This window comes from Scleropages formosus, chromosome 3, assembly GCF_900964775.1.
Source record: "Scleropages formosus chromosome 3, fSclFor1.1, whole genome shotgun sequence".
NCBI lineage: Eukaryota > Metazoa > Chordata > Actinopteri > Osteoglossiformes > Osteoglossidae > Scleropages > Scleropages formosus.
Genome location: NC_041808.1, coordinates 2356684 through 2495494, shown reverse-complemented (window position 1 = coordinate 2495494; position 138811 = coordinate 2356684). Strand labels below are relative to the sequence as shown.

General features: G+C 44.8%; 9 protein-coding genes across 12 annotated transcripts; 4 read left to right on the top strand and 5 right to left on the bottom strand.

Annotated features, from left to right (window-relative positions):
• Window positions 1-6446: 6446 nt before the first annotated feature.
• LOC114910173 (ligand-dependent corepressor) lies at window positions 6447-37471 on the bottom strand. The gene is given in 8 exon segments (XM_029250099.1): window positions 6447-7243; window positions 7246-7463; window positions 10547-10602; window positions 10605-10645; window positions 11568-11836; window positions 15928-16006; window positions 19273-19338; window positions 37374-37471. Coding segments are annotated over 8 exon segments (1575 nt in total). The 5' UTR covers window position 37471; the 3' UTR covers window positions 6447-6494.
• Window positions 37472-53102: 15631 nt separating this feature from the next.
• Window positions 53103-57271, bottom strand: hoga1 (4-hydroxy-2-oxoglutarate aldolase 1). 2 transcript variants are annotated; one of them, XM_018736477.1, is made up of 8 exons: window positions 57218-57271; window positions 56473-56714; window positions 55908-56036; window positions 55210-55337; window positions 54894-55028; window positions 54679-54775; window positions 53749-53882; window positions 53103-53351 (listed from the first exon to the last, which is right to left on the bottom strand). In XM_018736477.1, the coding sequence occupies exons 2-8, from the start codon at window positions 56681-56683 to the stop codon at window positions 53202-53204; spliced, it is 984 nt and encodes a 327-aa protein (XP_018591993.1). In that variant the 5' UTR covers window positions 56684-56714; window positions 57218-57271; the 3' UTR covers window positions 53103-53201. The 2 variants fall into 2 exon arrangements, with proteins under 2 accessions (XP_018591993.1, XP_018591992.1); XM_018736476.1 differs by having other exon boundaries at window positions 56473-57247.
• Window positions 57272-61241: 3970 nt separating this feature from the next.
• Window positions 61242-77444, top strand: cnnm1 (cyclin and CBS domain divalent metal cation transport mediator 1). The gene is made up of 7 exons (XM_029250672.1): window positions 61242-62719; window positions 71606-71749; window positions 72697-72837; window positions 73023-73192; window positions 74146-74245; window positions 76164-76309; window positions 77331-77444. The coding sequence occupies exons 1-7, from the start codon at window positions 61294-61296 to the stop codon at window positions 77352-77354; spliced, it is 2151 nt and encodes a 716-aa protein (XP_029106505.1). The 5' UTR covers window positions 61242-61293; the 3' UTR covers window positions 77355-77444.
• Window positions 77445-87024: 9580 nt separating this feature from the next.
• LOC108924781 (C->U-editing enzyme APOBEC-2-like) lies at window positions 87025-91987 on the top strand. The gene is made up of 2 exons (XM_018736333.2): window positions 87025-87359; window positions 90416-91987. The coding sequence occupies exons 1-2, from the start codon at window positions 87181-87183 to the stop codon at window positions 90948-90950; spliced, it is 714 nt and encodes a 237-aa protein (XP_018591849.2). The 5' UTR covers window positions 87025-87180; the 3' UTR covers window positions 90951-91987.
• A 3754-nt stretch (window positions 91988-95741) lies between these two features.
• LOC108924791 (guanylyl cyclase-activating protein 3-like) lies at window positions 95742-99628 on the top strand. The gene is made up of 4 exons (XM_018736349.1): window positions 95742-95936; window positions 98651-98800; window positions 99004-99091; window positions 99488-99628. The coding sequence occupies exons 1-4, from the start codon at window positions 95742-95744 to the stop codon at window positions 99616-99618; spliced, it is 564 nt and encodes a 187-aa protein (XP_018591865.1). The 3' UTR covers window positions 99619-99628.
• A 2168-nt stretch (window positions 99629-101796) lies between these two features.
• Window positions 101797-110989, bottom strand: LOC108924782 (uroplakin-1b-like). 2 transcript variants are annotated; one of them, XM_018736336.1, is made up of 10 exons: window positions 110893-110989; window positions 109550-109585; window positions 108918-109006; window positions 108002-108202; window positions 107754-107828; window positions 107143-107277; window positions 104547-104726; window positions 103507-103590; window positions 102599-102677; window positions 101797-102242 (listed from the first exon to the last, which is right to left on the bottom strand). In XM_018736336.1, exons 3-9 carry the CDS (start codon window positions 108987-108989, stop codon window positions 102627-102629), a joined length of 798 nt encoding a protein of 265 aa, XP_018591852.1. In that variant the 5' UTR covers window positions 108990-109006; window positions 109550-109585; window positions 110893-110989; the 3' UTR covers window positions 101797-102242; window positions 102599-102626. The 2 variants fall into 2 exon arrangements, with proteins under 2 accessions (XP_018591852.1, XP_018591850.1); XM_018736334.1 differs by lacking the exon at window positions 109550-109585.
• Window positions 110990-111524: 535 nt separating this feature from the next.
• On the bottom strand, window positions 111525-116972 carry eif4e1b (eukaryotic translation initiation factor 4E family member 1B). 2 transcript variants are annotated; one of them, XM_018736327.2, is made up of 7 exons: window positions 116909-116972; window positions 116027-116133; window positions 115709-115804; window positions 114724-114787; window positions 114111-114224; window positions 112683-112822; window positions 111525-111880 (listed from the first exon to the last, which is right to left on the bottom strand). In XM_018736327.2, the coding sequence occupies exons 2-7, from the start codon at window positions 116131-116133 to the stop codon at window positions 111766-111768; spliced, it is 636 nt and encodes a 211-aa protein (XP_018591843.1). In that variant the 5' UTR covers window positions 116909-116972; the 3' UTR covers window positions 111525-111765. The 2 variants fall into 2 exon arrangements, with proteins under 2 accessions (XP_018591843.1, XP_018591842.1); XM_018736326.2 differs by lacking the exon at window positions 116909-116972 and adding an exon at window positions 116506-116571.
• A 1407-nt stretch (window positions 116973-118379) lies between these two features.
• On the top strand, window positions 118380-126960 carry nars2 (asparaginyl-tRNA synthetase 2, mitochondrial). Its single transcript, XM_018736308.2, has 14 exons — window positions 118380-118464; window positions 118606-118715; window positions 119808-119928; window positions 120003-120143; window positions 121017-121097; window positions 122041-122144; window positions 122405-122537; window positions 123597-123695; window positions 124273-124310; window positions 124402-124468; window positions 124867-125004; window positions 125121-125218; window positions 126506-126532; window positions 126730-126960. The coding sequence occupies exons 1-14, from the start codon at window positions 118453-118455 to the stop codon at window positions 126872-126874; spliced, it is 1314 nt and encodes a 437-aa protein (XP_018591824.2). The 5' UTR covers window positions 118380-118452; the 3' UTR covers window positions 126875-126960.
• A 1475-nt stretch (window positions 126961-128435) lies between these two features.
• Window positions 128436-135168, bottom strand: LOC108924702 (gap junction delta-2 protein-like). The gene is made up of 2 exons (XM_018736248.2): window positions 133986-135168; window positions 128436-131630 (listed from the first exon to the last, which is right to left on the bottom strand). Exons 1-2 carry the CDS (start codon window positions 134054-134056, stop codon window positions 130790-130792), a joined length of 912 nt encoding a protein of 303 aa, XP_018591764.1. The 5' UTR covers window positions 134057-135168; the 3' UTR covers window positions 128436-130789.
• Window positions 135169-138811: the final 3643 nt, after the last annotated feature.

Below are 138811 nucleotides of genomic sequence, written 5' to 3'. Positions count from 1 at the left end.
TTAGAAAGGAATAATCTCAAAGGTCAACAGCACACATCTTGGGTCAGTCTCTGCAGAAAGCCTTTCCTCACGAGGTTCAAATGTGCTACATGGGTTAGGGGGCGGGGGGTCAACATGCAAAATAATGAAACGGGGCAATGCAACAGCAGTCTGTAGACAGAATTCACCGAAATCACAAAAAATGGGATTATAATGTCGCTTCCTCTCCTGCCCCCTCCCCCCACGTGACAGATGGTCAGACTGAGGTAGTTCCAAAAAAAAAAAAAAAATTACAGCAGTGAAAAACTGCAAGGCAATTACAACCTTACAAGATAGAGGAAATCCAAACAAAAATAATAACACGCTATAATGCAAATGCCAAGCCAACTGGATGATCATAATAAAAGTCTTTCTTCCAACGAAGTGCTAAAGTGACATTCGAAGGACGGGAGAGTGGAAGAAGAAATTATGGGGTGGGGGTGCGTGAGAGATGGATTTTAAAGTCTTGCCATAAAACGAGGTGGGACGTATCGACGGGGACCGCAGCTACAGGTATGTATGTAAGCACGGTCACCTTTCCGAAGAAAGCCTTCTATTCTGATGGACGCTCCATGCATGTTGCGGCGCATTGTCTCGGTCGATGGAAGGCGACCGCAGGAATCGCATAGGCATGCTACAAAATTACGCTTTGATAAAAACGCACCTTAAAATATTCTGTCTGTTCAAAAAAGAAATAAATGTTCTTAAAGAATAGGCACACCTTTACCTGTGAAAAACGCACCATGATTGTCATGGCAACACGCAAGCAGCCCTTTTATAGCCAATAATGCAATCCTTCTTTAACTGCTGTTATTCGAATGAAATATTTCAGATTTTTCTTTCAGTTCCTCTGTCCTTCCTCTTATTTCACATCAGAGACACAAAAAACTTGTACTGCAAACTGCAGCCTAGATGGCTTTTTTCTCCCCGACCTGTTGAGTGTGAACAAATGCAAGATCTCCCTGTCTCTTATTTCCCTCCCAACCTAAGCAACCTACAAGGTAAATACTGCGATGGCACATCTTTATCGTATATATAATGTGCCTTGGGTGACTTATGTTTCGCAATAAAATTTCTCTCATAAAATCCATTTTTCTCCCCAGAAGCCAGAATTTCTTCATGGAATAGTTAACCTTGATGCCTTATTAGTCGATCATAACGCAAAGATATTATCAAGCCACCTGGCTAGTACGGGCTGCAAAGTACGTTGAGAAGGTACAAATTCACAAACACAACAACGACAACAATACGAACAAGAACTGCAATAACTTATCACGGGAGAAGATCATGTCCATCAAGTGTCATTAGCCTGGGTCCGTTTCACAAGCGCAGCCCATCGGTACCTCACTCTGCATAGTTCCGTTACTTTAGAGAACGCACATGACCATCAACACACTGCACACACTAATATATCATAGGATGCAACACGGCAAAAGCCGGACAGATATTGATATGGAAAAACCACGACAGCAACAGCAACTGGTCTCGGTCAAATCAGGGTCCAGATCCTTGAGTTTTGCCTTAAAACAAGGGCTGGTCTTTAGAGTACAGCCATTAAAGAAATCCAGCACAACAAAAATGCAGTGAATTTCAGCTTCCGTTTAGCAGCTCTGTCCTCCCCCAACCATCCCCAACACATCACCTGTCAAGCCAAGGGACAGCTGTCCACCACACATACACACGCAAATCCCACTGACGTGTTGTTCGAAAAAACACCCCCCTCCCCCGTCACCAGGGTGTTTGGGAGATTTACTCTTTGGAAACCCAAAATGAAGAGTGTCACCTTAAAACACAATTTAATACGAAACAACAATGGTAAATATAGGCTCATTGCCATCATCTGGCTTGAAGGAGGAAAAAAAAAAAAAAGGACATATCTGGATAGTTGCCAGATCAGGAAACCAAAAAAAATTAAAAATAAAATGCCTTATTTACTCATCATGGATTAACATGAACTGGGTATTGACAGAAATGGACCTCTCTGCTTTTTTTGCACTTGCAGACACCTGATCTCCTGCTAGGTGCCAGCATTTTGCCCGTTAATTCTGAAATGAGTTGGTTCTACATGGTGATTTATAAACGTCACACGTCCTGCCTGTATTCAGGTGTGATCGTTTAATATACCTGTGCTCTGTTCATTAAGACTGTGCGCTAGAGTGAATACAGTAGGTTGCACTCTGAGACCTGGGTTCAGTTAAGTACAAAAAACAAAACAAAAAAACTGCTTCCTGTCTCATTCTGAAATCTAGGAACAAAAAGCAGAATAAAAATCCTGATTGGTTATTAGTGTGTTTACAATCAGCTGCTTCAGAGTGGTACATCCTGAGGTATTAACTGTCGACCAGATATGCGGCATACAGAGAAACACATAAGCACACTAACAAAAGGTACATCCAAAAAAAAAAAAAAAAAAATTCTAAAAGCATGGCAAATATAATGTGCCAAATTGTGAAAATGGCACACAATTATTAGAAACTGATTAATCAGCACTGACAGTTACAATCTCACAAAATATATGCAAGAAATCAAGTTATCTCAAGACAAAATAAATAAGATGTTCTTCCATAGAGAGATATATTTTTGGAAAGTAGTGTCAAAAACGTATGACCGAGAATTAACATTTCCACCTGTCCACAACTCCTTTTGTTACATCCTCGATTTGAAAAACAAAGTCCCAGAGGTATGTCAATTCCAGTGTAACGTGCCGCGTTATTCCTCGTCCCATGGGACAGACATGTCTCATGAAGTCTTTCCTTGTGCAGAGAGATGTCGGCCCGACGCTACCGGAATAACGGGCGATTACTTTACGTCGTGAGGTTTCTGAAGGTTGGTTCGCATGGAAATACCTGAAGAAGCAGGGCGCCAATATTGGTCAGCCAGAGGAGAATTATCTCATGAAGAAGGAATGTGGATGAAAAACAAGAAGTAAAACAAAAGAAGGAATCGAAATTTCCCAGAGTGTCCGTTATCCCTTCCTCGGAGGCTCCTGAGAGGGATTTCAGCGAGAGGCACGGAAGATTATTTCCGAGACTGAGGTATAGGTCTTGGATAGCGATGTCCAAGTTTACGTAAATATACATCTTTCCCTATATAATTCAGGTAGTCAAGTCTGCATTCCCAGGCTGACCAATAATGCTGCTCTCCAGCCACTAGCAATCCTGAGCTGCATTGAAAGGCTACAAGTGCATGTTCCCCGAAAACACTAAAACAAGCAACAGTCAGGTTTGAGACGACCAGCCATATTTCAGTAGATTTTTTTAGGCCCCCCCCCTCCTCCCTCTGTAAATGTTCGGAAATTTGCGTTGGTCACTACATTCGTTTGTGTAGATACGCAAATCCTCTGGAATGCTCAGAGGCGGCACTCAGTAAGGAGTTCTTTTCATGGACAGGAGGATCTGTCAACCCACAGGTCAAAGTAAAAGGAGCAGGTGAAGTTAGACGTACGAAAATGGCATGCACCACAGTGCACTTGCTATCGGGTACAATTACACCGTCCGAGTGCTGGCGGCTGTCGAATTTACTTCTTCGAGCTGATGCACACCTGCATTTTGGGCGATAAGTTGAGTTTGCAAAGCAGTGGCACACAAAATTTGAGGAAAGAGAATGGGAGAGGCAATAATCCCTAACACCTCGCACCACCCATCAGCCGGTTAGAATTACGAGACCGAAACAAACGTAATTTAGCGATGTATTTTTTTCATTCAGTGCAGCCGGTATACTTTTTTTAAATTAATTAATTACACACTCTCCCCATAAGGATGAAACTGCTGAACCTTGAATTCAGAAGGAAGGTCCATCCTTCCCCAGCCACCGTCTTTAGGAACATTAGATAAGTACAATAAGTGGGGAAATATCACTAACATAGTCTTACATGCCTATGCAGTCAGACATTTTATGCATTTCCAGCTGTATTAATGCGCAAAATTGTCTTCAGATATGCAAATGGGATGTGCAGCACAATCGCCCATCACGAAGCCTACAGGTGGGACGCGATATAGTAGTGCCGATTACCACTCAATTACAACCTCAGCTTTCTTTAAAATATACATATTATACATTAACCAGTAAGACAGTTTGATCAAGATAGCTGAACTCAAATTAGACACAAATGCTTTGCATTAATTGTGTGTTTGTATGCATTTCATGCACCTTCCTGTCTTAGAAAACAGTACTTGGGTGAACAAAGCTAAAGGCTATTCAACTCATAACTGAAACGAATTGGATTGAAATTCTTGTGAATCCCTTAACAGAAATAGCAGCTAAGCAACAGAACCAACAGCACAAAAGTGGTTCGGTGCGGCTGTGAAGCATTAACCTGTTGCGTGCCACTGGATTGGAAACATGACAAACAGCTCATGGGTATCGCACACGTACGTAGTGCTGGCCGGCGGTGGCCGTACGCACAGTGGTGCATGCCCTTTCGTCAAAACGAGTACAACACACATCGCAAAGAGAGCATTTCGGTTCCGCAAAACGGCCGAGATCCGAGTACACCTCTCGTCTTTCTTTTGTCACTTCAGACTGGGTGAGCACCAGGCAGTGTAGGAGCCAGGGAAAGTGCGAAAAGGAACCAGAAACAAAAACACATTTTAAAAAAAAAAAAAAAAAGTAGTTACTGTGTTAAACTGTTTCCTTCCAAACAAAAATAAAATGTGAGGTTTCAAGAGCTTTTTCTTTTTTCTCCTTAAGAAGCTTCAGCTAAGACTCCCTGATTATTTCTCATAGGGGATCTGCACACCTCTGATGATTCCGAAACGGCGGAGGCCACACCGTGATCGACGCCTCAGGCTGTCAAGCTCGCGTGGGCCGTAGAGGTAATTGAAAGCAAAAGTGTGTTTGGGTCTGAGCGGCAGCTTTCATGACGTGTTCAGCCGCTAAAGCTTATGAGTTCTGCTCACAGCCCCCTTCCCCCACTCCAGCCCCCCACTCGCGTCTGGCCGCCCACTCAGACACAGCTTCCATTCGCCATCTCCTTTTTTTCCTTTTTTTTTTTCCCTCTTTTTAAAAAAGTGCTATTTTCATAAATTTACAGACATGTAACCCCCATTTATTTCAATATTCGTCTTCATTTTACACTTTAATCAATCCAGGATTTGCTTCAACCCTGTGCCCCTCCCCCCTCCCGCCATACTCCCCTCCAAGAAAAGAAAATGAGCTGTAGAAAACAGATGAACTGCCCTTCAGTCCTGCAGAAAAAGTCTGTTTTAAAAGCATTGTTATATAGATAAATCTCTCTCAGTCACCCTGAGTTGAAAAGTAAAATTTTCAAAAAATGAACATTGGCTTTAAGTCAGTGTTAAGTATTTAAATATAATAAATTCAGTCATCCCCCCCTCCTGATATAAATGTACACATAAACATTAACTGCTGGGGGGGGGGGGGGAAGTTACTTCTAAAATTCATCGTTTATCGTACACCATTGCTCAGTGAAATGGTGACCGAAAATGGCAAACGTGTTCCGTTAGTGTGATTCAAGTCAGCAATTCCCCGACTCAGAAAAGGGGGAGGGGAAAAAGAAGTTCTCGCCCACCAAAGAACTACAGAAATATAGATGTATCCAGCAGACCTTAAGTGCAGAGTGCTGAGATAGCAGAGATGAGGTAATAAGGTCTACCAGGAGCGCTTGAGCTCGAGAGGTTTGGTGAGAATCACCAAGCACAAGAGCAAACATGTAGTGCAAACGAAAGCAAACGAAACAGAAGAAGACAAAAATCAATATGCATCCCTGAATGATTCTGTGTGCGCGTGTGTGTATGGGAGTGTGTGTGTCTTTAGGTACAGAAGCATAATATATTAAAAGAAAGAAAAAAAAGTGATGTTGCACAGATGAACCAAAAATATCTACCTGAAAAAACCTGGTTTTGAGAGGTCATTGTAGCGGGTCCCTGGTGAAATGAATCTGGTGTGATTCTGAATTGATTTCTTTAAAAACATTACTACCAATCTGCTTAGCGATTCTCTACCTGCTGTTTGAAATGTAGCTTTTTTTTTTTTTTGTCTTGCGGGAGAGGGGATGCGAGAGACTTAAAACTATTTGCCGTTTGTTCTACGGAGGGTAGTCCCCCATATGGTCCACAAATCGGGATGATCTTTGTCCACGCCCCCATCCCACGGGCGAGCCGCAGTCGGCTTGCCGAGTTCAGCAAACGAAGTAGTGTGGACTGGGGTGGGGGGGTTAAAACCATCTTGCTTTAGAAAATTTTGTACGATCTCACATAAAACGCATAACATGGCTTCAATGCATTTGCTTTGCAACTTAAAGCAAAAACGACTGTTCGTGGAGCGTCACAGTAACCGCTGGCGAAATGAGCGATCACTTCTTTTACCCCCTCTCCTGCGCTCCAGTTTTTCCACCTTAAATCCCTGCATTTGTGCTCACCCAGATACTGCAAAGTAAATTGGCACAATTGAAGCCCCCTTCGTGTTACATCTTTTTTCCTTTTCCTCTTTTTTCCTCCTTTTTTTTTTTTTTGCTTTTACTCGTCTTTTGACTCGCTGGGGCCCCGTGATCCTTCCTCCCTGGGGGCGGGATCTGCCTCAGCTGACGAATCCTGACCTTCCATCCGCATCAATTTCATTTTTTTCTTTGGCGGGTTCTTCAGCGTGCCCAGGCGCTCCTTCACCTTGTACTCCAGCGTGCTGTGAGGGATACCATAGATGTTCTGCGCCTTGGACACGCTCATCTTGCCGTTCATTACCACCGAGATGGCCTCCTCCAGAATCTCGCTGTTGTACTGCCGGTAGCGGCCCCTCTTCTTGCGGGGCTGTTTTGAGCCAGGATCACCTTCTGGATCGGAGGTTGGGTACTGCTGCCCGGAGGTGGACTGCTCCACGTCAGAGCCCCAGAAGTCTGAGGCCCCTTCCAGAATGCTACGCCTGTTCTGTTTGGGCAAGATAGCCCGCAGCTTCTTGCTCAGCGCGTTCTCGCTGTGGGGCGCCACCACCAGGGAGCCGTAGCCAAAGAGGTCGGATGCGTGCGAATCCCAGGACAGGTCCATGCCCCGCACCTGCGGGATCTTCAGGTCGACGGGTGGCGAGTGGCCGTGATCCTTCCTGGACTCCTGCGACTTTGCCTGGCTGCTGGTGCCCTTTGCTGGGGACGCACCGGAGCCTTCCAGGAACAATGGCAGGTCCTTCAGGTCGCTAAGCGCACCGCTTGCCTTCAGCTTCAGCAGGCCATCCAGGTGAGGCTTTCTCCAAGAGGAGCCATCCCTGGGGGGGGAGGGTGCTGCCCGTGATTTGATGCGGCCAGCGGGAACCCGGTCTGAAGCCGGCGATGCTGCTGCTGGGCCAGCAGCTCCTCCTTAATCAGCAGCGAGCGAGCTAGGGGGGGCTTGGGAGGGCTGGGGTTGCCGTAAGTCTCCCTCGTCCCGTCCTGAAAGCTTCTCGGGGGTGGCCCGTCCTCGTCTCCGTCTCGAAAGTTGTGGTCAGCTCTCACGGGACGCCTAGTTGAACGGAAGGAAATTGGTGTAAGCAGAGCTTTAGGGAAGGGGAAGGGGTGAGGGGGTCACTCCTTTATTAGAAGACCTTGCTTGGGTAACATCACTTTTTTTTTTCCGTTTAATAAATCTGCTTGTAAGGTGGGAGGGGAAAAACTTGTTCAAGTTTTGCTGTTTATTTTTGTGTTTTTTTTTTTTGGTTCACAAAATGTTTGCCGAAATGAAAAAAATAACTGGAAAAAACAAACAAACAACAAACAAAAAAAAAACCACACAACAAAACCGAGGGCCAAGGGGGGGAAAAAAAAAAATAAGTCAAAGGAAAAGAACAAAAAGGAAAGGAAGAAACATTTAATGCAGTGGTCAGTCTTGGCAGAGGGTGGGGGGTGTTTTTGCAATGCAGAAAAGCAAAGCTCTGGCGTGACACTTCCTGAAAAGAGCACGGCATTTAAATGTCTACAAATGGTCAGTCTCCAGTTACAGCTCATTCCCAGTGACGTTACCTCTAACAAGTGCAGCAATAAAAGAGTAAGCCAAGTAGTACAGGATGACAATGGATGAGAGGGGTGTCAATTTTGCTCAGAAATTCAAAACATACAATACACATTTGGAACAGTTTGTTGGTTTTCAAGGAATGATTTACCTGCTACATTGTACCAGGCTTCAAGGGAAACAATCATCCCTGTTTATGTGCACAGAGAGCCAATTGAAATATTTTCAGCTGCCCCTCACACCCGCCCCATGTCTTAAAGGAGGGTGTGCAACAATAGCTGCAATGTCACAGAGTTCAAACTCCACAAAGGCTCATTTGGGGAAGAAAAGAAGTTGTTTCATGAATGTACACTTTATGATGAGGTAAACTGAAAAGCAAAAAATATTTTTAAAGAAGGCATAAATAAAGTAATGAAAATGTGCAGCTAAACTAATTAATGATCTCAAAGAGAAAGAAGAGATGAAAAAGATGTTAGCTGTTCAGCCAACAATCTGGCAGTAGCCTTGAAAGGCTCACCAAACCCACCCAAGAGAAGAAACACTGCGGTTGTGGGGTAGCGCGTGTGTGGATGCGCGTGCACGCATTCCCACTGTCCTCACAGATTTCCCAGCGAACACATCATACATTAGAGAGGAGCTCAAGCCAGTGCTCTGAGAACAATGATAGAACCTGTTTGAAGCATGACCCTAACAACCAAAGTCGGCAAGAGGTGAATCAGGCTCCTTTCTAGCACTGCTTTTAGCAGTAGATCTTGAGCCTTCTTACATAGGAAAAGATTTTTTTTTTTTTTTAAGCATGAGCATAGTAACATATAACAGCAACAAACCAAATTGTAACCTTCCATAATTTGGAAGGGGGTCCCTGCCTCTAAATCCATAGTTGTACACTGTAAAATGCTCTGATCAAAGACAAACACCAACACACAGCTAGCGCTCCTGATTTTGCTTTAAGAGAGAGTGTAAACTGTTGGATGCAAGCAGTATCGGTTGACATGTGCCTGAAAGCCTGCAGTAAACCAATGTCGTGAGAGTTGCTATAAAGAGTGCCGAGCAGCTGCAGTAGTCTAGGGGCTTGTGAAAAGCCGAATGGTTCGCATCGAACTGCTAGTGACCTCTCGCCACTTTTTTTTTGGCCTACTTACAATCTAAACCCTCCAAAATCTCAATTCTCTACAGGGAACCGCTGGTTGGATCAACTTCATTTGCCCCTGGGCCGACACCAGTCGCGTAGTCACATGACTGCAACCGAACCAATGAAACTGTCCATGAGACAATGGCCCGAACACTCGCCATTTCTCCTTCGGTACACGTCCTGGTAGATTCAGAGACTTTATATCTGGGGCAATTTTCCCTCGCAATCTCCCAGCTGACTGCGGCCTTCTCCTTAAAGGGTTCCAAAGTACAGCAGCAACCTCACCACCCTCCAAAACTGCACTTCAAAATGGCGGTGGAAATTTAACTGCATTGTGCGTACACAGCTTGAGTAAATGAACCATGAGACAGAGCAGTTTCCAATCCAACGGCACCATTTCCTTTTAAGGTGTTCTGATGGAATATAAATTTTACTTCACCCATGGTGCAGTGCCAGTCGGCTGTCGGTGTGACGGCGAAACAAAGCAATTCAGACACAGAAAACAGTGAATTTAGACTGTCCAAAGTGCAGCAGGAATCAGTTCACCATTAACTGTACCAAAAGGAAGTGAATCTCAAGGTATTCTAATTGCAGGGTGTAAAGTTACCAAATTACGCTCCGGAATGTGATAAAAGTTCCTGGGTCGATAGTCTGTTGGATGTTGAACTGGAAGGTCTTTCACAATGCCCAAAATTACCATGTTTTTCGCTCAGAAGATCAGGAATTATAGCATGCTGTAAGGCCCTGGCATTAAACCACTGATAAAGATTTAAAGGTTATCAGGGACAGAAGGGTATAAACCTGAATTATTTTGGTACTTTACCCTCAGTGGTACTAATGCTTACAGAGGAATTCTCGGTGTAAATAAAAAAAAAAAAATTTTAAAACTGACTCCCCAATCAGTGTCACAAGTGAACAATCCAGATCATCGTACGCAAGTCATTGCATGCCCCCGTTGCTGACCTTTAGAGGAACAGGGTGTCAAAACAGTCACCGTACTTTCAGGAGAAGTGAATCATCACAGCTAGTGATCAAGAGCTACTCTGCTGGATTCTAATGACAAAGTTTCAGAGACAATGTTTTCAGAAACAATCACTTCAAGAATAAAATTACATTTTGCATTTCAAAATATCAAAATAAACCCGTTAAGGGGATTTAATAGCCACAATGGAAGAAATTAATGAATATTACATGTTTCTCGTAGGATCAACGTATCCACTTAGCGTCTGAGGACACGTGACTTAAATCCGCACTCCTGCTCAAAGTCATTCCGAGACAAACACCACAACAAACATGAGGTAGACATGCAGCGATGTAGACAGTCATCTGGTTGTAGAATCCCCTAACAAACACTCATCCCTGGTGCCTGCGGTATGTTTGCTCAGTTAAACTTAGCGACGTAATGAGACTGGGTGGAGTAAAAATTAAATCAAACCAATTAAAAAGGGGGAGTGGCCACTCTTACCCTTTCGCTACGGGTGGCGTCGAGCAGCCGTGAGAGTTTCTGAGCGAGGAACCGCCGGTGCTGTGGTGACCCTTTTGGTTGAAAGGTCAAGCACACCATCTGTGGGAATGACAACTGTTAGATCGCTATAACCGTTTCCTGCAGCTGACTAATTACAAGCTGCAAGTGGGACTGCCAACACCTCCTGGTGTGCGGTCGACCGTAATCGCGCTGGGAGACGGACGCACAAAACTCGCTTTTAGGTCTCGGTCTCTTTTCTGCTTTTTTTCTCTCTCAGTGGCAGAGGTGTCCTTTACGGCCATGTCATGTATTTTTGTACCCTTTTTACATGACCTTTACTCATCCAATGCTATACAGGTGGTCCCCGACTTACGATGGTTTGACTTACAATTTTTTTTCACTTTACGGTGGCGAGCTGGCAACAGACATTCAGCAGAAACCGTACGTTGAATTCTGAATGTTTCCTGGGCAAGCAAAATGCGGTGTGATACTCCCTCGCAATGCTGGGCAGCAGCAGTGATACGCATGTCCCAGTGTCTCATGCAGAGGTGTGCATTAGGCGTATTAAATGCATTTTCGACTTACGATAGTTTCGCGGAACATAGCCACATGATAAGTTGGGGACCACCTGTATTAAGATATTTACAGTTATTGCCATTGATGCAGCTGAATAACTACCCCTGGTGGAACTTATGGTTAGCACCTTGTTCAGGTACTCTACAGCAGGAGGTGCACATCGAAACGGAACGTCCGAGTCCAAAAGCAGCAGACCCGACCCGACCACTATGCTTCTTGCCGCACCATATTTTCCCCTCCAAATTACGCCCTTTACACTTCCAAAAACACTGCACATGCCAAACAGCCAAGGTATCACTGTGATATTTAGGGCTCTGCACGGAGTTCAACCAAACACGAATGCTAACAGAATGAGAACAATGTTACTCATCAAGGTTAAACCCAACAGCGGTTGTCACGCAGGTTTTTTCCAACGGGATGCGCAGGGTCGGCGTTGGCACAGTACCTTGGTCCAGGGATTCCACATCTGGCTTCTTGATGGTGAGGTCCAGCGGGGAGTCCTGGTCAGCCATGAGAAGCTTGCTGAGGACGGGGTTCTGTGCAGAGGCAGCGACCGGCAGCGTGGTTAGCAGCGGCACGGCAGCGGTGTCTAGCAGCGGCAGGCAGGTCGCGGCCAGGGGGGCCGCTTTTGGCGGGCTTTGGTCCTTGGGCCGTTGGGCTGGGGGGGGGTCCTGAGAAGAGCTGGTTTTTGAGGTATATTCAGCAGCGAACTGCCTTGATCATTCGCTGCATTATCTCGCGAGCCACTAGAGGATGTTGGGGATCGGAGAAGCTTGGGATGTCTGCTGGGTGGGGAAACACACCACACACACACACACACACACACACACACACACACGTTTAAAATTCACATACAAAACTCTACCTTAATCAGACTGACCGCGGGATGAGAGCAGAAACTTGACCTGCACAACACTGCTCAACACATGGGATTCTGTCGCAGCCGAATATGGTGCCCCTATTGGAGCTCTCGAGATAAATTAAATTCTGTGCCATCACGGCATACATGTTCAAGATCTATTAACTAATATTAAAAAACAGCAACAAGCAGCTGCGGTATAGCTAACTATCACGTCAAAACCTCTCAAAAAAAAAAAAATCATCTATCATCAGATGTTGGCAAGGAGGAATCACTTCTGTTAATTTCCTGAATTAATCATTACTGCAAGCACTTTCTGCACCGTTAAAGCAAACAATAAGTGATTAAAAATGAGCTTGCTTGAGCACACGGGTCACCAAAACATTTAAGATACATTGGCAAGAATGAGACAATAACAACTGTAGGCGAAAGTATGTGCGGCGGCTCAGCTAGACGTTCCTGTGAACACTCGGCTGAAGCCGCCGTTGCGAGACAGCGTGAAGCCGCTGGAAAGATTTTTTTTTTTTTCCCCCCTGATGGCGTTTTCCCAGAGGGTACCACAAGTGTATGATTGCTACACCTTTACTGAAACACATACCTCTTTCTGTAAAAGACAGCATTGAGGAACTCTTCTGCTTGCTTCTCTAGCTGTTAATTTTGGACTGTTCCTGTTTGCAGACGTCCCGGCAAGCAAGACTTGGTTGTTTAGGCAACTAGGTGTTCCTGTGGTAAGGGGGGGGGAGGGTGCAGGGAGAGAACTGGTTAAACCCCAGTAAACAAATGGAAAAACACAAGAGTATTGAAAACAAACTGAAAAATATGACGACACACTTTCACAACTACAACTTTGATATCGAAGTCCTAGGCAACGTACATTTTCCGGCACAATTTGGGAGAAAAAAAAAAAAATGCACATGCTGGAAATTAATGCCATAATAATGTTAAATTATAAAAGGTAATTTAGCAACAAACTATTCAAAGTACTTGGAGGGTAACGTGTTGACTGTTAATGTTGTGTTTCATCCTGCAATAAAAGCACCCACGGTCGCAAGTGCCGATGGTTTTTACTTTATTCCACTCTTTTTGGGTGGATCCAGCACCTACATTTTTTTCATTGCTACAGTGAGTCTGTGTTATTTCTTATATTTCATGCTAAAGGGATAGTTCTGCTGCGTGCTGCTTTTGAGCCTAAGTTCTACCATGTGATCCACTGAACACATGGCTTCCACAAGGAAACTGTAATATTAAAAAGGGGAAAAAAAAAAGGGGAGGGGGGAAAAACCTGCAAAATTTCATCTAGGAAAGTGTGCAAATACATAAGTAAATAAATAAGCAATGTAGCCATTGAAATAGGTTTTTGTTTGTATGCCACGCCACTACAGTAACCCGCTGCATGAATGGGTCTCTGTGGTCTGGTCTGCTGTGCGGACCACAGTGGATCAATGGATCAACTGTTTCAGGCCTTCCCCGGGGGCCTTCTGCCATTTCGAGAAGAAAAAGACCCAAAAGAATTGAATATAAGCTTTTTCAAACTCTATTTCTGGCACCAATGTGGCTAGCCTCGGGTCAGTTAAGTCGGGGGGGGGGGGGGGGGCGGACGACAGCTCTTGTCTGTTGATAGTTCGCAGTGGAAACGTTCGCAAACTTTTAAGGGAAAAGGATTACTGCCCAAATTGCTTTTAAGAACTGATGGATTATTGGCCTGCAAAAAAACAGGAGGAAAAAAAAAAAAAAAAACGGGAGGAGGAGAAGCCAGGCGCAACCAAGCCAAATGAATAATAAATAAATAAAAATGGAAAAGAAACAAACAGAACTCATTGTCTATTGTAGCTTTTTGGGGCGAAGGTCAATCTGCGCCCAGAGACACAGATACCTAACAAACAGGCAACATTACGGCATATAAACAACCCCAGACCCATGATCTCTGTGTGGATTCTTCCCGGGGCTCCAAAGTACACCTGTTTAATGAACATTATGGCAAAACCGTGACATTTCAGTTGTATCATAACAAAAAGGTAAATTTTAAATAATAAAAAAACAACAGAACTGCTACATAGTAGCAAGTCCTGTAAGCATCAGGCCCTCTTCTAAACGAGATTTTCAAAAAATATATATAACACACACTTTATGTATAAGCGTACATAAAGAGTGGAGATGATGCAGGACACACACGCGCGCACACACACACACACACACACACACACACGCACTTGATATTCCATGCATAACAGCACCAGCCTACATGACTTACATTACAATGTTATAACGGCTCTCCATTTACTGTAACGGTTGAGGTTTTAAAGAATCTGTTTCTTGGAGCATTCAGAGGCTCAAAGGACTATTTATTAGGTCCCCCCCCCTAAAAAAAAACAAATACCAATTTATACAACAATATCCTCTTCACAGCTTGACATGCGTATCGTTGAAGAGCGCAGTAAACCGCGCTCGAGCCTCTGGGCGATGCGCACAAATGTGAGAATGCAGAGCTTGTAACGTTCTTATAAACGAAATATAACTTACACTGGTGCCTTTATAAAATCCGGTGAATACCATGATATATTTTATTGCAACACATTAAGTCAGGGAAAAAACAAGTCACATTATTTTTGCATCGCTTCAAACAAATTATTACAGTTTACTTCGAAATAACCAGAAGGAATATGTTTAACACTTGGCTTGGATCATTTCGGAGGAAAAACGCCACACGTTTTCACGGGGGGTTTAGAGGAAAAACAACACACAGACACACACACACAGCTGCCACCTTCTTTACAAGTCGATGGTGAACTGACACCTGTGTGTGAGACAACACACACACACACACACACACACACACCTGAGGAACAACTGCTGGACAGATGGAGACTACCAGATTACTAATATTATCTCCGTATTTCACCGGCCTTACACCCACACAGTTGCATTAATTCTCTCTCTCCGTGCGTGCGCGGCGCGTATATGTTATTTCTTGGGGGGAAGGGAGGGAGGTGTATCTATACATTTGGATATGAGTTTCTGATCGCCCACTACTGTAATGATTGTGAATTTTAATAAACCTAAGAAATGAGTAATTTATCCTGCGCCAGAGGTCGAGATCAATTTTGCACGTAACACTGGGTCAGAGGCCACCGTTTCGGTGAGACCGGCGACGGTCAGGCCCACGGGAAGGTTGTGCCCGCGTGCCGCTTTACAGTGCAAGAAAGTGCAGTACATTACATGGAATTTGTTCAATCGGCACATGCTTTTCTCCAAAGCAACTTAGAGTGTTAAGTTATTTTTTTTTACAATTATTTACCCATTTATACAGCTGGCTCTTTTTTTTTTTTTTTTTTTACTGGAGCAATTTACAGTAAGTACCTTGCTCAAGGGTACTACAGCCAGAGGTGGGGATCGAACCCGCGACCTTTGGCTACAAAGGCAGCAACTCTAACCACCACGGTACGGGAGAGGAAGACCAGAACGCAGGAGCACCTGAGACACTGTGTTCGTCACACTGAGCTGAATGGCAACGTCTCCATGGTCCAGGGGGATTTTATTTATATATCCACTTAAAAGGGAAAAAAAAAAATGCTGTTGCTAAGTAATCCTGGGAAGGGGGGGGGGGGAGGAATGCCATTATGCACTTATAGCTCTTTGAAGGAGAATACTGTGTAGATGCAGCCATTGGCACAGTGAATAGGGCAGCATTGCGAAGGTGCCGATTTAGCGTAAAGGACAACCTTTCTGTAAAGTGTTCCTTCCACCGCACCGCACGGGCTGCGGTCGCGCTCCCAAACGGAGCCCGTGTACGAGGGCCTCGACACGGAATCGCTCTTTACTCGCACGGTCCTTGCACACAGCAGCAGCACAGTGTGAGAACACACATTCCAACACAGAGAAGGAGAAGATGGAAAGATGGAAGGGGGGGGGAGCGAGAGAAGGAGGGAGAGGGAGATGTTAAAATTACCTTGACTTTCTCTCGTCTAAGCAGCAGAAAAGACAATTTTCATCGAACGACCAGTCTGACACTCCTTCAGGCTCGCAATCTGCAGATTCCAGAGGAACAGGGACACGCTTGTCAAGGGCCTGAGGACTCGCAAAGCGTGGAGAGCACATGTCGAGCTGCGGAGCACCACAGGTGCAACACAACTGCAACTCACTTTTAGAAAACGCACATGGCACTGGGGAAGAGCAAACAACACTGAACACAAGGACGGCGGTGCAATGACACAAACAGACGTTATTATTGCTCACATAGTCTTACAATAACCTCGGCGAAACATGTCGGGGAAAGAGGAATCGTTTGCCGCGCTCTGCTGCGGCAACGGGGCGGAGAGCAGCCGCGTCTACATTCGCGACATTGAATTTGTTACCTCGTCCCCGCCGATCTATAAAAAGCGACTTGGAGCAGCGTGCACCGAGGAACAAAACACTGGCTACAGCGCAAAACAGGAAGGTGAATGTGATGGTTTGATTCCTATTTTAAAAAAAAAAAAAAAAAAAAAACATAACCGGCAGAGGCTGGGAGACTCATTAAACAGAGAATCTCTTGCACGTTGTCACCTTGAAAGCGCACAATTAATATGGATATATTTACAAAAACATTCCATTTACCGGCAGCTATTATCGACAATAACTTCATGTCTGGGCTGTTGCCATGGCGATGAGCTTTACAGTATTCCTGTAGGAAGCTTTACTTAAATGAGAGTATATGAGAGTTCTGCGCCGTGCTCCACAGGCCCGGCGACCTGCTGCTCTCTGCTACATTTTAAAGTTTATGACAAAGGAATGAAGGCGCTGGAACAGAAAGCTGCCCTGCGAAAGTTCCACCGATACAACTTATAATTACGGTGCAGAAAACACATGACACTATTGCATACGTAGAGAGCCAGTCAAATGTAGCCCCCCTCCAAAAAATGACCGGAAAATTAAACGAAACACGTTTGTCTACGCATACATACATTTATACACACACACACACCCTCTAATTACGTAAATTTAATTTGCGTAATCCGAATTTACATAAAAAATTCCTGGCATCCACATTATTTACGGGTAGCGCTTTTATTTTACGCAAAACATCTGAAATATGTTAAGCGCAAGTCGGCGTAACCGGACAAGGCACGAAGCTGCATCTTCCTAGTTCCCGCGTTTTGAGCCGCGAACCCATCTCCTCTCGTTAGTATAGTGCTGTTTTTCCCCATATTTTTGACCCTTTTCATCATTCGCAGTGCCTGGTGGTAAACGTGCACTTGAAGGAAAACGAGAACCGTCTCGCAAGTGTACAGAAATCAATTTGGAGATGAATTGAAAATAATAAGGAAGTATGAACGTGGACAAAGATTGTTATAGTACGGGAACCAGGTTTAGCCGTATCGACTATAAACACGATAGTGAAGGATGCTGCATGTATAAAGCAGCATGTGATGATGCTGAATGCTGGGGGAGGGGGAATCTGACATGCGTAACTTTTGACTTATGTAAGGGGTTGAAGAATGTTCCATTTGTGTAAGTTGAGGGGTGTCAATATATAATCACATTATATATACACACGTACATACACACAAATATATAGAAATCAACTTTCGCATCTGCTACTTAAGTGTAGAGATATAACAAGGGTATGTTAAAAAGTATCCACAACAATGTTTTAACAAAAAAGACACATTACTGCAGACACTTTAACCACAAAATACAGGAAGTCATCCATCAAGCCACTTAGAAATATTAGAGAAAATGCTGCTACAGATAAGCCTACTGAAGTGACAATATATAAATAAATTTTTCCCCAGAAACTCAGCTCAAAGTGCTCATTTTAATTACAAATGAATTACAAGAGAACTGGCGGAATGATAAAACACATTACAGCAAAACATCTATTACTTTTTAAATTTTTTCCAACTGTGTCATTTTACCCCCTGCTGTGGACACCGCTGTATTCTCTACTTTTTCCTTATTAATTCCCCACTTTATCCGCACGTATTCTACACGAGTGCTCTCCGTTTGCTGCAGTCTACATGTAGCCCATTGTGTTGCGACCTGGAATATTGATGGAAAAAGAACGGTTTTCTAAGGATTAGAGTGTTTACTGTCATTAAAAAATGGGCAGACAATTTTCGGCGACACGTCTGCCAACACGAAGCCCCCGAACGCATCCGAGAAGCGCTTCCAAAAAGCAAGACAAGCCTGAAATTGCGCTTCGCGTCCGGTGCGGTCACTTCCAGCAAAGGAGCACGGGGGGGTGACGGTCATGTCTAAATCCTCACACACAGAGTCGGCACCTCTGGAAAGACTCCCGGGAGTCAGTGTAAGGCAGAACCCGGAGTTCCCTTTGCTCAGGCTCCCGGCAATCTTCTCCAACATCCACCTGCGCGGCGCAACCCCGGCACGCCTAGGACGCCCATCTACCCGTCAGTGTTCTTTCTCGCGAGGAACCCAACGAAACAGCCAAACGTACTCATTTAGTGAGACTTTTCTCTGCGTGACAGGACGCATTGTCCCAAACTGTGAAAGAGCTTCAGACTTCCTGCGTCATCACGGAGCCCCAACGCACCATCTACTGTGACCGAGCACAAAAAGTCCATGTGACGAAGACGGACAATCGACCAGGGTTCGGGACCGTGCCCCCCCTACTGAGACTCCTTTCACAGGCAGAATGCATCCTTTCACACCCCTTCCAGGCAACCGCAGGGTCAAAAGTGTCACCCAAAGTGCTGTCTGGAAGAGGGGGAGGGGGGTGATGTGTTTTCCGTCATGTCGCTCTCGCCTGGCGTCACACTCTAGTGACACCTCACACACTGGCAGAAAGCTGTCGCGCACAGGTTCAAACCCTGAGGGGAGAGCGGAATCAATCTCGGGTACGACCCGCCTCTTTTCTACGTTTCCGACAGGGAAGATCGCCATCGGGAGTAATTCCCACCCACTGTCCCGTTGTGGGAGCCATGACCCCTGACCACAGACCGCACCTCACACACAGCTCCTGCCAACAGCCCAGCTGCTGAATTCCAAGCCCTTCGCTTCTACACAACTTTACCGATTCGAGCTCAAACGGCATTGACACATCGCCACACCTCACCGGCTGCTGATATTGCACTTGTTACTGCTCATCAACGTGGAAATGGGGAGAAAACGACAGTGGTCGGTCCAGAAGCTGCATTATTTTGTGGAAACGCAAGTCCTTGGCCTGTAACAAGTTCACATCCCCAACTGCTACCCTGCACTGTATAGCACCAAAACACAAACAACAGGATGGGGGGGGGGGGGGGGGGGGGCTGAACATATGACATTGCTCTAAACAAACAAGGTACCTCACCTTGAAACAGGGTAAGATCTTTTATGAGTCCCGGCCCAAACAGTCCCTCCAAGATGCTTTCAAACCCTGCAGAAAGAGAGAGAGGAAAGAGGGACTGTGAACCGAGACAGGGATGGAGGCATCAACCTTTCCGGAGCCGAAAGGGACCCCCCACCCGGCATCCAGTGGGTGGGGACATGGAATACACTCGTGGAGAGCTTGTAACCACGAGTCACGCTCCATATTTATTGTTGCAAGGACACCACATCATTGCAGTTACTCCTCTTTTACTCAAAGTCTTAGGTATATTTTAAAGAAATGTCAGATCATAAACTCCCTCCCCCCATTTTACAGGCTCTTTGGCTTTTCATTTCTTCCGCCTCCCACCCCCACCTTAAAGCAAATCACCTCCTTTGCCTAATATAATAGCATGCACTAATGTCACTCACTTTTTATTAACTGTAAATACTGGATTCGGCTGTTGCCTAGCAACGACGTCGAGCAACACGAATACATATGGTACAGGCCTGCGCAAGGGGGGGAGAAAGAAAAAACAAAAAAGAACAGCCAAGTGAGACTGGCGCAATCGAGTTGGGATGGTTTATAATTGAAGTGGTGCGGCGATGTCAAAATTTCTGGGCAACAAACAAAAAATCTGCAGTCCACAAAGGGCGCTACGATGAGAGTTTCGCCCGAGGATTAACCGGCTTTGCAGGGCGAGTTAAGCTTTAACCCCTTTCAAACCGAGCCAAGGTAGGGGGGGGTGTCGGGGGTGCAGTCGACCGCCCACATGCGCCAAAATTCTGCGCCGATAATGCCCTTGGGAGATCGTGCTTCGCTCTGTGACCCGGCACCTGATGCCACGCAGTGCCGGCAAAATCCCCAAAAGAACCTGAATACAAACATTCGCTTCCCATTCATTCTAAATAAAATAAATAAATAAAAGTCTGCGGGGGTTGGGGTGGGGTCGGCCTCACGGGCGACTCCAGAGCCGGGAGACACCACAACTTGGCAAACGCTTCCATCACCGATGTCTCACAACATGACGGCTCCCTGACAGAAATAACTTTGAACATACGGTCAGTTGACAGCGATCCGAAAGGCTGCGTTTATTTTCTCTACCAGCATATTGGTGGAGCGATCGTGTCTACAGCGCCAACTGAATTGTGTGTGTGCGCGTGTCGAAGAATCGCCGAGGTCGCCGCTCTGCATTCCGCAACGCAAACACTTGTGCTGTGCAAAGTTGCTTTCATTTGAGGTGTTGCGTTCACGGTGCAGTTGTACTCCCCCAAAATCAATTTTTCAACGATAAACCGGTGCAACGGCGCTCCCTCGGTGTGCGATCCTTAACCCCACATGATCAGAAGCCATCGAAGAAGAACAAGAAAAACTTTACAAACCACTATGAAAGAACCAATTCTCTTATGGAAATATATGATGGGGAAAGAGGACTGAGACCGAGCGAAACCCAGTGCAATACCACGGTACACAACCAAAACACACGGTTTCTGATACGTGGTTCTAAATAAGTCAAAAATAATCAAAACATAATAAATGTGAACTTTTTTGGAGAACAACTTCTTCTGTACCGACCCACCAAAGTCGGTTTACTCCACTTTACCGCAGCGACAGGACAAATGTCTTGTCAAAACAGCATGAAGCGCGCGCATGATGAGTGACAGGCGACCGCCTGCTTCGCTCGGCCAACTAATTAGATTGGGACAAAGAAGGGCCTGAAAAAGCGTCTTTTTTGGCACTCAGAGGGGACGTACAATCATTTAAATACCATGGTGATTTTCCACGTGCACACAACGAGGGACGCCACTTACGCAGCTGGACACTGAAGGGTTCAGGTGAAGCACCTCGCTCTACGGTACAGCAAAGCGCATCCTTTCCCAAGTGGAACCCCGCAACCTACCGGTTAAGAGTCCGGTGAACGGGTGCTGCTCTCGAGCCCGTGGACCTCGGGAGCGAATCCCGTACGGCACACGGCGGCAGCAGCCCAGGCACCTTATGTTCCAGTGTAATTAATAAATAAATGCCTATATTAAATGTGACATCAGCGGGCCATTTTCAAAGGGCCGCTTTCTCGCAAAACTCCTCTGCATTTCCTGGTAAAGCGCTGTTACTTCCAAGATCGAGCGTCGAAGAGACGGCTGAAACACAGAAGCCCGGACAACCTGCAAAAGCGCGAATTCAGAGGAACGGCGCAACTAGCGCACGAACGCGGTAACCCTCCAGCTGTATCGCGGCGCGTGCGCTTGTTAACGGCAGATATACAGATCGGTGCTGCTCCGTTGCTTCTTTCCCCGTCACGTTGGGAGCTGTAAAAAGGCGGGAACGCTTGGGTCGGACTGGTCCGGCCCACCGGTAACGAGGTCGAAGTCGGAGCTACGCCTCAGTGGCCCGTGGACAAACCGTGTGTCCTGGCGGGCGACAGAGTCGTCTTCGCACGTCTTCGGGGGGAGAGGACCACACTACCACTCTTTTCCCTTCCCTCCTGCCTCCATTGAGTGAAATCTCACAATCCGCTGCTCATCGCTGACCCGGGGTCGCAAACTCCATTCAAAAGCGATGAAAAAAAAATGGGAAACCGCACGGGTTTTTCCTTTACTGATTTCTCACTTAATGGCACAGAGTGCAAGTCAACTGGGAGGGAGAGAGAGAGAGGAGAAGAAAACAAAAAGGAAATGTTTCTTTTCGTTTTTCAACGTTGCTCTCTATGTGAGGGGGAGAAACTCGTTCCATCATGTACAGAGAGCAACGTTAAAACGTGAACACAAAACTAGAGAAAGAGCCCGAGAGCGAGATGTGGTTTGTAGTTTCAAAGAGAAATCATTCCCAGCGACCGGGTCACGGCACCACACCTTCCAGTAAGTCACTTTCCACACGGGGCCTTCGGTTCAGCTAATTGACCATAAAACGCACACAAACGCACACACGCTGGCATACAGCCTATGTATCGACCAGGAGAGACCACACACCTCCCCCACCCCTCCAATAACGGTAAATTAAGAACAAGTGACCACATTACATCAGTCCTTGAAGGTGCAGCTTGTCGGATCACAGAATCTCCGAAGTCAGCGCACGAATAAAGAGGTACAGCAGGAATCTCGATGCCACAAAAACTGGGAATGCTAGTGGTCTCCGATAAGCGTGAGCTCTGAAGAGAAATAATCGGACCCTCGGCTCCAGCTATTGGCGGCTCGCAGCAGCACCTTCAAAGGACACAAATGTGCAACGAGCTGACGGGAGACGGTTTGGAAATTGCCTAGTGAAAGCGGTGTAGCGCTAGGGGGACGCCGCCACCGAAAGCGTTAGCCGGCCGCCTTAGCCTCACGACACGGCTCAGCCCCGAGCGGTTCGGCGTTTAAACAAATTAAATCATGCGCACGCAAGCATTAGGAAGAAGGGAAACGTGGGAGAAGGCGGCGCAAATGCACGTCAGCGCTGGGCTGCAGTGATCCAAATCCCTTTTCTGGAAAATTTCTGGGCCTGGCAAAAAAGAAGGAGTTTGGGGGGGGGGGGGGGGGAGAAACTGGGTCACTGACTTTCAGGCCCGAGATCATACAACATGCTGGAAGCATGCATATGGCATTTTAATTTTAGGCTTTTTAAATCTGGTTTGTGTGCAAAAAGGGACCGCGCTCATCCAATCATCACGCAAAGCAGCTCTACAAATCTCTCCCACACACACGCACTACAGTGGGCTCGGAGCACCGAAGAGTGAGAATCCCCCATATTCTCTGCGAAATGAGATTTCAATAAGGGATATGAACAGCAATGACTGACCACACAAAGTGAAGCTCCGTGTGTTTGTTCTACTTTTAATTAACGTTATCGTTCAATTAATTACCTTTTCCATATTCAGCACTGAGCCGTCCACAGTACCTACATTTGTACATACCACAAGTACCGGGAAATTCAATATATAATCTGCCAATATTCAAAAGTGGGGGGAAAAGGTAGTCACATTTAAAATTATTACTAAGTACGACAATTCAGAGCAAAATAATTTCATGTATATTTGGCTACTACTTATTAAATATATATTAAATGGAGTGGATGGCCAATGGGTCTCTACACTGAAACTTTACCACTTTCCATCACTCTGCAAAGGGTCCAAATTTCTTTAAAAAGAAGAAAAAAAAAAAAAAAGACGTTGGGACACCTGGTACCCTAGCGGTTGGAGCTGCTGTGTTTGGACGCAACGTTGCTGGATTCAATCTCACTTACTGCTGTAGTACCCTTGAGCAAGCCATTTACCCTAATTTGCACCAGTAAAAAGTACTCAATTGTATAAATGGTAAATAATTGTAAGCAGCTTAACATCAAGTTCCTTTGGGAAGAAGTACCAGCTAAATGAATAAAGGTAAATGTAACAACTTGAAACTTTTATTGGAGCACGGTGTTGCAGCGAGTAGCACGGTTGTCTTGCAGCAGCTGGTGGTGCAAGAGGATGTGGGGTTTGAACCCTGCTCAGTCTGCGTGGAGTTTGCAAATTCTCCCCGTGTTCGAATGACGATACTCAGGTTTCTATTCACATTCCAAAGACGTTTCCAAGTGACAGCTAGTAGCGTTGTGGTTAGAGCTGCTGCCTTGGGACCCAAAGGTCGCAGGTTCCAATCACTACTCCAGTGGTAATACCCGTGAGCAAGATAATTAAATTGATTCAGTTTACTCAGACGTATAAATAGGTACATAATTGTATATAGACTAAAACTGTAATTAGCTTTGAAGAAAAAAAATGTCAGCTGAATGATAAAATGTAAATGTACAACTGTTTACTCCAAATTGCCCTTAGTGTGTGTTTCAGTGTGTAGATGAGGGACTCATCGTACGTAGTACATTTTGCACTGCACATAACCTTACGTGAAAGGGTGTGAGCCGATACTACTACAACACATTCGCTGGAAGTCGCTTTGGAGGAAAGCGTCTGCAAAATAATACGTGCAACTACCCCCCCAAGAGCTGTATTTTTTTGGGGATACGTAGCTTTTAGTTCCATAGTTTTTCTGGATTAGCATAGCACTTCTCGCCCAGCAAAGTTTGTCAGTGGCAAACCTCTAACAAAGCTGACTGCAGACGGCTAAAGTGAACGCGAGACGAAAATCAAAATAGGCAAATCGGTGGCGAAAAGGGACGGGCGACATGGTAATGAGGAGCGGAGAGCGGAACACTAAAGCCTGTGTCACGTTCGCACGTTCACATGTCATTCCACGGGCGAGAAAACGCAGAGGGGAAGAGGTGGAGGACGGAGCGCTAACGAGAGGCCGGCGTCGAGGAATCGATACCCATTAGGAACGCGACGAGGAGAGCGAGGCGAGGACATGCGCTCGGGTTGATTAAACTCGTGGAAATCCCCCCTAAGCAAGCCGAGGGAGGAAGCAAACCGGCACGACAACTGCCAATTATTACTCTTTTCCTGCCAATTAACAGAGCCACAGTAACACCGACACACAAGTAAAATATTCACCGCTGCCCTGCTGCATGCATGAATAAGTAAAGGCGTCCAGCACAAGTGGAGAAATAATTTGAAGCAGCTGACTCGAGATCTAGGGCAGAATTTTAGCTGAGCTCCTTGAGGTCAGCTCGCCGGCGGCGCTCAGCCCAAACACCCTCGCGTTCGCGTGAGGAAGAGCTCCGAATGCACATTTCTGCCGCGGCACGACGTCAGGTTTCCGCTGCCAAGGCCACTTCTAACTTTAAATCGGCCTCGAGAAACAGGGCCTGACATCAAGAACCAAATTTAAAGCAATTACCCGACGGCACAAAATGCGCCATTTCCCTAATGTGCATTTGATGACTTGCGCAGCTTTTTCGGTACCTTTCCTAATCTGCCCAAGAGACTTATCTCTTCTACAGTGAGATCATGGCTGAGAAAATTAACTAATGACGAGGTGAAGAAATAAAATTTTTCTGCCACACACATCCGAGAACGAGAGGGAGCTCCAGATGAGTGCTGCGTCGCCAAGGGCAGCGAGTCGCACACAATACGTGTGCTCCACATGTGTTCCACACGCATTCCAATTAACCTTTGCTAGTGCGAATGGCGGCTTGTCCTCCTTCCGTCAAACCGGGAGCTGCTAGCCACCAGGCACATTCCCGCTGTCGGGAGTGTAACGCGGAAGGGCGGCGGTGGCTATCGGGGCTGACAGCGAACACAGTTCCGTAGCAATTTCAAAGCAATCCGTTGATCACAGCCAATCACAGCAAATTACAGGCAGCCACAGCCAATCACAGTGCACTCCCCTTCTGCCACCAATGAGCCATCACTATGCTGAGCTGCGGTTGTGGAAGTTTTAGACAGTGCTATGGAGTCGGAAGCAATTGCTGGGTTACTGAAGTCGGAAAAAACATACCGACTCCAAGTAAATGCACCGTATATGCCGGGGTATAAGTCAAGCCCCAAAAATTAGAGGTGTATTATAGGTTTAGGCCTGTATTCGCTGGATAAGTCAACCCGCAAAATAACGTGCAACTTTTGGGCAGTGCTGTGGAGTCAGAAGGAATTATACGGTTACTGGAGTCGGAGGTTTTGTGTACCAACTCCACAGCCCTGGTTTTAAGTGCCACCCTTCTTCTGTTAACTCTTTTACTAAAACATTTTAAGATGAACACAAAATGTTGCACATAAAACCATGCGCTTGAAATACGAGAATGTTTCATTTGCGCTATGTTTCGTCTCCAATCCTTCGGGCTACGAAGCACTGCGTCCGCGTGTCGTGGGCTGAAGCCCAGCGCAGAGGCTCCGTTCACGTTCCATCTCATTTCACGCGATGCGTTTCTGTGGCACAGGTAGGTCGCGACTAGAAAACGCAACCAGTCAACCGGGTTGCCGCGTCAGCAACACTAACCTCTGAACTCATTCTCTGGAGCAACTGATCCCTCCCCTCCAGCCCCAGATACACAAGGATGCTCTAAATGCATCATGGATGTAAGAGCAGGGCAGGATTTTGACAGGTTCTTGAACATAAATCAAAACTATCACTTTAATGTGCACTGCAATGACCAGCTAATACACAACACTAAACACACGTACGTGGTCATTTCTTCTTCCCGATTTCCTTCCTCATTACATATGATAGTCAGTCGCTCCTCTTATGCCAGAACTGGTATCCATTTACACCAATGCTGCTCCATCTGCAAACTGGATTCTATTTAAATCACTGTTTGGACAGGTAAGCCTTTCCAGCCCCCTCCCCCAAACAATTTGCTGGCGAAGGGGTGACTATATGCCAACTTCCTTAGCTAAACAGAACAAAAACCTGCTCCACTCGGTCCTCCAACCACTTTTGAAATACAAAGAGGCGGGCGGTTATCAAAAATACCGTGAGCAACTGCTGCAGTGACCGTGCAGCGATCGCCCACCCCCACGCTCCCCAGCCATAACGCAGTCCACCCTTCGATTATTCCAGCTTCCTAGAAGTGAAAGGAAGCGATCAGAGGAAACTCCCGAAGCAGCGCAAAGCCTTCCCAGGAGCAAAGGACTTTGAACCAACTTCTCGAGGCATGATAGAAAAAAAAAGAAAAAAAAATATATAGAATATATATATAAAAATGAAAAAAGCGGAGGATCCACAAAAAATGCAATTCCACATTTAATCAGTAGCTTAAGCCTGGTTGTGAAGGTATGGAAATAACACAGGTGTGCAACTGTGATGTTGGTGCCCGCCGAGTGCAGCTGCACGACAACCATTGTACAGGATCTCCAGGGATACCTTCTCTCAGGTGTTCAGCACGACCGAACCACACCCCAGAAGAGCATCAACAAAACCAGTGGAGCAAACACAGCTGCCGTTTCCTTGCTCCCGGCCCCAAAACACACCAAAGTCTGACTGGCGAGGCAGCAGAATAGAGCCAAGATAAGATTAAACTATCTCATTTACTGCTCTCTTGACCCAAATCTCCAGAATTAAAGCAATGGAGGATGATAAAGGTATCACTTCTCCAGCTAGTTGTACTAGAAAGGGGGTGGGGGGATTGGGGGGCGGACCTGCTTATCCACCGCCGGTGTCACACTTTTGAGCATGGGGCCCAACACGACACCCAAGTTCACATACAATGATATTGAGCAAGAGACAGCCGTTAAAAGAACTTCTTAAGCATTTAATGCACCAATTAGCGCCGTCGAAGAGCTGTGATGCCATTACTGTGCGTTCACACTAAATGCAGGATTTTAGCATGACACATAACATTGAGCGAAGCTCGTCTGAAGAGAGGAGGATCTTCAATTAAATTACACGTTTGGCTGAGCTCCAATTTTTCCCCACCTTGGGGGGGTTCAAGCAGAACTTCAGTGCTGCCATGCAGGATGTACAGCGCAGGTGATTTAAATGCCAATTCGTCAAAAATTCCCCCATTTCAACGTGGACACCAAATATAGTCACTATTTACCAACAGCAACATTCAGGAAAAAAAAATAAGTAAATAAAAAACATGCAATCTTCTTAAAGAAGAAGTAGACCATTTGAGTTTAAAACCTGATCAAAAAAATAAATGGGGGGGCGCTGAGGAAACCACTTTTCCTTCAAGCAGAAGGACACCCAAAATTCCCAGTAGGGTCTAGGCATCAAACGCAGCTGATGTTCTACTTTATTCTCCAAAAATCCCAAATCAGATACTCATATCAAAGACCACATTATTAAGGTTTTGGTGGGTTTTAATTTATGCTGTGAGCTATGTGTTAAAAGAGAATTAGGAGATTTTAAATGTCAGGCATTGTAATGCAAACAAGTTTAATGGAGCTTAAATCTGCCCATGGGCCACATAGAGGAAGTGCATTTTCATACATGTATGTATACACACACACACACACACACACACACACACACACACACAGCATTTGGATCGTACAGCTGTGTGCACGCGTGGGTTTTTGAAGTGTTTTATGTACAATCCTCCTCCAACATGTGCTTCTACAGGTTCCTCTTTAGCGTCACTCTGATACCTTGACTTCATTACTTCGCCCTGCTGAAGTAGATGGTACGAAAACGGTTGTGTGCGCAGATGTGCCATCGTTTCTGCCGCACTTGCGCGGCATCTCGCACGTGGGAACCTGATTTGCGTCTCAAACTGCTTCAGTGTTCAAAGTATCGACTCTGGCCTGCTGCCAGTCCCGTCGAGAAAGCAAAAGCGACAAGAACGCTGACAAATCCGAGTAGGAATCTGTCTTAATAGCAAGCCTGGGTACCACACGGTTGAGTACGGTGTATTTTTACTGTGGCAGTGAGGCGTGCTAGTACACAAAGTAGCAGTTGCTGAGCACATGGCTTGTGAATAAGCCTGCTCCAGGACATGAGGAACCAAGTATTCCCAGCCCTTCGGCACCCAGTCTCCCCCAGAGATGTAGGACACTTGGGTGCTGCTTTTCTTTCACCTTCCTCTCCAGGTTGTCCCCTACCCACGTTGCCCAGGTGTACTCAGGCTTTTCACTCATACTGTATTTAAAGCAATGAAATATAAGAATAAATAAATGGCGCTTGATCATATTTCGGAAATTAAATCCCATTATCGTGCTACGTCTCAGTTATGCAGAGACAGACAATAATCCAGGGAAGAAAGCAGAGCTTTCACTTGTCATCAGAAATGCTGGAGACCGCAGAAGCGGCGCCGCCGGTCGGCGCTGACCGGGGCGGTACAGGGTGGTATCTCCCGGTCACCGGGGCCAGCGCTCTGGGTCGAGCAGTGCAGCCTGCCAATTCTCTGTTAACCATCCGTAAGGAGAATGATGTGACCAACATGTGTGTTTATTATAATAAACAGTGCCGTTCGCTAGTCAAACTCCTAATTAAGGCTGCTATGGAGAAAGCTCATTAGCCAAACTCCAGACAAGAACATATGAACCATTTGGATTATTAAATCTGTTAGCGCTCGAAACCGAGCGTTCTGGAAGGAGCCAGTTACGGAGAACACATCTGAAACAAACAAACATCCAACTCGGGCTCCGCAAACACAAGCTGCCATTGTTGCCCTCGTCTGACAAACAACATTTAGAAAATCGGCACATGAAATATGATAAATATCCTAGCTGTCAAGCCCACATCTTAAAGGTAACATTAACATTTTCGGTCAAGGTGCATTTGGATCAAGGACATGCAAACAGACTGAAAGCTCATATTTACTGCAGCAAAAGCCCATCAAGTACTTTGGCAGCTGCCTAGTTATGAACTGATCAGTTTATTTCATCAACAGATTTAAACATCTACGGCTGTTGCATTCCACAGTTCGCTAGCTTGCGAGCACGTTTTTTTCATTAACGGCCCGTAGCTGTCGTTTCACTAGCGATCGAAACACTGGGGGGGAGACATAACTTTATATGCTAGACAAACACTAAACCGTACCGTGGCAATTTATACAATCTGCAGGAGGTCACCGCTTTGCTGAAGCATTTTCTAGCAGGAAACAGCGGTGCAAATAAAACAAACTTCATGCATTTTGACCTCTGCTGTACGAGCAGAACAACACGCTAACTGATCGCTTTATTACGGGATGGAAGAGAAACGACTGACAGAGAGATCGGATAAAATCCAACAGTAAAATTTGGGGCGAAAGGTTTAAAAATAATGCGACTTGGTGACAGAGCTTAAACCCAGTAAACAGAGTACATTTAAAATTAAAGATGATGTGCGTGTACAGAAAGACGGACAGAGTAGCATAGGACACACTTTTGGTGGGACCAAGACTTTCATATCGTTGCGCTGACCTTGAAAAAACACCCTTAAGGTGTGAACGGTGTGCTTTACACATTCAGGAACTCAGTAAAGTCCACCTCTTCGGTTCACCGGAGAAAAACAAATGTTGACTTTTCATGCAGACATGAATAACGAGAACAGCATCAGAAATCAGAGCCTGTTACAAAAGCACAACACAATAAAGCGTGGACATGTGAAGGAATTTCCACAGCGAAGGTACCGAGCTGTAGTTTCGGTATGCCTCGCGACCCGGCTGTGAGACCCCACGCTGCGGAAGGAAGCTCCGGACAAACTTGATCATAATTTCATAACACTGACAAACTGTAAGGCACAAGTATGTGGGACAGACCCTCTCATCATATGATTTTCACATGGAACTGAGCTCATGGCAGCGTGTGCACAGTCGGGACCCTCCTCATGGCCAACTCGGGCCTTCCGCCACAGATGTAGCGCCTCTGGGGTGAGGGGGTGCAGAAATAAAAATAAATATTACACTTTCCCAGCACCCACTGGGGATGCGTTGAACAGGGGCCAGAGAGGTGACGGCAGAGACAGACGACAGCATCGCCGCTGGAGGCGCAACCTGATCGGCGCTCCTATAAAAATGTTCCTAGGCGCTACAAAACGTACATTCAAGCTTGCTGCAATCCGAACAGCTCAAATACGCAACGACCTTGCGTGCGAGCGAGAAGCCGGCAGTGGCACGCGGTGCCGAAAACGCCAGATGCTCCCGACAAAAAGCAGCGTTAAACAAGTTCGGAGAATTCATCGCGATCCTTCATGGCACTCCGGCCAGGTGACGCTGCCAGAAGCACCCTTCAACGAAAAAACATTTGTTTAAAGCTCCGTGTCAGAGAGAGTAAAAGAGCGGCGTAGACGACATGGCAAAGCAACCCCATGACCGCTACACAATTCCTCTGATGGCAAAGATCACGGAAGCAAGCAAGTCTCCGGGACAATTCTGTCCACATAAATGTCATTTAAGAAGGTCCAACTTACAGCGGACCCAAAGCAAAACAACGGCACATAATCACTGGCTATTATTTTTGGACGAAAAATACCAAGGTATTATGGATTCAAGACTCTCACCGAAAATTCAACCCAAGACCCAGCGCTGCTCAACACAGCAGACAATGCCAGTCACTCCAGACACTCTTCTGTGCTCTAAGGGAAATGGGGCAAGTGGGTCCCGGGTTCCAGTGCGAGGCGGCGCTGAAGGAGAGCCACTTGCGAGAGGGTCTCGAGCTCAAACTGAGGCCCGATTTACAGTCGGCTGCTGGCTCTTATCGGAGGAGTCCGACATTTTCGTATACTTTGGTGTATTCGCGGTGCGCATATTTTTGCGATTCACTCATAATTCTCATCTTGCAGTTATATATTAAACAGTGAACTATAAACTGGTGTAATAGTGGCGTGAGGCACCATCTGCTGGCTACCGCTAAGTGGACTGGGTCACTAATGCGCTGTTAACTCCAAAATGAACAGATGCCGCCATCGCGCTCCACACCAAACCCCTTACAGCTGCAATGGGGGGGGCACAGCTCAAGTACGAGGGAATGACACGGCACGTACCCAGGACGTCTGGTCCCCCACGTTCTTTCTCAGTAGGTTAAAAGCTCATCCTTCAGCCATAAAAGCTTTTCAAATTAAGAGGTTTATTTTATTTCACAAACAGTATTAACAATGACTATTAATTGTGTGTGCACTCTTCAAGAGCTTATCGAAGAGCATAACACCTCCTGCCGGAAGAGGTAACATCACAATGGCTGGACCACAACACTGTCAATCAGCCCGTCAACCCATCCCGCGAGCAACACCTATCTACTTGGTGAGCACTGCGGTCGTCAGGAAGCTGCGGGGTACGGTATGGGGTTCAAGGCGGCCAGGATGCCACACTCACACACTCGCAGGAAGGGAACTGCAGAGTTAACAAGTCGACCTGAAGAATTTTTCAGAAAGTACAAGGCAGTGCAGAAGAACACAGAAGAAGGTGCCAAGTCAGCACAGAAACAGGTGGGGTCAAGATTCCAACCGGTGACACTGCAGCTGAGGTGCAACTGTGAAACCTGGTCACAAAAACACTGACAGAACAACAAACGGATCTCAGCAGAAGACATCTTACTGCATCTAAAGGGCATGAAATCCAAGAGGGAAATGTATGTGAGCATCAGCATGCGTTCGCTCCTCCAGCCTTCACGTCTGACAAAGCACACGAACCAAAACCGAAAGCTACAAATGGGAAACTACACAAACTCAAAGCAAAAAATGAGGACTCTGCAAGAACCAGAACAAACCAAATGGTTCCTTGAAAGTCCCTCAATCAGACAGAAACAATGAAAGAAAAGTCAAATAATATCAGGGGCTCCAAAAAATAATAATAAAAAGCCCAGCTTGGTTTTGCTCCAAACCCGAGCGCCCAGCATTCCAGCCCCAACAAGAAGATAACTCCACGCTACTAAGGATAAACACAAAATTTAGGTTTATAATATTTTACTCTTCCCTTCTGCAGTGCCACCGTTAATACAGAACTCTGCGTCGTAGCTTTAAGCTCGAGAAAGTGGCGGCACGTGGCGCTTTGAGGCGGCGCGCTCTGCCGATACGCTGTAAGCCCTTTCAGGCTTCAAATGTCTATTTTCACAGCGTTTGATCCTGCATTTCTCACAGCCCGTACTTCTGTTCCACCTTCTGCCTCAATTTTCTTTGCTCTGCTGCAACACGACAGCACTGACCAGCTGCTCTTCAAAATAAACCCAACTGACCGGAGGACTGGAGCAGCAGGTGGCGCAACGGTTAATATCACGCATCTGTGACCTGAAGGTCGCCATCGGAAGCCCTTGAACCTGGTATTTATCCCCATTTACTGCTTGTATAAAAAGCAGGCATTTTAGGAACAAACAAAAGATGCATCAAAAACGTTAATGAAAAAAGCTACAGAAAAATTTGTTTTTAGTGAAATGTGCCTTTTTTTGCATCTTATACAGCTGGTGATTTTTAATCCTTGCTAACAAACCCCATAAGAAGAGAAATGACAATGGGGGGAGGTGCAGAATTCCAGCAAATTTAGAAATGAATAAAAATAAACTGGAACAATATTGATCGCTACACGATTTCCGACACCCCAGAGAGAGGGACGCCAAGAACACGTTCCAATAAACCTCACATTTATTCATCCCCAGACACCACTTTTAAAGGTGCGCAAGTCCGATCGACTGCCGGATGGGCGCAACAGCGCTTCTTAAAGCGCCTGCAAATTCTCACTGTTTGCCCAAGTTCAAAGAGCGGGAGCGACCGCGCACTTCAGAGTGACTGTCATCAATGGCAACTGCTCGCTTGCAGCGCAGTGAGCCTCCACTTTCAAGAAAAGGCGCAAAAAGTTAGATAATTTAAAAAAAAAAAAAAAAAAAAAACAAATGTGCAGCGAGACACTCCTCCTGGAGCTGAGAGAAATGCCACCGACGACACCGATCTGCAAGTCGAAAGCGACGTCCTAGGATGAGTCACCGGGCACCAGCACGACCCTCCCAAAGTCCAGGCGGAATCCGGGATTTGTCCAGCGGTGATTCGGGTTCATACAATCGATCGGCAAGCGATGGCGGTACGCACAGGACAGAACAGAACAGCATGCTGAGAAAGAGCGACAGCTTCCACGATCTCGTCTCCCTCCCAGATTGACACTTCTTGTGTCTCGAACCCTTTCTCAAACGAAATTTGCGTCACTGGGAGGATGGCCTGCAAAGAACCCGCCACCAGAACGTCACTCATTTGATTTACTTATTCATTTAACTCACACTTTTGCCCGTGGCAGCTTACAAGGTCGAGTTTGTATACTACGATATTCACAAATATTTACCCATTTACACAGCTGGGTGATATTTACTGGAGCGATTCAGGCTCAGTGCCCATGATTTGAACCAGAGACCTTTAAGTACAAGCAGGCAGCTCTAACCAGTATGCCACCTGCTGCTTGTCGTAAGCAATTCTGTTTCATTTTACACAGCACTCTTCTCACTGGAGCGACAGAGCGCTGAGTAAAGATCCAGGAAACGGAGCACAAAAACCAGTAAAGATCAGTATAAGATATAATTAGATATTAAGTGAGACAATAGGCAACTGAGGAAAGCAAAACAAAAACTGCCAAAGAGGAGGGAAAAATAAACATGTGGAGGTCCAAGTACCAGTGGGTGCCCAGAACTCCTGGACCTTCTGTGTGCCAACAGAGGACCAATATTTATTTGTGATACTACTACCTCTATCCAAGTTTTACCCGCAATTCAGGAACAAGGATCTCCCGCGCCACCCTGCCCCAGCCAACACCGATGACGTGCTCTTTGCAAACTGCCCTGAAAGCGCGAGCGGAGAGGGTAAAAGCCATTTATTTGTCTACAGTGTTTTTCTTAACTATTGAGAAGGGGAGGGTCACGCATGAATCAAAGCGCACAAGTGCTTTGGCTGTCAGCTTCAGCCACAGTCCAATTTTGCCCGTCGTGCACCACGCACAGCATCCATCCCTCCATTATCAGTGACCGCCCGTCGACAGAGGGCCATGGTGGTCCACAACCTATCCCGGAAGCACATGGCGAGGCAGATGTGGGGCCAGTCCACCACAGGGCAATCACACACACACTCTTGCACATCAATTTCCAGTCTCAACTCTTCAGGCCAAAAAAAAGGCTGTGCATGTCCCTTTAAGATGGCCGGGGGGGGTCCTTTAGTACGAATGGAGCACCACAATGCATATTTGCGGGTTGTGCACAGAAACAACACAGCAATAATAATAATAATAATAATAATAATAATAGAGCAGTGAGACACTGGAGGTACCGCAGCCCACTGAAGGGAACACCTGGTTACCACACAAATGTGAACAAGGTACAAGAGGCATAAAGAATATCCACACTTAAGTACTGTATAATAATAACTGCAATAAAAAGATACGTCAAATGAGATTTGGGCTAATAAGCCACTAAATACACACGAGTATAAACGTTGACAGGGGGAGGGGGGGGTTTCACCGCACGTTTCGGTGTCACTCGACAGGAAAAGCTCCCCGTGGAGGAAAACGTGCTAAAGGTTGGTTAATATTCGTAAAAACTACTTTCGTCGAGACCTTTTCGGCAGCACGTTTAAGTCATTTCTTTAAAATCAGATTAATCAATTCAAACCAAGGAAGCGCACCCTGCCCCCTCATGTATTTTTTTTTTTATATATATATATATACACACACACACACACACACACACACACACACACACACCCTTCCTAACATCAATGTTTCTGCAGTTTCTTACTTCTTATACAGTTCAACGAAGGAAAAGAAGGCACCTTCGCACACCCAACTATCCACAAAGAAAGAACATCCTTGTGTCCAGGTGTCTTCATGTCCACGTGGGAGTTAAGGATCCCCAAATTTACCCCTTTTAACACAGCTGAATTTTTAAAAGGAAGAACTGACAGATCGCATTTACGCACAATTTAATGCGGTGCAGTGGCCTCCTTGTGTATATAATATATATATATATATATATATATACATATATATACATACACACACACACACACACACACACATATATGTTTAAGGCTTTATTCCTTTATTCGATTTATACTTAAGACATTCAATACCGTTGAGGTTGAGAACCAAAAACGCAGAAACGATTCCTCAGCAAGCAGGTCGTTTTTTTTTTTTTTTTTTTTTCCTTTTTAACAGATATATCTATTACACGCAGGCGGATGATACGATCTCCATAACAGAGGAAACGTGGCGTCAGGTGAGAGGAGTGCGGCGCTCCAGCGGGGGTTACAGTAAGGCGACGCCTCCCAATGGCACACGGCCACGAACCGTCCACTTCATTTTGAAGAAGTCGAATACGGGAAGTAAGCGTGAGAAAACAAGAGTGGATGAAATTTATAATATTACTGAGAGCGCAGGGAGCCGAACACAAAGCACATGCTGTTATCATTAAATCACAGTAGCTGTCGCTATTCTCCAAGGTGACTTACAGTGTTTTTACACCAAGTAACTTACTGATTCACCCATTTATACAGCATGGTAACTTGTACTGCATCAGTTCAGGGTCAGAACCTTGATCAAGCGCAGGAGGCAGGATTCGAACCCGGGACCTTGGACTGCAAGGCAACAGCTCTAACCACTACGCCACCTGCCGCCCCACGAGCTGCACCGAGACACTTTGGACCAGAGAGTGCGGGAGCTGGACAGGTGACGCTGGACACCGTTTACCTCGGTTAAGAGAGCAGTGGAACCTTAGTCGACACCTTGGAAACAGCGCATTTGAGCAGATTCAAGTGAAAGTGCGGTAAAGATACACTCTTACAGTTGACAAGAATTGGCAAGATGCAGGACAAACATCTCAAAACATGGTAAAAACACACAGTTGACCCGCTACATGTAGCTGGACATGACTGACATCTTCAAATGTGGTAAAGACACAGTTACACTGTCCGCCCCGCATGGGGGGTTGTGTCCTCCTGGACACAACATTCCAAAACGTGGTAAAACACACAGTTACCCTGCTGAGACCATAAAGTCTTTAAGTGACTTCCTCCACCCACCGGTCGCCCTGTTGTCCTCGAGACAATTAAAACAAAAACAAAAAAACTGCACTAACTAAGACACTAAGGAAAACGGGACGTTCACGTGCTGCGGAGGGCGCGCGCCGAGTCGTGACCCCCACGTCCCACCGCGCGCCACCAGTACCAACGAGCGCAACGCACGTTCGGGTGCGCGTGCCAGTTGGTCACCGACACCGTCTCTCACCTCCGACACCACCGTCCCTAACACACGAACGCGCACGCGCGCGCGCGCGCACACACACACATAGAGAGAGCCCTGTCACACTTCTGTCACATTCCCCGATTGCAGCAATGCGCGTGCACCGCGAGCCCCCTCCCAATCAGATATAATAGAGCGAAACCTAAAAAGAAGTAGAGCGCGCTCCCGAGAAGGGGCAGCTCGCCCTCATTGGTTGAGGCGCGGTCCCTCGACCGCTCACGTGACACGTCTTCCGCACAATAAATAAACAACAAAAAAACGCTAATTATTCGCCTAACTGTTGTTTTTCTTGACTGCCCGTGCGCGCGCAAATGCCTTTGAGGTGAAACTACGAGGAGAGCGCGCAAACGCGAGGGCGGTTAGAGAGGCGAGGGCGCGAACGGAGCGACGGATCAGAAACCAACGGCGTTTTTTTTTTTAGGAAGGGAAGCGAGTCGATTCCGGAGGGAGGCTGTCGGCTGAAGGGAACAGCCGCTCGAAACAAAAAAAAAAAAAAAAAAAAAAACAGCCCCGCTCCCGACGGACGAGGGGGTCGAACGGCGTTTTCGGAAGCCGCGCAAATTAAGTGGAAATGCAGCCCAAAGAGCACCGCTCCGGGGCGGCCCGGCGGCCAGGCGCGCGGTGCGCAGCGATCTTACCCACACAGTGAATGAGCTTGTGCCGCCACGAGTCAAGTTCCTGCCGAAAGCCGCGCCTCTCGATCGTGCATTGCTGCCGCTTGCACAGACTCGCCATTTTCTAGCGGCCCCGCCCGCGGCGCGCACGTCGGCGCTGGGTGCTTCCCCGGCGCGCACGTCACGAGCGTGCACGTCACCGCGACGCTTCCTCGGCGTGTGGACGGTTAGGGGAGGGGAGGAGAGGGGAAAGGGAGAAAAGGGGGGAGGGGAGGAGGGGAGGAGGGGAGGAGGGTCGCGCGCCGCTGCGGCACGTCGCTGTTGAGCCCGCCCTCGAAATTAATATCCCATTTTCACACCAGATTTTTCATTTAAAAAAACCCACAAAAAACGTTTGCATTTCTATAATAAAGATACTGTTAAGGGAATTTTAACCAAATCAACATCCCAGTAAGAGCTTGGCACCGAGGACCGATTCAAAATGGAATGGTTGATTTTTTGGAGAGATCATGATATGCAGATTGCTGCAGTAAGCGCTTTTCTCCACACCAGACCTTCAAAAACGCCACATTTTCCACCTCAGAATAGCCAACTTCTCCTCAGATTTGGTATTTTTAAACGTCAAAGTGTTAAAGAGAAAAATGTCGGCTAAGTGTGGAAAACGTCCAGTTCCTGAAGTGTCTATAAATAAATTAGTCCGTTTTAACAATTAAAAATAACACAAAAGAACACCTTCGTTTTACATTCCATGTCCCAAAACTAATGATTCAGATTAATTTGATCAAAATAAGGAAAAGGAGAACATCGTTAAAATGTTCTTTTGTACAATATTCAATAATAGATCTCCTGTGAGGTGTTCATATGAAAAAACACAACAAACAACATGTATAAGGTTAAACATATCAGTGATCTTTTTTGTGAAAGTTTTGAATATCTGTGATTTAAATTTGGCCCTGTTTTAACTAATGAAACCAACTAATTCCCCTCATAAAGTTAAATATGTTATGAAAAATACACAGACACTATATTTTATGTTATTATATGAAGATTCCGGTGTCATATGTGGGGCGAGAGACTCGACCTGAACTGGTTCTCAAACAGAGTCTTTGTGAGATTGAATAAAATAATTTAAACAATAAAAGCATAGTTTCAAATCATGCAAAACATTTTGTATGCTTGCATAAAATGGAATATAAATAGTCGTGAAAACTTTTGGATAGATTACCTCGGTAATAAAGATCAGGCAGCACACGGTTAAATAACTTGGCCTGTGGCCCTCAGTGTTGCTGGTTCGAGACCCAGGAGGGGCTGTGCTACTGCACCTTGGAAGAAAAGTATTTAACATTCAACTAAATATTTAACTGTACAAAAGAGGTAAGAGAAACTCCAGTATCTGCCAACCTTTATCTGCTCGAGATAACTAAAAATACATCTGGTTGTATAAAATCTGGTTAGAAAGCAATTTGTTTAATCAAAGTAACATTTATTTAAAAATTAACATGCAGATGCTTATTTGAATTCCTCTAATTAATGGAGGAATTAATACCGCTGTCAACAGAAGCCCCATCACACTAGAAGGCAAACGCTAGAAGAGGTGGAGAATTTGACCTATCTTGGCAACATCGTAGATATGAAAGGTGGAGCGGACGATGACGTTAGCATACGGATCGGCAAGGCAGGGTAGCTTTCCTCCAACTGAAGAATGGCTGGAGATAAACTGACCTGAACATCAACGACAAGATCAGGATCTTCAACAGGATCGTGAAGCCTGTCCTACCTTATGGAGCAGAAACCTGGAGAACCACTGCCACAACCATGAGGAGAATCTAGACGTTCATCAACACTTGCCTCAGAAGGATTCTCTGAATTCGCTGGCCTGAAACCATTAGTAACATAGAACTTTGGCAGTGAACAATACAGCAACCAGTGGAGGACGAAATACTCCAAAGACGCTGGAGATGGATCGGCCTCACCCTTCGAAAACCTGCTTTCAGCATCACACGGCAAGCCCTGACCTGGAACCTGCAAGGGAAGCGATATGGAGGCCGACCAAAAAACAGCTTGCGCTGCGACATAGAGGCAGACATGAAGGAGATGGGATACACCTGGAGACAACTCTAGAGACTGGCACAGGATCAGGATGCCTGGAGAGCTCTCATCGGCAGCCTATGCCCCAGGCAGAGCCAAAGGAGATGATGCTGCTTCTGCTGCTGCTGCTGATGATGATGATGATGATGATGATGATGAATTAATGGAGAAGTCAAGTAAATACTGTACCTGGCATGAGCCCTTCTGCATAAGGATATTACATGTGCACATATAATAATCATCTTTATCCTTCAGTTCTGTTCGATAATCGTTGAACTATTTGTGATGACTCCTCCGTGAACCGCCACCTTACCGTGGTGGAGGGTTTGAGTGCCTGAATGAGTCCAGGAGCTATGTTGTCTGGGGCTATATGCCCCTGGTAGGGTCTCCCATGGCAGACAGGTCCTGGATGACAGACGAGACAAAGCGCGGTTCAAAAACCCCTTATGAAGAAAAAATCAAGGCTTTCGTTTACCCCGCCCGGTATGGGGTCACCGGGGCCCCACCCTGGAGCCAGGCCTGGTGGGGGGGCTCGCATGCGAGCGCCTGGTGGCCAGGTCTATGCCCACGGGGCCTGGCCGGGCTCAGCCCGAAGCCACGACATTGGAGCCACTCTTCGGTGGGCTCACCACCTGCCGGAGAAACCGTAAGGGGCTGGTGCATTGTGATTTGGGCGGTGGTCGGGGCCGAGTGCCCGGCCGACCCAAACCTCGGGCGCCAACTCTGGTTTTTGGGACTTGGAATGTCACCTCACTGGCGGGGAAGGAGCCTGAGCTGGTGCGGGAAGTTGAGAGATACCGTCTAGATATAGTCGGGCTCACTTCCACTCACAGCTTGGGTTCTGGAACCACTCTTCTCGATCGAGGGTGGACTCTCCACTATTCTGGCGTTGCCCAAGGTGAGAGGCGGCGGGCTGGTGTGGGCTTATTAATAGCCCCCCAGTTCAGCCGCCATGTGTTGGAGTCTACCCCAGTGAACAAGAGGGTCGTCTCCCTACGCCTTCGGGTCAGGGAACGGTCTCTCACTGTCGTTTGTGCTTATGCGCCTAGCGGCAGTGTAGAGTACCCGGCCTTTTTAGAGTCCCTGGGGGGCGTGCTGGAAAGCGCTCCCACTGGGGACTCTGTCGTTCTACTGGGGGACTTTAACGCCCACGTGGGCAGCGACAGTGATACCTGGAGGGGCGTGATTGGGAGGAACGGCCTCCCTGATCTGAACCCGAGCGGTGAGTTGTTATTGGATTTCTGTGCTAGTCGCGGTTTATCCATAACGAACACCATGTTCATGCATAAGGGTGTCCATCAGTGCACTTGGCACCAGGACACCCTAGGTCGGAGGTCGATGATCGACTTTGTAGTCGTTTCTTCTGACCTTCGGCCATATGTCTTGGACACTCGGGTGAAGAGAGGGGCTGAGCTGTCAACTGATCACCACCTGGTGGTGAGTTGGATTCGATGGCGGGGGAAAAAGCTGGACAGACCTGGCAGGCCCAAACGCATAGTGAGGGTCTGTTGGGAATGTTTGGCGGAGGCCCCTGTCAGAGAGGTCTTCAACTCCCACCTCCGACAGAGCTTCAACCAGGTCCCGAGGGAGGTGGGGGACATTGAGTCTGAATGGACTATGTTCCGTGCCTCCATTGTCGGGGCGGCGGTTCGGAGCTGCGGCCATAAGGTCTCCGGCGCCTGTCACGGCGGCAATCCCCGAACACGGTGGTGGACACCGGAAGTAAGGGATGCCGTCAAGCTGAAGAAGGAGTTCTATCGGGCCTGGCTGGCTCATGGGACTCCTGAAGCAGCTGACAGGTACCGACGGGCCAAACGGAGCGCGGCTCTGGCAGTCGCCGTGGCAAAAACTCGGGCTTGCGAGGAGTTTGGTGAGGCCATGGAGGAAGACTTTCGGTCGGCCTCAAAGAGATTCTGGCAAACCGTCCGGCGACTCAGAGGGGGGAAGCGGTGTTCCACGAACACTGTTTACAGTGGAAGTGGTGCGCTGCTGACCTCAGCTGAGGATGTTCTCGGGCGGTGGAAGGAGTACTTTGAGGATCTCCTCAATCCCTCCGACACGCGTTCCGTAGAGGAAGCTGAGGCTGGGGACTCGGAGGGGGACTCGTCCATTACCCTGGCTGAAGTTGCTGAGGTAGTCAAAAAACTCCTCGGTGGCAAGGCTCTGGGGGTGGATGAGATCCGCCCCGAGTTTCTCAAGTCTCTGGATGTTGTGGGGCTGTCTTGGCTGACACGCCTCTGCAGCATCGCGTGGAGTTCGGGAACGGTGCCTCTAGACTGGCAGACCGGGGTGGTGGTCCCTCTTTTTAAGAAGGGGGACCGGAGATTGTGTTCCAACTACAGGGGGATCACACTCCTTAGCCTCCCTGGGAAAGTCTATGCCAGGGTACTGGAAAGGAGAATCCGACCGATAGTCAAACCTCGGATTCAGGAGGAGCAATGCGGTTTTCGCCCTGGCCGTGGAACACTAGACCAGCTCTATACCCTCACTAGGGTGCTGGAGGGTTCGTGGGAGTTTGCCCAACCAGTCCACATGTGTTTTGTGGACCTGGAGAAGGCATTCGACCGTGTCCCTCGTGGCATCCTGTGGGGGGTACTTCGGGATTATGGAGTTCAGGGCTCGCTGCTTCGGGCTGTTCGTTCCCTGTATGACCGGAGCAGGAGCTTGGTTCGCATTGCCGGCAGTAAGTCAGACCTGTTCCCGGTGTATGTTGGACTCCGCCAGGGCTGCCCTTTGTCACCGATTCTGTTCATTATCTTTATGGACAGAATTTCTAGGCGCAGTCAGGGAACGGAGGGTGTCTGTTTTGGTGGCCGCAAGATCTCGTCTCTGCTTTTTGCGGACGATGTGGTCCTGTTGGCTTCATCAAGTCAAGACTTGCAGCGTGCACTCGGGAGGTTTGCAGCCGAGTGCGAAGCGGCGGGGATGAGAATCAGTACCTCCAAATCCGAGGCCATGGTTCTCAGTCGGAAAAAGGTGGATTGCCCCCTCCGGGTTAGGGGGGAGTTGCTCCCTCAAGTGGAGGAGTTTAAGTATCTCGGGGTCTTGTTCACGAGTGAGGGAAAAATGGAGCGGCAGGTTGACGGACGGATCGGTGCGGCGTCCGCAGTAATGCGGTCATTGTACCGGTCTGTTGTGGTGAAGAGGGAGCTGAGTCGTAAGGCGAAGCTCTCAATTTACCGGTCGATCTACGTTCCTACCCTCACCTATGGTCATGAACTCTGGATCATGACCGAAAGAATGAGATCGCGGATACAAGCGGCAGAAATGAGTTTCCTCCGCAGAGTGGCTGGGCGCACCCTTAGGGATAGGGTGAGGAGCTCAGTCACCCGGGAGGAGCTCGGAGTAGAGCCGCTGCTCCTCCGCATCGAGAGGAGCCAGTTGAGGTGGCTCGGGCATCTGTTCCGGATGCCTCCTGGACGCCTCCCTGGGGAGGCGTTCCGGGCTTGTCCCACTGGGAGGAGGCCTCGGGGCAGACCCAGGACACGTTGGAGAGACTATGTCTCCCGGCTGGCCTGGGAACGCCTTGGGGTTCCCCCAGAGGAACTGGAGGAGGTGTGCGGGGAGAGGGAAGTCTGGAGGGCTCTGCTCGGACTGCTGCCCCCGCGACCCGGCCCCGGATAAAAGCGGAGGAAGATGGATGGATGGATGGATATTTGTGATGAATGCTGATTAAATCATTGGAGTGTCTTTGGAGAAGAAATTAAAATATTTTGTTATAATAATGTCACAGAATCCAATAGCTGTTACTCACTCATGATCATGAGACAGTGCTGAGTATTACCTGGAGTTTAGTCTCCTCAGGTGTTCAGCGTACCGTTTTCTCGATTTATGCATTTTCCATCTTGCCACCTCACCATTGTTTTTCTTATGGGTTCGATCAATGGCCTTTCATAAAAAGGGGGCGAAACGCATTGTACAGATTGGCATGTTCAATTACATAACACCATTAAAGATGAACCCTGCAGTTTATGCTTCTACGGAGAAGGGCACAGGACACAAGGAGAAGGCCAAACGGGTTTAATAGGCACTCCAGTTAATTAAATCCGTAGAAGGCTTCCCCCCAGGAAACATCCGCCATACGTAAAAACCTTAAAAAAAACTCAACCGGTACATGTTTGAGCAGAAAAGGTAAGAGATTCCTTTTAAACCACTTAGCAAAGAGCGACTTAATGAAGGGACTGCTGAAAATAGCCAGAGGACAGCAGTTTTAAGATAATTATCTAAGGAGCCTCGGTGTATTTCCTCACGAGCTGGAATTATGAAGAAGGCGTCCATGCATGCTTCTGTAGAAGCAGACATGTCAAAGAGGTCCTTGTTTGTCGAGTCACAAAGACAGGGAGATGCGGATCGCGCAGAGCGCTTGCCCGTGTTAAAATGGACTGAAGTGGCGCTGGGTTATGAATAAACGGCACATGAAAGGCCCCGACTCGCCTGCGTGACTTTGCGGCGTTACTCTGGCAACATCCGAGCGGAGACGCGAGCTCCGGCCCCCATGCATGGCGCACAAAAAAAATCTACACTCGTTTTGCATGCTCTCCGCTTGCTGTCAAAAAATACGTTTCAAAAACGTGGGAGATGAGAGTTAAAACCCAAAGAGAATCTAAACAGCTGAGTATCCCCGAGAGGGAACTTTGAGAAGGATTCAGCGCGGAGATACGAACATCTCGTGGGTTAGTCAACGTTGTCAATTAGGTATTCGCAAAGAACGCGGTGAGATGAAACGCATCCCGATGTGATATGATTGTGACATTTCAAAATAGTGTAGAATTTTAAAAATGGGCACACTATCAGACCCCCCCCAAATCTTTTCCCTAATTATTATTCACTATTTAGTATTCATTTATTCCGTTTATAGTGTCTTCAAATTCAGTACCACCAATAATGATGAGTCTGAAATTTATACGTGTGAACTTGTATGTCCGTAATGTCGCTCTGCTGGCCGGGACACCTTTTTTCTGCAATATTATTGTCATAATTTGTACATTCCATAGTAAATGCTAATAGCAGAAGACAGATGTAACATCCACAGAATCATAAACCACATTCAGCAAAAACAATACTTTTTTACAAACATGTCCTGTATTTGCACTTCCAAAATGCATTCTTTCAATCAGCGCATCCAACAGTTTAGATGCTTATTAACAATATAACGCTGTTTTTTTGTCCTGCAAACTCAACACCATTCAAGCATTGAAATGCACATAAAAGGCCAAGGCCTTAATAAGAGATATTATAGTCGGTCATTTTTCTACAACTTACTTGTAAGGGAGGAGAAAAAAACACTTTCACACCGTTCCTTCAGCTTACCTTTGACACGGTCTGTGGAGGTGAGACTCTGCTGGTGCAGATGGACATAACGGACGTGGACAGATGCCGACATAACGAAGAGGTGCATGAAGAACATTATTTGCAACATACACGGAGTATATGGAGCGCAGAGATCTGACAGCACATGGGTCAATATATGTACTGCTCTAAATTATTTACACTCCATGTGAGCATATAAAGCTTGGGTTCAGCTGAATACTCAGAGGTACTTTGGATGTATGTCTCATCCTCAGTGTGACATCAAACATTAAGAAGTGCAACCTGCAGTTTCTGCGAACTGGAAGGTCTGGTGTGTCAAGCGCTCGAGGAAACACGGACTCCCGACGTTGGCGGCCAAGCGGCTGCAGGACACAAAGGCCGACGGGTGGAGAGATGTTGGGAAGAGTCACGGTCGGAAGATAACGAGCGAGTTCTTTCAAAGGCCCGATGAGGCCGACGCGGAAAGATTTTAAAGATCCAAGATTTGTTGCACACGAGACAAGCATCTGACACAACAATGACAAGAGCGCTGTTTACGTGCCGTATTTTTCCATTTTTGCACTCTGCCGCCTCTTCTGCATTACAGAACTTCAATCATCATTTTCAGTCTGGTGCCAGAGATCACGGTTAAGCTGGAATTAATTACATTTAATTTTTTTTTTTTACAATGCATTTAAATGGGGATGAGGATAATAGGCATGATAATATGGATGATAATATTTCAGTGATTTATGTCACATATAAATTAAATCAATTAAAATGCACACGAGTGCAGAAGAATATGCTTAAATTAAGAAGATGAATTTTAAAAATAAGTCTGTTTAATTGAACAAATAGATGGGCACTGACATGTGTTCTCGAAACAGTCGTGGGTTGGTTGCTTCCAAATGACTAATGTAGATATTTTCATGAAATTTTGTTCTGCAGTTAACGGTGTGATAGTGTGCTCTACTGGTTCTGGAATGGGGGAGATTTCGGAGGATAAACCTCTTAGTGCATCTCCGTCTCGTGATGTGTTTTCACGTGGTCCTTTGAAAAGTGAGTTTCTGGAGGGAACAAAACACACTGATTCCAAATTGTGTGAAAAGGCAGTGTGACATGAGTTTGGATGTGGGAAATATTTATATTTTTTGCTGCTGGTTCTCTGGGTCCAGGCATTTGAATGTGCATAAAAGTGAAAACATTACATGTAAAAGGACTCACACTTGAGCTAATGGAAGCTGCATATAATATAAAGTCATGTAATTAAATATTAATGATCAATATAATTAATCCATACAGTAAGTGTGACAGTCAGCAGTTGGATGTGAGACCATTTTTTTAGAGAAACTTCCAGCAGGAGTTGCAAAAACTGCCATATTATTAAATGAGTCAAGGGGAAACTTCTGGAACAGAGGAAAGCTGGTGCACGTCAAGGTTCTCCCACAGGAATAGACATACTTGACAGGAGAGATGCTAGAAACCACAAAATACCAGCTTAGAAAAATTACTATGGTCTTGAATCAACACGGCTTTCAGCCAGGCTCTACGACACTGCAGGACGTGAGCCTCACACCCTTGCTATTTAGGGCAGTGCTGCAGTTGGGGAACCGGTGGAACCCAAGACTGATGGGAGCAAACATGGAACCTGAAATAATGGGCCCAAAACCTAGAGCTCCAAGTGATAGGAGTGAGAAATGTCCTCAAATTGGTCTGTTTTCGCTTTTTGTTATATATCTTGACAATTTTTGGGGTGGCTGGTGGCGTTGTGGTTGGAGCGGCTGCCTTTTGCTCCGTGGGTTACAGGTTCGATCCCCTCCTCTGGCTGTAATGGCCTTGAGCAAGGTGCTTGTCTTGCAATTGCTCCGGTACCTTTACCGGGCTGTGTGCCTGGGTACCTAGTTGTGTCCCTGCAATGGGCTGGTGTCCTGTCCAGGATGTGCCCCCTACTCCTTGTGCCCAATGTCTCCGGGATGGGCTCCAGCTTGCCAAGACCCTGCCCAGGACAAGCGGTTATTGAAATTGGTTGGTTGGTTGATCATTTATGTTATCATGGCACCTGGAGGGGGCAGTATCTCAAATGACCACAAGGGGTGTCACTCCGGATCAACCCGGCTGCAGTCAGAACACCTGCGTTCCATCAAACCAGTCTTGAGATCCAACCAGAAAACGTGCGGAATGTCGTGGAAACAACACTCTCTTCCTAGCACTTCTCTTTGTTCTTTGACCATGACCTCATCTCCATGACCATGACCTCAGCCCCCGACAAACGTCTTTTTTCTTATCGGACTCACGTCCCAGTCTCCTCACAACCCACTTTGGCTCCCGGTGCACGGTTACCAACTTCCCTGAAATGCCGCACTTGAGTTCCAGTCATCAACAACTTTCGTGTGATCGTAACATGTGTCTGGAGACGGGGCGCCCACGACGTTTGTGACCGTAGCTACTGTGACCATGGTACGGAGAGTCATCTCGCTAGAGTCCTTGGGTTCTGTCATCGCTCTGCATGGTCTCATTGTAACCTAGGAACATAAATCCATTTTAAAACAGTTATCTTACAATTTTACTTTTACAGTTATGTTTATTCGGTTTGCAGATGTTACAGTGACGTATAAGTCAGAGTGAACACAAGTGCATTTCATCAACAGATGGAGAGATACACATACAGACACACAATTCTCACAATACACTCAGTGAGAACGATGTTGCTGTTTAACCAGCATGCATCACATGGGTAGCTGCATATAAAACCGGTAGGGCGTAGACTTTCTTCTTTTGGAAAACAGCAAATTTAGAGCAATTTATGGAGTGCATCAGAGATCAGGAGAGAAGTGACTCTGAAAGAGACGTGTTTTGAGACCCTTTTTGAATGTTGAAAAGGATTCAACAGTTCTGAGTGAGAAAGGGAGATCATTCCACTGCACTGGAGCTAGAGCTGAGAACCCTCAGGTTTTCAGTTTTGGACCTCGTGGACTGTTTGGACCTTTTGGAACCGCCAAGCAGCCTGAGGTACGGGAGTGCATCGCGAGACAGTCATGAACCAGTGCTGGATTCAAATTAGATACCATGAAGACCCGGTGAAGTCAAAGCTCTTCCTGTGGACTTCCTTAGCTTGTCAGTCGCCACATCTGAAGTCAGCATGGGGTTAATTTTCGACTGCAAGCTCTCGATCTTAAACAACGGTCCCCATCTGACCACGGAAGGTTCCGGACTTGTTGGATGGCATTCCGTGAAGGGCCGAAGGGCAGTCCCGGTGACAAATGTGGCTTCACCGTGACCCTGTTAGCTACTCGACAGTCAATCTGTCGTTCCATTATTCGGTCCAGGCTTGTACGACTCGGCACGTCGCAGGTTCGTGGGGATCACCAGACCTGTGGGCCCTTTGCCAGCATCTAAACCTACATTAGACGCATTAGAGCTCTTATTGATTGACACAGAAGCTGCGCAGATACACTAAAGCCTTTGTTAGCAAAGTGGTCGCCGTGACAGCAGCCGACACGATGGGTCCTTGTCGAACCTCATGCAAATTAGACACTGGTGCTTTCTGAAGGAAATAGGCAAGATAATATATTATTATGTTTTCAATTAATTGGCCCGTTTTGGTCATTTTATTCGTTCGTATCGGCACTCTGTGTGTGTGTGTGCGCGCGAGTGTTTACACTGCATGTGAGGCCAGAGTGGGCCTTTCCACATATACGGTGTTGACGCTGTTGCTGGGCGCCTTGCCTTGTTGTACAAATCTGGAAGCCATTGTTCTCATCTTGGCCCGCGGTTCGAGGCCTTTGCAGCGGCTCGCGAAAACAGGCGCTGCACATTCCCCGCATTCCTCGTGCGCTTCCCGCCCCTCCGGCTTGGCGAAACCTCCTCTGGAAACAGCTGAGATTAGGCGGGGGGTAAGCCCCGACAGATGGGGAGCCTAATTTAGCAAACCATTATCTGGCAGGAGGAAGAGCCTAAATCCCGGCGCACGGAGGGCGGCGCGCGGCTGGGGTTCCGGAGGCTTCCGGTGCTTTCTGCGCTTTGCTGCGGCTCCAATTATGACCGAGGACTCAGCGTCACGACCTCCCGTATTCAAATGAAGGGGACCTGTAATATTAACAAGTCCCTCCGTGTGCATCTGCACATAGTGGGACAAGGGTGTGTCCGGGGGCATCGGGGTCCCGCTACTCCTCATCTTGTGACTAAGGATCGGGTGGGTGAGGGGGTGGAGGTGGATGACCAACTCTTCCCATCTTAATTTTCATATTTGTGCCATTTATACAAAAGAGGCCATGGGGTAAAATCCCAAACGCTAACACACTGCGGAATTCAGAAGGGGCAGCAGGGGGCGTAGTGGTTAGAGCCGTCAGTCTCCAATCAAGCGGAGCAGGTTCGAATCCCTAGCCTCACCGTAGTACCCGTGATCAAGGCAATTCAAGGTACTCTCAGCTGACAGTAAAAATGATCCAACTGTACAAATGGATAAGTGGTGATGAGCAGCAACATATACATGTATATATGGTAATACTAGAGTAATACACATCAATTGCAAGTGAGGGTCACGAGTTCATCCAGAACTGCCTGTCCTTGAACTGTGGGTGGAGCATTGGCTGTCCTGCACTCGGAGGACCCGGGTTCGAATCCCACCTCCTGCTGCAGGACCCTCGATTGAGGTAGTTACCCTGAATGGACACGGTAAAAATGACCATGCTGTATAAATAGGTAAAACGCTGCTGGAGAAGCAACAGCTAAATGAGTAAGTGTACGAATGTAAGGCTGGGGGCCAGGGCCACTTTTGAACCCAGGGCCCCGGAGCTGGCAGGTGAGCGCTCTACCTGCCGGGAAGCCGGAGCAATTGTTACCGTGTTAAAAATTAACAAGTGCTGCGTCGCGCCGTGCCCTTTGGTAAGGGGCTCTGCCGCTCGGGGAGCCGTCGGGGTGTTAGTTCAACTCCTCCGCCCACGCAGACTCTTCTGGCTGGGGCCACGGGGGGCACGCACCGCGCCTATCGTGCCGTGCCAACACACTCGGCTGGGGGCGTCTGCTCTGCGCGCTCCAGCGGAACACTCTTAACACATGCCGAGCGGCTCTCGCCACCCTGTCGACAAACGTTCGCCGACACTTAGTGCCTTTCCAACGTTTGGCGTTCCGCACATCTGTCACCCAAAGAGGTGCCTCCCTTCTACCATGTTTCACCGCGCTTTTAGCGCATTCTCGGCACTCAGATCGCAGTAAGGACGTACCCGTGCGGAGCGCGTGCGCGGATGGACGGCGCGGTGGGTCCAGGGGTCAGCTGAGGACGCCTGAATCCGCCGCATGTTCTTTGCGTGAGGATCGCGACCCCCGGCGGGAGTCGGGACCCTCTTCCCTGCCACATTAGACAGGGTACTTTATGAAGGTGGATGGAAACACTGTTTTATTTCATCTCCTGAGCGTTTCTGCATGGGGTGATGCCGACGCTTTGCTGAGGCCTCCCGTGGGGATGCGTATCCCTCCCCCCCACCACACCCCACCCCCAGCTTCCTCATCCCGTCAGCTGTTAAATGGCTTTGCGTGCCGCAGCGCCACCGGATCCAGTCTCACTCCCGGCGCATTTATTCCCGACCCCTTTATTAATTTTTAATCGCGTGCGAATGGTAATTAATTAGCCGGCGCGTGGCGCAAGGATTAGCCGCGAGAGTCGGGAGGAAACGCGCGAAGCCGTTCCGACGCGTTTCAGTAAACACGGCACCCGAACGCGGAGGCGCGGCCCAAAATCCTCCCCAAAGTGTGTTTATTCATAGAGTCCCCTGGAAATCCTACCTGAGTCGGGGTGCTTGTGAAAGGGAGGGTGTGTGAGCTTTGGGAGCTCGTATGATACAAAAATGAGGCCCTTTGTGGAGCCATTACTGCAGGGCCCATCTTCACTCTTATTATTATCCTCACTTATTTTTTTATTTAGCTCATCTCAAGGGCAACATATAATCTGTTTGTATCATAATCTAATTACAACGATTTGCCTGTTTATAGCAGCTGCCTTTGGAGCCGAAGGTTGCAGGTTCGAATCCCACCTCGAGCTGTAGTAGCCTTGAGCAAGGTACTTACCCTAAATTGCTCCAGCAAAATTACCCTGCTGTATAAGTGGGTAAATAATTGTAGGGTAGATTAACACTGTAAATTGCTTTGGCAAAAAGCATCAGATACATGTAAATATATACAGCCAGGTAACTTTTACTATATCAGTTCTGGGTAAGTACCTTCCTCAGGGGTACAAATACGGTAGGGAGGATTATAACCCAGGACTTTTCATGTACATTTATTCATTTTGCTGACACTTCTCTCTGAAGCAACTTACAATATTAAGTTACTTACAGTTATTTACCCATTCATACAGCTGGGTACGTTTTTTTTTTTACCATAAGTACCTTGCTCAAGGGTACTACAGCTGGAAGTGGGATTCGAACCAGCAACCTTTGTGTCCAAAGGCAGCAGTGTCGCTCAGAACTGGAGACATCACAGGGCACAGGGGACGCTGTTCCAACGCAAACTGGACTCTCCGTCGTCCCTTTGCGGCTACTTTTCGCCGCGCGACGAGCAAACAAGACGGCTCTCCGAACGCGGGAACACGCCCCACAAGGCCACGCTGTGGACTCTGCTCTCGTTTTGTCGGAATCCGCCGACAACCCCCTCCACCCCCCGGCCTTCTGTCACAAAAATAGCTTTAAGGTGTGTTAAGGCTGGACTTTAACCTGTTTTTATACTGCGTTGCCATGGCGACCATTTGGAGTTCCCTTAATTTGTATCCTCTCAATCCCAAGTGCAGCAAGTTGCTTGTTGCCTAATCATGTGGTGGTTGCCATGGCGAAATATTAAAATGTTCCCTGCCACTCAGGCAGGAGTGTCAATAAGAACGTGTCCTTTTGTTCTTCGGTCCAACGCGTTCAAGGTTTACGGGGGTTTTGCCTCGAACCTTTCTACGGTCATCGCACTTGGGCTTTTTTTTTTACACGAATTTTCCCGTCAACGAGCTCCGCGTTTTGCACGAGTTTCGTTGAATCGTTGATGCGAAATGCTTCGTGACATTGATTATGCCTGACAATATCGAGAGCTGTTACTCATATAAGCTCGGGACAATAAATCACATTGCAGGACAAAAGCTAGCTAAATAAAATAAAATAAAATAAAATAAAGTAAAATAAAAAATGCACCACAACAAAGGATGCTCACAAACATTGCGTCGTCTCGGTTTTCACCCCCCACCACACAAACGACACATTTAATGTTTCAGCAAGGCAATGTTTCTGTAAACTAACTGCAATCTTAAAGCACCTATTATTCTTAAGCGTACATGTAATATCGGTCTGCTTCTGCACTTTATATTAAAACAGTCGGGGGAAACATTTCAAACATCATTTCTATATATAGGAACAATATTTATAAATGACATGAGAAAAGTAAATTATTGATATTAATAGTCAGATCATATCATCGGTGCATAGTACAGTTTGGCATTTGTCCTTATGGCTTATATATTATTAATTAATTACTATGGGTATCAAATTTAAAAAATTGGAAACTCAGAAACCTTCACTTGCAAGTCACTTTGGAGAAAGGAATCAGCTACATTAATAATAATAATAATAATAATAATAATAATAATGATGTCAACGTTCCATAAACAGAGAGTGCTTGTGTGTCGCTGAGAAAGGGCCCGACAAAAACTGGAGGGAACGTCTGGCAGCAGGACAGAACGAGGTAAAAATGAGGTACCTGAAGCCCGGGGAGGCCCGAGAGATCCTCGCCTTCAGGCGTTTGTGTTTATTCTGGGGATGGAAGCGTGGCGAACGGGGAGACACTCTGAAATGAGATCACACACACACACCCGCCGTGCTGCCATGCATCATTTCCTCGACGGGGCGCAGGCGGAAGGGGGGCGATTTTTGGACGAGGATTTATTAGAAGGAGAGGAGCGGTCAGAGGGCAGAGCGGCTCAGGGTGTCGCCCTCGTGCTCCTCGACCGAGTGCCGCTGGGCCTGGGGGGTGGCGGGGGCAGGTTAGGAAGGTTTCCTGTAGCACTGCCACCCGGGATCGGGAAGGGGGGGAATTTTGCTAATCTGCGACAGTAGCCCAGACCCCCGAGGGCTCTGGCCACCCTCCCCCAAGCCCGCAGCGATGACAAGGGCCCCGCGGTCACATGGTTAGGGTTTAAATCTCCTTTATCGATCCCAGGGGAGGGGACAGCCCTCGCCAGCCGACTGCACGCCGGTTCTGTGAGGCGCAGTGCCCCCCTGTGGCCGACGTGGGGCGTTGCACAGCGCGGGGTCTGCGGAAGGCGGAACTGAGCGGAACACGGTCACGGTGTGAGGTGAGAGGTGATGAGCAACAACAAAGTGGAAATGAGCAAACAACACAAAAGGGTCATTCTGTCGTCTGCAAATATATTTTGTTTGTTTCCATAACAGCATCTGGAGCTGCTAATTGTGAAAATTATGTTAAATGATGTAAAACTCTGAAAGCTCAGAGCCAGCCGTTCGAGGAGAAGTCCTCCCGCAGCTGCTGGGCCTCTGCCTCGGACAGGGGGCGCAGGGGGGCCCGGCACTCGCCGCCATGGTAACCGAACCACTCCATTGCTTGCTTCAGAGCGGCCACCCCGAACTTCCTGGTCACCTAGGGAACGAGAGACGGTGATGCACCCCGACGCCTCGCTGTCGGTGGGAGGCGGGACGTTAACCGAGGCCCTCGGCCGGGGCCCACATTACGTGCAATAATTTGTCATGCATTCTATGGTATCTAAATGACCAGCAGGTGGTGTAGTGGTTAGAGCCACCAACTCTCGCTCAGAGAACCTGGACTTGAATCCCTGTTCCCCTGTTAAAGGTATTTACCTTGAATCGATATGGTAAAATTACCATGCCGTATAAACGAGTGAATCAGTGTAAGCAGCCTCATATCTCAGCTGGGGTTCCACGTGTAGACGGGTCGCTCGTTGAAAGGTAATGAAACCCATCAGGACTGCAGCCCTCGAGGGCCGGACACGCCCATCGGCCATCCGTGCCGAGCTCACCGCGTTGTTGGGTTCGATGAGCCGGTACTGCAGCTCCCTTGCTTCTCTCCAGCGGCCGGACAGACAGAGCTCCTCCAGCTGACACACCTGCCGTCCCAGGACGTTAGCCAGGGCACACACCCCCCCCACTGCGCCTGCAACATGGGACACATGGGAACTCACTGGGGGGGTGGGGGGATCCTTGATGACCAGGCTGGCCGAGCATGAGACAGCTGATGGTGTGTAACCATGTGAATCCCCTCCTCCCCCACACGCAGACGGAGACACACCCTACATTTTTCGCCCTGCTGAACACTGGACATGGGAAGGGTGGACATTTCGCACCCTGTCACATATTCGCACCCGGACAAAGCCCCATATGCAGAGCCAGTTTTATAATGAGGGGAACCCAGGAAATTGCACAGTGGCTCCAAAATTTGGCACTAAAATGGCACAAAAAATAAAATTGCTTAATAAATAAATAAATCTAATAAAAAATATTAGAAGAATTTTAAGAAAATTGAAGATCTGCCACCTTATATGCCATGCAAACATGGTATTACACTTTGAGATGTTGCAGCTTTGTAGGTAACATTTACCATGAAACGATATACTACAGGGGCGCCGGAAAGATTCTCTCATAAATAATATTCAATTACACCGAACACCTGTCAGGATGGTTATAGCTAGACACACACACACTTGAACACACACCACCCCTCAATAAAATACAATAAATTTAAAAAAATTAAGACTGTAAGTCACTTACTATGATTTTTACACCTGTGGCCCTCAGTTCCCGATACTGACCGTGTCGCTTGGTCCAACAAGCTGGACCCTCCCAGCCTAGGGGCGATTCGCCCATGAGGCACCAGCGCTACCTGCTGTGCCACCTTGCCGCTGACATCAATCTCGAGGAGCGGCGGCTCCGTTCGGCCCGGCAGCTCTTACCCACGGCATAAGCAGCCACGAGGAACCCGGCCGACCCGGCGAGAACCTGGAAGTCCTGCGACCGCGTCTTGTGGACAATCAGCGCGATTCTCGTGACCTGGTGGGGTGGGGCAAACAAACATCATCCCTGCTGTGATGGGCCCCTTTCAATAATAATAATAATAATAATAATAGTAGTAGTAATGAGTATGTGAGGTTGCGCAAGAGACTCCTACGTCTCCACCGCTTTCTTTGAGGCCCACGATGTTGGGGTGTTGGGAGAGGGTGACCACGGCGTCCACAGGGATGTCCAAGCCTGTGTTGGCCGGCACATTGTAAAGAACGACGGGTACCGGACTGGAGTCAGCCACCTGGGGGGCGGGGGCAGCGACACCACAAACGGTCATCGTGTACGAACGGTTACGGACCGGCGGTTTGTGAGAACAAATCTTTGGGTGTCGATCAGAGAACTGGCGCACGGGGCCAGCAGGGGGCGTGTCCACTGAGAACCGCGCCGCTAAGAGAAAGTCTGCAGGCTCTGCTGCCCCTCACCTGGGTGTAATGGTGAACGAGCGCTCGACTGTCCATCCTCCCGCGGTAGAAGCAGGGGGTGACCACGAGGACTGCGTCGGCCCCGGCCCGAGCCATCTGTTCAGTCATCTGCACCGTAGCCCTGGTGGCTGCAGGGAAGCAGCACAGATCCTGCTATTAACGGAGAGGCCCAGCTCCACCGGGCTCCCAGGATGCACTGGGGGAATGAGTGACCGGAGACAACGCGGTCAAGGTGTGCTCAACTAACCGCAAAGCCTTCAAGCTTGCCTGCTTAAGGTCGCAATCCTTCAGTTCAGAACCATGTCAAGGAAAAGGCAGAGGAAATATGAGACAATCCGCGGGTTCCGGAAGAGCACATGCGATCAGGAGGTGTTCAGTTCAAACCCCAGGACAGGGAGACAGTAAAACTAACCCTGCTCTATAAAGGGGTAAATCGCTGTAAACAGCTTAGTGTGGAAACATCACACTGTAAGCTGATTTTAAGAGGTATCAGAAATATGAATTAATAATAAGGTATTATTATAAATAATGTTAGGCACAGTACAGAGGTGCACTGTGGGTATTTAGCCTTTGAATGAAACGTGTCTCTACACAACAATGACGGAATGAAGCTCATCTAATGCTGGATCAGGTGGAATATAGAGGTATAAATAAGTGTGTGTGTGTGTCTGTGTGGGGTGGGGGACGCTCACGCTTACACTCGCAGCCGGACCCTGCCATAACCAGCTTGTCCTTGGGCAGAACCTGTCTCACCCGGCGCACCACTTCCACCCGCTCCTCGACCGTCAGATACGGGAATTCACCGTTGGAGCCTTGAACCACGAGCCCTGTGCGGAGAAACACACACACACTCCTCTCAGTAATCTTCTCAGGATGATAATCAATCAGCCACCCCACAGCACCCCCCCTCCAGGGGGGGAAATGATGGACTGAACCATTTCACACCATAAAATTAGCTTCCAACAGAGCTCCTGCCAAAGCACATGGCACGTGCTGAGTTTTCACGTAAAAGTTCAAAAAAATATATTTTTTAAGTAAACAAAAGCATTATACACAGGGGCACGTATAGAAGGTTGAGAGGTGAAGCTGAGAGAGAACACAAGGACAGAACCTGACATGCGGAGCTGCTTGACCAGGACTTCAGAGAAATCCATCATTCATACAATTACAAACACTGTGAATTAGAAAACAAGAATCGATACGATCGATATTTCGGAAGGCGGAAGGTGAAGGAAGCCACGGGGAGCGATTCTCCAGCAGTACCTCTCAGAGGCATTTTCCCATACTTCTGCACGTTCTCAACCAGCTTCTCAAAGTCCACGTCCTCGGTGCAGGTGAATGGTGTGGCGATGGGGGGGTACACCCCCCGAATATCCCCTCGCTGGCCATAGCTGCGAGCCTGGGCCTTGGCGCTCTTCCACAGCAGGGTGGCCCCGGTCCTGAGGGTCGCGCCCAAAGCCGTGGTGCCAATCATTCTCCCAGAGTGCAATACGTGTCTCCCCAGTCTATGGGGCACAGCTGGAGTGAGCCTAGAGCACCTTCCGAACTGTTAATGTGCAACACAACTGACTGTGTAAATATTGTCAGAACGGCTGATCTGGCAAAAAGGGTGGGAAAATGTATAAGAATATACTAAAAAATTTTAAGCCCCAACCAACCGTGGACGAGAATGGAGAATCTGCACAAGCCGCTTGATTAAATATTAATACTGAAGGCAGGGAGCAAAATAATGATCGCTCTCTGTCTAAAGTTGCAGTATTATTTTTTTTAAAGGGTGCAGAGTGGAAATACCACGAATAAATTATTAACTTTGAGCTTTTATCGGCAAGCAGAAAGCGGAGCAAACGGCGGCGGTGGTCTGCCAATCGTTCCAGATTAATTAAATTGGTTAAAAATTGGGGCTTTCACGACCCTACGCATGTCCGTGTACACGCTCACAAAATAAGATGCGAAACTTTAAAAAGTGAAAGTCCGTATATATGTTTTTTATTATTAAACTTCCATAAACCTGGAGCGTTCGCGTGTTCTTTAATGGAGGATTTAGAGGTCGTCTCAAAATTACTTTCTTTTTCTGTGAAATCAAACCATGCTGCAGACGGGTTATTTCCGAAAGATTAAGGGATCATGTCAAAATTACATTTTCAGATGATTATTTTCAATACATAAGCAACGGCTAAATACAGGCATAAAACACACACACACACACACACACACACACACACACACAGACTCATGGCCATTGAGCTGAAACGTGGTTCTCCTCATCAAGCACACTTTTTGGCATTGCACATGGAAACATAATCTTACATATTTATTTATAAGACACATCCCAGCTGCAGGTCTGTCCAGCTGAGTCTGGACTTCCTGACACAGGATGTAAAGAGGAATGTCAACAAAATTTTGACTAATGAGGGAGGCACTACGGCAGGATATAAATAAATGAGATGCATTAATATTGCAGAAACTCCCACTGAACATCCAGGAGGGGGGTAGTGATTTGGATCTGCTCTGAGGCCATTCCAGTGATGGAGCCAAATAATAATAATGTCTGTATTTGGGGGGTGGGTTGATGGAGTAAACAAAAGCTGTTCTGATTATGAGAATTTTTGCTCTTTGCCAACATGACTGATGGAGGAGATAGAAGGAGGAAGAGACACGAAGATGATTCAGGAGATTAAGAGCAGATGTGAACTCTTTTGTTCGGAGACTTGAGACACTTTGGACGACTACCTGTCACAGGGGTCTTCCAGGCTCCACTGCGTATCAACAGGACTGTGGCAGGAAGCGCCCGCAGCTGCCTGTTAACCTGGAAGTCCCCGGCGCGGACCGTAACTCGGCTGAAGGCTGACACTCCTCATCCCGATGGGAACGCTTTTCATCCCAGCAACGAAACCCGTCGCCCTGATGCACAGACATCAACCCTTGGAAATATAGTGTATGAGCTGTCACTGAAAGCCCTGTTCCTTCAGCCATGTGTTTTTACAGTAAATATTTTCAGCTTTATTCTGTGACTGGTGCAGGCAAAGAAACTGAGGGGGAAAAAGACTGACGGAAATTTTTTTTTTTTTTTTTTTATAAACTTTATTTAGTAAAGCTATCAATAATACACAACCAAACAACACATTAAAATCCACAATCCAACAAACCCAATACCATTTTCCTACAGTTGGTCAACAAAAGTTGCTAAGCAACCATTACATAAAACACATTATCAAGACAAAGTCTTTCCCATGACAATCCTTTTCTGACATCAAAAAATACAACTGACCCATGTCTTCCCCACACCAACATACCCAGAAGGACTGTCCCCCAGTAGCAGCTTAGCTGAAGTCATCATCTTAATACATGCTTCCTTCAAAACACATAAAATACTTCTAAATTACAGCATAAAACTTGGTCATACCCCTAAAACCAGACAAATACAAAACAGACATACACATAAATAATCAATATAAAACTCAGTGCACAAAACCACATAGTAAAACAAAGCCATTAAAATCTATGAGTAACACTTATACAAATAACCTATATAAGTTAAAAATATTAGTTAAAAGTGCACAAACCCAAACCACTAAAATCTGTGAATAAATACTGCACAACTAATGCAACGAAAAGTTTATGTTTAAATATAATAATTACAGAATTTCCAGGCATTTCCCAAAAAAGTTTCTTTCTTTGGCTTCTCCATCAATCACATGGTTGACAGTCATAATCGTTTAAAGGGCATCATGTCAGTTGGAGTAATTCCACTGGTGTTCACCCCTCTTTTTGGAGTGAAAATGCCCAGGGCCACGGACACCGAGATCCAGTCCCATGTCTGGGATAGAACAGGATCGGGATGGGATAGACAGGGTACGATGGGTAGGGCGAGATAGGATAGGATGTTACTATATGAGGGTGTATTATATAGTGTAGGATATTACTATATTATTAGAAATAATAATATAATAATATAATAATAAGGGGGGGCGCGGTGGCGCAGTGGGTTGGACCGGGTCCTGCTCTCCGGTGGGTCTGGGGTTCGAGTCCCGCTTGGGGTGCCTTGCAATGGGCTGGCGTTCCGTCCTGGGTGTGTCCCCTCCCCCTCCAGCTTTACGCCCTGTGTTGCCGGGTTCGGCTCCGGCTCTCCGCGACCCCGTATGGGACAAGCGGTTCAGACAGTGTGTGTGTAATAATAATAATAACAATAATGATAATAATACTACTACTAATAATAATAATCTTGTAGTAATTTATACAGTATTGCCCTGCCCTATCCTGTAGTTATTAAACTGGCTCTGTGCACAGAAAAAAGAAAAGCATTATGACACTTCTTTAAAAGTCAAGAGTTGTATGGACCCAACTACTGAAGATTGCGTAACACTGTGTCATACAGTAATACAGGTATAATTGTGTAACACTGTCTGACATTGTGTGTCATATAGTAACACTGATAGAATTGTGTTACACCGTGTCATATAGTAACACTAACATAATTATGTAACAGTGTGTATTATATATAGTAACACTGATATAATCGTGTGACACTCTGTGTCATTTGTTAACTCCGATGTCAGCGTGTTATCAGTGTGTAACATTGTATATCGAATGTTTCTAGTGCTTCACGTGTCTTTCCCGCGCGCCTGTACCCCATTGTCGCCCCCTTGCGGTTATTGTTGAAATGAGGACAATTCATTTTTAATTGTAATTCACACACACACACACACACATTGAATGAAACCGCTTGTCCCGAGCGGGGTGGCGGCGAGCCGGAGCCTAACCCGACAACACAGGGCGCAATTTCCCCCGAAAAATGTTGACACGACTTTACTTAGCAGTAACGAGTCAAAGGAAATTTCTACACAACGTGCACATATTTTAAGAAAACCTTTAAGGGTACATCGGAAATAAGAGTTATTGATACTGTATGTCCAGGTTTTGCTGAGACTTCTGGGGAACAGAAGATGATGCACAGAACCGCTCCATCCGCTCGTTCGCTGGAGGGTGGCGGTGGTCCGCAACCTATCCAGGAAGCACAGGGCCCTAGCCTTAAGGCTTATCAATCAGGGCACACCACTGGAGGGTGGCGATCAACACACGCGCGCGCAGCCACCCAAACACACAACTGGCAATGCGGTGACGCAAAGTCACAATGTACTTTAATAATCGTTAATAATTTTATCTCCAAGGTAACAGACGGGATTGTTGTGTGACTGTGTGAGCGAGAAACGCCAAATTCCCTCTTCGACGTTTGGTATTTCGAAGTTAAGGCTTAAGCTGCGCGGCATAAAACGAGAAACACATTTTGCATGAATGATTTGTGCGGAATTTACACCACAATACACTGCGTACCAGAATATTATAGTTACTCGTCCTGTGCGCGAGGACACCCAGTTTACAGGCTTTCCGAGATACAATACCACAACCAGTGGCACGCGAGAGAGGAACTTTTCCCAGCAGCGAACCCGCGATCGCAGAGATGGAAATCCGCTTGTAAAAACTCAGCTTCTCCGCGCCCCGCCACGTGGAGGGACTTTACCACGGTAAAAGTGATGGAGGAGCTCTGCGGAACGTTCAAGGTGACCGCGCGAATCCGTTTAGGATTTCACTGCAGGAGCTGACAGATTGACAGGAAAATTGCAGTATAATCATTCTTATTATTTTTCCTTTAAGTAACGGATCGCCTGGATGCGGCGGACGCGTGAGCGCGAGACCGCGCACGGCGCGCACTTTGTGTCGAACGCGAATGTCACAACTATGTCGCCGCCTGCTTTGTACTCGTGTCCTTTCGCGAAAAGAGGACGCGGCGTTTAGGGGCGGAATGTGTCACCTTCCACCGCACTCCGTCTCAGTCACACGCAGCGTGGCTCGCGGAACTCGATTACGTCACCGCATGGATGGACGTGTATTTATTTATTTATTTATTTGTTTGTTTGTTTGTTTACTTATTCCCTGGAGAGATCGATCCTCCGGCGCTGCGCTTACCGGGGGGGTCTCAGTCCAGCCAGCTGTCAACCCCCAGCCCCCCCCCCCCCCCCCAGGTTGCCCGCGGACGGAGCACGTGACGCCGCTCTCCAGCGCTCCTCTCCCGACTCATTGAGCATCATGGCTGCGGATGCTGCGCCCGCGCTCCCGTCGGCGCCGCTGCTGCTGCTGCTGCTGCTGCTCCTGTGCGGCTGGCTGCCGGGGCGGGCGCGAGCTCTGCTCGGCTTCCGGCCCGAGGAGACGGGCGCGGGCGTCTCCGTGCAGGACGGCGTGCTGAGAGCCACGGAGGGCACGCGCTTCATGCTGCGCGTGTACTACTCGTGGTCGCCGCAGCAGCAGCGGCTCAACCGCACGGCGGGCGGGCGCGCGAGCGCCGCCGCCGCCGCCGCCGCCGCCTCCGCCGCCCCCTGGATCGCGTTCATCGAGGAGGCGGCGGCGGCGGCGCACCCGGCGAAGCGCAACCTGTGCGTGGACAAGAGCGCGCGCACGTCGGACATCGAGCTGCTGGGCTCCTTCAGGTCGGCGTCGAGCCAGAACTCGGTGCTCGTGGAGCTGCTGGCCAAGGAGCTGCGGCGCGGCGAGAAGATCAAGTACTACTCCATGTGCGCGTTCGACGGCGCCAAGTGGGAGCACTTCCGCACGCGCGACTTCTGGCTCGCCGTGGTGGAGCGCGCGCCCGAGGCCGACCTCTGGCTCCAGGTGCTCATCTCGGTGCTGCTGCTCGGCCTCTCGGCGCTCTTCAGCGGCCTCAACCTGAGCCTGCTGGCGCTCGACCCCGTGGAGCTGCAGGTGCTGCAGAACAGCGGCACGGACAAGGAGCAGAAGTACGCGCGCCGCATCGAGTCCGTGCGCCGGCACGGCAACTACGTGCTGTGCACGCTGCTGCTGGGCAACGCGCTCATCAACACGTCGCTGGCCGTGTGGATGTGCCAGATCCTGGGCATGACGTGGCTCTCCACGGTGCTCTGCACCTTCGCCATCTTCTTCCTGGGCGAGATCCTGCCGCACTCGGTGGCCTCGCGCCACGGCCTCGCCATCGCCTCCAAGACCATCTGGGTGACGCGCCTGCTCATGGTGCTCTCCTTCCCCGTGTCGTACCCCATCAGCAAGCTGCTGGACCTCATCCTGCACCAGGAGATCAGCAACTTCTACACGCGCGAGAAGCTGCTCGAGATGCTGCGCGTGACGGACCCGTACCACGACCTGGTCAAGGAGGAGCTCAACATCATCCAGGGCGCGCTCGAGCTGCGCACCAAGACCGTGGAGGACGTGCTCACGCCGCTCACCGACTGCTTCATGCTCGCCTCCGACGCCGTGCTCGACTTCGGCACCATGTCCGAGGTGATGCAGAGCGGCTACACGCGCATCCCCGTCTACGAGAACGAGCGCGAGAACATCGTGGACATCCTCTTCGTCAAGGACCTGGCCTTCGTGGACCCGGACGACTGCACGCCGCTCAAGACCATCACGCAGTTCTACAGGCACCCGATGCACTGCGTGTTCAACGACACCAAGCTGGACGCCATGCTCGAGGAGTTCAAGAAAGGTGCGTCTCGCTCCGTCTGACTCTGCGCGCGCTAATATATACTGTATGTACGCACGCGGTGTATGTGTTTCTGTCTCTGTGTCTCTGTATGCACGTATGTATTTCACACAGGCGCACGCATCCAGGGACCCTTCACTAGTGACTATGTGCCTCCTTACTTTACATGAACATTATTATTATTATTATTATTATTATTATTATTATTATTATATTGTCACACATCACATGTCGCTTATAATTAATAATATACCACAGTGGTTCGAGCTGCTCCCTTTTAGACCTAAAGGTCCCCGGTTCGAGTCCCACCTCCAGCTGTTGTACCCTTGACCCAGGTACATACCCTGAAAAATAGCTCCTGTGAAATTACCCGCTGTAAAAATTGGTAAATAAGTGTACATACCTTTACATTGCAAGTTGCTTTGGAGAAAAGTGTCAGCCAGATGAATACATCTCACACACACACACACACACACACACACACACACACCGTCCGTACCGCTTGTCCCATATGGGGTCCCGGAGAGCCGGAGCCAAGCCTGGCAACACAGGGCATAGGGCTGGAGGGGGAGGGGACGCACCCAGGACAGGATGCCGGTCTGTCGCAAGGCACCCCAAGTGGGACTTGAACCCCAGACCCACCGGAGAGCAAGACCCGGTCCAGCCCACTGCGCCAGCACTGCTGTACATATACGTTGTATTACAGGCGCATTGTTATGTTACGTATTCTATACATTATATACACACACTGCAGAATACACCCTGCACTGTTGTAGCTGTAGTCTGTAATCATTTACTTATTTTTTTACAACATGCATACTCTATACAATATACAATGAGCAAAACCATATTCGCTCATATTTAGTCATGCGCTGTGTATACAGTGCTATATGCACAATATACACACACACACACATTTTCAGAACCGCTTGTCCCATACGGGGTCACGGGGAACCGGAGCCTACCCGGGAACACAGGGGCGCAAGGCCAGAGGGGGAGGGAACACACCCAGGACGGGACGCCAGTCCGTCGCAAGGCACCCCAAGCGGGACTTGAACCCCAGACCCACCGGACAGCAGGACTGTGGTCCAACCCACTGCGCCACCGCACCCCCCTATGCACAATATATTATATTCAGTAATCCACACAATCCAGCCTGTGCTGTTCTTGTTATTATATGCATGCATCACTAATTTCATAAGCGGGTCTGGATACAATATACACGCAGTACACACTCTCTCTGTGTGGGTTACAGTATATACAGTGAGCACCAGCCACTCTGCTCTCACAGCCCCTTTTGTTTACTACTTGTTACATACATGTGATATTTGTTTCATGGGGGGGAAAAATATGAGCAACCCCCCACTAACAGCCTATTTTTCTTCAGCATACCGATAATTCATATTTGAGTATGAGGAGGAGGTCATGTTGTTGCTCAGTGATGTGTCTCTGGCTGAACACTCAACCCATTTATGAAAATCAATAATGAGGTCATGGGTTTCATATGAGTGGAATGCTGATCAGGAGCTTTTAACCCAATGTGGTTAGTAGTTCATTGTTAGTGACCAGTTACCAGCAGCAACATGTGCTGCTTCCTGTCTCTCAGTTCTGTCCCCCACTGAGATTCGATCCAACAACCTCCTGGTCGCATCCGCTGGTCCTAGAGCAGAATATCGCCGAGGATCTGCTCCTGTCAAGCAGTCTCACTATCTATTCTTTTATTCATTTTAATACATTTCCATCACTTCCATCATGTTTTTGCCAACGTCAACTCCGGCCGTACTGAAAAAAATGCAATAATTGCACAATTTCCATATGAAATTATGACAAATTAGTCGTTTTTAAATCTCACAAATGCCCTCCTCTTAATTAACTTCCTGTCCTTTAAGGGTAGCGTTTCAGTCGCCTCTCAGGCTTCCAGAGCGTCATCGCCCCCCACCTCCCCCCCTAACTGGCCGTCTTTAATCCAGTCCCGGGGGGAGGGAGGGGGGAGGGGGGAACTGCTGAGACTAACTGAGCTGCTCCCTGTTTCACACAAACTGAAATGAACATCACAACCTCACACACCTAAAGCGTGTTTCCTTACACGGGACACCGTTATCTCGCTTCCATGCAGGGTGGAACTGCAAAGGTTCGAGGGTCTCAAAGTAACGGTCCCACTTCAAGCTCAAGTATTAAATGTATCGAGGGCATTTTTAATTTGGAAAGATAATTAGAAACCAGGAAGATTCGGGGACGGCACAGCTGGTCGCTCTGGTGCCACACAGGAGGTGGAATCTGACGCGGGCTTGAATCCGACTCGGTCTTTCCAGGGTTTGCATGTTCTCCTTGTGTTCATGTCGGATTCCTTCAGGTGCTCTGGGTTCTTCCCATAGTGCAAAGGCATGTGTTTGGACTGGTGACTCTGAACTGTCCTCAGTGTGTGTGTGTGTGTGTGTGTGTGTGTGTGTGTGTGTGATTGCCCTGTGACAGACTGGTGTCCCCTCCAGGATGTACCCTGTCTCACTCATGCCCTAAGCTTCCAGGATAGGCTCTGGACCGCTGTGACTCTGACTTCGGCAAGCAGTTATTGGTAATGTATAAATGATTGAATGAATATTTGTAAACATATCGTATTATAAATATATAAATATACAGTGTTTGTGTGTTGCAGCTGATATGAACATAAGAACAGAGCTGCTCAGTGAGAGAGTAGATTGGAGGGTCCAAGACCAGTGGACTTGGCTGAGCGTGAGGGTGGACATGTGACAGCGGTCCATGCGGTGACACTGGGGGGGTCGGGGGGGGGGGGGGGGGGTCACGTGATATTAGTCACCTGTGTTCCCGGGTGACACACAGGAGCGACTCACCGGAACCCGTGTTTGGAAAAAATCTCCAGTGGCATTTACACTTCAAAGAGTCCCATTAGAAGGAGTGTGTGGACCTTGAGCACCCCACCCCCTGATAAAAGTGTCTCACAGTATGAAACACACCTTAACTTCTCATTTATTTGAGCTCCAAGCTTTACTTTATACACTGTCTTCTTGTAATAACCAGTTCTGACACTTTTGTTTGCTTGCTTTGCAGAAGAGCTGCACGTACAGTGATATTACTACGGTAATGTATGTGTGTGTGTGTGTGTGTGTGTGTGTGTCAAAGGGACGGGAGATCAGAGATGGCAGTTTAGTCTGGAGGTGTGAAATATCCACAGATGTGTGTTTATAAAATGAGGTTGCGGTAAGTGTTGTTGTGAGGAAGCCAACCAAGGAGTGGAACCGGGGGGGGGGGTGGACTGTTAGAGGTCGTTCCCATGGCAACGGAAGTAGAGTAGTGTCATTTGTTCATTGATCTGATGCTTTTCTCCAAGGTGACGCACAGTGTTGGGTTTGTAGGCTGAGCTGCTTCCAACTGACTGCCCATTCATACAGCAGGGTCATTTTTACTAGAGTAACTCAGGGTCAGTACATTAGTCCTGAGTCATACAACAGGAATGGGTTTCCACTAGGGGTCCCTTAACTGCAGTTCAAGGGCTCTAACCGCTACGCCCCCCGCTGGCCCTTTGTGTGGACAGTGCACAACAAAGCAGACGTCGCTGTAATTCCCCACGTTTGAGTCAAAGCCGCCATAACGCAGCCGACGATATTTTTAAAAATAAAGTATAATGTGCCGTGTGACAGCGAGAGAATCTCCTCCGGATGCGGCGGATTTCCCTCAAAAACGCAAGCGCGGCGCGGCGCCCGGATCACTTCCGAGTTGGGACCTCGCAATAAAACTGCATAATCCACTCAGACATTACGTAACGTTTTTATTCTCGCATCGCCGCAGGCCTGCAGGACAGGCGCCAGGCTCTGGGGAAGGTTAAGCCCCGCCCCCATTGTCCGCACGTGAGCGATCGGCACGTTTGGAAACATCGTTAGGGGAACCGATGCGGCACTTGGACCTGCTGCAGTCCTCGAACCTGGTTAATGAGGAGATCCGGGAGGCCCTCCAAATGCCTAGCGTGTCCTCATTAGGTGTGTGTGTGTGTGTGTCTGTCAGGGACCAGGAATAACCCCCATTAGGTGGGTCTCCAACTCCACCCAGCACCACTGCAGCATCCAGCAGTCTTCAGTCCTCGTGGGGAGGGAGGTAGGGAGGGAGGGACGCCAGTGGGGCAGGCGCCGGGGGGGGATTACGTAATGGCTGAGTGATAAAACACTGTGCTGTGTCCCTCAGCAGCTGCTCACCCCCCCCATGCCAGCCCCTCCCCCGCAGTGCGGAAGCTGGCAGCCCCCCGACTCTGCGCCCTGGCCTGGAGCCCAGCTGCTTTCCGTGACAATTAGCCCTGCGTGACTGGCAGGGCACCAGGGGCCCCCCTGTCGATCAGCCCGCCCCCCCCGTCCCACCGAGCTCATTCCTTGTGCAAAAAAGAAGAAATGTCCCATGGGGCGACAGAACCAAACTCCGGGAGTGTGTGGGGTCTCATCCCGTTAAATCACACAGTGGGCCACGGACGGAGACTCCCCTGCGCTCCTCTGCGCTCCTCTGCTACTTTGTCTGATGCTGGATGGGTTCCAGCCGCCTGGTGGGGAGTCGAGGGTCGGGGGTCAGACGGCCGCATTGAAGGACTGAGTGTGTCGAAGTGGAGGAGGAAGTAGCGAATACGGTACCGCGGTGCCCTTCCGCCCCACACCCACACACCGTGTTCTTGCAATAATATAAACACCGTTTTCTCGGGATCGGTTCTCAGCGCATGTTTGTGTAGGAATTCAGGCGGTAATAAGTAGAGGGGGCGGAGCTCGCAGTTTTTTAGTCAGTCCTGGCACTCGGAGCTCTGTGCAGGTGCATGCTGGGAGTTGGTGTCCTTGAGCGCTTGACGGTCAGTTAGATAACTGTCCTTCCTGCTCGCCTGCCTTCCTTCGGACGCACCGTTACGAGAGAAATAAAATCATGGTCGCGGACAGCTAGGTTACTGCACAGATAAAGGGTAGCAGGTGCTATGATGGTTAAGGACCTGCAATATCACTCAAAAGTTTGAGTACACTTGCTGGAAATTGATTTTGTTTTCATAAATGACTGTGTTTCACATCCAGGTCATTAGGTTCAGCTGCCCTCCTTCTCTGGGCTGTTCTTGCACAACTTTGAGCTGTTTTGGGTCAGTATCTCGTTGAAGAAAGAAGAACGGCCGAACCGGCTGTAATCCTAACATAAGGGTAGGCCTCTGAAATGTGCTATGACAGCCGCTGCTGGTTGAATTCGTCATGGGCTTGGTGAGGATCTCCAACTGTGTGACCAGCAAAGCAGCCCCACAACATTGCACTGCCACCACCAGTCTGTAGAGAAAGAACCACAGGCTTAAGTGAGATGCTCACCTTCAAACCTTAACACTCTCACCATCTAATGTATACTGAATAGATGCAATCAAAAATTTTACGTTTTAACTCTTTGGTCCACAAGAGTGACGTCCACTCCTCAAACATCCGGTTTTTCTGTTGTCTGGCCGATGCAAGTGTGGTACCAAGCTCAAGTGAACTCAAACTTTTGACTGGCACTGTTGAAAAGTTGTTTAAGTATCCCTGGGGGCACTGCTGTTGGACCTTTGTGGATCATTTTTCTGCAGAGTTGCTTACACTGATTTACTCATTCATACACTAGAGTAACTGTTTACTTATCAGATCAGGGTAAATACCTTGATCAAAAGTATTACAGTGGGGATTTAAACCTGCAACCTCTGATTCCAGAGACAAAACTACTGACTACTGCACTACCTGCTACTGCTACGGTCACTGAACTCAGAACTTTGTGACTTCCTTTAGTTGAGGCCACTTAACCTGAACTGCTTTTTAAGGAACAATAACAAGAATGTAAAATACAATGCAAACAGATGTACATATACTGAAAAACATCATCATCACATTCATTACAATATTAATACAGATGAAAGAAAGATTAAGGCAAGTACACGATGATATGGTCCGTATATTTATACATTCCAAAGTATTTTGCAAATAGGCCTTTACGCCCGTTTTAAAATGGTCCGACATTAGAATCTTCCCACATCATTTCACTTCATGCATATAATAATGTGCTAATTAAGTCAAATACAAATATATAGATATTTTCTATTATTTTCACTGGCTTAAAGTTTATCATAACATCCATTTATTTAAAACTAATGTCAATATTGGCCTCTTTATTAATATAAGTTTGCGATTCCGTGCAGACTTTTTCCACCACGGGACACAAGCAGAATAAATGTTGAAAAGTTTCAGGACTACTTTCACAAAAAGCTCAGTTATCGCCCATATTAATTTTAAATTGCTGCACAATAAGGGTCTTTGCCGGGTGAATTTGATTAATCAATTTATACGAAACCTCCTTGACCTTAGTAGTTATACAGTATTTACTGAGCATCTGTGTGTGTGTGTGTGTGTGTTAGAAAGAGTCAACGGGCAGCCACACGGGTCAAGGTCTCAGTGGGTCCCGCCCCCAACTGCCTCCGGAGCATTTGCTCTCCCCTTGTCTCTTTGGGTCACCCTGCAGTCGGTGCAGGCAGCCCGTCGTTGTGTAACAGCCGTCGTCCCGAAACGACACACACAGCACACACACAGCTCTTTATGTAAGGCTGCTTCCCCTGCACCTCCTCCGATGCGATGTGTCCTTCGCCATCCAGTCCTCTGAAGAATTCACCATAACTGTAATACATTTACATTCAAAGTGTCCGCTTGAAATACTGCAGAGCGACGCATTTCAGCTGACACCTTTATCCAAGATGACTAACAGTTCTGGGGGAAGGGGGGTGTCGATAAGAATCCCCTACATATCCGTAAAAAGTTATTGAAAATATAAATGAAAATTATTATTGCCAAAACTTTTTGACTGTCCTTGTCGATACGTGGCTCTGAACTCCCTGCAATCAATCACATCTACGTAGCAAAACAAGACGCACACGCAGTACGGATAATTCAGATTCCAGTTATAGCTATATTTTTTTAATTTCCTCAAACTTTATTAAATACAGTCGCTCAAATTATAAATTGACATCAAACACCATAAAAGAAGCAATAGCAAACTTTGAACACAATCAAATCATAAACCTATAAAAGAAACAAAAGTCTTGTGCGCTCATTAAAATGACGGGTAAAATGAATAGCTTTGTGAAAACCCCAGTGCATACAGCATAATTTGTAATGAAAAAAACAATATTCATCTCTCTGGCAGGATATGAAACCTTCAAAACAAGTGAATAAAGTCAATGAAATGTAACAGTGTTTAAACTTTCACTCTCTTTCAATATCTATCATTAATTATTCATAATTATTATTATGCTCTTAACACATTACAATTACGCTCAAACCAACCGATAAATATCAGCAAATCAAATATGAATGACAAATCACATAAAATCACTCATAAAATAACTGCCTAAAATGTCCAAAATAAATTGCTGAAAGACATAAAAGCAAGATTCTTTCCTTAAAAATAAATATTCAGAATTCAGGGGTATATAATCTTTTTTTTTTTTTTTTTTTACAAAACCTCTTTAATTCCAAAATTAAACATCACATTAAACCATCTGCATAAGTGAAAAGCCAGACGTCAGTATTAAAATTGATCAAATAACGAAAATTATCCATCAAACAATGAATACTTCAATAAATGTAAATATCTTCAATATAAAGGCAGTTCATAACTAATTCCCCCTTGAGGCCACAATAGCTCTAATAACAATAATAATAATAATAAGAATAATAATGTAGCTATAAATACACACACACACACACATTTTCAGAACCGCTTGTCCCATACGGGGTCACGGGAAACCGGAGCCTACCCGGCAACACAGGGCGTAAGGCTGGAGAGAGGGAGGGGACACACCCAGGACGGGACGCCAGTCCGTCGCAAGGCACCCCAAGCGGGACGTGAACCCCAGACCCACCGGAGAGCAGGACTGCGGTCCAACCCACTGCGCCACCGCGCCCCTCTAGCTATAAATAATTAAAGCTTTTTGTTTTGTGATTTTTTTTTTTTGGAAATGAGAGGTTTTTTCCTGAGACGAAGCTAATCGAGAAGCTCAGTGCTGAGTTCTGTGTGTGTGTGTGTGTGTGTGTGTGTGGGATCCAGGGGCCTCAGGAAGGGCGGAGCCTGGTGCATGCTGGTTGGCACCCTGCTGTCCTGGCAGGGAGTCGGGTCGGCGCCCCCTCCTGGTGCTGCCAGCTGGCCACGTGCCGTCGGAGCTCATGGAGACGCCGCGCCGCTTGGTGAAGTGAGCAGTGGCCCCTCAGTCCTGTGACTGACAGGGTCCTTCACGGTCATTCCGTAACGTCGAACACGATCAGAACCCGTGCTGGGTGACGCGTCCTACAGCAGGATGGTCGCTTGCTGAAGCCGCTCAGACGCTGATCTGCGGTTCAGCATAAAGTGTACTTCCCTCCTGGAAGCTGAACCTGCAACCTACTGGTTGGTGTTCCAGTAAAGCACTTTGGGGGAATGTAGCGGTGGCACCGTGTTTGGACTGGAGTGATGCAGTGTTTTGCCGTTGAAGTTTATGGAGCCAATAGGAGATCAGGAGAGAAGTGGGTCTGGAAGAGATGGGTTCGAGACCCTTCTTGAACGTGTGGAGGAATTCGGCACCTCTGAGGGACGGAGGGAGCTCATTGCACCACAGTGGAGTGAAAACTTGGAGCTTTTGGGCTTATGATTTTGGACCTCTTGTACGAGGAACCATCGAGCAGCCGGAGGTGGAGGAGCGTAGCAGTTTGGATGGGGTGCTCAGGTCCTGCAGGTATCGGGGAGCAGATCCGTTGACGGTCTCGTAGGTTGTAACCGGAGCGTCGATGCGCACGGCTGACAGTGTTTGTTTACGCTCCGAGGTCCGCCTTCACCCAGCAAGCGCTCCTTCAGCGTCCCCCCTGCTCTCGCCCCCTGCAGGTAAATCCCACCTGGCCATCGTGCAGAGGGTGAACAACGAGGGCGAGGGAGACCCCTTCTACGAGGTGATGGGCATCGTCACCCTGGAGGACGTCATCGAAGAAATCATCAAGTCGGAGATCCTGGACGAGACCGACCTGTATAGTACGTTTGGCAATTGATGGATTGGCTAGACCCCAAAGTTACTGCACTCCGTTGACCCGGGGGGGGTGTCACCTGTGGTCACATGACTCTTCCTGTATGCTCTAGGACTCCTGGATGGTCACACGGTCCTTCTCGATCACTGTTGCAGTTCAAATTGTGCCGATCCATGAGGGGCAAGCAGTGGGAACCGTACAGTATGTTCAGGAACGATAGCGGGATGCACATCGGCTCCTCGTGCTACGAACCGGTCACATCGCACGTTTGCAAAGATATGAACTCTGTACGACAAATTTTAATACTGAATTATTTATTTTATATTTGACCGTTTTAATATTTCAAAATGTGACATGACATTCTTAACTTCGAACCACACCAGATCTAATACTGATCTCAGACGGAATGTAATATGAAATAATAATAAGAAAAAATCAAATAAATAAACAATATTGTATTAAACTCCTGTAAAGGAAAAAAAACATGCGAAAAGTCGACAATAAATAAATTCAAACTCGTGACATGAGAGGCCAGTTTACGCTGCCACAAGTATGTGTGTATATATATATATATATATATATACACATATATACCATACTTTACAACCCCATAACATGTACGGAACTGCTAATGTCTTTAATCTCTGCAGCAGCAGGGTTTAGTTTGTGACCTCAGGTGCGAGCGATGATGTCACTCATCGAGGGCGTGCCGTCAGAGCCGCGTTTACGCTCCCGTGTGACGCCTCCCGGGTTTGGCGCTGACGGAGAGGGTTCCGCCTCCCAGGAGCGGTAATAAATCACACTAATGGGCCTTATGGTTGCTGAGCATCGCCCGATGCTCTTGTTTTGGCCCCGCCCTCTCCTCCCAGCTAGGTGTAGAGTGAGGGCGGGGTTTCGGAGCAGGCGCCGTGGCCCCGCCGTTTAAACCAGCGCAGCGCTCCCTTGTGTTCGCAGCCGACAACCGCACCAAGCGGCGAGTCTCGCACCACGAGCGCAAGCAGCAGGACTTCTCCATCTTCAAGCTGTCGGAGAACGAGATGAAGGTGAAGATCTCGCCGCAGCTGCTGCTCGCCACGCACCGCTTCCTGTCCACAGGTAGGCTCTCGCTTGCGGTCACGTGACCATTCTCGGACGGCGAGGGGTCGCCGAGTCCTTCGTGGCCAATGGCGGCGCTCCTAGCTGTCACGTGACCCTGAGCGCGACCCGCTCGGTGCCGGACGGGTCGAACGGAGCCGTAGGGCCGCGTTTCGTTGTCCTCTAACGACGCGTCTGCCCGCCAGAGGTGGAGCCCTTCAAGCTCGCGCACCTGTCCGAGAAGATCCTCCTGCGGCTGCTCAAACACCCCAGCGTGGTGCAGGAGCTCAAGTTTGACGAGAAGAACAAACGGGCCCCGCAGCACTTCCTGTTCCAGCGCAACAAGCCCGTGGACTACTTTGTGCTGGTGCTACAGGTGAGCCGCTGGCCCCGCCCCCTCGTAAAGGCCCTGCCCACCTGACCCCAGCAGGAATTATATGTGATATTTGCATAACTCATGACCAAACCCCCTTGGCTCGACCCTACTTGACCCTTGTGTGTGCGTCTTCAGTCGACGTTGCGATTTTGTTTTGGATGATTTCCCATGTTGTATATGTTAAATGTACTAATATGCAACAATAATAACATGCATGCAGTATAGAATTATTATATTGTCTATCATTATATATATATAATGATTTATTTTTTCCCATTTTAATTTATTTTTATTGTTTTTTTGCTATTTTCGTTTCTTTTAGCACCAACAGAACACTTTTTTTGTTTCGTAGCTATTTTAAATAAAAAGCAGCACGAATGGAATCACGAATAAAGTTTTTCGAACAAACATGAGTCGCTATTAGACACCAAAACAGCGACAACCGCCCGGTTTTATCGTTCAGCCGAAGGAGCGGTTGGCCTTTGATGTCATGACCAAACGTCGAAATTATAATATCATAACAGTAAATATATTTACCACACTCTATATAACACTACAACTATACAAATATTAAATAATATAATAAGGTTGATGGGATGACCGTCGTTAGTTGCGGACCACCTGTTCAAATAGAGGAACAGTTTCAATCTGCTAAGTGAACTTGATGACCACACTAACAAAAATAATATAGAACGTAAACGTGATGTTGATGGTGACGACGGTAGCGGTTACAGCTGCTGCTTTTAGACCCAAAGGCTGCAGGTTCGAATCCCTCCTCTAGCTGTAGTACCCTTGAGTAAGATACTTATCCTAAATTGCTCCAGTAAAATGACCCAGCTGTGTAAAGGGGTAAATAATCGTAAGTAGCTGAACACTGTAAATCGCTTTAGAGAAAAATGTTGTGTAAATGATGTTTTTTTTTTTTTTTTTTTTTTTTCCTCTCCTGTCTGCAGGGTCGCGTGGAGGTCGAGTTCGGCAAGGAGGCCCTGCGCTTCGAGAACGGCGCGTTTGCGTACTTCGGCGTGCCCGCCATCATGCCGTCGCTCTCAGCAGGTATCCGGGATGCATTTTGTCGGAGCCGCAGCCGCAGCCGCTCGACCGTTTGAACCGCTCTTATGTAACCTGTAAAACTGTGGTTCGTCCTTCAGCAGCAAAGCTAAAAATGATGAGTCACAATAGCAGCGCGCATCTCATCGTGGAGTCGGGGTGGTTCGCGGACGACGAGTTTTTGACGCGATCATCTATAATAATGCATATGTAACATTAGATACGCACTCAAGAGAAAGTTTTAACAAGTGAAAACAAACTAAAAACTAAAAGACTTTGTAAAGTTTGCTAAGGGAGAAAATAGATATGAACTATTTTCTGTGTGTACACCGACAGTTGTTCCATAGAAAATTTTTTCTCTGAGATATACGTTGCTTTGGAGAAAAGCGTCTGCTGAATGAATAAATGTAAATGTAAAGTGTCACCCAAAAACCTGCCACATTTCGAAGACACAAACCATCAATGCCTCGTTTTATGTTTACGTGATAAATAAGGTCTTGAATAAATGAACTAAAGTTTTTTACTACTTTTACTCTTATTATTGTTGTTATTGATGATAATAATAATAATAATAATAATAATAATACATTTATATTTATTTAGCAGCCGCTTTTCTCCACAGCGACTTACAACGGATACTACGTAGTGATATCAGCCCACACACCTTATTCACCAAGGCGACTTACACTGCTAGATACACTACTTACAATGGGTCACTCTTAATAATAATAATAATAATAATAATAATATATTTTTCCCATTATAATTTATTTTTTGCTTTGGCAAATGGCAAATGGCAACCCCCAAATTTTACAGACTTCTAGGTGATTGGCTGCGTTTGCCTCATTATAAAACCACTTTGTCTTTTGCCTGATTGTAACCCTAACCCTAACCGTTTGCTGCACAAGACCTGTCGCCACCAGTCCATTCGACTCCATCGCCCTCTTTAACGGTTAGATAGTCGAGCTCCATGATAGAAGGACGCCTCTGCCGTGTGTGACGGCGTATGGTTCGGCGTATGGTTCGGCAGCGCACAGTCCAGTCACTGTCCCTCCACGTGTCACGCGGCCTTAATATGCTGAGTCAGGTCATTGCCGCTGCTCTTCTGTTTTTTTTTTTTTTTTTACTTTCATCCACACTGATTGGCCGTTGGCCAGAGGCGTGGCTTGGCTGAGGACCAATCAGGAGAATCGAGGGAGCGTGCCAGCGCCACTAAGCAGGGGGCCTGTTTGGTGCCTCGACAATAATGGCCGTGGGTGTGATTCCACCACATTTTCTTTCAGATGACAGCAAACGGAGGGACACTTAGCGCATTTATACACAGACAGAAACACGCTTACAAACTGATCGATATACAGAACGGATTTTTAGCGTGCAATTGTGAAAAGGTGCGTGATTGTCTGGATTTCTGGACAAATGTCTCCTAAAATGGGATCTGATCTTCCTCTAAAGTCATGAAAATAATAAATACAGTCTTATTCTGAACAACAGGTCACTGATTGAAAAAGTATGTGACCCTCTAGGACTTCTTGGAAAGGGCAAAATGGTCAGTCAGGTGTTTCAGTTGGACCCGCTGTGCCCTGTAAAAATGCACACAATTTTGTTTTTATTGAAGTGCAATGAACTTTTCCTCGTAAATGTGGGCAGTGACTGGGATTTGAGCTGATGTCCTGGTGCCCAGCTTCTTGTGGTCCTTCAGGTCTTTGGAAGATCTTTTACCAGTGTCCTCATCAGCTCTTGCATTATGTCGATATTTAGCAGATGTTTAGTGATTCCCATGAAAAGGTGTAAAATTTTGTTCCCTACAGATGTGGACAGGACCCTCTCCAAACATAGAGTCTCTGGAACTAACAAAAATAATAATAAAAAAAAAAAAAAAAAAAGTGAACGTTTTATCCGTGTTGGAATCTTGTCGTGGGATCAGTCCACAGGTCCCCGTCGCGCAGCAGCGGACTCAACCACTCCGACTCCATGACCTACGGCGGCAGCTCGAGCCAACTCAACAGCAGCGGCGGCGCATACCTGCCGGACTACACCGTGCGCCAGCTCACCGACCTGCAGATCATCAAGGTGAGCTCCAGTGCTCCGGGCAGCTCAATGTCCTGTCGGAGCAGTGTGTCTGATATAACAAGGTACTTCCTGTGAAGTACCCCGGTAAAAATTACCCAGCTGTGTAAATGAGTAGATCAGTGTAAGTAGCTCACTGCTATAACTCTCTTTGGAGAAAAGTGCAGTCAAATAAATAAAGAAATAAATAAATGTAAATTCATATGTCCTTAAGATGTATTATCAGATAAAGTGTGACCTTTAATTAAGCTGTTTTGGCTAGAAAAAAAGAGATAAAAACACAAAATTCAAATTTGACAGGGAAAGGAAGGGGTTTTAGCATTGCCAAAAGGTAGAGAGACTATTGGGGGTACTGCTATTATATCCTTAAAAATAGCTCGGTAACATAAAATAACTTTATAGCGTAATACTAAAAAAAAAAAGGAACTGGCTCCTCGTGATACGAACAGTTAAGTTACAGATTTTCAAATACAAAAATATTTTCTTTCTTTTTCAAAATTTCTGCCTTCAGCACAGCTATGCAACCTGTGTTTACCCGCCCAGCCAATAGGTGGCAGTAAAGAGCACCCAAAAAAATAGAAGTGCGGGACCACCCTGTGTTCCTCGGTGTAAATGAACGATAACGAGACGAGGAATTTTTGTATATGGGATGAATCGATCGACAGTCAGCACCGAACAGGAGTTTTGGCAGATGAGACATTTTTATTTTCTCATTATAAATGAGTTTAACTTTATTCTCGACACTGTAAATGAAGCTTCCGTGCTTTACGGCGTTTGATCCGAATGCGCGTCCTTCTTCCAAGGCCTCTCTACTTGGTTACCACTGGGAATTTTGGTCTTTCTGAGGCTAGTCAAAGCTGGATGACTAAAACAGAGTTGACATAGTCGGGGAGAAGAGGCTCATCTGTGAGCGAGGGTGTAGGGGGGCACGCCTGGCCAGTGCTGGAATATGTCCCTGCTCGGCTGCCCCTCAGATCACCCGGAGCCACTACCAGAATGCCCTGACGGCCACACGTATGGACAGCTCCCCGCAGACCCCCGACACTGATGCCCAGGTGAATGAGGGTAGCACCCCGGCGCAGACCCCCGCTCCAACCCCTGAGGCCCCCTTGCCGGACAGCGGAGGCGGGCCCCTCGCGGCGCCGAAGGAGCTCGCCCGCCCGGGGTCAGGGCGCTGCCGCCAGCAGCAGTCCGGCGTCCCACACAGCACAACCGTGCTCAACGAGAAGAACCGCATCGTCCGTGAGTCCAACCACCTGCCCGTCTAGCGGACCGCTGGCTCTCCTTACAGGAGCCCCTGAATGTGCTGACTAGGAGTGTCACCGCCTAAAGGTAGCTCGAGTTTTGGGCACCCCAGGGCACGAAGCAATAAATATGTAATAAAGAATTATTTTTATCTTCGGTGTAGATACATCGACCGACAGTTTATTTAATAGAAAATGTGACCTACAAAGCTGCAGCATGATTCATCATACCATGTTTACATAATACATAAGGTGGCGGGTCTTCAGTTTTCTATCAGAACAGTTTCTTGATCATTAAGCAAGGCTTTCATCTGTTTTTTTCCAAGTTTTCAATTTTGGTAGGAAAATTTGGCACCCCCGAATTTCGGCAGCAGTCGGCGATTTTCCGGGCTTGAAGTCTGTGTGAAGCAGCTGTTTCATTCGCCGCCCCATGACACTGCTGCCCAGACAGAGGGTGGGGGGGAGGGTGGTTAGTCTACACAGATGGAGCTGAACAATCCTCTTACTCGTAAAGAGCCATCGGGTCTGGAGGACCGTGGACGAGGGAAGCGCGCTTCCGCTCCGTGGCCCTACCGTGACCCCGCAGTGCACACGCTACTCTGAATGGAGCCCCTTTCAGTCACTGAGTTGTAACTGCGGCCCACAGTGACTACGAGTTTGTTAAGTTTGCGGGTAGACGAGAACACAGTCGCCCGGTGCAAGGTGTCAGACAGAGCCGAGCAGAACGACGCTAGACCACCTGAGCACTACAACACAGTCCGGTAATGCTGTGCATCCCAGCAGTCAGACATGCATGAGCTCAGTCTGGCTCTATGGTGCCCCCTACAGGTAGCAAGTCAGATGGTCAGAAGAGCCCCAGCGACTCGGTGTTCCTGCGGATGGACGAGATCCCCTACATTCGAGAGGATCGGTCGGAAGGCGATGGGCACAACGGTGAGATGGGAAGACAGGATGTCTGACTCTCTCCTGAGCTCTCGGGTTTCTACACCGATTCAAACGTAATGAGAGAAATTTTTCAGCTCTGACCAAGTAGCTATAAGTTCAACTTCTTCGGTTTCCGTGCTGTCTATTAAAAACAGTTCCGCTGCAGCTTCTTAGGGCTGATGTGCTCATGGATGCACACCGAGCTTCAGTACCGTTACCTCATTAAACGTGGTGGGAAGCAGGCTCCCTTGGTGGTGTTCTTCTTTACCCAGAACATGAAAAAGTATAAGATTTTTTTTAACTTAAAGGGATGTGCATTTCAGCAAAGATTTATGAAATCACACTCCCACACTGCGCCACGGGTGCTTATTAATTGTCTGGCTCTGTTTCTTACTCCATCCTCCACCGGCTCAGATGTCGTTCCCATGGAGACGGACCTCTCGGCTTCACCCTACATCAGCACGCTGTCTTTGAGCAGGTCGGAGGAAACGCTGGGAAAGAAGCTTCTGCTGAAGCTGAGTAAGCCCCGCACTGGTGACTCCGCACACTGGCACCTGTGTCCCAACTGAGTCCGACCCGTGTCATTCAATTGTCGTGCACTCAGATTCCTCTCCTCATTTTCATGAAGACACATGGTTTCTTTAATGTTTCACATTTCAGAATAATATACACACACACACACACACATTTCCTGAACCGCTTGTCCCATACGGGGTCGCGGGGAACCGGAGCCTAACCCGGCAACACAGGGCGTAAGGCCAGAAGGGGAGGGGACACACCCAGGACGGGACGCCAGTCCGTCGCAAGGCACCCCAAGTGGAACTCGAACCCCAGACCCACCGGAGAGCAGGACCCGGTCCAACCCACTGCACCACCGCACCCCCTATAGAATAATATATAATCATTTTAAAATGATTTCCATCACACAATATCATTGTCGAGGCTCATCGAACCCATCCTGTGGTCCAGCACGTGCCGGTAGGTCTTTGACTGTGAGAAGTTAAATGACACATCTTTTTCAGTTGGTTTCTCTGGGACCTGAACATGTGACCTTCCCTTCGTCTAGGCAGCAAGAAGAGGAAAAAGTCTCGGGATGGGGACAAGACACCGGAGGACAAGTCAGAGAAGCCTTTGGTGAAGACCTAGCGACACGCCTGGGGGGGAGGGCAGGGGGATGGGGGTAAACTAGCTTATTCACCCTTACGTTGAAATGCTACGGACGTGTTGTTAGGGTGTTCCGAGTTGCTGGCCTGAGGAAATAGGAAGGAGAAGTGGGAAGAACAGGTGTGTGCACTTTAAAAGCCTCGCGAAGGTCAAAGCATGGGGTGCACGAGATGAACCACTCATGTTCCCATTAATGGCCAAATTCATGGGCTCCGGCCACTAGGGGGAGCTCTCCATTAGGCTCCTGAGGACAGATGCATCAAACCAGAAGCTTTTCCTTTCAAGAGAGACCTGTCCCTGAGCTCATCAAACGTGTTTGGGAAACTGTTTGTTCTTTTCAATAGCCCTTAACTAGGAAAAATTGATTACAGAGATCACACTCTTCAGCTGGATGCAAAGGGATGCTTAAGGGCTGTGGGAACTCAAATGCTCTCCGGTATCCTACGTCACTTTGTTCCACGCCAGTTCTCCAACCTGTGGACCCTAAGAAGCCCAACCCAGTGAAGTCTGTGCGGCACCTTTGCCTGATGGAACCCATGTGTTGATGCACGAAAGGTTAAAGTGGAAGTTGCACTTGAAAGGTTCAGGGTTAGAAAGGGACCTCTACTGGTGCCTTGTGTTTGGTTAATGACGACCAAGTTGCTGCGGCTAATCTTTTGAATGGAACCGTCTGGACTTGTCTTCGTGGTCACCGACTGTTGGAATCGGCTGCATCCTATGGCAGGAGCACAGTATCAACCTGCCAGTCGTTTGACTCTGACCATCTGGATCCATTGCCCCAAGTTACCTCCGATGTGAAGAACGCTGTCCGACAATGGTTACGAACAATGAAGGACCCAAACAGCTTAATGTTCCCGATGTAATACGTGCCAAAGTAGTCACTTCGAGCCCTTCTTCCCAACACTCTCTTCTCGACCGGTGAACCCCGAAATTCCCACAGTTCCCGCTTTGTTGAATCATATCATAGCAAGAATTAGTAAGATGTGGAAGAGGATCCCATAGAGAATTCCTAAAAAGTGAAACTAACCCAAGTCCCTCAATTGGGGAAGGGGACGAGACTTTGAGACACATTTGAGAACTTGTTTGTCTCTTACTGGAGGGGACATTTATGGAGGGTACTATGTGAGGGATGTTTGTATCAGTCATTCAGAAGATCATCAAAAAAGATGTTTGTTTATTAACAAATAAGTCGTAGCTATAAACAGAAAGCCATAGAATAGAATACAAGGCAGTAGAAAAGCTCACCCGTGATCCATGGAACTACATATCACTTCTCTTCTGTCGAGATGGGAAAGATCGAAAAGTCATCCAACTACATCTATATGGACTTCTCTTAACTGACCAGAGGTCTACGTGACCCTAATGTGAACCTAATGTGAACCTAATGGAACTTAGAGCCTAATATGGGCTGTTGATTCCGGCGCCCCCTAGAGGGCTGGAGGTCCACTGACGTGCATTATTACCGATAAGGTGGGTGTATCTGTTCTAGTGTGTAGAAAACAATACAGGAGAACAACATCAGGAACCAGATGGCCAGTAAACCTCAGCCAAGAAGATGTAGGAGAAGATGCTAGAGTTGGAGGATTCTGGTCAGGATGCTGTCATGTTTCGGTTTTCTCCAGAATCCATGAGCACTCCGCCACTTGGAGTCAGCAAGCTTTTCGAGACACGACCTGGATCAACAAAAGCCGGGGGGGAAAAACAGGAAAAAAACGGAGCCAAAGATTGCAGCCCTGCTGAAAACCGTCCAAACATGGAGGCTTGGCAACAAATGGAGGATTTTACTGAAAACGAAGACAAAGTTCGGTGCTCTTGCGTTCCGAGGCGTTTCTCGGGGGACCCCACTCCTGAGCTGCATCGCCCACTCTGGATTTATGGGGGCGTCTGGCCCACAAACTGTGCTTCTGTTTCTGCATGCTTGGGGTAAAAATGAGCATGACGTTAGACTTCTTTTGTGGCTGGGCCAAAAAGCCCCCAGCATGCCCGAGGTGCTGTTGGGGTCCGTGGGGGAGGGAGCAGGGAGGGGGAGTGGGCAACTTAATAAAAAAAAAAAAAAAACTCCCATCCATTAGCATGTGAAATGTGACCTGAGTCCTAATGCAGTCTGACATCACAGCACCTCAAGACTTGGGAGGAAAACTGGCCAATAACTCTTGTGTTACAAATTCAGGGTATTCACAAAGAAGAGAAACACACACACACACACACACACACACACACACACAGAGGAAACAACGCAGCCCCTTGCGACTTTTTGCTTTTGCATTATGTCGACATTCGGCGATGCTCAGCGAGGACGTATGGACGACCGTGGGGGTCAGGATGGTCTCCGTTGGGTTCCCTAAGCTCAAGGGTTCATCATTGCAACTGGGACCCTTCTACCCATGATGCCCTTGTTCTACTGGGATACGGAGAGGGGGAAAGGGAGCGTGAATTGGTTTTTCACTCTCGTTGCAGCAAGGACCTCTCAGAGATGCTGGCACACTCAGGTCACATGGAGCTGTTTTGTACCGTGCAATACGGTACATGAATACTGTAATGTGTAAAAATCCGCCAGACCTCTTTACTGGGGAGGCCCCCGATGCGGAGCGATATCCGCAGCGGCAGTAAACGCACCTGTCGTTCTCAGGTTGTACCAGGAGATCGGCGGGATTAGCTGCGGTCTGACGTTCATCCAGCAAAGAGCCCTCCTCCCATGTACCCACACACACACACACACACACACACACACACACACACACACACCCCCCGCCCCGGACAGCTCACTGCAGCATTAAGCTCCCACTGTGTGTCCCCCCCCCCCCCCCCCCAAGTCACAAAATCTGCTTCTTGTTCATCAGAGGTACCTTATTTACCACAAACATTCAGTGACGAGGTTTGGTATAGTTTAGAGAAATAGATTTTATATCCGTATCCTTAAAAATAAAACCGCTATATCCTTTGTACATAAGAAAGATGAGCGATTTAGTGAGAGATGAGAGTATATGATTTTATGAGATATTTAAGGGAAACTTTAATTTTACTATGAAATGTATTATGAACCTCAGCAGTAAAAGCTCTGAAATCGTTTCACCTTTGTCTGTCATCTGCCTCAGTCTTCTTTTCTTCTGCAGTCTTCTTTCCGATGGAAATTTTGCGAGTGACGTCATCAGGGTTCGAAGCGCCGGGTGGTAATCCATGTCTGCCTTCAGCTTCTCTCAAAATAGCACTCTTACGTTTTTAAACGTTTATCTGACACTTTTCTTCAAAGCATTTTACAGTGTTAAGCTTTTTACACTGATTTACCCGTTTATAGAGCTGGGTCGTTTTTATTGCAGCAATTTGGGGTATAATTATGAAAATATAAGCGTAAAATTCAATTAGTGTAACAGAAATCACACGTATGACTTGTACGGGTAAAATTCAGATGGCGGCACTACGGTCCTTGACGTGCGACACAATTATTTACATTTTACTATATCAGGCCAGGGGGGTGTGGTGGCGCAGTGGGTTGGACCACAGTCCTGCTCTCCAGTGGGTCTGGGGTTCAAGTCCCCCTTGGGGTGCCTTGCGACGGACTGGCGTCCCGTCCTGGGTGTGTCCCCTCCCCCTCCAGCCTTACGCCCTGTGTTGCCGGGTAGGCTCCGGTTCCCCGTGACCCCGTATGGGACAAGCGGTTCTGAAAATGTGTGTGTGTGTGTGTGTGTGTGTGTGTGTGTGTGTGTGTGTGTGTATCAGGCCAATTTAAGCTCAGTGTAAAGCTGCTTTAACACCACGTTGCTAGAACTGGAGCTGCAATTCAAACACACGAGAATAAAAAAAGCTGCGGACTTAAAAATGACATTTGCACCACAAGCTAGAGAGTGTGTTTCTATACTTACATTTATTCATGTTGCTGACCCTTCCCTCCAAAGCAAGTTACAGTGTTAAAGTTTCAATTATTTACCCATTTATACAGCTGGGTAATTTTACAGGAGTAATCCAGGGTAAATACCTTGCTCACGGGTACTAAGCCAGCCATAGGGATCAGACCTGCAACCAATGGATCCAAAGGCAGGAGCTCTAACCACTATGCTACCAGCTGTCCCACCCTTGAATAATAAAGCAGAATTAGTTTCCAATGTTCTTATTTATTGATTGGAACGGATCAGCCAGAGTATCGACAGCATGTGATTATGATTATAGAGCACAGGGTTCCATACAAACAGAGCAGCAGGTCACAAGAGAGTATCACAACTTTCCACCTGTAAAGGTATGTGTGTGTGTGCGCGTGTATATATAAATGTAGATTATGCACACACACACACACACACACACACACACACACACACACACACAAACAAAGGGAGCTCAGGCACAAAGTGGAGGTCACATTTGTACACTGAGAGTCCCCAGGAGAGCTGTCTGTAATATTTTACATAAAATGCATGTGCAGGCAGAGAAGAAAGACTATATATGACCTGGAGGCATATTTAAAAAAATATATATGGACACACACACACACACACATACACATACTGGCTGAAACCACTTGTCCCAAGCAGAGTTGTGGCGAGCTGGAGCCTAACCCAGCAATACAGGGCAGAAGGGGAGATAGCCAAGAGAGGACATCAGTCTGTCACAAGGCACCCCAAGCAGGACTCAAACCCCAGACCCACCCGACAGCAGAACCCAGCCAAACCCAGTGCACCACCACACCTCCCTATTTAAAAATATACATATATATCAAATATTTTAAAAAGCCCTCCATCCCACTGGTGATGTTTAGTGCCTGTTCAGACAGCAAAGCTCTGAATTTAATTAATAAGTATTTTAAACATTCCTGTAGTGCATAAAAGGGGGTGCAGTGATGCAGTGGGTTGGACTGGGTCCTGCTCTCCAGTGGGTCTGGGGTTCGAGTCTTGCTTGGGGTGCCTTGCGATGGACTTGTGTCCCCTCCCCCTCCGGCCTTTTGCCCTCTGTTGCTGGGTTAGGCTCCAGCTCCCTGCGACCCCGTATGGGACAAGCGGTTTCAGATATTGTGTGTGTGTGTGTGTGTGTGTATTGCAAAAAAAAAGCATTAAGGCCTAGGACATGTTAAGCAGTCTTTGCAAAGTACAAGTTAAATACAAACAAGCATCACTTAATAACAGGGACACAGCCTGAGAAATGCACCGTTAGGCCAATTTGTCACATGCTATACTTATACAAACGTAGATGGTATAGCCTTGATCACACAGTGTACTTTTACACACCTAGATGGTATAGCCTCGATCATAACTTGTACTTATACAAGCCTAGAGGGTATAGCCTCGATCATAGCATGTATTTATGTAAACCTAGATGGTATAGCCTCAATTGCAGCATGTACTTATACACACCTAGATGGTATAGCCTCGATCATAGAGTGTACTTATACACACCTAGATGGTATAGCCTCGATCATAGAGTGTACTTATACACACCTAGATGGTATAGCCCTGATACAGTCAAGAGACACAGGATACACAAGATTCATGATGCTGTTGCAGGCGTAACACAGCATACTGTTTTACAGTGAACTTTTTTATAAGTAGAAAGAGTACACTGTAAAATAATAAAGTTACAGTACAGTAAATACATAAACCAGTAACACAGGTGTTTATTATCATTAGAGTATTATGTACTGTACATAAATGTATGCGCTATACTTTTATACGACTGGCAGCACAGTAGGTTTGTTTACAGCAGCACCACCACGAAGAAGTAACACAATGCGCTACGATGTTACGACGGCGCTAGTCGGTAAGAATTTTTCAGTTCCATTACAGTCTTATGGGACCACCGTGATATACTGTATGTGGTCAGTCGTTAAGCAGCGCATGACTGTATAAAAAAACGTAATACTTGAAAATGAAAGACTACTTCAGCAGTGATTAAGTGTGTACCATTCATAAACTGCACTACTGAGTGTGTGCCAATTTTCCCATGTATCCAAGGCCACGAACAGGAACAGGGAACCGACAGACGGACGACGGCGAATGGCCGGTCTCTGGACTATTGCCTAGCAACCGAATGCCACAGCACTTTTCCTCGTGAATGAAAGTGTGGAGGTCCAGGAGAGCAGCAAAGCGCCGCAGTGAGGAACCAGTAAGAGACAGTGCAGCAGGAAGAATAATCAAGGACTTTTTCCTCCAAGTACCGAATTTAGACTTATAAAAATGATCTCTGAGATAAAAAGTCACTAAGTGACCATCACTGACTTTGAATGGTGGTAACGATGACAGCCCACCCCCGTCTCGTCCCACCCCATCACTGCACTTTGGTGACGACCTCATGGATGCCTTGGGTCACGTAGTCGATGTTCTTGCCGGTCAAGCTGCACATATTGATGTGTCCACTGGCCATCAGGTAGATGCGCTTCTCCTTGATGAGGAAGGCGACCTGCTGGGCTGCAGGGGGGGGCACAGAGATCCTATGATTAACGGGGCTGCGGGGGGCAACGACACGTGCCACAGCAGCCGACTTGACTCCTCCCTGCAGCCCATTGTACCGAACCGTGTGTACAGTTCAAATAGGACAGCGAATCACACGCCCCAGGTTGTTGGTGATTAAAGCCCATAAAACATTCAGCGGTTTAATGCACGTACAAAGTAAACAAGTATTACTAATATAAGTATAAAAATAATAGCTGCCTCCATGGAGCCTGACTTCCCAGGATCTGCTTCCTGCTGCAGGGAAACACCACGTTTGGCTGGACGATGTGACGGCATTTACGACAAGTATTTGTAAACTGCTCAGATCTATTGTATGTATGAAACATGCACACGGCTGTTACACTTTTGCATAAATTACACCCAGGGCTCTGTGAAAGGGTGTGAACCTCTTGTGTCCCTTAGTTTTACCGAAAAATGGGTTTTTAATGAGAATCAGAGTTTCTCATGTGACACAACAGGTGTGTAATGACCAGTTCCATGTGTGACCAGTTTCCTTTAGAGGAAACTGTGTGTGTGGTAGAAACACGAAAGTAGCGCAGGTGCAAAAAAATAAGTGAACCCTAAATTTCTTTGGTTAAACCAGATAAGTAAGTAGAATCAGGTGTGTATGACAGTCATTTGAGCTGTCCTTCACACCCAGTGTCCAGTACCACGGAGTCCACTGTGGCGAACGGACACTTTCGTCCGTTGCCTGCATTCCCACACTCTGCTCTGGAGGTCTCTGCGCCGCATGGTAAATCAGTGTACCTGACACTATTACCTACGGTAAACCGGTCCTCATCTCTACAGTGTAAAAGTGTAGAGTGTGACGCGCTGTGACAGCAGCTGTGTCCCAGAGGGTGGTCTTTTCCGACAGACCCCAATCCATGACCCTCCGCCCTCACATTCCTGCCCCCTCCCCCCGAAGGCCTGCGGCTCCTCGGCCTTTTTTAGTCGCGTCTGGTGAGAAGGGGGTCAGCTGCCGCTGCTGATCACTCTGCCGCTCCCCTGCTGCCCCCACGCCCCGCACTCTTGCTGGCCCCTCCATCCCGGCTCCGCTCCCAGCGGCACACGGGAACCCTCGCCCCTTCACAAGCAGACACTCTCCGGAAAGTTCCAGAGCTGCGCCATGGCCGAGGAGGAGAGCAAAAGCACTGTGGAAGATGGAGGTGTAAGGAAGGAGAAGTCGGAGGAGGGAAAGGCGCCGGCGGAGGGCAACGGGGACCCCCTGCAGGGTGCTGCGGCAGGCAAGGAGAACGGAGAGCTGCAGGTGGACGCCGAGCTGTTGCCCTTCGAGATCGTCAGAGGGTGGGTGAGCTGTTATGTCCCACATGGGGGGCCTAAACCTACTGAGGCCCACTGTGGTCCACTGTCTAACTGAAAGGTCCTCAGAAGACATCGCTGGGGGGGATCTGACCTCAGATTTTCAGTTTCAGCACTTTGTACATTGAATTATGACATCAGTGTCTTCTGTCTCTCAGCTGCCGCAGAAATTGAGTTGGTGCAGACAGTATAAACCACAGGAAGTTACTACAGTAAATATGTGGTAATATGGCTCATGTGGACATACAGTCAAAGTCGCAGACAGGTTCGCGGTCTGTGATGTGAATCCCAGAGCTGTTTAACCACACATCTGCGCTGGACCTCTTACACGTCTGACGCAGGAAGCCGCAGAACAGCATTCAGACGCTGAACACATAAAAAACTGTTTGCACAGATTATTCATTTTCTTATTTAAACAGCATTCTACACATTTGTGCCGTTATTATGGAAAATTTCTTTTATATAGATGCAACAGATATTTATTTGTTAAAGGACTACTGTTGCGGTGTATGAAATTATGTGGCATTTTATTTTTGGACTCACTGCAAAACATTTTGAGTAACAGATATATTAAAATGCATTAGGCACTACTTGCATTTATTATGTTGTTTTCTAGTACAAAAAACTTACAAAATAATAAAGGTTGTTAAATTTATTTATGTGGTATTACTCACAGGAATATTCTTTCAAATACACTTAGAATTAAAGCGGCGCAAAAAAACTAATTTTATCTTAGACGCGCTTTGTTTCCCCCTCCTGGTCAGTAGCGGTATTGCAGAAAATTTTGCCATTAAAAAAAAGGATTTATTTATTTATTTATTTATTTATTTATTTATTAGTTAGTTAGTTAGTTAGTTAGTTAGTTATCTTTCTCATTGTTCTACATTTCACTTGATGTGAAGTGCTTTTGCTTGGCCTCACTTTGATTGATAGAAGTCTATTAAATTTCACTACCCAGACCAAGCAGTGTCTCAAAAAGCCATCCCATCCACCCCGATGCTGTCACAGAACTAAAAAAATGTCCCAGTTATTCTAAACTAGACTCCGCTGATCCATATCTGCAAAGTTGGCTTCTACTGTGTCTGCCAGTTAACATCTTTTGAGAGCTTTCAAAATGAACTATTAACAGATACTCTCATTCATTCAGCAGACACTTTTCTCCGAAGCGAGGTACATCTCACTATTCTAATTCATTGAAAACATTTTATAATCAGGCAATGGGATTTTCAGTCAGTAAAAATAACATTTTGCAAGGACAAAAAACTTTACAGTGATCCCAGCTTTGCAGGTGCCAGTATTTCTTGGGCTTTTCCTAACAAAATTAACTAGTTTCTTCTATAGGAGCGTAACAAATACCCAACTCTGAGTACAGTGCATTACCTGTATGTACATATATATATATATACACATCCATCAATCTATTTTTGATAGCCACTTGTCCTGATCAGTGTTGCGGTGATCCTGGGCCTATTGCGGAAGCACTGGGTGCAAGGCTGAGGGGGCACACCCTGGAAGGGATTCCGGTCCATCATAGGTTTTTATAGGGTTTCATATGTAAATATATCTGTAGGTGTCATTTCTTGAAATAAAAATGGAGATCACTCGATGTGGCAGCTGGTGAAGATGTTCTGAGACGTGTTGTTGGTTTCAGAGCGACATGTCTACACAAGTTAGATCACGACGGCGGTCAGCAGGCTAATTAAACGCGCCGATTCCTGCCCTAAATGTGAATCATGAGAAAGACGTCGTGAGCCATCTGCTTCGGCACGTCCTCCGGTGCTCTCCGCAGCGCCTCGGTGGCCGATAGCAACGCAAGGCGACAGCAAGAGAAGAAGCGTCTGGCGACGTCACCGCGCTAATAATAGTGCGACCTGGGGGTCGTGCTGAGACGGCGGCCACATGTGGGGGGGACCCGCGGTGTCGGCCGCTCCCTGCCGCACAGACGCAGGCTCCTCCATCTGCTCCACAGCACGCCGTCCAAATTCAGAAATAAGTGTTTAGCGCTATTTACGAGGTGTAACTTTGCTCGGATCTGCACCTCATCCATTTACAGATCATCCGAGGACGGGCTGGATTTCCTGAATGGCGGACAGGGCCAAAAACTAAACTTGGAACAAAAAATAACTAAACAAATTAAAACAAGTAAAAACTTAAATAAAGAAGAAACAACACCTATAAAACACACACAACAGACAATAAAAATGTATAAATACATATGTACACTGAAATGTACATTCACGGAAACATGCCTTTCAAGAGCCACTCCTGTCACCCAATCACAGCTCGCGTTACATATCAGCCAATCAGCTAATCAGAGCACACGTAGCACATGATCCAGGCTCAGTGCCTCCCGCTCAAGTTTTCCATTTGCATATAGTTATGAGCATTCATATAATAAGTGTTGCGTATATATTTATGTTTATATCTGCACCTGTGTATAGTGTAGAAAAATACAAAACATTGGGAACGACGCATTTTTGGGAGCGACGGACAGTGTGACCCCCCATGTAGTGCGTTGTTCTGATGATGGACTGTCATGTATATGGATGTGTGTTCCAGAATAAATTCCAGAGAAGTAGCTCCAACTGTAGATGCAAATCTAGTTTTCAATCCTCTACACCGCACCCTCCCAATAAAAAAAATACAAAAGAGATTTCTGATAGCAGTTCATGGGCATAACATTCTAGTGAAACTCTCACTGTGAGAACAGATTCTATCGTAAAACTCTCACGGAAAAGTTAGTTTTTCCCCATGCTTACTGTGGAAAACAGAGTAGAGCTGTGCCAGGGAAGGAATCCCCTCCAGTAATATATTTTATTTTAAAATATTTGTTTTTTTCTGAGACAATATTTATTTTATTTATTTCGATTTAGCTTTTTTTTGGTTTTTTTATGAGACCCTCAGGAACACCCCTGCGACTCCCCCATTTGGGTTGCGACCATGGCTTTTGGGAACAATGTAAAAATGGCTCCGTGTGTGTTTCATTGGGCAAAGATGGAGAAAACATTGTGTTGCTCACATCGCTCTCCCCGCTTCCTCAGGGACAGGTTGGCATCCTTCCTCTTCAAATTCCAGTTCAAGAATGTGGAGTACTCATCGGGGCGCAACAAAACCCTCCTGTGCTTCCTGGTGGACTCCCAGAAGGGTTACCTGGAGGATGAGCTCCAGAGGGGCTACCTGGAAGACGAGCACCTGGGCGCCCACGCCGAGGAGGCCTTCTTCCAGCAGGTGCTGCCCGAATACGACCCCGGCCGGCGCTACCAGGTCACCTGGTACGTGTCGTCCAGCCCGTGCGCCGCCTGCGCCGCCAAGCTCGCCGAGATCCTGCGGGCCCGTCCCACGCTGCGCCTCACCATCTTCTCGGCCCGCCTCTTCATGTGGGAGGAGCCCGAGATCCAGGAGGGACTCAAGGCCCTGGCGGCCGCCGGCTGCAAGCTACGCGTGATGAAGCCCGTGGACTTCTCCTACACCTGGGACACCTTCGTGGAGAACGAGGACCAGACCTTCAGCCCCTGGGAGGACTGTCAGGAGAATTACGAGTACTACCAGGAGAAGCTCGCCGGCATCCTGCAGTAGAAACCTCGATTTTAAACCTCGATTTCAAACCGCTGCGGTCCGTGGCGCGGTGCATGTTTGGGATCGCAGTAAACAGCTAGTTCGTAGTAAAACACATGAGGAGAAGGTCGATAGAGGGAGGGACAAGGAAGCAGAACATAAATATATGGAAGTGACTATAAGAGTGAATATCACTACTGGCAATGTGAAGAGATATGAAGCAATAGGTTTACACAGTACAATAACAATAGCAATAATAATAAGAATACTAACAATAAAATTAAATAGTTAAGAGTGGACAGGTAGAGTAGATGTAGCGGCACAATTCTTCTTAAGATGAAAGGCAGCTATCCCTGCAGCCCTCAAACTCCCAGAGCAAACGTTGCCATGTTGCCATGGAGACGAGGCTGCAGTCCCCGGTTAGTCCAACGCAATGTCAATGTGTACAGTAAACCCCATTGACAGCTGTAACCGATGTTTACTTTAACCTCTTGCATCATGACTTAGGACTGAAATGAATATTTTCTTTTTCTACTTTTTTAAAAGGAAAACACAGCCAAGACCTGAAAAAGAAAGGCATTAAGATTTGTTAAATCTGTTAAATGCAAGATCTGACGCATAACCATAGCAAAGTGATGTAAAATAATAATGTACTAAAGGGGATTTGTCCATAATTTGATTACTGTTGACACTCAAAACACTACTGGGCTAAAAACAGCCCAGTTTGGTTTATTTTGTACATGGGTAAATACTGCATTAAACACTGTGTTCTCACCCAGTTTGGTTTAAATTGGTCATTTTGAGTTTTGCAGAATGTGGTGCATTTATTTTTATTCATTTTTCACGGCCCTCTGGTGAAAAGAGGAAATGGAGGTGGGGTTTGAGTTCAACCGCAGACACCATCCTCTAATTTTATTCATATAACTGATGCTTTTCTCCAAAGCAACTCACAGTGATTTACCCCTTTATACATCTGGGTAAGCGCCTTACTCCACGGAGGTGAGATTTGAACCTCCAGAGGTAGCAGTGCTAACCATTATGCCCCCTATTGTCTCTGCCAGGCCACGTCTGCCCTTTTGCTCATGATATTATAAAATATGGCTCAGCCAACTTTGTAATTTCTACAAAAAAGCTGTAATTTACCGGTGAAATGAGACCATGTTCATTCTTACTGGTGACTATTGATTGATGCAGGAAAATCAATAAAGTAAAAGGCATGAGGAGGCGAGTAACGCTCATCTGGACCTCAGGGATCGATTGGAGGGGTTTTGAAACAATACCTTCTCCTTCCGTTCCAGCGAGGGCTTGGATCCAATCCAGTGAGCGCGCACCGCCCTCCCACAGGCTCCTGGATGATCCCGAGGGTCCCGGCGGAGAGACCATCTGGCCACTGGGGAGGATCACTGAGGCTCAAAGGTCTCGTGCAGATACTGGAAAATGCAAACTAAGGCCACCTTCCTTTGAATGGGAGCGAAGCGTGGAACAGTCGTGATGCTAGACGTGAAGTTAGATGTCAGCGGTGATGCGGGTGATCGTGATGTTGTGTCTTTGTGCACTTCATTCATACAGGATTATTAAACCCAGGACACATCCATAAGGAGTTAAATATCCTTATATCCCATGTGTCCTTAAACGCAGCACTGAAGAATAAAGCCAAATTCAAGCGTCTAAGCCATTGTGAGCGGGAGCATAGTGATGGCACAGCCCAGAAAAAATGATTGAATTGTTGCTGAAATATCCTGAAAAACAAAAACGGCACAGATGTTAATTTTGACGTCACAAAGTGACCGAAGCGCAGCACTTCATGAGGGTTTTTATTTTTGGTGTTTGAAGAGGTGCAGCTACATGGAGCTATTAATTAGGACAAAGTGGCTAGGAGGCAAGCGAGGAGAGGAAAACAAGTCCAGACTGATATGGAACAGGAGATAAAGGTCCAGTTGGGTCGGTTCTGAAGATGTTCCATCATGTCTGCGGATCTGTCAGGGTGTCGGCGGATATTTGAAAACCATCGGACCCAGTCCGAGATACGGAGCATTCTAGGTTAGCGCAGGATCCGAGCGCCACCACCGAGGAAAAAGGCAGAACAAAAAAGTGGAGGTAGCTGCTGTCAACATGATAGCTAATGCAGCCTCTTCTTAAACGGAATTAACTAACAAAAGCTAATATAGCTTGTATAGCTACACTGGGAACTCTACAGTTTACTCCGCAGTGACCGCTAGGGAGTAAACTAACTCTACAGGAAAATAACGATGAACTTGTAAATGATTCAAAACTTGAACTCTGTAGGAATAATAAATAAAAAAAATGGTATGAAAGAAAATATATATAAAAATTAAATATTTATATATAGATGTATAAATATATTATAATTATATTACTCATTTAGCTGGCGCTTTTCTCCAAAGCAACTTACAGTGTTAAGGTTACAAATATTTACTCATTTATACAGCTGGATAATTTTTACTGGAGCAATTTAGGGTAAGTACCTTGCTCAAGGGTACTACAGCTGGAGGTGAGGCTCGAACCTGGGACCTTTGGATCCAGCTCTAACCATCACACTATTGGCTGCCTAATTACATATTATATAAATTCATAAAGAAATATATTTATATATTTTTAATAAAAATATTAAAATTTAATAAACATTCTATACATTTTTTATTACATGTATTTCTGCATACATTTTCACACAATTAGGAAACCAGTTTCAAGATAATTCTTTTTTTCTCTGTCTCACATGAGTGGCACAAAATTTCAGTGTTCTATTTGGATCCTTAAATTCTGATAAATTTATATATTTAATACTCCTTAAGCTTAGGGTAAGATTTGTAAAGGCTTGGTCTTAAGTTCTGTATACAGGGCTATTGTGTGACATTTACAGTATATATTGCCACTTACAACTGCATATATAACAAATCGTAATATATTTATTCATTTAGCAGATGCTTTTATATGTAACCAGAAGCGTAAAATTGTTTTTCCATCATTAAGATCTACTGAGAACCAAAAATAATGACTTGTGACTTGCAGCTGTGAAACGCACAGGTGTGACTGTAGAAAATTGCAAAGCCGTTTTTTTGCAAGAGCATTGAAAAGGAACTGATCTGGTAGATTCATGTAGCAGCTAAACTTTTTTATAAATACGACTTATTAAAGCTTACTGTAACTGTACAGACTTTTTTCTATTTATTATTCAGTATATAATTAAAGTTAGTGAAGGGAAGATGCTGAAGAAGCTTCAGATTCAACACATCACAGCGCTTTTGGTGCGCATGTCCCATATTTCTGCCCATGTAAATTATTAATAATCACAGTGGGATAATCTGGGGGTCAGAAGCTGTTGTCTGTTCTACAGCCAGGATGCGGAAACCTTGTAGAAACCTGGTGATCTCTGAAGAAATAAATATTAACTATATTAAAAGCTAAATATTCCTGCCTTTCAGTGAGGGCGCGGGGGCGTGGTGGGTTGGACCGGGTCCTGCTCTCCGGTGGGTCTGGGGTTCGAGTCCCGCTTGGGGTGCCTTGCGATGGACTGGCGTCCCATCCTGGGTGTGTCCCCTCCCCCTCCGGCCTTACGCCCTGAGTTGCTGGGTTAGGCTCCGGCTCCCTGGGACAAGCGGTTCAGAAAGTGTGTGTGTGTGCGTGTTCCTGCCTTTCAAATTTTCCACATGATTTTTAAGATCTGTAAGCATATAATTGCCTCAATTCAGGATAATTTAGGTACTTTAATAATTTTGGGTGTAATCTAGAAAAAACTTTATCCAATATCTTAAATCCATATTTAGACAGGGAGAAATTCTGACACTGAAACCTTTCATGTATGATTGAAATAAGGTGGGTAAGGACTTGAAGGGCGTGGGGGTGCGGCGGGTTCGGCTGGTGCCCACTGTGTGGTGGGTCTGTCGTTCGAGTCCTGCTTGGGGTACCTTGCGATGGTCTGGCGTCCCGTCCGGGGTGTGCCCTCTCCTCCTTCGGCCTTGCGCCCTGTGTTGCCGGGTAAGGCTCCGGCTCTCTGCGACCCCCGTTTGGGACAAGCGGTTGTTAACAACGGGTGAAGGACTTATGAAAAAATTAGACCTTCACGAGAAATTTGAAAAAAATTAAACTTTCTGGGATTCAGAAGGTTAAAGCTCAAGCATTTCTGTTTTTCACCACATTTAATCCTGTGCAGGGATCAGTAGATCAGGACTGTGACGTAGGAAGTACAGCATGTCGGCGACTAGCCAAGCTACATATATGAATGACTCAAAGACATGTCCAAAATAAACATGAAAACATCAAAAGTCAACTTTTGAAGTTTGTAAAAATGCACTAATTAAGTTTGGTACCCTCATTTAAAACCTTTCTGAACAGCAGCAGCACAGGTGAGAGTAAAAATCCAGGAATGACGTAATTCCACTGGAACATTTTAATTTCCACCACGGTCTGGGGACAAAAAAAGTTGTGCTGTTACTGCAGGGATGTCCAGAAATACACCCCGTTCTTACAGGGCAAAGTCTAGGGACAAAGCCTGTGGACGTTACATAAATGTCCCTCGCTACCCAGAGACACCTGTGTCCGTCTGCCGTCTTCTGCTCTGTGTTAGCTAAGACAGTCACTTTTTTGGAAGAAAGCAACCGTTATCCCATTAAGAAGCTATTTTAAGGGCCCTCTCTTTTTAGCTCACTTAGTCATAAGAGGTTTAACCACGATGCAAACCCTGTCTCGTCACTCTACTCACAGAGTCAGTGTTGGGCCGACCGCACCGGTGCCGGACCTTCGTCTTTCCACGTCCAAAGGCAGCCAACGGCACCAACCTGCCCAGCAAGAACGATGGGCAACCATGGCTCCAACCTGGACGATATTCTGGCTGAAGACATGCACCACTGGTACAACAAGTTCATGAAGGAGTCGCCCTCTGGCCAGATTACGCTCTTCGAACTCAAGGCCATGCTGGGACTGCAGGGCATGAATGAGGATGCGAGCAGCTACGTGGACCAGGTCTTCTTCACGTTCGACATGGATGGGGTAAGAGACTGAACTGGGATTCGGGCCGGAGTCCCAGAGGTCCTCCTGCTCATTGCTTCCTCCTCTTTCTCGTGGGCTGGGAACGTGGTATGATGTACTGTAGGAACAGTAGAAAACACATCAGAGTGGAAATCCCACCATGGAAATTGTGTTGTAGGTAATAGTTACATGAAGGTAAATAAAATGGAAAAAGTAATAATATAATATAATATAATATTGTGATAGGGAGTTTTTTTGCTTTCCTCTCCACTGTTGCCACTTGGTTTTTCTATTGTTATTTTGGTGACAACAGCATTGTATAAAAATTTTTAAAAATAATTTTTAATAGAGAAATATGTATATAACAAGCACAAAAAATTAATTGCATAAGTAATAATAAATAAGTAATACTGGCAGCTCAGTGGCACCCAGGCGATAAACGGTCTGCACGTAGTCGACAACGAGAGGACTAATAATAAGCCTAATGGATGAAGTGGCAGTAATGACCTCGGCTACGAGATAGGAACCGCACACCTGGACCTGGACCAGTCTGCTGCGGTTAACTAGGGTGGCATCCAGAGTGTGCAAGTCTTTGTCCGTGACGGACAGGACTCGTTTAATTTAGTGTCCTTGTCGGTACTGCTGTGTGTCACCATCATGGAACTGAGGCGTAAATCTTATAGAATCCGACGCTAATTTTACAGTAAGCCTGCAAGACTGGCGAGGGCCGGAATATTGCGCAATCCAAACCCTTGATGGTGGATTGACTGTGCGCCACGGTTACATCAGGTGTCACAAAGCGTTAAGTTCGTTATCCCCGAGCCTTAGTTGAACCCTTCAGTTAAATAGCTAATTATACTAAACACTTTGCAACAACTGCTACATTCAACTAATTGTTTTTATAGGCATAACCATTGTGTGCCGTTCTAACGTACCCTTTCCGGGCCTTTTTCAAACAAAAATTAATGTAAGAATGCAAGTATTAAATTTAACGATTTTTACAGAAATGCGCCAGAGTTTTTCGTACTATTCGCCTTTTTGGGCTATCATATTTATGCTTCAATAAAACACCTATTGTAATCATCTACAATTTATACACCCACTAAGCTTTAGGTGAAGCAAATGTGTATATAGAATATACTGTATATGGATGCATAAATGTGGCTATTTTTGGCACCTTATTGTGCATCTGTTTAACTCTTTTTGCTGATAGGTCCTTTTCCTAATAGAAAAACATCTTATATTTCATATATTTAAAGCTTGGTTGTAACAAATTTTAAAAATGTTACCAAACATTTATTGAAAACACAATTTTTCTTTTAATAATTTTTTTTTTCCCCCCAGATTTTTTGCACTGGTTAGCCCTGAATTAAAATAAAAAAGAAAAAAAATCTAAATTTACCGAGAGCTACAAAAAGCTTCAGTCACTGGTTTTATAATGTTCCAGCAGATGTCTTTGCTATTTAGAGCATCCCCTTAGGAACCTGCGATTACAAGTTTAACAACGCAATATTATTAGTGTAGATTTAATAGGCCTGAATTGAATGTATTCAAGTATCATGTTTAAATTTCAAGGAGAAATTCTCACAATCGACTGTTACTCTGAAATGTCTGGACAGCTATTTTTAATTATTTTAGCTATTTTTGAGAGATTAGTATTAGAAATATAGCAAAAGACAGCTGTGTTCATACTCAGTGTTCGTAATGTAAAATATGATAAATACATACATTCAAATTTTGTGTTTAAATAGAAGAAACATCAGGTGCTGCTATTTCAGTTTTTTTTTTAAACTAATTTCCATACATGAAGCGTGCAACAAAACACTTCACCTGGCAAATAACAACAGAATCAAATAATAAATTAATGTACCCTGGGCCATCAGCTAAGACTGGAAAGTCTGTTTGTAACTTGGCTTGTTTGTAAATTCCAAGTAAATTTGAACGTCCATTTTTACACTGTGTGAAGTGTAAACACCATGGAAACAAACTGAATTATCAGGGTCTGCATGTTTCAACTTTGAAGGAATTTTTCTCACGTTTGTGTCGGGAACCAACCCCATGGGGCATAGGGCATAAGGCGGCATACACCCTTCACACATTCAGTCACTTACATATGGGCAGCTCAGAGGGACCTGTTCACCAGAAACATATGTATTTGGAATGTGGGAGGAAACCAGAGCACCCAGGGGCAACCCACGTGAATATGAGGTGAGCTTTCACTCTCATCCCTGATAGCTTGGTTCACCAGGTTTAAAGTAGGTACAATTTGTATTTCTAACCCCCCGTTAAATTACATAAATTAACAATTTATATTAAATTTATTAAATAATTGCCAGAAAGAATACCATTCATAAGCAACTTGTTTTCGAATTAATCACTGAGCATTTATTAAGTGCCTTTCATGATGTTGGAGTTTTCTCCAAATAGATGTTTATTGATCTGATCAAGCAGCTACACGCTGAGAACATGGAGGTATTGGCTCACGTGTTTTTATAACTGATTAAAGTGATCATCTGCAAACCAGGTGCTTGCGGCCGCAGAAAAAAGCTATAGTGAGAAGTATGTTATGTACATTATGAGAACCACACTTCACAAATTGTATATAAAAAGAGTAATGCATATTAAATATATTTAAATACTGCTTTGGGAATATTCAAAATGCATTTTGACATTTTACATAGCTAAAATTGTTTGTCACGTTTTGTCATACATTCTTCACTTGTCTCCGTTGGCAGGATGGCTACATTGATTTTGTGGAGTATATCGCCGCTGTTAGTTTACTGCTAAAGGGAGAAATAAACCAGAAACTGAAATGGTACTTTAAGCTCTTTGATCAAGACGGAAATGGAAAAATCGACAAAGACGAACTGGAGACAATCTTCACGGTAAGTGTGGAAAATATGACAGAGTTTAAAGGGACATTAACTGAGCAGCTAGAAACTGAATACCTTTATGTTTACTTTTGCTTCATTTAGAGCAGGAAAGCTTCAAGGATCTCTGATTTCTGTCATATCTCCGAGTTCCCCGCTTCCAGTGCAAATGTCATTAATGAAACTAAAAATACATATGTGCCTCTGACTTTCTGCAGGCAATACAGGACATCACCAGAAAACATGATGTTCCTCCGGAGGAGATTGTTTCTCTCATATACGAACGGATCGACGTGAACGGAGAAGGTAAGGATAACATGTGCAACTCAACCCAGAGTGATGTAATCGGAAATAATTTCAGACACAATTAAAACAAACAGCTTTAAAAATATAATTAATTCTCAGTAGATGCTTTGTCAGCAGAATATATTTACAGTCCCAGTGATGATTTCCTCTCTTTTTATATAATGCACTTTGAATGTAATTCGGTTGCTGATAATTTCATTAAAGGTCATTGCTGTTACCTTAGTGAAAAACAACCAGGTCTAACTGTGCAACATAACATGTACGTGTGAAGCATTTGAATGTAAAGAATTATTTTTAGATTTATGAATATGAACAAAATGCCAGCTAAGCAACCAGCTAACTTTTGCCCCCTACCCCCTATTGACACAACTCCTACCAATTCCTTCCATTCCTCAGGGGAGTTGACTCTTGAAGAGTTCATCAGTGGAGCCAAGGAGCACGAAGACATCATGGAAATGCTTAAAAAAATGATGGACCTCACACCAGTCCTGGAGATCATCGTTAACGGGAGGCTGGCGAAAATGTGACAAAATTCAAGGAGCAAAGTTCAACCGACTGCTACATGCGGTCTTCCAAGAGCAGGAGTTGGAACTGGTTGACAAAAAAATTGTTTAGACGTAATAACAATTAAAATTGTAAAATTAAATAAGATAAAGCGATCTTAAAATTACGTCTAAAGAAGTCTTTAGTCAGTCAAAGGGAAGAAAAGGCTTCATTAACATTCGAAAATAAGCTAGGCAATTGAAAATGAGGAATCCCGTAAAGTGGCCTGCTCAGAAATCTCTTGCCTGGTGCCTTGATCACTTTCTCTCTGTCCCCATACAAGTAACATCTCAATGAATGTTCTGCATGTATATATATATGTCTATATATGAATTGCTGCTATAACCTGGTACTAACTCCTTTTTGACCTCCTTAATACCCTGGGAAGTCGGCAGGTTTATTTTAACCAGTGTTTACAGGGAATGTTCAACAACTAGGCAATAGAAAATAGAAAATAAATAGAAAAAACTCCCCGTATGTTAAAGTAACAGCCGTGTTGACGGTTTACCTTGTTGACAGATGCAAAGATAGTCCTAGTCCACCTTTTGCTGACTTTTCATCCAGATAATAGCAGGCTGTTCAGCAGTTTTCTAGTCCTCTTCACATTTTTAAAAGTTATTATTATTATTTTAAATTTGACCACACAGAGTCGCAATAACATACAGGTAGAGACAGTTCACTGAGGGATTGTAAATATGTCCACATACACAAACACAGGGGTCAAGGTCAAAGGTTACAATATATCACAGGTGTGATCGTGTAAAACCTTCGAATATCTTCCAGACAGGTTTCCGAAACCTTCTAGAATTCATTACGGTCATCGTGTAAATTAAGTTTTAATTTTGCAACGGGGAGGTAGGTGTGTAGTTCTCTTTGAAAAAACTACAAACCTAGCTCATTCCATGCCAAAGCACAAGACACTCAAAACTTGGTGGAGATGTTCCAGTTAAGGCAAGAACTGAGGGAACTGAAAAACCCAGACAAGGAATAGATCCTAAAAGATGCTCAAGTGAAGGGAATCCCTAGAGGACAAATCATTGTTTTAGCCTGTCCTCAGGCAAATAAACCAAATTTATGTGTCTGTGTGAATTCTATATAGGTATTTATTATTCTATATTATATCAGTATATATTAGGAAGTACTGTATATATAGGTGAATTATATATAGGTATATATTTAAAAAGTTACTCAAAATGTCTTTATTTGAAGAAGTTAACTATGTACTGGTCTGCCAACAATCTAATTCTGCATTCAGTTTAATTTGATTCATCTTGGAGTCACTGCAATTTTCATGTGTTATTCTCTTCTATTTAGCTCCATAGTTCATAGCAATGTCTTGTGTTTTCTGATAGTGTCACATTTCAGTTCTTTGTGCATATTATTCAAATGGTCCCATTTTCAGTTTACTGTGCATTGAAAAAATTGTGCAGAAAAATTAAACAAGATTTTTTCCAGATGGTTGAAATATTCATATTTGTATAGAAATATTTCATATATCTTGATATCTTATCTATATGTTTGAGATGGATAGGTTTCATGTGAATATATTCTCCAGTATTGTACTTAGGTGTGTCTATTCTCAGATCATGATATCTTCTACATGTATGTGTATTGTGGAATGGTCATAATACCTAATTTATAAAAAAATAATCCTAATTCAAAAACTTTTTACCAGTATTGCAGTAATTTTTAAGTTGGCAGTTAAATCTTTATGAATGGCAGAAAGTTTATTTTCTTCAGTGTGAACTTCATTAACCCTGTATGTATATATGTTGCCTTATCAATAAATCAAATAAGACCATTTGAACTGGTTCAATTAAGCATTCTTCAAATCTAAATATTTTGTTTTTGTAAAATTATTTATGAAATAAAAAATAAATGTATTGTAAATAACATTTGCAGTGGAGTGGCATCCCATCCAGGGTGTACCCAGACTAGCCCAGCGGCCCGTGCTTCCTGGACAGACTCCAGACTACCACGAACGTGACTCAAAAGTGAGTGGCAAAATTTTAAACATAATTTCTGTAAATATATTTGAAACCAGTTTGATTTGTTGGTAATATTTTTTATTGTTCACAAATATTTAAATAGTGAGGAATGAAATGAGTTTTTGAAAACACAAAATCATTTTCAATCCTTTATTTTGAATACTATGTCAGGGATTTAGCCACTACTCCACTTATGGGTAACATTGTATATAAATTTTGTCACAAAACAAAATTAAAAAGTTTATATATGCAATATTTAGAAGAGTTAATTTAAGTTCAGGCAGCCTTAAATTTCTCAGGAATAGCATAACAATGAGCAAGATAGAAATTCTGGGCCCTGTGCAGCGGTATAAAGGGCAATAGGCATGTGGTCCAATAGACCCTAGATCCAAAATCAATTTATAAATCAGAGCACTTGAAGGCTTTCATGGGGCTATTCTGGAACTTTTTCTTATGCTAGTACTGGGACTGCATTCATGTCATGTATCATATTTTCAGTGATTCCCAGGGCCATGAACTGCTTCTTAATACAATATAAAAATGCATAATCTTCCATGCAAAGCTTCATTCATTACTTGTTTGTGGATTTCTTTGCATCCATGCTCTGCCACACATCACACCTACAAGGATAGATGAATAACATAACACAAAAAAGTGAGTGAATTTTGCGGATTTTCCGTATTTCATTCCATTGCTAATACCTCCATTTGATTCCACTGCTAAAGCCTAAGGCTGGAGTTATGCATTAGTCATATACATCATCATTTTCTTATATGCTGATGAAAACTGAAGGAATAATTACTAAAGAATAATCTATAAGCTAAACTTTCCTCTGAACAATGAAATAAAAAATGTATTACAAATATTGTTTGTTATTTGACTTCTATGTAATACACAATGTCCACAATAACTGCATATATAAAAAGAAATTAGACTTTGTATCAGTTTATAATTACAGAAGGTTATTTGCAGGTACCTCATTGTTCTTTGATTTCCAGTCTTCATCAGTAATCGAGTAAAATGTAGAATGCCATCATACCAAGCAATACCAAGAACTGGTGTATATATAAAAAAAAAAAAAAAAAAAAAAAAGAGAGAAACTCCTAAGCACAACTGGATGAATTAGAACAGGTGGCTGATGTAAATATCAGGATACTGATTGCTGAACATATTCATTAGGAAAAAGGCAACTCTGCCATAAATAAGGTCCACAGGTGCTTACAGACAGCAAATTTTGCACATTTAAAAATGGGTGTCATCCAATACCGATAGGTATTTATTATTTTTTAAAAGAGCCAAAACATGAAAATCACTGTTTTGCCCCTTTTAAAAATAATAAATACCTATCGGTTCATCATTTTGAGTCAGCCTACGCCTAAGGGTCCTCTGATTACTCAACATATCCACACTGGGAAAAGTTATCACCTGTCATGTTTTAATTTGATGTACTAAGATACATGCTGGGCACAGTCCACTTAAATTTATGTAGAATAATCTCTATACCAATTAAATTTCTTCCCAGACTGTATGTTCTTTGAAGAACCATTTATTAAAATTAGAAACAAGCATTTTACTGCTGTAATACCATAATTGCTCTACCCATAGTACAGGGTTACATTAAACGTGGTGATCCAGGAGATTACAAGGATCAACATTTGAATTATTGTATCTTTTACTCCTGAAACTATGGTAATTTTATATAGGCTACACCGTTACGATATTTTAGTTAATGGAGAAGAGTTCCCAGTGGTCCTACATTCAGTGTTCAGAACTCTGAAGTATAAATTATAAAATATTTTTCTGAAACTTTCCAAGTGCAGTATATAATTTTCAAACTGAGTTTACTTCAAATTATTAAAAACACATCAGTTAAGATATACTTACAGTCCAACACAAGATGGAAAATCCAAACCAGGAGACGGCCAGACCAAATGTGCGCAAATAATCACCAATGTAAGGATAACAGCCCTTATGAAAAAAGTATTATATTAAAAAAAGTTAGATATAGTAAACTATGTTCAGTATAGTGCTGCATTTTATAACATATGAAAAGCAATGACTTTCATAAATTTAAATTATATTCTCCAATTATGTACATTCTTAAAATCACATTAATATGTTAAGGATTATATAAATATACAAATGTTATTTTATTACTTCCACCATTAGTGTATGTAACTACACGATGGAAGTATTAGTACTATTAATTACAACAAATAGTACTGGTAAAACATTGACATATACTAGAAATACGAGATATATAAAAATAAATACAAACATCACACATATATACATCGATGTTCCCCTACTTAACGATGGTTCTACTTACGATTTTTCGAAGATACAATGGTACGATAGCTATACGCATTCAGTAGAATCCGTACTTCAAATTTAGAATTTCGATCTGTTCCCATGCTTGCGATATGTGGTACGATACTCTCTCTCCCGCTGCTGGGCGATGGCAGCGAGCCACAGCATCCACTCAACCACGATTGCGGTCTCTGTAGCGATCACGCTAATGAGTGCCAACAACCGATACTGTGTCGACAACATTATTCTATTTCGTGTTTTCGCATCCCATCATGTCTACTAAACACCCATGTGCGTCTCCTGCTTAAATTTGCAAAGTTGTAGGCTATGGTAAGTGTTCTGAGCATGTTTAACGTAGGCTATGCTATGATGTTCGGTAGCTGCGGTACTGTGTTTTTCAACTTACGATTTTTCCCCACTTACAATGGGTTTGTCGGAACATAACCCCACCGTTAGTTGAGGAGCAGCTGTATATATACACAATAATTCACATTTGAACTGCTGAGCTTTACACATTACATGAGGGTAAATCTAAAAATATCAGCAACATATGCATAAAATATTTAATACATTAGCCTTCATATTGGGAGGAAATGAACAGCTGTGATATTTACCGTATTAGACAAGTAGGGATTTAGGCCGATCTTACAGCCGTCCAAGCTGCTGAAAGCGCCCATGGCGTCCTGCTGGCAGCACTGCCTGGGCCAGGGATAGTCCGCATCAATGTTTTGTTGCCTGAAGTAGGAGTCAAAAGTCACCCAGTCTTGGGGTCCATTTACTCCACAGCATTTTTTCTGTGCAACAAACAGAAAACAATTAAATTCTATCCAAGACCAATTTCTCCTGGTGCCAAGAATCAACTGACAAAGACCTCAGAGCCATGATGAGATAGTTCAGAGAACAATCCAACACTTTCTTCAGTATTAAAGTATTAATGTATCATGTTCAGAGAGGCTGCTACATACCATAACACCACAGACTTGGAGGAATACACAGAATCAGTGACCGGACACATCAGCAAGTGCATAGATGATGCGACTTCCATCAAGACCATCACCACACGTGCAAACCAGAAACCGTGGATGACTGCTGAGGTGTGCTCGCTGCTGAAAACCCGAGACACTGCCTCCAGGTCTGGCAACAAGGCCCCCTGCACAGCAAGAGCCAATCTGTCCCGGGCAATCAAAGAGGTGAAGTGCAACTACGGAGGAAGAATCCACCGTCATTTTCTAAATTCCAAGGACGCAAAGCGTATGTGGCAAGACGTTCAGGCCATCACAGACTACAATGCTACATCACTTGTCTGTGATGGTGACGCCTTGCTCCCAGCCTCGTTGAACAATTTCGACGCACGGTTCGAAGCACAGAACAACATGCCAGCAAGACCACCCCAACTCCCACCGACCGGGTACTCTGTCTGCAGTAGACATCAGGAAGACTCTGTCCAGAGTTAACCCACGGAAAGCTGAAGGTCCTGACAACATACCTGGCTGGGTACTCAGGGAATGTGCTCTTCCACTTGCAGATGTTTTCACAGACATCTTCAACATTTCCCTGAGCCAGGCAGTTGTCCCTGTGTGCTTCAAGACGACCACCATCGTCTCTGTGCCGAAGAAATCATCGGTGTCCTGCCTGAATGACTACCGACCGGTTGCACTCACACCTATCATCATGAAGTGCTTTGAATGGCCGGTCATGAAACACATAAAGAGCAGTCTTCCTACCATGCTGGAACCATTCCACTATGCCTACTGTCCCAACCGTTCAACAGAAGATGCCATATCTGCTACCATCCACCTTTCTCTGACCCATCTGGACAAAAAGGACAACTATGTAAGGAAGCTGTTTATTGACTTCAGTTAAGCATTCAACACAATCATCCCTCAGGAACTGATAACAAAGGCTGAGCCTGCTGAGTATAACTACCTCCCTCTGCAACTGGATCCTGGACGTTTTGACCGGGAGACCACAGTCCGTCAGCATTAGCAACTCCACCTCTAGCACCACCACACTGAACACCGGCGCTCCCCAGGGCTGTGTGCTCAGTCCACTGCTGTTTACCTTACTGGCTCATGACTGTACTGCAAAGTTCAGTTCAAATCATATCATCAAGTTTGCTGACGACACTACAGTTGTGGGTCTCATCAGCAACAATGGTGAGTCAGCATACGGAGAGGAGGTGAACCAGCTCGCAGAATGATGTAGAGACAACAATCTCTCTTAATGTTGACTAAAGAGATGATTGTCAACTTCAGGAAGACCCGAGTAGATTTTCACTCACGACTGCACATCAATGGAACAACTGTGGAGAGAGTCAAAAGCTCCAAGTTTCTTGGTGGGCACATAACGGAGGACTTCTCCTGGACTCTCAACACCACCTGCCTAGTCAAAAAGGCCTAGCAGCGTCTTCACTTCTTACGGAGGCTGAAGAGAGCCAAACTCCTCCCTCCCATCCTTATCACCTTCTACAGAGGGACGATAGAGATCGTCCTGAACAGCTGTCTCACCGTGTGGTACGGGAACTGCACAGCCTCCGACCACGAGACCCTGCGGCGAGTTGTGAGAACAGTCGACACCTCATACAACAACCGCTGCATCCGCAAAGCCACCGGCATTGCCGACAACCCCCTTACCCCCCTCACGGACTCTTCGCCCTGTTGACGTCTGGCAGGACGTACAGGAACATCCGTGTCACCACCAGCAGACTCGGCAACAGTTTCTTCCCTGCGGCAGTCAGATTACTCAACAACCTGCTGCCTCCCAATGCTCACCTGGCACAGTCGAACAGCGAACCCAGCATGACTCCATACGCTACAAACTGCCTTCAGTTTACAGCCCTTCCCCCCCCCCCTTTGTATTTATTGTCCTGTTCTGTGTTGCACCACGGTCCCGGAGAAACAACATTTCGTTCCACTGTGTACAAGCTATATACAGGAATGACAAAAAAAACTTGAAATTGAACTATGGCCCAAAGTCCTATAAATGTCACTTTAGGGACAAGTGGATCACGTACCATTAACGAGGTCATAATGAAGTTAAACTACAGCCAAAATGAACTTTGGGTCACTCAGAGACTTCATTTAGAATTACATGTGAATATTGCAATATGAAAACAGATAGTTCCCAAAAGTGTATTAAGCGTATTTACTTTCAGTAATTACAAACCACAAAGTAAGAGTAAATATTTTCCTTGGTGAACTATAAGGTTACCTCAATCATGATTCGATTCCAAGCAGCTGTTACTCCCTTTATTTTGTAAATCTCATCCTGGTTGCTGGGCACGACCCCTGGAAGAGGCTTATTGTAGTACTGTAGCATCTCCTTGAGGAAAAGGTTTGGTGAAAACTGCAGGAAAAAGAAAATGTATCAAATGTAACCTTTAAATCCAGGCTTAAGACCTATATGTTCAGAACTGCTGCCAAGTGACTTGCTCTTTTTGTTATAATTTGTTTTGATGTTGTGTATTATATCTTTGCTATAATACCTTTAGTGTGTTATTTTTGATATTTTATTGTAATTTTTTATGCTGACAAATGTGTGTGTACACACACACTACTTTGAAGTGCTTTGGGAAGTGACTTTGAAAAGTTCCCAGGTTACCACCATGTTCTACATCACCTGTGATAATCTATTTTGACTCCTGTATGATATTTGTTAATTTATGAAAGCCCAAAGTTTGAGACATATGACACTAGTTTCTCAGTACAATCCCACAATGCTTTTCAGATTTCCATTAGGATGCCTATATGTTTAATTTATTGTATTTAATACTCATGATTTTCTTCAGCTTTATGGATTTGCAGAGCAACAGGCCTACTTACCCAGTCTTTGTGTGTTGCAGCTGTTATAGCAGACGCCATTTCAAACGCAAAGACAATCAACATCAGTATGAAATACTACGAAAATAAAATAATAAATACAGGTTAATTACAGCAATTTGAGATATAATCACACTTTGGACATGTTTAAAATATTCAAAATATATTGTTAAATTCATGTAATATAACTTTTTCCAGTAATTTTCTCTTTGCTTAATGCAGTTTGTTGAACAGATTTTTTTCCAGCTCACCGCAAATATGAGTTTTTTGCTGGACTTCATGATGGCGTACATTCCAAACACAGGCACGCAGATGAAGGCGAACCCTGTGAAGAGGCCGATCCAAGCTGCCCTCCACACGCTCTCGCTGCCCGTTGCGTCAACCAGCACGTACACACCCTCGTGGTCATAAATGAAGTAGATGCACATGGCCATCAGAGCAATGCCGCAGCACTAAAAAAGAGCAAGGGATAAAATGCTTCACAATACAATATGGCTCTTTCAGCTGATAACGTGGATTTAATTTTATTTTGCAAGGATCAAAATTTTTAAAACCTATAAGACAGAATCACAAGTCCAAAGAAAAAAATATTTCCTTTAATAAGTTTGTTTGAGACTCAGATAAGTCACACAATATGCATAATGTGCAGCACCAAACTTAGCCATTGACAGGCTGCCCATCTGTATGTTCCATCATCCAAAATTAAAATCTGGGTTTTTCTTTTCTTACCAACTTTATGATCATCAAGCTATTGCACTTGGCAATGCCCCGGGGTGACTAATCAATCAACAGAGCAGTTACATACATTTACTCATTTATCTGACACTTTTCTCCAAAGCAACTTACAATTTTAAGGTACTTACAACTATTTACCAATTTATACCGCTGGGTAATTTTACTGGAGCAGTTCAGAGTAAGTACCTTCTTCAAAGGTACTATGCCTGGAGGTGGGATTTGTACCAGCAACCTTTGGACCAAAAGGCAGTGGCTGTAACCACTGTAGTACCAGCTACTAATTTCCATCCAAATATGCAGGACACTGTACAGCCTGCTTATAGACATTTTCTGTTCATATTTTTTTTCACGTTTCAAATTGTTTGTAACGGTCAGACTTGATGGTTTGGTACAATGGTACCTGTTTTATCCAAAGTACACATCAAAACTTACCACAAGGACAAAATTTGCCCAAGTTAGAAGGCTCTGAAGGCAACGGTGTCCTGAACTGGAATAAAAAGCCATGGTTTTGTCCCGACACCCTTAAAACAGAACGAAAAATATGAAAAAAAAAAATGCACCAGACAAGGTAAGACCACACTAAGAGCACTGCTATACTAAAATCCCCTGTCTTCACAAAGCACATATGCCTGCAAGGACACAAGTTTGAGATAATGTTTTTTGATTTTAATTAAATCAATTTGTCTCATGATTCTATACATATAAAATACAAAGGGAAGTCAAAAACTATCTGTAGATTAGCAAACATGGTGGTTAAATGCAAATTATTGTGGATACTTTTTCACTTGCCCTTGTATATTAAGTATGTAGCATATATAAATCAAGCTGTTTCAGAATGCTATATACATTACTGTACATACACATTATTTTCATCTTTGTCCAAGGTGACTTACAGAAAATCATAAGAGATATAAAAATTAGAAACAATTTTTAAAACTTTAAGACATTTCTGGTGGGGTGACACTGTGTGGGAAGATCTCACACTGAATAAAAGCCACGATTCAGATAATTAGTCAAAGTATGGGGGTGGAGAATGACATTATGCTTCAGCTGCTGAGACACACCTGTCCTCAGTCTCCAGGCAGGTATACCTGTGTTCCCTATTGAGATAAAGCAATGATTAAGTGCAGAATTTAAAACATGGTGTGTCATATAAAGGAAATTCTTCCCATTGAACCCAAGGAGGTGTCTTTTCACTTGTTCCGTCGTAACGATGAATTTAACACAAAAAAAAAAAAAAAAAAAAAAAAAAAAAAAAAAAAACACTCCCTGCATTTGCACCCCCGATCACTCCCAAGTCAGACACTCCCCAATGTGTCACGTACATGTTTCAACAGAACTGAGAGCAAAACACCAGAAACCAGAAATACTTGAGCTGAACGCTACGCCAAAACCTGAAAATAACCGATTCACAGATTCACTCATAATGATTGGGGGTCAATGTTAAGGTACTTATTTACCCATAGCAACTGGGTAATTTTACTGCAGCAATTTAGGGTACGTGCCTTGCTCAAGAGCATTACAGCAGGAGGGGGATTTGAATCTAAGAGCTTCACATAAGAGCTGGAGTGAACCTAACCAATGCACCACCTTCTGTTACATAACATTAAACATCCTATTTGTCATGTTAGTTTTACATGTGTAACTGGGAGATTATGACCTGACATTCAAAGCATAAATAACATGCGGGGGGGGGAAGTTTGCTGTAAGTTCACTTTTCAGCAAGGTTGACAATTTGCAGTGTTTTTTTTTTTTTTTTTAAAGCTGTTTTTCCCTCAAGTAAGGCTACACCATTTCAAATAGATGGAAATTTAATGCATTTGGCACGAGTTGTATACCTTTAATTACCTAAAAAAATGCTTAGCCCAGCTCATCCACCAGCACTGTAAGATCTTGGGGATTTTTTTCCCCCACACTCATCTTAATTTATGAGTCATAAGTCTGATATACACACACACACACACACACACACACACACACACAATATGAAGCTGATACTCAGAAAATGGGACACTGGTGGAATAAAGAGTGGATGCATACTATTGTCAAACATCCCAAACCATAAAGACACAAACTTGCACAATGAAATAAATGGGAATAGACCAATGTGTTAACTTCTGTGTTCATATCCACATGAAACACCTAAGCAGTCCCAACTTTGTCTAACAAGTTGGTCTTCCATCTAAATGGGATCCGCACTGGGGGGAACCCAGAAACTGTACAGATTTGTAGCAAAATATGAATTTATCCCCCCCAATATAGAAAAAGTTCAGTTGTCAGCAACACACCCAGACCAACAGTAAACTCGACAAGTATTTGATCATACCCCTTCTCATACTGTATATAATCATCCCCATGAGCAAAAGGAATACACAATGTGTGTATTAAAGAATTTATGGAAGCTTACCTGTTTCCAAGAAAAATTCCAACAGAATATATTACAATACAGATGTTTAAAAACAACCCAAAATAAAAATGCCCCTGTACAGCAAACATCCACTACAGCACTAATTCTCACAGTAATATGACACTCCGGAAACCTGTTTGGGAAGCTCTGGAGGTGGGTTCAGATGATGCATTGTTGTTAGTCAGCTGTTGTGGAAAAATAAACACCTTTAGAAAATGTACAAAGTATCTCAGAACAATTACATTTTCATGCTCTGATTCTCAATCATATGAAGATTAAAATTAAAAACTTGGCTTGAGTCAATCACCACTTTAGCTATTCAAGTTGACATGGGGAAGTTACTGTACCTCCAATTACCTTGGACGCAATTTATTTTTGCCAATATTTTAAAACCTTTGACTCATTCTGTGATCTTGCCAGCTTGAAGCACTATATGCTGAAATTAAATCATATTGCCCAAAGATAGAATGTATTAAATTACAAATTAGAATAAAAGCAAACTGCCATCATGAATGAATAACTGGACACCAGGTTATCAAATCCTGCAAGTTTTTCTGCAAAGTTCCTTTAAAAAAAACTGGCTCTTTACATTAAAAGACTGGAGGGCACACAGGAAACAATGCTAAATAAAACTTGTATTGATGCTTTATTCGACAGAAAGCAGAAAACAACCAAAGAATCAAAGCTCTACATTGAACACAAATGGAAATGTTTATGCGTTGTACACACATCTGCAGCCTATGTGACGATACGACAAGCCTCGACCAACATTGGGGTTCGGAAGAACGCAGGGGTCCGTCACCCAACCAGACCTGAAAGGATGCAATTATGGAAAGTTGCAAGTGTGGACAAACTCAATTCTGAACACCCACATTATACAATAAACTTATTCTTGATTATGGAGTTGCTCTTAGTCGCTGTGTCAGCATGAGCTTGATAGCCAATCACAAGTTTCGTTGGCAGCCCAACACCTTCCTTGTACTTGCGCCTAGGGGAGAGAAAAAAAAAAAAAAAAAATTACTAAAAGTACATTCACATCTTTAAATGTTTGGAACATCCACTTCTGAAGTCTTCAGCTTACAGGAAGAAGTGCACAGCATCACTGGTCATATGTTTAGAAAGTATACATAACCAAATCCATGTCAGTTATAGTGAAAAGGACTGGATTTTGCAAGTAATTAAAGGACTATAGATCCAAAAAAGGTTCAGCCATACATTGTGATTTAACCATTTTATAGTAACCACATTGAAATTAAACAAAAGGTGTTCTTATACCAAGATTTAGAATGTTCCCTACACAAGTATACATATAGTATAGTAGTTCAATCACAGATGGTCCAACTTTGAGATGTTTAAAAATTCTCCAACATTTAAAATGCACATTTGTGCCTATTGAGGTGTTTTCTGTACAAAAAAATGCATCAAGTTATATTTTCCTGTTCACACCAAAACCTTACCTGTTGCCTCAGTTTAGAGCATGAGGACCACATGGTACCTGGGATAGTGTACTGACATGTCTAAAATTACACATGTTCTGGTAAGATTTTTAGCTAATGTTTAATTCTGTGTATTATAACTTCATGATTTCTTAACTGGTGACAATTCATCCCTTTATTACAGCATCTCTGAAGCTCCATGCATTAACTTCTAAAATGCCGATCAACTCACATTGGATTTGAAAAATGACAAGCTTTCCAACTACTTCAGAGGTAATAAAATGTACATAAATGTTTTTGTACTCAGGTTATGATATTACATATTTGACAGCACACCATAAGCAGCAGACTCACCCGATAAAAGTGACAGCCTCCTTGTTCTCAGTGTTTGTGGTCCACATGGCAATTTTATCACCTTTTGCACGGATATTAACCACAGCTCCACACACATCCCTGCTGAAAGCGCCAAAGACCTCTCCAATAATACAGAGGAGCTGTGGCAAAAGAAACATTTCCCAAAACAGCTTTAGCCAAAAGCCTACACAAAATAGGGCTTTCACACCGTTTGAAATTTCCCCCTCACATTACCTAAACATTTAAGACCTGAAGTTTGTTAGTGTACATGTTTAAAATACCAGCTGACATTCATGCCACACTTAAATTTTAGAAGTCTGCCAGTCAGAGCAGTGCAATCAAGATTGTATTCACAATAATATTATTGTTATATCCAAGACTTTCACAGAAAGTATCTGAATATCCAGAGGTACATGATTTTCACACTGACTGCTAAGTCAGTGACAAGATGCCAACAAGTATTTTGAAGAGATCATTTTCCCCCCCTCAACCACCCAGGACACACAGGGAATATTTATCACTTTCTAATGTTGTCCCAACAGTGCTCCATTATACTCCTGTGCTGCCTGATGCTCAGGTGGAACATGACACTGACATGTGTCAAACAGACTGAACAGGAGGGTGTGGCTCTACATTTATAATTTCCAGTCATTTTAATGTGGCTTCAAACACAGGAAGCCCTTGTATGAACAGGTCTCATGCCCAGTTTTCCACAGACATCCTACATTGTAGTATCTGTAGAAGAAAGATAGTCTTACAGTAAGTTTCATTAAAGCATTTATATATTTAACCACTGAATAAATTGAGGAATTACAATGGCTTAACTTAGATTTAGCCGCTCGACTCATTTTTGAAAGCATAGCATTACTTTTCAATAAGAGAAACAAACATTCTGCCAACAATAAAGCAGAGGAAGAGGTGCAGTCCTGTTTTTTCCTCAATAACCTACTTTCAGAACTTTAGGCAGCAAAAATGCATCTTTCAAGTACAGGAATGTGAATAATGCAACAAGGCATTTTCCATGACACACAACAACTGAAGAAAATTAATCTTTGGTCACTTTAAACATATACAAGCCAGACAGCTACAGTCAGCATTGGATAGAAGTGATTACAAAATTACTTTAACAAAATATATTAGAGGATTGGGGGGTTGGTGCAGTGGCACAGCAGGCTTGGCCCAGGACTGCTCTCTGGTTGGTCTGGGGTTCACATCCCACTTGGGGTGACTTACAATGGCCTGGTGTTCCATCCTGGGAGAGGGCCTTGCACCCTGTGTTAGGCTCTGGCTTGCAGCGAGCCCGCTCCGTATGAGCGGCTTCTGACGGCAAGTGTGCGTATTATACAGGTTATCCCTTCACAGTTAAAGCCATATCAGTAGAGTAAAAGCAGCGGTAAATTTCATGGGTATTTAAGAGAATTTACCCACCGTCTCAAGCCAGAAGTGATCGAGCTCCGTGTGCCTCTGTTGCTTGGACAGAGTAATGAGCCAGCGTCCGCCACACTTGTTCCGTCTGTCTTCCCACATGGGCTCAATCCCATCCTAACACACAGTAGCGCAAATCTCATTGCATTTATAACCAAAAGAGAACCCAAAGAAATATGAGAATGAGTTCTCATCTTAGACTCATTGCTAATTTCAGCTTTAGAGCTGAAATCCCCATCACACCCAAAAAGCACATTGGGAACTATGCATGACATCATGGTAAATGAAAGCATCATCTAGTAGCTGACATTTCTGTGCATTCCTTGTTGTTCTGTCAAGTTCCACATATTCACTGGAATCAAGTACATTACAATTCTACAAGAATGTAGAAAAAAGTTTTGTTGGGGGGGGGACCAATGTATCACTGTAAAACTTCATAGGAAAATTGCAGTGCAAATGTACAACTTGAAACCAAGAACTAAAGTCTTTCAAAATTACTTGGAGCAAAACCTTAATATTTGCTTTGTCATATTGTGATACATCTTAAATATCAAAAGATACAAGTTCTGGCTGCAATTCCCTTTAATGCACAACACCCAGAAAAATTACATTTTACCTTAAAGACAGCATAATCACAGCCAGACGAAAGCTTGCTCGCCGGCCGAATGTTGTTGTACAATCTTTGGGGGGGGGGGGGGGGGGGGGGCAGGGCAGGCATATTGACAATTCCGTATTAGAACCTTACATATTCCCATCACATAATTCACACAACAGAAATAATGAGACGTGCAGTACTGCTCCTCTAGTCCGTGGATAAAAGCTTGGTTCTTTGCCTAAACCTTCCATTCAACATGTACCTTAATAGTTAAAGATTTTATGTACAGGCAATATCATGGACCTGTTATGATGGGTTGTACTGTGGCTTGGCCTCAGCCTACATTTTAACCAGACTGATCAATACATCATACACAGGATTTTTTGAAATAAACTATTTCCCCAGTTGGCACATTCTTGTATTCATGTCAATTTAACCCTCAGCAGCACTTGGTGCACAACTCCAGCATTGGAAAATTGTACACTTGATTTGTGCTCAGTCTCAGCTGCTGTATACAGCAGATCCATTTCTGGTGCACTAGCCTGTTACAAATTCATTTTTCACACAGCATTCCATTTGTTATGAATTTTCAAATCAAGACATTAACAGTAGTTTTGCTGAAGCTTCAATCCAACCATGTTGGATTCACATAGTACTGTACTTTATTTACCAATTTATATAGCAAGAATTTTCCATAGCACAATGTTAAGCATTAATTATCTTGCTAAAGGATCCTACAGAAAGAGCAGATTCCAGTCAGGAATGATGGCTGCAAGATGGATGAACTAAACACTATGCTTCTCACTGTCACCCAAACAAACAGGATGTCTCCATATCATGGAGATAATATTTATTACTCTTTCTTCCATACTTAACCCTGACTGCAGATTCATACTGTATATAAAACATCTTATCACTTCTTACATACTCAGCCAGGTACACACAGGCTATTCCATTGCAACAGTGCCGAATAAAGCGTCTTCCACCTGAAACATCAGCTACTTACGCCCAGAAGTCTTCAACCGTGTCAAACTTTGTGATGATCTTTAAGTTGTCCTGCCACACTTTGCTTTTGTCATTCTTGTAGAACCAGAGGGCCCACCTGGGGAAAAAGGACCAAAACACTTGCTGAAGTTCTGCAGACATTACACTCAAAGTCAACAGATCTGAAGGACATATATGGGGGGGGGGGGGGGGGGGGGAGAAAAGGCCTAATCAGGCACCATAGCTTGACAGTGACACAAAAATGCTACGAGGAGTAGCCAAAGCTTACTTTAGCACAGCGAAGGCCATAGTGAGCCATTCAGACAAATTAAGAGCAGACCTGTTCTGCAAGGGGTGCTTCAGGTGTCTTCCTATAAGAGTGGTCCCCGGCCGAGCCTTGCTTGCCTTGGCCGTCTTCGGATCGCCTCGGACCTCTTTCGAGCACATCTGCGAAACCCATCGGCCCCAAGTAAACGGCAAGACGACGGAATCACTGACATTGACAACTATCACAGGCGCAACAAGAAGTCATTCAAAAAGAAAAATATCAGCAAAAAGAAAGGCTGAAAAACTGAGCCATTTACCTCATGAGTTCAACTACTATGCTAAAGCTACCCTCAAAGACTTAGGTAAAGTGAGCGTTACAAAGAAACAAAAACATTCGAAAGTCACACCCACAAAGCCAAAAACATTACCAATGACAGTAGGAGTACTTTCACACAATTCACCATACTTTTCCAGATAAATCCCCCTCCCCCCAACGCCTTATGAAAAGCCTTTAAGAAAGGAAGAGTATAAGAGCTAAAGTACACGACTCACTCCATTGACTACTGGCCTCGACATGGTGCCGAAAAGCGCAAGAGAAGCGCGTGATTAAAAAAATGATCGCAAGTTTGCCGCCCATTTCAACGCCTGACGATCGGACCACGTGACCGCAACAGGTGCAAACGGTTCTGCCGTGATTGAACCTGGACCCCTGCGATCGATGCAAAATATTTGTTGTTTCCTTTAATACTACTTTACAAATACGAACGCAGGACACACAGGAAAAACAAAATGCCAGATAATGAATGCGCTTGAAATAAGTGCATCACTCAGTAGGTAAATTCAGGGCTTCACAATTTCTGAAGGTCATGATGATACCATCATGTTATGTCAAGACGTATGGGCTATCTTGACCTTCAGTAATTTAAGGGCCTAAAATCTAGAATTATGAACTTACTTCAAGCTTTTTGTTCACTATTCATTCTCCTGGAACTTAATGTGCTCTCTATGTATTGTTAAATGATGATAATGTATAACAATAAGAATGAACAAGGGAAATTTCATATATTATTACGTGCCCTTAAATACCGTGTATTACGGTATATACGTCACAACCCGGAAGTATTTCTAATTCATACTCCCCGGGTTTCGCTTCGCACATCACATGTTAGCGAGTATGTGAACAGTGACATTTATTGCAGAGTTTTCGATTAGCAATAATTAACTGGAAGGAGCAGCTAATATTTTAAATGTATGCTCTGTTACAAGTGGAATTTAGTAATAAAATATAATAATAATGCTGCTTGTCCGGTTAGCGAGCGAAGTTGTGACACGAAGCCGAAGGTGTTACTGTCAGAAAGAGAAATCACTTCGAAAACTGCGAATTTGCGAAGCACTTTGTGGACATGATCTTGGTGAAAAAGTAAAAATACAGGTAAGTTGTGCACCGTGTGCTGCAATGTACTGAACTGACAAGTGAAGTGCGTTTCTAACGAGGAATCACTTCAATGCAAGTTGTGCCACTTTCCTCTCTTAATCTTATCAATACCAGATATCCATATAGATCTGGTAAAATGTAATATTAAAAAACATTAGAAAATACTTTTTCCACAGCCCTGTATGCTCAGCGTGGACATCACATTGTCTGGGACTTAAAACTGATGCTAAAATCCATTGCTGTTTTTTATTTGGAATTTTTAACATGTTTTACTCTGTTTTTACTCTGTTTTAGGACAGGAGAACACACTAATTGGTGCCTCAAACCCAAAAGTTCTTCCCCCAGGGGTGTCAGATGGTCCATTTTCCCTCTCCACCCACAGTACCGAACTGCTGCCTTTACACCCGAAGGTTGTAGGTTCAAACCCCCACCTTTAGCTTTACCCTTGAGCGCCAGTAAAATGCCCACCTGTGTAAATTGGTGAGCGACTATAGCTAGCTTAAGATTGTAAGTCGTTTTGGAGGAAAGCATCATGTAAATGAATAAATGTACTGAGTGCTTCGCTACCATGGCAACAGCTAGTATACAATGGGCTCCATGGTGGATGTGAGTGTAGAGTGAAGAAACAACATGTGGACAATGTGATGAAAACACTGGTGTCTCCAACACTTATTAAGTGTTTGTTGCTCATTTTTGTTTTCTGTTTTCTAGAAACAGGTGTTTTGTTTCGAGGCTCTTGTCTCGTTTACTCGTGGTATCGTCCTTCATTCCGACGCATGAGATGGTCTAGTCTGTTTTGTTGGTTTTTTCCTATTTTGTTTATTCACATTTGCAATTCTGATGAAAAAACATTTGCACACAGCAATTTACAGTTAATACCCATCTCTACAACTGGGTAATTTTTCCTGGAGCACCTCAGGATTAATACCATGATCAAGGGTACTAGAGCTATTGGTGGGACTCAAACCTGCAACCTCTGGGTTCAACGGCAGCAGCTCTCACCACCACACTAAACGCAGCTCTGTCTTTATGAATAAATGTCAGTTTCATAGCTGACCAGCCTGATGCATCGTCACGTTAGTAGCGCTTATTCTGCTCTCTACTTTACTTCCTTATTTTTATGTATAAGCATATATACACTTTAGGCAAACTGAACAGAAATTAATAATGATATAAAATTGAGATTTGACTCTGTGTTTGGTTTTGCCTCGTCGTAGGGTTGGGTCCGTTCCGTTCGCTCTCAGAAGAAAGCTCTCTTTCTTGACGTCAACGACGGCAGCTCCCTGCGGAGTCTTCAAGTGGTGGCTGACCCAGGGCTGGCTCATAGGTGCGGTATTAAATATAATTTTTATTAAGTGTGCTATTTCAAAAGTCACATTTCTACGCTTTGCAACTTGAAGTGAAATCTCAATGCGCGTTTACATGTTTGACTCCCCGTATGGTCCAATGGGAGTACCTTCCATCAGTTTCGTGCTACGTCACATGGCAACGGAAGCTACATTTTTCATGTGGAATAATGAACTGAAATTGTACCCCTCAGATATTGTGTAAAATGTGCCCATTTTTAGTTCGAGAGTGTTTTGTGGGACACGTAAAACCTTTCTTCCATGCAGAGCTTTTCCATTATTAGCCAGAAGTTAAATGTCTTTAATTATATTTAATTATTATTATTGTCACTCTTTGGCTGAAATCAAATATACAGTGTACTGATATGTATTGGCATCACTGCATGTAACACGGTCAGCGGGGTAAATAAAGTATAATAATAAAATTGCTTTTGAATACAAATTCACAGGCCACACCACTCATTTGTGCGGGTTGAGCTGGAGGTTCGAGTCCTGATTGCTGTTCTGTCTGTCATCTCTTTAACTATTAATTTCAGTTTCATATTTTAGTGCATCCTTGAAAAGAATTTTGCAATGCGCTGTAGTGTTGAAGGAGAGTTGAACAACGGATGTTTACATTAATGTCAGTAGAGCCTAAACGTGGAGAAAAAGCTACGCAGAAATAAAGAAGTGGTGCTTTTCTTCCTGTGACATTTAGTATCTCATTCAAGTTACTTTTTACTTATGACTGGTAGCGTAGTGGTTAGAGCTATTGCCTTTGGATCCAACGGCTGCGGGTTCAATCCCCCCCTGAGCAAAGTACTTACCCTAAGAAATTGCTCCAGTAAAATTACACAGCTGTATAAATGGGTTAATAATTATAACCTTAATACTGTAAGTCGCTTTGGAGAAAAGTGTCAGCTAAATGAACTAATGTTTAAAAAAAAAAAAAAGTTGTTAAACTTTCTTTGGAAAATACTGGAAAAATCCTGATAATTGAATAAAATTATGAATGTTACTTTTTTCTTATATGTTTTATATGTTCTTACATTTTTGCATGTGTGTGTTTTTTTTTTTTTTTTATCATCATTCAGACGCCTAACGTTTGGAAGCGCTGTGGAAATTTCTGGAAGTCTGGAGAAAAGTTTACATGAAAAACAGAACGTGGAGCTCCAGGCCACTGAGGTTCTGGTCGTTGGGGAATGTGACCCTTTGGTAAGTTGTCTGCTTTCATCTCTACTCGCACCCTGAATTCTCAACAGCCATTTAACCCGTTTTGAAATTTCCAGAATTTTCCTTTCAAAGTGAAAGAACGACATGGGCTGGAGTACATCAGGCAGTTTCCCCACCTGCGCTGTAAGACCAACACGTTCAGCTCTCTGCTGAGGGTACGAAGTGCGGCCACCTCTGCCATTCACTCGTTTTTTAAGGTGAGGATTGGATCACTGCTCCACTGAGCTTTTTCCCACCCAGACAACACACTCCTGTCTTGCAGAATATATAATTACTACATATATGTACACACACACAGAGGTACCTTTCATTATACTGACCTAAATAACAAACACCGTACACGTTTATTGAGCATTTACGAGATCAGAGGAGCAGAAAGTCAGAAACGGGTGCGTTTTGAGACCTTTTAAATGTAGAGGTACGTAAACAAAAAACATTAAGAAATAAAAGGAAAAAAATTGATGAAAATGGCAGTAGAACAATTCAAAATTATGAAGAAGTTATATTGCATTATTGAAAAATCTGCACTTGATTGGCTTATGACTTTTACATCATCGGGGGAAAGGCTGCCTCCAGAAACACTGGAGAGAAGTACGTAATACTGGTAGCAATTGGTCCATATACGGAACATGGGTACAGCTTTTTTCAGGTGAAAATCTGTAGATCAGGAGTCTGTATACCAGGGTATATTTGTATATGTATACATACATACATACATATATATAAAACAGCTCTACTGTTTTCACATGCTTGTAATATGTGGTCAGTGTACAATAATTGTAACAAATATGTTGAAATATGTAAATCATGTATCATGCGAATAAGCATCACATCATGTAGATGTATGGAGCAGATAAGAGATCTGTAGTGAAGTGAGACTGAAAGTGAGTGGTTTAAGACCTTTCATGAGCGTTTGGGGGGGGATTCAGCAGCTCTGAGAGACTGAGGAAGGTCACAGGGACTGCATTGGAGCCAAAAGTGAGAACCTTTGGGATTTTAATTTTGGACTTCTTTGTCACCTGCTACTCTGAGCTTTTTGATGCCACATCCTGTTCTTTTTTTTTCCTTAGGAGAATGGTTTTGTGCACATCCATACACCAATCATTACCTCAAATGACTGTGAAGGAGCTGGGGAAATCTTTCATGTTGAGGTGAGTTTTTCTTCTCTCCCCCACCCAGGATCGTATTCCATTTTCTGTGAAATTACGCTCTTCACGTACGTCACAACATTGTTCATACTCTTGCTATTGGTCCTCACCTCACCCCACAACTGATATTGGAAATCTATCTGTAACTCAATTTGTTTGTGACTTTGACTTTTACCACTAAGTTAGTAAAAACACAAGCTCAACAAAACCCACATCCTTCCACTTATTAATAAGCAAAATTCTGTAAAAACCTCAGAAAAACTTATAATCCGTAAAAAGCGCTCCGAAGCACTTCTGTTCATCCGTTATCAATAACCAGTTGTCCACGCTGGTCCTGAGACTATCCTGAAAACTCAGGGCACAATGCATGATGTACCTGATGTAACGTCAACAAATCACCATGTCGCACTTAAATTTGTTTTCTTTTTATTAACTTCAAAACTATATGAGCTGCCCTTAGGGACAGCTGGTAGTATAGTGGTTAGAGCTACTTCCTTGAATCCAAAGGTTGCACATTTGAATCCCCCTCCAGCTGTAGTACCGTTGAGGAAGGTACTTGCCCTAAAATGGCTCCAGTAAAATTACACAGCTGTATAAATGGATAATAATGGTCCAGACCTGCTATGGGAGGTTTTTGTCAAAGGTAGTGTAATAAATAAATATTGATTAAATAAAATGAGTAAATATTAAATATAAAAATCAAATATCTGTTCATTTCAGAAATCAGAAATGTAAATTTTGGAAAGAAAATGCCGCATGTCCTGTGCAGAACACACAGTAAAACTTGGGCGTGACGTAGTAGTGAAATACACTGATTTATAATGTCACAATTGTACCATGATACTGCAGTGCTTGCGAAATTAAAGTGTTTGAGAATTTCACATCCAGAGGCAGCACGTCAGATCATTTCTAGAAGAATTAACTCACTTGTGCTCTTCATTTCTAGCATGAGGGTCGAGGTAACAAAGGGGACCAGGATGAGCCCTATTTCTTCTCAGTTCCAGCTTTCTTGACTGTCTCTGGGCAGCTTCATCTGGAGGTCATGGCAGGGTAAGCAAAGCTTTCCTCCTATTATTGGGAAACTTCTGGAGTCCAGGACAAACCCATCTTCCAGACTCATAGCTGCAGTAAGATTTTTACAGAACCGAACCCATAAATAAATGGAGGTCTGTCTCTATTAATAAGATGTTATTGACTGACTTTGGAGGACAAGGTACAGAAAGTCTTTCTGTCCCAGTTGCTTTTCAGGAGCCTTATATACTTAAATATGTATATGTTAATGTACGTGTGTGTGTTTCTGCTTTTATAAGGGCCTTTCCCTGCGTGTACACTTTTGGGCCAACGTTTCGGGCAGAAAACTCTCAAAGCAGACGGCACCTGGCAGAGTTTTACATGGTCGAAGCAGAGATTTCCTTTATTCGCTCTCTGGAGGACCTCATGGTGGTAAAGTAACGTTTCTGAAGCCGTATTAAATTACAGATGATAAGTATACACACATTCCTAACATAAACAGGTTAATTTGCTCTGGGAAGTAAACCTGTTGTCAGGCTCTCAGCTTACCATTATTTCTTACAAAAATTAGTTCAGAGATGAAAAATATCACTTAAATATAATACCAAAATAAAAGATGTTTTCATTTTATAATATTTGTGACAAAAGTATTATTTCCAGCTTGTCTTCCAGATTTTCATTCGTTCGTCCAGTATCAGTGGCACCTTGTCTAATACAGACTTGCGGGGGCCTGGAGTCTCCTGAAAGGGGAAGGTGTGAGACAGGATACAGCCTGGATGGAGACATTTTGATAATTTGCATCATGGATACTTATGATATAAATAAATACAGTTCAGAAGATCACTGCGTGTGTCTTACACTCTGCAAAGCACACAGAGAGAGGCATTGTGTAGTGCTACTCATGAACGCTGGATGTCAGATTACCTTCGTTAATTTTATAATTACAATACTATACTGGTATTTGTGTTATAAAAGTTATTTAAACAGATCTAAAGAATTTAAATAAGTTAATACTTTGATGTCATTTGTTGTTATTGCTATATCGAGTTCAGTATTTCCTCTAAATATATTTATGGACATTTTTGTTGGAACGGTCCTTAGCTTTTGTCAGGCTCATCTCATCGTGAGGTGCAGTTTTCAGGTTTGAGCCTGACTGTATCACATAATTTCCACCTTTGGCAGGAATTCCACAGAATTTGCACCTTTCCAGAAAATATCAGTAAGAATACTGTAAAATTAAGTTGCATCTGTTTGAAGAGTCTTTTATTTAAATTTATTCATTTATCTGACACTTTTCTCCAAAGCGACTTACAGTGTTTACCTACCTACAGTTATTTACGCATTTACATAGCTAGGTAATTTTTACTGGTACAGTTTTAGGGTAAGTATCTTGCTCAAGGGTTCTACAGCTGGGTGTGGGATTGGAACCTGCAAACTTTGGGTCCAAAGTACTCATTTTTTTGAAAGATGTCCTTATCTGTGGCATTTCAGGTCATGGAGAACCTGTTTAAGGCCACGACAGAACGAATCCTTGCTGAATGTCCACATGATATAGAGCTGTACCATAAACATGTTGCACCTGGACACAGGGTAAGAAGCTGAAGTCTGTAATTTGCTTGGCTTTCTGACGATCAGGCTCTAATGTCAAATGTTTTCCAGTTTTTTTACAATTATATTTACATTTATTAATTAGCTGACACTTTTCTCTGAAGGGATTTACAGCCTTCAGCTACTTACTTTGATTTACCCATTCATGAAGCTGGACTTTTTTACTGGAACAGTTTTATATTAAGTACCTTGTTTTAGGGTACTGCAGAAGGAGGTGGGCTTTGATCACAGAACCTCCAAGACTGGGAGGGGTGGCCCCATCCACTATGCTGCTATTATGATTTTCCATTTGTTTGAGAAGTTTTGCAAGTCTTGAAAGTTTTTAGTTTCATATTGCAATTCAGTTTTTTTTTATTACTTTGCAGTTCAGTTTTTATGTATCAGTATTCAGTCTATATATGTAATTTGTATAATTTATAATTTTAATTATAGCAATGTAAATGTAATGAATATTCTTTGGTACCTGATTTTAATTGCAAAGGATAAGCTACTCAAAGATTTATTGACAGTTTTGTTTAATACTGTTTCACTCTGAAAAATAACTATTTCACCTTTGAAGGACAGTCTGCTCTCCATGCTGAAGAATAAATTCAAGGTGTAAGTTTTCTTTTGCTCGTCTTTTTCCATTCACCTTTAAGCACACAACTCTAGCTGGTTATGTGTGATGTATTTTTTCTTTCTATTTTAGGATTACATACACCGAAGCTATAAATATACTGACCCATAGCTCCCAGAGCTTTGCTTTCAAAGTGGAGGCAAGTACATTAATTGCCCTTTTAACGCAGGAAGGGGTTTTGACCCAGACCCGCCATGTGTTGTTTGCATTCTGTCTATAAGGAAGTTGTACTCTGGCTCCTCAAATTACGAGTGTTTACATTTCAAATGAACATACAAGCATTTTTTACCAATTATTTCAATGCATTTTCTTTGCTCATCTGTTTTTTGAAACATTGTTTTGGATTGAATTCTGCAGTTCCGATTCTTGTCACTAGTTGGCAGCAAAACGCTCAGAACGGGAGTGTGACTGTGCCTCAGTTGAACTCACTTGAATGTCTGGTTTGTTGGAGTTCTCAATCAGTAACTAATAATCTGAGGAGCCAGTGTACACCGTTGAAAATGTTTGCCAAATTCGCTCTTTCTTGGTATCTCCTAGTGGGGCAATGATCTGCAGACAGAGCATGAGAACTATCTGGTGAAGCACTGTGGTAACGTTCCAGTGTTTGTAATCAACTATCCCTATGAGCTGAAGCCTTTCTACGCGAGGGATAACAGTGACCAACCAGAGCACACGGTGAGATGTCCTACTCTGTGAAAACTCTGCTGAAGAAATGTCTTCCCTAAGTACATCCAGGTGGATTTACTCTGTTTGAGCATGTTTCCTTTGTTGTGTCTTCTTCATGTCTCCAGGTCGCAGCAGTTGACCTCTTAGTGCCGGGGATCGGGGAACTCTTTGGAGGTTCTCTGAGGGAAGAACAACAGGAGATGTTGAGGGCTCGCTTGGCACGGTAAGCGTACAGCCGCTGCCTGTTCGCTCTGGCTAGGACTGTCTCTCTTCCCTTATAATTTAATTGAAATGACAAGAGAAATAGGGTGGCACAGTGGTGCAGTGGGTAGCACTGGTACCTCAGAACTCGTGGGCCAGTAGTTTAAACATTGGCTTGAAACAAGCTTCATCTGTGTGGAGTTTGCATGTTCTTTCCGTGTTTGTATGGCTTTCCACTGGGTGCTCTAGTTTCCTCCCACAGTCCAGAGACGTGTGTTTCATTACCCAGTTCTTTGGAACATTAAAAGCTTCATTTGAATCAGTCATTTCTGTGTTTCATTAGTTTTTTTTTACATTTTATATATATATATTATATATATATATAACAAGTAAATTTTTGGAATTTTAAAAAAAAAAAAGGATTAAGAATGGATTACCAGGACACCACACACTGTCCAGCGCGACAGGTAAAATTTCTCCATTCATCATTTCTGCCTTTAAAAATCTTTATTCAGTAAATTAATCCCAAAAAATTCTCATGCTAATATTAAAATATCAACAATAAAAGCTAATAAAATCCATAAGACCAGCTTATATGAACACTGCATGGTGGAATCTTAAAACAATGAAAAATATACCTTAAGGCTAAAACAATAAATAATTAAAGGAAACTTACCCAGCAACTCCGCCGCACAAGAGGGGTGGTCACCTGGAATGTTCCCAGGTTGTTGCTGTACACCTTACCTACCCTTCTTTGGGTGTTTTTCTTTACACAGCACATCTCCCCTGTTAGACATTTTGGCAAAACCTGTGAACAATACAAATTTAAAAAAAAAAATACAATTAACCTGTATTAGTGGAATAGTACTTTTGCTTGAGTAATTTTTTTTAAAAGTTATTGTACCTTTAGCGGAGGCGCAGTGGCGCAGTGGTTTGGACCGGGTCCTGCTCTCCAGTAGGTCTGGGGTTCGAGTCCCACTTTGGGGTGCCTTGTGATGGACTTGCGCCCTAAGTTGCCGGGTTAGGCTCCGGTTTCCCGCGACCCCGTATGGGACAAGCAGTTCAGACAGTGCGTGCGTGTGTCCGCCTTTAGCTGCACATTGTTGTTTGCTATCAAACCCTGGATCCTATTAGATATATTTTAGCCATTGGGGGACAACCAACGGTATACATAAATATGTGTTTTTCATAGTACTGTGTAAAGAATATTACACTGATCATTATTTTGATTGACTTTCTTTATTAAATCTTGGTTATTTCATAAAAATTTCAAATCGTATTCATATGTGTGTTGTTTGGTATTTTTCAGAGCTGGGATGGAGGATGCATACCAATGGTAAGCATGTTTGATAAGTAAATGGAACATTCTTGTAAAACAATATATATTCTAATATGTATTTATTATGTATATACAGGTGTGTGTGTGTGTGTGTGTGTGTGTGTGTGTGTGTGTGTGTGTATACATATATACTGTATATATTCTTATCTACCTTTTTTATTTTATTTTTAATTATTTTTATTTTTCCTCTTCAGGTATTTGGAGCTGAGACAGTTTGGCTCAGTTCCTCATGGTGGGTTTGGAATGGGATTTGAGCGCTACCTGCAGTGTGTTCTGGGAGTTCACAATATTAAAGATGTCATTCCTTTTCCTAGATTTTCTCACTCCTGTCTTCTGTAAAGGAGGATCGTATGTATTAAGTAATTTGCTTTTCAACACAGTACCGAATCAAGGAAATTCAATAAAATATTTTATTTGCTGTGTTATGGTTTGTTATATTTATATTTTATTAACATAATTAAATGTGTCAATTTACTTTCTAATGATATTGCTATTGGTATCCAAATACAGAAGGACCAGTGAGGTTATTGTGCAAATGGGGAAAAAATAGTTACTTGCACAATCCTTGATAATTTGCACATCTTGTTTTTCATAGTTGAAATTATAGGTAGTCCTCAACTTATGACAAAAGTGACTTAAAGCAACCTGTACTGAATGATGTTTATACCATAAACCATATTATATTATTTTTGAATCCCGATGTTTGGTTGTAAGATCTAATGGTGACTGCTCCATCTGCTGTACGATAACACTGGTTGGTCTTACGACAGTGAACGGTGACAAGGAGCCTGTCGTAAGTTGAGGACAGTCTATAAAACCTTTCAAATGTAGGCTTCTCTCGAAACCCAAGGTTGAGATGGTCGAAGAGCTGATGTGTAAAACTTGCTCTAATCCTGCAGACCTCAGTGTCTAAATGTGTTTCTTTAACTTACCTGAAGGTTTCAAGGAGGAACAATTGCTCAAACTGGCAACGTTCTTATTTTCTTTAAAATTTTATGCTAATTTCATTGCTAGAATAAATGAAAGATAATAATAAATACTATCGTAATGCATGTGTTAACTTTTGTAATATATCTTTCTGAAGATTGTAATAACATAATAATAATAATAGCAAACTTCAAATTATAAATCAATGTTCCTTAGCATCCTGCAAAACACCTGATTTTGTAATTCAACAAACATCCTCAGAATATAATAAACAGTGTAATTCCTCTGCAACTCTGAGGCTCAAAGTGCTCAGAGTTGAAATTTGGCTAGGAATTTATTTGGACTGAATTGCAATAATTTTTTTTGTGATTAATCACAAATTTATAGGACTAGTAAACTTCTAGTTTATAATATATACTGATAAAATTGAACCTTTAAGTTAAAATTCTGTCATATAGACTTTTCCTTTTCCTTTGCAATTTAGTTAAACCTTGGTTGGAAACAAAAAAAAAAAATCAGTCCAACCTTTTTTTAGATTATATTTTTAGTTGTCTTTTCCATGAAAGTCAAACTGGTGTTAATCCAGTCTTCTTTTGTAGAGACCTGTAACCTGTACACACTGGTACCTTGTGCTTCAAACATTCAAATTAGAGTTTTAAAAGTACTTATTTATATTTCATTTTCTCTGTTCTATTTTCTAAAATTTCTGTTTGTTGTGGTGTGAAAATGACCTGCGTTTCTGCTTGTCACCATTAGTTGGCAGCAAAACGTGCTCAATAGAGTAAATCAATAAATCGGTCAATCTCCATCGAACAGGGGTTTGTGGACAGTATGTATGCCACCTGCTGCCTGTATTTTTTTGATCACATTAACAATTTTTGATCAGGGGAGCATTTAGAACGCAACATCACACAGTGATTCCTTGTAATTTAGACATTTATTTTGATTTTGTTCGTAAATGAAAAATAAGCATACAGCTATGAAATGGTACTCTTAATCTGGCTTCAGTGGCTTGTAAACCATATGCAAAAAAGCTTTTCCCACTGGTATTTATTAATGTTTTAAAGGGTACAGTTATATTCTGGACTGTCACGTAAACCAGTGGTATTATTCTGCCTTTAGAAACACATGTTCGGACAAATTTTACTTAATATTTTATTTCCTCTTCAGATTTTGTACCCTCTCAGTTTTTTTTCTCTTTTTCCTGTAATACTCCTTGCAGGAATGCACAGTGCAAATACATGCAAATGAAAACATGCAGGCATAACCTCTTCTCCATGTGGGGCTTTTTATGAAAACGTAGATAGAATCACCAAGCATTGTACACCAGTTCTCCTTCTGGACAGAAGAGAAATCTGGTTATAAAAAGAAGCTGCTTTGCAAGAGACAGAGTCAGAGACATAATGTCACGCAGCGTGCGCCACGGTGTCTGTGGGCCATCTGCCATCCACCTCACACCACTCAGTGTCCTTTTCTCAGACCTGATTAACGTGTGGTTCCAAGCTGTTAACTTTTTGTGAGGGTGGGTGAGATATTACGTTCACATTTATTCATGTAGCTATTTTCTTCAAGATGACTTACAATATTAAGCTTCTTGTAATTATTTACCCATTTTTACAGCTGAATGCCTTGCTCAAGGGAATTACCACAAGATGTGGGCTTCGAATTTTGTAAACTCTGCGTACAGAGATGGCAACTTTTACTACCGTGCCACCTGCTGGCATGTTGAAAATGCACCTGTATTAGCATTGTCAGTTTTGGTCTGTATCATTTTGTCTTATGCACAGACCAAAGGTATCAGCTACAGGAGGAACGGTGTTTTTGTGTATTATTAATACTCCTTTTTAATCGAGAATTGAATTTGGGGTATTCATTAGAAATCTTGGCATGGCATTAGCTGGCATAAAAGCCACAGTTATAAACTGGCGTGGGACCACGATTACCAGCCTTTTATCGGCAGTCCTGTGTGGACCCCAGAGGCAGAGAAGGATGCTGGACACAGCCTCAGGTGTGCGCAAGTCCTTCACAAGCAAAGCAGGTAGAAAAGCAACTGGAGGCAGATTCCAACAAGAGCAAATTGATCGGGTGCATGGATCATGTTCCTTTTCCCTTCACTGTTTCTGATCTCAACAAGAAAGGGGTTCTGGGGCCACTGGCTGTCACAGTGCAGGTACTTATTGCAAGAATACTGAAGCATTTTATACATTTTATTAAATGTCACAGATCTTATTGCTGGCACTTATATGAGTTCTGTTTCTCCATGTAAAGATGCTACATTTATTTTTTAATATGTTTCTCTTAACCCATGCACACATGCAGTCCATGAACATTACAGGAGCAAGATACATGTCTTTCGAGTCACTCTTAATTCATTTAGGTTATATGTAACAAGACGATATTCCGTTGCTGCTTGTAAACATGCCTTTTCAAACAAATCCCAATATTTTTTAGTATACATGTTGTATAACTGGAAATCAAATGAGTGAAAATCAGTGTAATGCGCATTCAGAAACTGGAAAACTGCACACGGTCTCCCCATCTTACAGTCTCCCGGGGCTGGGGACCACCTACCCCTGTAGAGAAATAATATTATGGCACCACCTATTGCACAATATAAAAGTGTACAGTTAAGGATGATAAAAATATGTAAGTTCATTTTCCTGCTTAGCTGGAAGTGATTGTTACATTTTATGCTCTCTTGGAGTAAAGCTACATCTAAAAAATCATGCTATACTGAGGAAAGGTAGAGCTAGTACGCCATTCGAGGCGAGCAAAGAAGACTGAGAATTCTGCACCGCGGTAATTGGTTTGAGCTGTGTCTGTAACTCCAGTGACACACCTCTGCTTCCAAGTACTGTTTACACAGTGGAAAAATATCACAGAGCTATGAAGATTTAAAAGTAATTAAAATAAGGTAAAATTTTATGTTGTAAGTCTGACGCTATTCCGGGTTGTTCCCGAAAAAGTTCCATGCCGCAACACTTTTCGACACTTTATTATTGAAAGAATAACAAGTATTTGTGTTCTCTCAAAATGCAAGAGACGCGTGATTTAGTAAGTTACCAAATAAAACTTTTTTTTTTTTGAAGTTTTAAATCATTATCTATGACGTTGACAGCTGTTCTCAACGAGCATTGACTTTTTTCCACAAAGATCACGTCTTCCGGGTGAACTCTTCTCAGCTGGAGATCCATCACTTTGCGGACCTTTCGTCCGTAGCGAGAAAGGAAGAGATACACCAAACAATTAACGGGGGAACGAAGGCATTTCCCGTAATACACGCAAAAAAAACAGTTTTCGAAAATTTCAAGTTGCGAAGAACATTCATCAAACATACGCAGATTCGCTAGACTGGGTCCGGCCCAGATTGGGTGCAGGCGACAGGTGAGACACATCCTTTTTGCGCACCTCGCAGATGGACTTGCGTCGGGCCTGCACCCCGCGGATAGCTATCTTTATCTTGCGCCACCCGAGGTGGTTGAGCTCAGCTAGGTTGAGCAGCACGCAGATACCGCTGACTGCGAACATGAAAACGAGGAAGACGGTCTTCTCCGTGGGCCGGGAAACATAACACTCAACTTCCTTGACGCAGGGATAGCGGTCGCACTCAAACATGCCGGGAACATTGAAACCATACAGGAAGTACTGGCCAGCCAGGAAGCCTATCTCCAGGGCATTACGGAAGACCACTTGAATAACGTAAAATCGAGAAATGCCTTCCTGTCGTCGCACCTTAGCGCTTTTGGAATGCGTCAGCCCCCGGGGGGCATTGGGAATCTCTTTCATCTCCATGCAGTTGTGTTCGTCCTTGCCCCCCTCGGGGTTCTGGACGAGGATCCCGTTGATGTTGCGGAGCTTTCGGGTGCTTTCGCCACGCCCGTGAACGTGCTCCATGTATGGGTGCAAGAAAGAGTAGCTGCGGTCTCGCTGCTTAGCCGACTGGTGGACAGAGTAGGTGATGAAGCAGAGGCTGGGCGTGCACACCAGGATGATCTGAAACACCCAGTAGCGGATGTGTGAGATGGGGAAGGCCTTATCGTAACACGCCTGGTTGCAGCCCGGCTGCATGGTGTTGCAGATGAACATGGTCTGCTCGTCCTCGTACACCTTCTCGCCTACAATGCCCACAATCAGGATTCGGAAGATGACCACCACTGTCAGGAGAATCCTGGGGGAAAGAAATTGACAGGCTGTGACTTGGAGGGAGTGTCACCACCCTAACCCTATTCCAAACCCTTACGCTAACCTTTAACCTACTTCCAACCCTTATCCTAACTCTAACCAATAATCGATAAATTAACCGAAATACATAAGACGAAAAAAAAATGCATGAAAATGTTTGTTTCATGAAATGACCTTGTTGGGAGAATTTCCATTCTGAGGACTTTGAACGACCATGATTTACATTTAAATTTATTAATTTAGCTGACGCTTTTCTCTAAAGTAACTTACAATGTTAAGCTACTTACAATTATTTACCCATTTATACAGCTGGGTAATTTTTACGGAAGCTATTGTAGGGTGAGTACCTTTCTCAAGAGTACAAGAGTACAACAGTTGGCAGCAGCTCAACCCACTATATTTTCGTATATATATTTATGCATAGTATGTATCATTTTTCATGTAACGGTTTCTACATTACAGAGTAGTGTGGCCTCATGCAGTGTGATTTTTGACGTCCTGTAGCCGGTCATCATCTGTTAATTTGCCATAAAATGTTTTACTCCGGAAGAAAAGAGTTTTGCTACACATTTTTATAACTGATTTTAAAACTGTTGAATTAATAGTTTTCAGCAGTAATAAAATGACGATGAAGAAGAAGGACACCATGGTGCTGCCGGGCTGTGCTTTTGGCCCTCAGTGTTTGTGCAGCTTGCACGTTCCCCCATCTTCTTGTGGGTTTCCTCCCACAGTCCACACGTTTCCAGTAAATTTGGGAATATATAAATTCCCCTTAGTGCGTGACCATGTGAGGGTTTGTGTTACACGCGTGATTATTAGTATCGTATAGCTAGCGCTGTAAGTTTCCTTAGATAAAGGTGTCAGCAAAATACTAATTAATGATACTTGATTTTGGAAAAAAGCATCTGTTAAATGAAAAAGTCTATTTAGGAAGAAAATTAAGATGATGAGGAAGAATCGGTTTACTGCAGGCCCTAGAAAAAAAAAAATATTTATAATACAAAGTGCAGTGCCGTGCCGGCAGCTTCAGATCCCTGAAGTCATCAGAAATGAGGAGCTACCGGTTAAACTCAGCAAAAAGTGAAATTAGCTATTAGTTATGACAGACAACTGAGTTCAATTGGTACGTATTTCAGTACGTTTTGCTCATTAAACGTTTCCAGTAAATGACTAATATTTTCCCGTACACATCTCTGGATATAAGATTCAACATCTGTACAGACAATGCGGAGAACAGTCACAGTTATGACAAGCAGACTTTTACAAGCAGCTAAATTGTGAGTATATATTATTTTAAATGACCACATTAATTAATTACAGTAGGCTTATCGCAGGCTTAAATGTATTTCAACAAATAAACATTAGATGTAACAGTGTCCCAGTGGAAGTATGTTAAGAAGTTGATTAAAGGTGTTGCATGCATGTTTCTGTTTTAGATATTCCTTTTTGCCTTTTACCTCACATTTGCCTTTTATTCTTCTTCATTACCAAACTCTATTATACAGATCAGTGGGCTGAATGTGTTACAAAGCAGCTCACTCAGCATAAATGAGACAATATTGGCTGTATTTGCCAAAAAATAACTTAAAAGACTATGTCCTTCCAAGGGATATCGATACCGCAATTCTCGTACGCTAGACGTTATTACATTTTTACCCGTCAACTGACATATAGGCCTCGTGTTATACCTGCTTAAAATTATTATAATAGCACTAATATATATGTATAAATGCAATCAGTATTTAATCAGTATACAATACATAGATTATCTGGATTGACTATTATAATGTTGTTATGGCAGTTTGCTGCATTTTTATAATGGAATAAAATCTGAAATTAATTAGTAATATAGATAGATAGATAGATAGATAGAAAGATAGATAGATATGGAAGGCAAATCCAGTTTGAAGAAAGCGTAAAACCCGAGACTCACGCTCTCGAATCGGACGGCTAGCGAAGGCTGACCGTGCAACTTTCCCACTTCCCTCACACTGTACAGCACATATGCCGTGGGCTGATTGCTCTTACATACTTGACAAGCAATTTTATTTTCTTGCTGCGGTTGACTCGCCACCCGAAGCTCCGTCTGTACAAACGCGGACGGCCATAGCGTTCAACTTTTTCCGAGGAATTCTGCAAGGTCTGGACACCCTCCTGGAATGTATAGAGCTACATGGTCACACCTATGAGGTATAATAATCTTCTGTCCTCTATGGTGCCGTGACCCGGTGCTGTGTTGTCGCACTTGGAGGGCCCTGGCAATCGCCCCCCCGCATCCTCACCTCGTAATAGACAGGCAGACACACGACTGTCCTGGCAGCGATGGCAACTACGTCCTTACCGGCCGATCATGGTCGAGTGCTGCTGGACGGCCGCCTCCAGCAGCCGCTCCAGGATGGTCCATTCCCCCATGGTCACCGAGGGATGCTGACGGTTCTCCGGGTGAAACGTTGTCCTCTGACCTTCGGACTCACCGGGCTTTGCGAGGTGACATGTGAACCTTGGGCGGAAGAGTCAAATCCAGCTGTGCCAAGCGTGTGTGCGAGCGTCTCCGTCCCCACGCCGGTCCGCTCCTCCTTTGTTCTGCAGCTTCGTTTCCACCGCGAGCATTTTGCAGCGAGCGTCCGCTGTGCCGTCGAGCGCTTCGGGATGCTGCACCATGCAGCCTGTCTGTCACCTCTGGTCCTCTTACCAGCCTGTTCTTTGATTATGTTGAATTTTTTTGCACTCCTCCTCTGCAACCCCCCCTCCCCCACCTGCCGAGATGTGCCGAGTATCCGAGATGCTCCTATGCACGCGAAGCCGTGTCCTTCCCCATCTCTACCTGGGAGCCGAGTGTGCGGCGCACCCCCTGCGCCGAGCACGCCACCCCGAGCCGGCCCGTCCCCTCCTCGGCCGCACGCGCTCCCTGCTCGCTGTGCACCACGCCGGGCTCAGCACGCGCACCGCGGTCCACCATCTTGCTGCAAAACATGCAGCCCGTTGCTCAGGTGTCGTCCTACAACAGCCTGGCACCTTGGTGCCCGAGTACGGTCACACACACTCACCATTTTCAGCAAGACAGACCCAGATCCAAAGAAACACACAAGTGGAAGCTGCTGCTTTTGTATATATAGTGCTGCATCCCTGGCTTAAAATCATTTAAAAAAAAAAAAAGAAAAAAAAAAAAGCCGCACACCATAGGCCAGTGTCTTTATGTCCCCGGTGTCCCCCTGCTGTGGTGTCCCTCCCCTAATGCTGCCACTTGTTTCCTCTTTGTCTCTTTCCCTGTCTGCAGGCGTCTCCCCCGCGCCGCCTTGGCGGCCCGGCGTTCAGCATAGCGCCCTGCCGCTTCCTCTTGCTCGCCCCGCCTCGCTCTGCTCCTCCTTGGCTACGTCTCAAGGAGAAGATGCTGCTCCATACGCCGCTTCGCCGCTGCTTTGGAAAATCTGTCCTCCCTCGGCTGTCTCCGCCGCGCTCTACGGCTCTCTCGCCGTAGTATTTTAATAAGCGATTCTGCACCACCCCCTCTCTGCAGTCCTCTCTCTCCACGGGGTTCCTCTCTCTCGCTCTCTCGGTCGCTCATATACACCCCCCCCCTTTGCTCGCTCGCTCACAGGCCCCTACGTCTCATGTGCCAGTGAATTAGCCGAAGGACTCATCGCTCGGCTGGCCACCCTCCCCCCGCGTTGCTATATTCCATCAATTATTCCCTTATTTTTCCCTCTCTTTCTCCTTCCTCTCTCCGTCGCCCCGTTCCTGTCCTTGTCCCTCTCTTTGCCCCTCATCATTCCCACAGATATGATCCTGCCATTTTCATGCTTCTCCTCCCCTCTTTCCCCACGCCCAGTGCAGGGAAACATGTTTTGTGCTACTTGCTATCGACAAGGGGGCTCGTTCCACGTGATGCGTGTTGAAAATTGACACAAACTCGAAGGGTCATGCAGAACCGGTGCGGCTGGACGCTCGCTCTCCTGCAATCTCGCGTCGCCTTCGACGCGCAACTCCAGGCGGCTCGCCCTGCTTGCATTAGCACTTCTTCACAAAAAAAAAAAAAAAAAAAAAAAAAAGAGGGAAAAATCGTGAGCGCCCCTGGGCTGCGCAAGGTTACAGAGAAAGGGCAGGAAGGGGCAGAAAAAAAGTCATTTTGCCCCTTCGTAATATTTTTTGTAGGCTACACGACGAGCGGCTTTGTCATTTCACTTCTCTGCATTAACATGATTTTTCCCATAAGGCACCAGTGTATTGTGCATGGCTGATTACAGTAAAATCTGCAGTGGCTCAGTGGTGCGAAAACACGGTGCTACTGAAGTAAAGGTTATTATCAATAAGTTTGTGTGTATCCATGAGGTTTGCTGACAAAGAAGCACCACTGTAGGACATCCGTGGGACATTGCGGCTGTGTTTTACCACCCCCACAGACACACACACACACACACACACACACACACACACACACACACACACACACACACACTGCTGCAGTAGCTGACGGGAACGGGTTCCAGCAATTGGAGGCCACTTATTACTCACTGGACCCTAAGTGAAACATGGCACAAGGGAGTGACGCAGGTGTACTGTCACAGTAGGGCGAGCGGCCTCTGCAAAAGAAGCGCAAACGGAGGAACGCCGCAGTGTACCCTGGTTTACCTTAATTCAGCTATGATCGTCCCTCTATTGCACTGATTCACCGTACGAAATCTAAACACTGTTTGGATACACTGGAATACGCTATACTTCCTTCATATATTAATTATATATTGATATACAGACTCTCATGGGCTTTGGAGCAATCCAGAAAAAGGCCCCAGTAGGGTCCAGTAAAAATACCATGTTATGCAGTATATCCCACTGTCCTTTCTCTGCTCTGCTCTATTATTGGAGGAATATTAGCACTTATAAAATGGTAGTGTTTACCACCCAGACAATCTCTAGGATAATGACACTCTACACTTTCAACAAAACCTCTAAAAACGGGACGGTGAAATGCTAATTTTATTTTTACGTTTAGCTCACTGCTCCCTGAAGTGATTTACCCATTTATACATCTGGGTCACTGTATTCATATGGGGTAAATACCTTAATCGAGGATACTGCAGCACGGCGTGGGATTCAAACCTGTGCCCTCCAAATCCAAAGGCTGTAGTTCTAAACACTACGCCACCTGCTGCCCCGAAACAGTAAACACGCCACTTCCGTTATACGGAATATACTCCCACACTGAAAATGTTATATCGGCTCTAATCATACCCATATTTTACTGATTATCAAGTTAAACTTCCAGTATTTTGCATAAAACTTAACACATCCCTGTTCTTTGCTGCTAGAATTTTCCATAATTAATTTGCAAGTTTTTTCTTATGTTTAGATGACTGTCTGAAAAGCAGGTAGTACCTGGAAAAAAAATAGCGGGAAAGATTTTCATTACAGAGTATAAAATATTAACAGAGTACAAAAATCCTCATTCTGCAATGTAACAATTTATTTAAGCGTAATTAACATGTTACCCTAATACCTTATTTCATATAGGATACATTACAGTTCAGGGCGCAGTTCAGTTCTGCCTTCTGTTTTTTGTACAGTTTCACTGGGACAAATGAGACTTGGTTCCGCCGGTCAGCAGGACGATTCAGAGCTCGAACCGTTTCCATCCGCCTGGCTTCACTTCTCTGGCCTCCTTGTAGTCAGTGGCAATGGCAGGATTTCCAACACATGTGCTTAAGTGGGACAGCGTCCACTCCCCGTCCCAGAGTCCCTCGCCGTCTTCTCCGTCCTCGTGCCGAGATGCACGGAATCACTCCGCTGTCCGCAATCGGGGCCAGATATGACAATTAAAATTTTACGTTCTCTTTTACGTATAGACACGTATGGGTCGTAAAGAAAGAAAAATCAATTTTAAAGAAAAGACATTAAGGTAACACATGTGAACATTAACAGAACACAAATTTATACATGATGCTTTTCTCCAAAGTTACTTACTATGTTAGTGTACCTACCCATTTGCACAGGTGGGTAATTTTAATGGAAGAGTACAGGGTAAGTACCTTGCTCAAGGGTACTATAGTCAGAAGTGAGATTGTAACCCACAACCTGACAACTGCGCTACCAGACACCTCATACCTATCTTGGCTTATACCTTAATGAATGAAAAATCAGCTTATTTTCAAGACAAGTTACTTAACTGAACAAATAAATATAAACCATTAACTGCGCAAAGGGGCAGTTTGTTTCTGAGAAAATGTCACCTATAAAGCTGCAGCATTTCAAAGACGTAGGGCACCAATCCCTCATACCATGTTTACACGATATATATAGCAGCAGATCAGTTTTCTAAAACTATTTGTTATTAAGCAGGGTTTTTAGAAAATTTCCCCAACGATTAAAATGTATTTTTCGAGTTTGATAGCAAAATTTAGCACCCCCAAATTTTCGGGTCCAAGGTCATTGCCTAGGTCTGCGATTGTTACGAGTTTGGGGACGATGGCTTTTGCTCGGCTCCCGAGCTACTGTAATTGGGAATTATATCATTTAAAATTAGGACTTGAAAACACTTCTTTATGCACCATAAATTTGAAAAGCTCATATCACCAAGTAGAATGCTTGTCAATTAGTCCATGTAAAATCCGTTGCAGGTTTCTTTATCATATTTATGCACAACCAGCTAGTAAGACTGTTTCCCACAGTCTTACATCACTTCCTATATGGTCTTGCAATGTAATTAATAAAATTGCATACAATCATAAATTTTATCTAACACCAACACATCACACTTCACTGAGGAAAAACAACACAACGGACCTGTTTTATACACTACTAATTTTTATCTGGTGATGCTACTATCTTTTGAGCTGTTGTAGCTGGACAGAGAGAAAACACAGTTGAATACATTACTCTGATAGCTTAGATGTCTTATTGTATTTACTAAACATACAGTAAGATTTTACAATGCTGGCATTTTTGCAGAAACTGAATTTCATTATTCTTGTATAGTAACAATAAAGGTGAATTAAATCAAAAGCACTTTTATTCTTAACCTATACAAACACAGTGAGATGGGAATGAGGACAATCTCAGCCCTTCGTTGATTTCTCCTGTGTATACTCTAGTAAATTAGTACAGCATCACCGTATTGTAGTTCGTATTCATAGCCGAAACACGTTAACGGTCAGTAGCAAAGCTATCGGTTAC

What these genes read in the sequence shown, in the direction of transcription:
- eif4e1b (XM_018736326.2), bottom strand. Translation starts at nt 116,529, where the DNA reads ATGTCGAGGCCAGTAGTCAATGGA. An exon ending in CGAGGCCAGTAGTCAATGGA is followed by an intron (nt 116,134 to 116,505) that starts GTGAGTCGTGTA and finishes TGGGTTTCGCAG; the next exon opens with ATGTGCTCGAAAGAGGTCCG. An exon ending in GTGATTATGCTGTCTTTAAG is followed by an intron (nt 114,225 to 114,723) that starts GTAAAATGTAAT and finishes ACTGTGTGTTAG; the next exon opens with GATGGGATTGAGCCCATGTG.
- LOC108924781 (XM_018736333.2), top strand. Translation starts at nt 87,181, where the DNA reads ATGGCCGAGGAGGAGAGCAAAAGCACTGTGGAAGATGGAGGTGTAAGG. An exon ending in CCCTTCGAGATCGTCAGAGG is followed by an intron (nt 87,360 to 90,415) that starts GTGGGTGAGCTG and finishes CCGCTTCCTCAG; the next exon opens with GGACAGGTTGGCATCCTTCC.
- LOC108924702 (XM_018736248.2), bottom strand. Translation starts at nt 134,056, where the DNA reads ATGGGGGAATGGACCATCCTGGAGCGGCTGCTGGAGGCGGCCGTCCAG. An exon ending in CACTCGACCATGATCGGCCG is followed by an intron (nt 131,631 to 133,985) that starts GTAAGGACGTAG and finishes TCTTTCCCCCAG; the next exon opens with GATTCTCCTGACAGTGGTGG.
- hoga1 (XM_018736477.1), bottom strand. Translation starts at nt 56,683, where the DNA reads ATGATTGGCACCACGGCTTTGGGCGCGACCCTCAGGACCGGGGCCACC. An exon ending in TGGGAAAATGCCTCTGAGAG is followed by an intron (nt 56,037 to 56,472) that starts GTACTGCTGGAG and finishes TTCTCCGCACAG; the next exon opens with GGCTCGTGGTTCAAGGCTCC. An exon ending in TCAAAGAAAGCGGTGGAGAC is followed by an intron (nt 54,776 to 54,893) that starts GTAGGAGTCTCT and finishes CCACCCCACCAG; the next exon opens with GTCACGAGAATCGCGCTGAT.
- cnnm1 (XM_029250672.1), top strand. Translation starts at nt 61,294, where the DNA reads ATGGCTGCGGATGCTGCGCCCGCGCTCCCGTCGGCGCCGCTGCTGCTG. An exon ending in GCTCGAGGAGTTCAAGAAAG is followed by an intron (nt 62,720 to 71,605) that starts GTGCGTCTCGCT and finishes CGCCCCCTGCAG; the next exon opens with GTAAATCCCACCTGGCCATC. An exon ending in GCACCGCTTCCTGTCCACAG is followed by an intron (nt 72,838 to 73,022) that starts GTAGGCTCTCGC and finishes TCTGCCCGCCAG; the next exon opens with AGGTGGAGCCCTTCAAGCTC.
- nars2 (XM_018736308.2), top strand. An exon ending in CTCTGGAGGACCTCATGGTG is followed by an intron (nt 122,538 to 123,596) that starts GTAAAGTAACGT and finishes GTGGCATTTCAG; the next exon opens with GTCATGGAGAACCTGTTTAA. An exon ending in ATGGAGGATGCATACCAATG is followed by an intron (nt 126,533 to 126,729) that starts GTAAGCATGTTT and finishes TTTCCTCTTCAG; the next exon opens with GTATTTGGAGCTGAGACAGT.
- LOC108924791 (XM_018736349.1), top strand. Translation starts at nt 95,742, where the DNA reads ATGGGCAACCATGGCTCCAACCTGGACGATATTCTGGCTGAAGACATG. An exon ending in AACTGGAGACAATCTTCACG is followed by an intron (nt 98,801 to 99,003) that starts GTAAGTGTGGAA and finishes GACTTTCTGCAG; the next exon opens with GCAATACAGGACATCACCAG. An exon ending in GATCGACGTGAACGGAGAAG is followed by an intron (nt 99,092 to 99,487) that starts GTAAGGATAACA and finishes TCCATTCCTCAG; the next exon opens with GGGAGTTGACTCTTGAAGAG.
- LOC108924782 (XM_018736336.1), bottom strand. Translation starts at nt 108,989, where the DNA reads ATGGCTTTTTATTCCAGTTCAGGACACCGTTGCCTTCAGAGCCTTCTA. An exon ending in GGAATCGAATCATGATTGAG is followed by an intron (nt 104,727 to 107,142) that starts GTAACCTTATAG and finishes TTTGTTGCACAG; the next exon opens with AAAAAATGCTGTGGAGTAAA. An exon ending in TTTCCATCTTGTGTTGGACT is followed by an intron (nt 102,678 to 103,506) that starts GTAAGTATATCT and finishes TATATACACCAG; the next exon opens with TTCTTGGTATTGCTTGGTAT.